This window comes from Nerophis ophidion, linkage group LG10 (assembly GCF_033978795.1).
Source record: "Nerophis ophidion isolate RoL-2023_Sa linkage group LG10, RoL_Noph_v1.0, whole genome shotgun sequence".
Classification (NCBI taxonomy): domain Eukaryota; kingdom Metazoa; phylum Chordata; class Actinopteri; order Syngnathiformes; family Syngnathidae; genus Nerophis; species Nerophis ophidion.
Window position 1 is genome coordinate 19658991 of NC_084620.1, and position 120776 is coordinate 19779766.

Here is a 120776-nt window from a genome sequence, read left to right on the forward strand (position 1 = left end):
CCCTCAGGTGGTACTGCATCAAAAACCCCATCAGTGTGTAAAGGATATCACCACATGGGCTCAGGACCACTTCATGAAACCACAGTCAGTAACTACAATTGGTTGCTACATCTGTAGGTACAAGTTAAAACTCTGCTATGCAAAACAAAACCCATTTATTTACAACACCAAGGAACGCCTCTGGCTTCGCTGGGCCAGAGTTCAACTAAGATGAACTAATGCAAAGTGGAAAGGTGTTCTGTGTTCTGACGAGTCCACATTTTAAATTATATTTGGAAACTGTGGACGTGGTGTCCTCCAGAACAAAGAGGAAAATAACCATTTGGATTGTTATTGGCGCAAAGTTCAAAAGACAGCATCTGTGATGGTATGGGGGTGTATTAGTGCCCAAGGCATGGTTAACTTACACATCTGTGAAGGCACCATTAATGCTGAATGGTTCATACAGGTTTTGGAGCAACATATGTTGTCATCCAAGCAACATTATCATTGATGCCCCTGCTTATTTCAGCAAGACAATGCCAAGCCACGTGTAACAACAGCGTGGTTTCGTAGTAAAACAGTGCGAGTACTTTCCTGGCCCGCCTGCAGTCCAGACCTGTTTCCCATCAAAAATGTGTGGCGCATTATGAGGCGTAAAATACGACAGCGGAGACCCTGGACTGTTGAACGACTAAAGCCCTACATAAAACAAGAATGAGAAATAATTCCACTTTCAAAGCTTCAACAATTAGTTTCCTCAGTTCCCAAAACGTTTATTGAGTGTTGTTAAAAGAAAAGGTGATGTAACACAGTGATGAACATGCCCTTTCCCAAATACTTTGGCACGTGTTGCAGCCAAGAAATTCTAAGTTAATTATTATTCGCAAAAAAAAAATAAGCTTATGAGTTTGAACATCAAATATCTTGTCTTTGTAGTCCATTCAACTGAATATGGGTTGAAAAGGATTTGCAAATCATTGTATTCCGTTTATATTTACATCTAACACAATTTCCCAACTCATATGGAAACGGGGTTTGTACGTTGATACTTTGTATTATATTGTAGTATTCATTTATTGTTAAATTGTTCACAAATGTTGCAAAAAATAAATCAGCATTGGAAATACTGGCCCTGTATTTACTTGGTATGGCATTGATACCAAAATGTGCAATAAACACAATTTCTCTGTGCACACACTGCTATTATGTAGATGGTATATATTTTTTTACTTTTTAAATCGTTTTTTTCCCCATATACCTTTATTTTAAAAGTCAACATTTTCAAACATAAATATATGAACAAGGACGATTAAAACAAGTACAAAAACAATGCGATACAACGCCACGGGGTTGTTAATTCCCAATCATCCATCCATTTTTCTACTGCTTGTCCCTTTCGGGGTCGCGGGGTTTTGCTGCAGCCTATCTCAGCTGCGTTTCGGGTGGAAGGCGGGACACACAGGGCCAACATAGATAGACAGACAACATTCCCATTCAGATTCGCACACTATGGACAATTTAGTTTTGCCAATCAACCTATCCCCAGGTGCATGTCTTTGGAAGTGGGAGGAAGGCGGAGTACCCGAAGGGAACCCACGCAGTCAAGGGGAGAACATGCAAACTCCGCACAGAAAGATCCCAAGCCCGGGATTGAAATCAGGACCTTCGTATTGTGAGGCAGACGCACCAACCCCTTTTTCCACCGTGCTGCCGGGTTGTTATTTAATAAATCAATTATAATAGTAGAATGTAAAATATATACAGTATATGTAGATAGATACACATGTAGTAACGTGTAGTGTTATAGGCTCACACATGTTTTGTAAATATTTTAAATTTGGAGCATAGGATTATAGTTTTCACAGCTTTTTGGTTGCTAGAGGAAGATAGCGTTTAAAATAAAGTTCTAACTCTTTTTTTAAAGGCACAAAACACAGATTGGGTATTGAGAACCTTACATTTATGAATATAAAATTTAGCCAATAGTATAATGAAGTTGCAAAGGTAAAATTCCTTTTCAATTTTTTTCTCATACTGTGTAAATCCAAATAGCACATCTTCAGGACAAAGCACAATTTGTCATAAATATTGTCCAAAATGAAACAACTGTTGCCCTGCCATAGTGATCGAGTGCTTTCACAAGTCCAAAACAGGTTGTAAACAATCTCAGGATGCATGTTACATAAGGTGCAGGTAACATCAATGTCCTTATTATATCTAACCATCACAGTTTTTACAGGGTAATAATGATGAATGATTTTGAAAGCAATCTCTTTGATTTTGTTCGTATGTAAATACCTGTTAGAAAGAGACCACGTTTAAATCGAGTAAATGTTATTCTCAACATTATTCCAGAACTAAAATGTATAGGAAATAGACACAATCATTTTGGAATAAGCTTTGGATTTTTCTGTTATTTTTCAGATCAAAACAAAGTTTCCCCACAGGAGTGTCATGTGGATAATTCGGTTATAGCAGAAAGAGGAAATGAATAACCTCTGTACAACATAACAACACCTGTTGGAATGGGTCAGAGACAATGGCAAACTGTTTGGGAGTCACAAGGACCTTAAAAATGGTTGAGAAATGATTGATAATTAAAACGTTTACCTCCCTAATGAAAAGCTGGCTCACCAAAATAATACCATTCTTGAACCAGTTGTTGAGGAAAAGTGATTTCCTTTTGTAACATATCTCTATTGTTCCAAATGAAGTATTTTGTAAGTCATAAATTGTGCTTATAGAGAAGAGACCATTCCAGAAAGGCCTGTTTGTGGAAGTTTGAAAGAAAAACAGGAAATAATTGATTCCATTACTTCTTTGAGACAGATTAGACGGTCACATATTTCTTGGTCAGCTGTTCTGATTAATTTCTTATCAGTTGAGGCATCCATAAACGTAACAGCGTCACTTTCACAGTATTGACCATTGTATAATTTTTTTGTAAGATTGAGAACAACGATTTGCAATCTGTTTTGTATAATTGCTAACCATATTGTTTATTTTCAGTTGACCAACAGTGTTATTTTGAGCCTTCAATTTTTGAAATCCTGCGATGAGGTGGCGATTTGTCCAGGGTGTACCCCGCCTACCGCCCAAATACAGCTGAGATAAGCGCCAGCGACCCCCCGTTACCCCAAAAGGGACAAGCGGTAGAAAATGGATGGATGGAATTTTTGTAATCGAAAGAAATATGCGGAATTCTTTTTTTTTGTCCTGTCCAGCTTCTCAGGCTAATCATATAGTTGATGTAGATGCCTATATCGGCTGTTCAGATTTACTTTACAAAAGAGAAGTGTAGTATACTTTTCTTGTTGCTTTATTTGTAGTTTACTTTATTGAATGTATGTATATTATCATTTGGTGCAGCCGGGCCGCGGCAGGAGGGGATAGAAAGAGAAAAAAAAGGAAGACAGAGGGGGAAATTGTGGGGACAAGAAGGGGATTGGACAGAGAGACAAAAACAACAACAGCAAACACAACAATAGCAACAACAACAATAGAGCAACATCAGCACATACGATAAGTACAAAAAAGATCGTAAAAGGGATAGCAAAGATGCAGTTTGCGAAATAAGTAGTAATAACACAAAAATGACAATGAGCATATTTACACTACAAGTGGAGCATTACAAATACCAATACAAATGGATAATGAACAATTACAATAATGTATCTCTTCAATACAGTTGTTTAAATGCAAAAATACATATATGTAATGATTACTAGATATAAAAAATGAATACCAAAAATGGAGGGGAAGAAAGAGAAGCAACCTATATTAACCTTGTAGATTATTATGGTAAAAATAAGTTAACCCAGTTTCCCCTAGGGCAACAATGTTAACATATGTGTGATGAAATGTGATTATGTGCATGAGGGTATGTATGTATATGTACTAGCATATTTACAGAAGGTGTATATGTATGTTTGTTCAGTGAATGTATACGTACAGTATGTGTATATGTATATTTGTACATTGAATGTATATGTACAGCATGTGTATACAGTATGTATGTTTGTACCCTGAATGTGCGTGTGGGTGTACGAACTTTGAGTATGTAGGTATGTACTGTATTTGTGTATGTATGTGGGATCCTTTGTACCTATGTATGTATGTATGTATGTATGTATGAATAACGATGTGTCAGCAGCTGGCCGACTCGCAGCACCTCAGATATAAAAATGCGGAATTCTGTTAACCTTCCTCTAACCATTGTTTCCTAGACCTTACAAAGGGTCCTTCTGCTTTCGATTGATACATTTTGTCTAATTTACTTTGACTTTCTAAGAGCCTTTCTTTTTCTTCTGCTGACATATTATCTGGACATATAGATGATAATGCAGTAATGATGGAAATCACATTTTCTTACACAGACCGCTTTTTCTTAGTTAGATTACTGCTGGATTACTGCAATATTTTCTAATAAATTTACCTACCTCAGATTTAAGGAGTTCCCAATTACTACCATCATTTTTTGGGGTCTTAGCTTTATTAAATTTTTTTTAATTATTTCTTTAATCCTCATTTTAACTACTTCATGACATTAAACTGAACTATTGAGTTTCCAGTATGAGACATTTGGACAATTGTGAAACGGATGTAGAGAGATATGGGATATCTGTATAGCCTTACAATCAGTCAAAGGAGTGGACATAATTTTAACAGTAACATTGTCTTGCAGTGTGTTAGAAATTAACCACATATCTATTCCAGACTTCCTTGAGCTTGACTTATTAGACCAGGTAAAGGATGTCTTATCAGGATTTTTATATCTCAAGTCATCAATTAAATCGAGTTTTTGCATTGATAATTTTAGATTTGAGCTGACACTATTTTGAGAGCCTGGTGGTCATCTATCAAGTGAATTGTCAAGGACAGTGTTGAAATCACCTCCTTTAAGTATATATGCATTTGGAAAGTTGTAAAATGAAGAATTCTATTTTCCACCTCACTAAATCATCAACCTCTGCAATCACTCGAACGAGTATGAATGTCCGCCTGTTGGTGGGTCCTTCAGGAGAACGCCTGTGCATGGAATCTTTTTTTTAAGTGGAGAGATTGGTGCACAGACAGCCACTACACTGTCCTTGGCAAAGACAAGGCCAGGGACCAATGGCATGGAGACCAGGACAATTGGGAGTTCATCTTTGCTGCAGCCTTCCTCCGCCTTGTGGAGCTTCTCTGCAACCATCATCCACTCCGCCATTGAGGTCTTTTTCGACAAGGTAGACGCGTAGACTCCAACGTCACTTCTTCGCTGTGGGGAGCTGTATCCGATGGCATAGGAAACCCAGGACGACATGCACCTCCTCACAGCTGCGGTCTGTCGGAGGACCGCCTATGGTGCGCCTACCAGCAATTTATTTTCTCTCAGGCTGTGCTCCCCTAGCCTGTTGTCTTCCCAGACTAACCCAGAAGGCAGCGGGGGCAGTGATTGAATAAGGATGCTTCTCCGTTCACCACAAGGGCTTGCCAGCGGCAATGTCTGTAAGCGAGAGGTTAGCAAGCAGGTGAGAAGTAGACACGCAAACTTCCCTCTAACTAATGCACTAGACGCATCACGACACCCTCTAGGCCAGTGGTTCTCAACCTTTTTTCAGTGATGTACCCCCTGTGAACATGTTTTTAATTCAAGTACCCCGTAATCAGAGCAAAGCATTTTTGGTTGAAAAAAAAAAGGGATAAAGAAGTAAAATACAGCACTATGTCATCAGTTTCTGATTTATTCAATTGTATAACAGTGCAAAATATTGCTCATTTGTAATGGTCTTTCTTGAACTATTTGGAAAAAAAGATACAAAGATAATGAAAAAATTGTTGAAAAATAAAAAATTGATTCAATTATAAAACAAGATTTCTACAAGTAGAAGTATTCATCAACTTAAAGTGCCCACTTTGGGGATTGTATTAGCGGTCCATCTGGATTCATGAACTTAATTCTAAACATTTCTTCACAAAAAAAAAAAATATTTAACATGGTAGATGGGTTGTACTTATATAGCGCTTTTCTAACCCTTTTTAAGGAGCCCAAAGCGCTTTGACAGTATTTCTTCATTTGTCCATTCACACACACACTGAAGGTGGGAGCTGCTAGGCAAGGCACTCACCAGGGCCCATCAGGAGCAAGGGTGAAGTGTCTTGCCCAAGGACACAACAGACGTGACCAAGATGGTAGAAGGTGGGGATTGAACCAGTAACCCTCAGATTGCTGGCACAGCCACTCTACCAACTTCACCACGCCGTCCCCCCATCAATATTTATGGCACATGTCCACAAAAAAATCTAGCTGTCAACACTGAATATTGTATTGTTGTATTTTTGTTTCACGGTTTATTAACTTACATTCATATTTTGTTTAAGTATTGTCCAATAAATATATTTATAAAGGATTTTTGAATTGTAGCTATTTTTAGAATATTTAAAAAAAATCCCAGTACCCCTTGGCATACCTTCAAGTACCCCCAAGGGTACGGGTACCCCCATTTGAGAACCACTGCTCTAGGCTAGGCCCATTTATGAACTTGCATTCGTATTTCGTTGAAGTATTATTCAATAAATATATTTATAAAGGATTTTTTAATTGTAGCTATTTTTATCACTCAATCAATGTTTATTTATATAGCCATAAATCACTAGTGTCTCAAAGGGCTGCACAAACCACAACACAAACCACTATTACATCCTCGGTAGGCCCACATAAGGTCAAGGAAAACTCACACCCAGTGTGACGTCGGTGACAATGATCAATGATGACCCAGTGGGACGTCTGTGACAATGATGACTATGAGAACATATGTGGGCAACCCACCCCCCCCCTATGAGAACATATGTGGGCAACCCCCCCCCCCCCCCCACCCCCCCCCCCCCCAGGGGACCGAAAGCAATGGATGTCGAGCGTGTCTAACATGATACTGTGAAAGTTCAATCCATAGTTGATCCAACACAGCCGCGAAAGTCCAGTCCAAAGCGGATCCAACACAGCAGCGAGAGTCCCGTAAACAGTGGTGCCAGCAGGAAACCATCCCAAGCGGAGGCAGATCAGGAGCGCAGAGATGTCCCCAGCCGATACAAAGGCGAGCAGTCCATCCTGGGTCCCGACTCTGGACGAGCGGTCCATCCTGGGTCTCGACTCTGGACGAGCGGTCCATCCTGGGTCTCGACTCTGGACAGCCAGTACTTCATCCGTGACCATCGGACCGGACCCCCTCCACAAGGGAGAGTGGGACATAGGAGAAAAAGAAAATAAACGGCAGATCAACTGGTCTAAAAAGGGAGTCTAATTAAAGGCTAGAGTATAGAATATTTTCTTAAAAATCTCAGTACCCCTTGGCATACCTTCACGTACCCCCAGGGGTACGCGCACCCTCATTTGAGAACCACTACTCTAGGCTAGGCCCATTTATGAACTTACATTCATATTTCGTTGAAGTATTATTCAATAAATATATTTATATTCACGGTGGCAGAGGGGTTAGTGCATCTGCCTCACAATACAAAGTTCCTGCATTCCTGGGTTCAAATCCAGGCTCGGGATCTTCCTGTGTGGAGTTTGCATGTTCTCCCCATGAATGCGTGGGTTCCCTCCGGATACTACGGCTTCCTCCCACTTCAAAAGACATGCACCTGGGGATAGGTTGATTGGCAACATTAAATTGGCCCTAGTGTTTGAATGTGAGTGTGAATGTCGTCTGTCTATCTGTGTTGGCCCTGCGATGAGTTAGCGACTTGTCCAGGGTGTACCCCGCCTTCCGCCCGATTGTAGCTGAGATAGGCGCCAGCGCCCCCCGCGTCCCCAAAAGGGAATAAGCGGTAGAAAATGGATGGATGGATGGATATATTTATAAAGGATTTTTGAATTGCTATTTTTAGAATATTTAAAAAAAATCTCAGTACCCCTTGGCATACCCTCAAGTACCCCAAGGGGTACGCCTACCCCCACTGCTCTAGGCTAGGCCCACACATACAACCTCACTAAATGACCTATAATTGTCTGTCAGGCACTGAGTTATAACCATTAATATTGATTTATTTTTTTTACTTTTTTGATTGTTTTTACCTATTTGCACGTTGATCGTGACGTTGCAAAAGGTGATCGCCTTGTTTACCTTTGCATAATAGAAAGCCTTTGAATCCTTGAATCATTGAATCAAAGGTTATCGACCAATAACAGAGCAGACTTCCGTAGTGGGCGGGGCTTCGTTGGGTGTTTGAGGTCATTCAGCCCCTCACTGATTCACTCTATCGGCGTGTGTTGGAAAGGCTTGCTGCCTTCATTGAGTACTCGCCGGGCAGTGCACCTTTTTTTTTTTGGAGGGGTCCGCCCTTGAAAGCTGCACAGCAGGTTCAAAAGGACCGGTGAAATTTTCCCCTCTGCGGTTGTTCAACGCAGCGACTGCGCCATACTTGAGGCACACGGCTATCAGTGGCTAGCAGCAGACTAGCATCCTTCCAACTGACTGGATCAAGGTGTTGGTAGCAGCTATAGCCTCGGTGCTAATCAGCCATCAACCCAGATCCCGCTTGTTTGTGCCGCCAGTGACCACGGTGCTCCTAGGGATAGACGGTGTGCTTCCGTCGGGTTCACTTGACAACATCACACCCATCACCTCTTTCCCCTTCTCCCTCTCCCTCCCACCCGAAACACTGGACATCCACAAGCGGCCGGAGAGCGGCGACGGGCCGGTTAAGCTGGGGGTGGTCTCGTTGCCCGACGCTCTCGGAGTCGTACCGGCTCCAGCCGACAAGCACAGCCCCGGGGAGCTGCCGTCAAGTATGGACGGGCTGGCCGTGGAAGTTCGTGGCTCGAACGGGGCCTTCTATAAGGTAACTGGGCTGCCTCTTATAAGCAAAGTTTTCTGCTTTTCCCAGCTGTTACATTGAGTCCTTTTACCCTCAGTAGTCGCCGAGAATGACTTTATTAGTACGAGTCGAGTCGTTTTTGAGTAAAACGAGGGCGTTTTGGCGTCCCAGCACGGTTGGTCATTGTAGGGTGGGCAGCTACTAGCACGAGTTAGCTCTCAAGCTAGTAGGTGCAACTGTCGTCATCACAATCACTGTATTAACCATTGTCAACGTTTCTTCTTCTTCTGATACCGCCCTAAAATAGTGTGGGGGTTCTAAAACCATTTGATAACCACACAGCCATCGTGTCATTGCTGCCACTCTGGTGTGAGATGCTACACGTTAAGCCAGGGTACTTATGTTTGTGCAGGTTTACTCAATGCCTCACTTTCGGTTTCATTTCTCTCATAACTTATTAATTCATAATTAACTTCGGGGGCCCTGACAACCGTTTTCATTGTCACGTTTTGGGTCAAACACAGACATACACATACATGTATAAAATAGGCACAGTACAGGTGAATTGTGATTTGACTCATTTGAACTCCTTTTTTAACTTGGGTGGCATAAGAGTATAGAGCAGTGGTTCTCAACCTTTTTTTTTTACCAGTGATGTACCCCCTGTGAACATTTTTTTTGATTCAAGTACCCCCTAATCAGAGCAATGCATTTTTGGTTGAATAAAAAAAGAGATAAAGAAGTAAAATACAGTACTATGTCATCAGTTTCTGATTTATTAAATTGTATAACTGTGCAAAATATTGCTCATTTGTAGTGGTCTTTCTTGAACTATTTGGAAAAAAATATATAAGAATAACAAAAACTTGTTAAAAAATAAACAAGTGAATAAAGATTTCTACACATAGAAGTAATCATCAACTTAAAGCACACTCTTTGGGGATTGCAATAGAGATCCATCTGGATTCATGAACTTAATTCTAAACAATTCTTCACAAAAAAATAAATCTTTAATAACAATCTTTATGTAACATGTCCACACAAAAAATCTAGCTGTCAACACTGAATATTGCATTGTTGCATTTATTTTCAATATATTTATGAAGGATTTTTGAATTGTTGCTATTATTCAATAAATATATTTATAAAGGATTTTTGAATTGTGGCAATTTTTTTAGAATATTTAAAAAAAATCTCATGTACACCTTGGCATACCTTCAAGTACCCCCAGGGGTACGCGTACCCCCATTTGAGAACTACTGATATAGAGGTACCTACTTTTGGAATGAAATAGAAAGAATGTATGGAATGGCAACCTTGCCGCCCGCCCTCCTAACTACCTAGTCATATTTTTAAAAGCTTGCCGTATTTTAGTTATGCGTATTACAGTGAAAACATATGTCCGCCCCTTTCTGCCGTTGGTTGTTCAGCAGGCCAGGCTGACCACATAGGAGGTTCGAGATGAGCCTAAATTTACTCGCCTTCTGCCGCCTCACCTGTCGCTGCCCATTACTTGGTGACAGTTTGGCTCTGGCACGAATGAACAATTTTTCTGTTCTTTTCGTCATTTATCCCGAAACCATTGCATCCTGTTCGGACGCCGAAGACAAAAGGTTTAATTGCCAGTTGATGGAGCTGGGTATCAGTGCGCGATGATTTACAGTCCTGGCCATTCAGCGCGTGATCGCCACATGTGGCCGCCGACTTAAGGACGTGGTGTCCTTTTGACACTTATACACCACTCTTGTCACACCAGGAGGAGGGCCTGCTCAACCTATGACTTGGTGGTCTTGGTGGCAGTCAATCTAACATTAAATGTGCAGCTGTCTCCTGATGTAACCTCCATAAATTAGTGCAGCGAGGACGACGGGCTCGCTATCTTGCCACTTTTAAAACGTGAACCATCAGTTAATGTCAACTAATTTCTCAGAATGACATTGATATTTTCCAGCAGGTGAACCCATGTCAACATGGACGCCACCTCTGTCCCTTATAGGGTAGTGTTACAGCAAGAGGCACGCCACACCTACCACTTTGACATCGCTCAGCACAGAGGGTGTTGGCTGAGGTCTGCCATTCATTCTCAATGGCGTCCTTTTTTAATTTATGCTGTGCACATTGTGCGTGTGCCACCTTTCCACACCTTTTCCCAGTTTCTAATAAGCCTCCTCTGGCTTTGTGCCTTTTTCTGTTTCTTACTTCCAAGCCAAATGTTTACACTCAAACAAGACCAAGCTAATCATAACTGCAATAACATTGTACCCCCTCTCTGTGCTTTTCTCCCCCTAGGGTTATATCAAGGATGTCCATGATGACTCGCTCAGCATAGTGTTTGAAAACAAGTACGTTTGAACCGTTTCTACCACAGTGTGTGTCTGTCCTGCCAATGTGTGTCGTCGTGATTAAGTTACCACAACTGGTTGTGGCCGGTGCTCTCTTCAAGCATTCAAAATGTTCCTCTTCGGCACCTGTGCTTGGAATGCAGCTGTCTGTACACATCTTTAGCAGCTCCCTCCCTAGCTCTGCCCGACCGCACCTTCCATTTTCCACCACTTCCACCAACACACACCCGCCACCCTTTTTATCTTTTTGGCTGGGAGTGCAGTGTAGTGCAGGGAGCTCCCTAAAAATAGAGGTTGACCCAAGTTATGCAGAGGAGGCGGCAGGCCACTGCCGTTATTGGGATGCAACTTCAGCCCCTGTCACGACCCTTCTTTTACTTTCCCTGATAAGGTGCTTGGCTATTTGTATAAAACAATGGCTTTTATAATGCGTCGAAGGATGAAAAAAAATTATGCACCATCCACCATGTTAGTGTGTATTGTAAAGACAATGTACACTTAATTGCACATGTAATATATCACCATACTGATCATTAATTGCGCTATAATTCCATGAGAGTTTTGCAGTGGCACACGCACATCTGCTCTTTAGGCACTTAAACAATCATGAGGCTTCCTGAGTGTTCGCTGATCTTAGAAATAATGTAGACTTCACTGCACATGTAATACATTACCATGTTGCTGATCAGTTATGTTAGAATGTAATGAGCGTTGTATATCATAAGCACAGGCGCATGTCTGCTCTTTAAATACTAAAAAAATATTGATATTATTCTCAGGCTGTGTCAGGCTGGTTTTAAAGACTATGTACATGTCATTGTATGTATAGCTTATCAAAATAAACATAACAGGTGTAATGCACCATACGTCAGTGTGGCTGCTTTTCCAGGCTTCTGATTGGACCAAACGTGTATGACAGCAGGTGTATGTGTTGTGTAGACATAGACAGTTTTAAAACTACACTGGATGGAGATCGTTTTTACCCCGGATATGCGTTTTTGAAACTGTCCGGGTTCGTGTGGACATGGCCTAAGCTATTAGAAATAGCAACGGTAGAAGATTTTGGTGTGCCCGTATAAGCTGGTCTTCCCCACAACAAGAGGATAGAGAAAAATAAAGAACTTGACTACGACTGGATTAAAAAAACCGCCAGACTCGCGCAAAGTTCTTCAGATAAACCACAACCATGTATGGAGCTATCCCTTGTCTAAGGAAAAATACGTCACTCAAGGCTCAAATTCTGAACAACTCATTTGGATCACTTTTGAAAGGAAGCAAGATTGTTTCATAGATATCTCTGCCATGCCTCCATGGTTTGATTTCAAATTTTCAGGACTTGTGGGGATCCCAAATACACAAAAACAGGTATCAATAGGTAAAAAAAATTGGGTTTTGCATAATAGTACCACTGTAAAGATTAATTTTTTTGAGACCTGAAGTAGAAGATTGTGTCACTAGAAGATTAGAGCTAGTTATCTGCTTTTGTCTCTCCCGCTCACACTGAAGCTGGCAGCCAGAGCGACAGTTACCCTTCAGCGACGTGCGGTTGCCGCCTCCGACCGACTACCAAAAGGAAATTGGCGAAGGAGAGGAGGTGGAGGTAAGGTCTTTGGCGCTTTGAGTCCCTGGCTCTCTTGTTTTCCTGAACTTTCTCACTGTCATAGCCCTCATCAGGGATCCTTTTTAGCAGCCGACCATCTACAAAAAGATGAAGTTGTGACTGTTTCTCTGCCTTGCAGGTTTACTCCAGGGCCAATGAACAGGAGCCATGTGGCTGGTGGCTCGCTCGGGTCCGAATGATGAAGGGAGAGGTAAATAAAGTTCATCTTTGCTTGAGCACTTTTCATTTTACACTTGAAGCAAACCACCTCCCAGTCACCAGGGCGATCGATGAGTTGAATGGTGGGTCAGTGGAATATGGAGTTGGGGGTAGCCTTACAGTGTCTCCATGCCAGGGCAGTTGCTGCTGAATGTTTCGCTGTTATTTAGAGCAGTCGGGTAAGAGCCTAAAGGAATGTCTCGGGTTTACTTATTGCTCTAATTCTCCATTTTAAGCGTGTGGTGGGCTCTACCAGATCCTCCTATTTTTTTGTTAACATTCAAGAACTTTTTTTATCGCTCCATTGACCCCTGATATTACTTTTTTATCAAAGTAGGAATGGATCTTTAGCCTCATAACGGAATAATGTTGAATCTTTGTTAAGAAGTGTAAACGTTTTAGGCATCATTCAGTACACACACTAAAGAAAACCAATTTACTGCCTGAATTGGCTGGGAATTAGCTATCTACAAACCCCGTTTCCAAATGAGTTGGGAAATTGTGTTATATGTAAATACAAACGGAATACAATGATTTGCAAATCCTTTTCAATCCGTATTTAATTGAATGCACTACAAAGACGATATTTGATGTTCAAACTCAAACTTTTTTTTTTTCTTTTTCAAATAATAACTACTACAACACGTGTCAAAGTAGTTAGGAAAGGGCATGTTCACCCCGGTGTTACATCACCTTTTTTTAACAACACTCAATAAACGTTTGGGAACTGAGGAAACTAATCTTTGAAGCTTTGAAAGTGGAATTATTTCCCATTCTTGTTTTATGTAGAGCTTCAGTCGTTTAATAGTCCGGGGTCTCCGCTGTCGTATTTTACGCTTCATAATGCGCCACACATTTTCGATGGGAGACTGGTCTGAACTGCAGGCGGGCCAGGAGTGTGCTGAATGTGGCTTGGCATTGTCCATGAAAAAGACGGTGCTTAAATGGCAGCATATGTTGTTCCAAAAACCTGTATGTACCTTTCAGCATTAATGGTGCCTTCACAGATGTGTAAGTTACCCATTCCTTGGGCACTATGGCACCCCCATACCATCACAGATGCTGGCTTTTGAACTTTGTGTCAATAACAGTCTGGATGGTTCGCTTCCCCTTTGGTCTGGATGACACGATGTCGAATATTTCCAAAAACAATTTGAAATGTGGACTTGGTGGCAGAGGGGTTAGTGCGTCTACCTCACAATACGAAGGTCATGCAGTCCTGGGTTCAATCCCAGGCTCGGGATCTTTCTGTGTGGGGTTTGCATGTTCTACCCGTGAATGCGTGGGTTCCCTCCGGGTACTCCGGCTTCCTCCCACTTCCAAAGACATGCACCTGGGGATAGGTTGATTGGCAACACTAAATTGGCCCTAGTGTGTGAGTGAGAGTGTGAATGTTGTCTGTCTATCTGTGTTGGCCCTGTGATGAGGTTGCGGCTTGTCCAGGGTGTACACCGTCTAACGCCCGATTGTAGCTGAGAAGGGCGCCAGCGCCCCCCGACCCTAAAAGGGAATAAGCGGTAGAAAATGAATGGATGAATGGACTCGTCAGACCACAGAACACTTTTCCACTTTGCATCAGTCCATCTTAGATGATCTCGGGCCCAGAGAAGCCGGCGGCGTTTCTGTATGTCGTTGATAAATGGCTTTCGCTTTGCATAGTCGAGCTTTAACTTGCACTTACAGATGTAGCGACGAACTGTATTTAGTGACAGTAGTTTTTTGAAGTGTTCCTGACCCCATATGGTGATATCTTTTAGAGATTGATGTCTGTTTGGGATACAGTGCCGTCTGAGGGATCAAAAGTCACGGTCATTCAATGTTGGTTTCCGGCTTAAGTGGAGTGATTTCTCCAGATTCTCTGAACCTTTTGATGCTTTTATGGACCCTTGATGTTGAAATCCCTAAATTTCTTGCAATTGCACTTTGAGAAACATTGTTCTTAAACTGTTTGGCTTTTTGCTTACACAGTTGTGGGCAAAGAGGTGTACCTCGCCCTATCCTTTCTTGTAAAAGACTGAGCGTTTTTTGTGAAACAGTTTTTATACCCGATCATGGCACCCAACTGTTCCCAATTAGCCTGCACACCTGTGGGATGTTCCAAATAAGTGTTTGATGAGCAATCCTCAACTTTATCAGTATTTATTGCCACCTTTCCTAACTTCTTTGTCACGTGTTGCTGCCATCAAATTCCAAAGAAAATGATTATTTGCAAAAAAAAAAAAGTTTATCAGTTTGAACATCAAGTATGTTGTCTTTGTAGCATATTCAACTGAATATGGGTTGAAAATATTTTGCAAATCATAGTATTCCATTTATATTTACATCTAACAAAATTAAATGATAAATAATGGGTTGTACTTGTATAGCGCTTTTCTACCTTCAAGTTACTCAAAGCGCTTTAAAACTACTTCCACATTTACCCATTCACACACACATTCACACACTGATGGAGGGAACTGCCGTGCAAGGCAGCACCCATCAGGAGCAAGGGTGAAGTGTCTTGCTCAAGGACACAACGGACATGACGAGATTGGTACTAGGCGGGGATTGAACCAGGGACCCTCGGTTTGCGCACGGCCACTCTCCCACTGTCGGCGCAGGGTCTGTACAACACTTGTAAATGTATCTTAATTTGATCTTCAGTTCTCTCTGCCATGTAGTGAGCTTCTATGTGGGGTGGGGGGCTGTTCATACCTAACCTGACTCGGGCCAGATCCTTGTAATTTGCTGAGCTCCACACAAGGATCTGGGCTCGAGGGCATTGTATACTTCTTCAAGTAGGAAAAAATAATGAACCAATTAGGATCGCCAGGCTGGATTTCATAGATGTGACGTAGCGCCGAAGTGACTATTTGATTCAAACAACAATGGCGAAACGCAGCGAGGAGTTGTGTGCTGACACAGATTCTGCTATTGCAACTGTTTTGCGACATCGATCGTCTACTGACATTGCTGCGTTGTTTCAGTAAAAGTTCTCTCACATTTCGCTCTGTCGTTATCCAATATGTCGGCTGTTCTGTTTTGCATTTCCCAGCGTCGCTCTCTTCAGCATCACGGGTTGATTTCGATGTGAGGGGTTGAAGTAGCACGTCATTCAAGATAACGGACAAGTGGTTTATCTAATCACATAAAATTATTTTTTTACGAGACACCGCCTTCTGAAATACATCTCCTATTGAGAAATTCTAGATCCTTGTGTGGAGCTCAGCGAACTAAAAGGATCTGGTGAGAGTCAGGTTAGTTCATACCAACAATCATGCACAAATTAAAGCTATAGAAGCTGAAATAAATAACACAATTTTTAAATTACAATTTACCAGCACATTGCCTTCGATAACCAAGCTTGTAACTCAAAACACCCATATCTCAATACAGGCCTGTCTATTTAAAATATGTTCAAATCAATTCAATATGGGCTTAACTGTCCCAAACACAACAATTTGAACAGATATAATACCTTTTGAAAGGAAGATCTAACTTTTAGATAAGATATATTGTTTGAATCACATTATTGCATGTACTGTGAACAACTGCATTAGTTTTATGAAATAACGTATTACTGTTCAGCATTTACTTTGTGGAGCAAACTTTTGTAGGTGTGTCATTCGGGCTGCTTTTTTGTCACGTAACAAGAGAAACTAGGAAATGTTTCATATTGCACACTGATGTATTTAAGTTAAGGGCCGACGTCAGAATTGACAGCAAGGTGTGCCCATGCACCAAGGGCAGTGCCATCCAACCCACAGAGCCAGTAGACCGATAAACGGACACACAGCATAAGCAACCCTCCCATACCTGCATGGATAAATGGTTGGACGCCTGAGTGACATGGACCGACAGCGCCGGAAGGCTGGGTCGGGCAAACCGTTAGGGCATGTTCATGGTTTGTTTCTGATTCAGCCGTGGTCTACCCCTTCCCGCTGACTTTTTCAGTTACAAAGGTTGAATGGCAGAATTGTATCAATCTTTGGTTGTGACAAGTATTACTTTCACTGTTACCGATAATGCTTGTGAGCTAAACTTAAAACATATAATAGGAACACAGCACCAAGACTTAAGTTAATCAACAGAGGATTTGTCGATATAAGCAAAATCGTCTTTAAGTGGGTTCTGCTGTACCTTAGCTAAACCACAAAAATCCCGGACACCTCTCGTATTTTAAAGTATTTGTAAGTTTATGATACATGATAAAATAAATACCCAACTGTTTAAATGTCAGAATGTTCTCAAGGAAGACACTTTAAATATGTGATGTTTTAGTGGAGAGAAACCTATAAACAGCCCTATTTTGACATTAAAACTCTTTAGTATATACAATAGATTTAATAGAGTAAAATATCATATTTGAGTTTCATTAATCAGTGATAACTAGGCAACAATAATGAATAGTGGCAAATCACATGAAGTATGTTTTTCTTGATGTCTTTCATTCTCACAATCCACAAGCAACATTGTTATTTATGCTTTATTTAGTAATGTAAGAATTTGTACAATTTAGGCAACGCCCTTGACATCCAAACTAACAAATATAATTCACTGCATTTGTCTTTAGTCAAAGCAGTGACCCCAATGGCAATCGTTTGTCTCTAATTATCATAACCACAAAAGCATGTCATTCAAATATTACCACCAACAGGAAATAGCTGTGGAAAGTTTAAGTTTTCCAGAGCTTCTGCTACACTGACAGCTACTATATTACTTATGTTATCATTTAGCGTTATCTTCTTTTACTTAGCTTCCCACATAGCTGACAGCCTGAAATGACCACAATCCCCCCCTAGCGTATGAGAGGCATACAGTGTATGGCCAACAGTTGCATTGATGATAGAGCATGTAAACTGGGAAGTCATATATGTAGGTGGGGGAAAAAAGAAGACACCAAATTATTTTAAAAATCAGACTTATTGGGGCCCAAAAACCGATAGTAACGCAAAATGGGTTTGTGGTTTCAGTTCTACGTGATCGAATATGCGGCATGTGACGCCACTTACAACGAGATTGTCACAGCAGAGCGCATCAGGCCTCTCAACCCCAACAGCCCCTCTTCGCAAAAATCCTTTCACAAAGTCATCATCGCTGTCCCTGAGGACCTACGGGAGATGTGAGTGTCTTAACTACTTAATGATGTTGTAAGAGGCTCTAATGTCTGATTTAGCAATTTTGTTCCAAAGCAGCTCTGCTGATTGTGTTTTTCCCCATCAACAGCTGTGCAGGTGACAACATTCACAAAGACTTCAGGAAAGCTATTGGTGCCAATTGCATCTTCTACAGTGCCCAATCACATGAACTCATTGTGCTGGTTTGTACTCACTATCTGTCACATATATAGCTCACTATTCTCTCCAATACACAAATATTTAGTTGAAGCCTTATTTTTTTTCCCACCTTCAGTCTACAAACGAAACCACAACAAAGCGTGCTGCCCTTCTCAGCGACATGCACTTCCGCAGTATCCGTACCAAGCTAATGTTGATGTCCCGAAACGAAGAAGCCACCAAACATTTGGAGGTAATCATCCCCTTTGTACGTGATTAGTCCACCCCATTTTGTGTATTTCTTTGAATCACATCCCGCCCTCTTTCAGACAAGCAAGCAGTTGGCCTCTGCCTACCAAGAGGAGGTTCGAGTACGAGAGGACCTGATGGGGCTTGCCATCGGCTCCCATGGCGCCAACATCCAACAGGCCCGAAAGGTACCTGGTGTCACCGCTATTGAGCTGGAAGAAGAGAGTTGTACTTTCAGGATCTATGGAGAGGTATGTGACCTCAGGGTTTAAGCATAGTTGGATGGTCATCATCCTGGTCAGTTTGATCTGATGTGTGTTTTACAGACCCCAGAGGCAGTGAGGCAAGCTCGAGAGTTTCTTGAGTTCAAAGAAGACTACTTTCAGGTACCTAGGAACCTCGTAGGTGAGTGAAAAAATTAATGTAGTTTGCTCATGTTGCTAATTTTTCTTCACCAGAATCCTCCCAATATTAACACCGTCTCTGCCCTTCCTCCTCATACGCAGGCAAAGTCATCGGTAAGAGTGGCAAAGTCATACAGGAGATTGTGGACAAGTCGGGCGTGGTCCGCGTCAGGATCGAGGGAGACAACGACAAAAAGCTTCCTCGGGAGGAGGTAGGCAGGCAGGGGGCAGGCAGAGACGACACTGCCAGCAGCAAAGAGGTGAATAAAATGTTAGGCTGGTCTCTGTGTTGCTCTATACTCTGCAAAATTGTCGTAACTTGTAAAACAAGTGCTGATGTTCCATAATATGTCTGCTTTTAGACTTTCTGCATTTTTTGAAAGTAATGCAAAGTGTATTCAATGCACACATGTGTTTGCTCTTGGGGCTATTTGCCCCCAGCTGTAAGCTCATCTGAGATGTTCCTTTTAAAGAGTTTAAAATGTCATATTAAATAATAGGTTTATGTTTTTACAGTCGAAGCCGTCAGATTTCATGGAAAAGAACAACACACTGATCGCTCCTCTTTTATCATTTCTCTTTCCTTATATTAGGGCATGGTTCCCTTTGTGTTTGTTGGAACTAAGGAAAACATCAGCAACGCTCAGGCACTGCTGGAGTACCACGTGTCCTATCTCCAGGTGAGTGTGGATTGCATGAAAACCAATAGAGCAGGCGTCGCCCAAAAATATTAGGACAAATAAAGCAGCATACACTACATCAGCTCGTCATGCACACTCGTTGAGTAATACGCACGGTGCATCTCCAAAAATATCCTTGAGGGTATGATGGTGATGCCTATCTTCAAAGCTGAATGACACTTCATAGTGACAGCTGCAATAACGATCTCCTCTTTTTTTTTTTTTTTTTTCTTTTTAATTACAAGCTTAATAGTTAATAATTGTTGGATTTTCTCACAGAGTGGTCCCTAATGTGTGGCGCAAATGCCGTTTGTGGTCAATGACTTGTTTTTTGCTGGCCCGTGTCCCATTGTGGAAATAAATTAAGAAAATGGGCCAAAATATAGGTACCCGCAACTGTGCCTAAGTCCATACGTAGGTCAATTCAGAATTTTTTTGCCTATATGTAACCTGTATCTTATTCTTTTTTTCAATCTAACTCAGACCTCTTTTTTGTATATGTATATAAAATGTATGCCATGCGACTGCAGTCTGAAAGATCGTGTCGCATTCATCCAACTAATATGTAATCAAAAAGCAATAAGTCTACTAATTATTTGCCAAAATAGACGGTCGCAAAACTTGTGGACAAATTAGCCAAAAACATGCAAAAAGATGTTTAAGAACTCTCAAAGTAGACGTCATAGTAATCATGCACCCCCCCAAACTGTGAAAGCCAAAAATCTTCCCCTCTTCCTTTTTAATCTTCTATACCAAATGCGCCAGAACTGAGACCTACTAGAATTGGAGCCATCTTCACATCTGTATACACTGAAGCGCATGTGATTTAGTGATGTCATGTGTGCATGTGAAACCCATTACATTGATATTAGAAATCAAAATTTTCACTGATAATATGAAAGAGTTCATGAAATGATCGGATTTAACAAAGAATAAGAATTATCATATCATATCCTACAATATAATTGTAGGATGATGTTTATTTATATAGCCCTAAATCACAAGTGCCTCAAAGGGCTGCACAAACCACAACGACATCCTCGGTAGGGCCCCACATAAGGGCAAGGAAAAACTTACCCCAGTGGGACGTCGACCATGATGACTATGAGAAACCTTGGAGAGGACCACAAATGAGAGGACCCCGCCCCCCAAGGACCAAGACCTGGGATCTTGGGCTCAAAAAGGTTGTTGACCACTTCAATAGAGGGCAGTGCTATCATCAAGTAGAGTGAATGTAAAATAAATATCATGGTAAACACTAGGCCTACCACACTAAAGTCTGCACCAAGTATCTTTTTCAACACTAAGCCTACCACACTAAAGTGTGCACCAAGTATCTTTTTCTCCTTTTAAAGGGTCATATTAAGATTGTTTTTCTCCTTTTTTAAAACACTTCTTAATAGTCTAGATAACATGTAATGGTGGTTCTTTGGTCAAAATGTTGCATAGCTTATGTTTTACAGACCGCCATCATGCATGGTCACTACTGCCTACTTTGTCTTGTTATATTCTTATTTTACTGTTATAATTTTATTCCCATTGTTGCTTTTTATTTTTTATTCTTATTGTAATATTTCTCTATTTTGTTTCCATTTAAACCCCCATTATTTACTTTTTACTTTTTTTTTAATTGATCTCAACTCTGTACACTGCTGCTGGAATTTTAATTTTCCTGAAGGAACTCTCCTGAAGGAATCAATAAAGTTCTGTCCATCTATCTATCTATCTATCTATCCATCTATCTATCTATCTATCTATCTATCTATCTATCTATCTATCAAGCCTCTTTCTGACCGTCTTTTGGGGTTGCGCCGTTTTGTCGGCGGTCTTATTTACCTTCCTCCACTTCGACTGCGTCTTCTCTCCGCCAGCCATGTTGTAGTTTACTTTTTTCATTTGGAGTCTATTGACAAATATATTGAAACTATACGCTACTTTTTATTAGAAAAGGCAACAGTCGAAAATAATAATAACTTAGATTTGTAATAATAATGCATGAAAATGCATGTGCATATACAAGCCACCCTGCCCCTCAACAAGAGGATAGAGAAAAAGAAGCTTATTGACTACCAGAGGTGGGTAGTACCGCGCTACATTTACTCTGTTACATCTACTTGAGTAACTTTTGAGATAAATTTTACTTCTAAGAGTAGTTTTAATGCAACATACTTTTACTTGAGTATATTTATAGAGAATAAACGCTACTTTTACTCCACTCCATTTATCTACATTCAGTTCGCGACTCGCTACTGATTTTTATCGATCTGTTAATGCACGCTTTGTTTTGGTTTGTCAGACAGACCTTCAAAGTAGGATCTATCACATGCCTGCCTTTCACCAATCAAATGCAGTCACTGGTGACGTTTGACTCCGTTTCACCAATCAAACAGAGCCAGGCGGTCACATGATTAACTGCACATTTTTTTTTTTTTTTTCAATAAACCTTTATTTATAAATTTCAGCATTTACAAACAGTTGAAAATAATAATCAAAGTAAGTACAAAAACAGTATAAAAACCGTACAAAACAGCGCCAGGGGGTTGTGAATTTAAAGTAACAAATGCAAAAAAAAATATATATATATATATATATATAAAATAAACAAATTGCAAAGCCATAGGCTTACTCAATCTCAGTAAATCACTTAAATTTGGAACATAGCATCATCGTTTTCAAAGCTTTTGGTTGTTAGAGGTAGTGTTTTAATGTAGAGTTCTAAATCGTTTTAAAGGCACAAAAAAACAGGTCGGGTATTGAGAAACTTACATTTTATGAATATAAAACTTAGCCAATAGTATAATGAGGTTGCAAAGGTAAAATTCATTTTCAAATTATTTTTCAATACAGTGTAAAACCAAATATATATTATTTAATATATATTATTGTTTTAGTTGCTTAAGAGATCAGAATCAGACATACTTTAGATATTCCTGGCTCCGAATTTGTTCGTTGCTATTTTTATGTTTTTTTGCATTACTTTTTGCCGTCATCATTAAAGGGACAGATTACTCATCAGTTACTCAATACTTGAGTAGTTTTTTTCACAACATACTTTTTTCTTTTACTCAAGTAAATATTTGGGTGACTACTACAACTTACTTTTACTTTAGTAATAAATCTCTAAAGTAACAGTACTGTTACTTGAGTACAATTTCTGGCTACTCTACCAACCTCTGTTGACTACAGTTTTGTACCACAAATATATGGGGATATCTGCTGACGTCACACTTGGGGACATTCCAAACTGCTTGTTTAGAGGAAGTATGAAGGCAGGCAAGATTGTTTTATAAATTTCTCCACTATGCCTCCATGGATGGATTTTGATTTTTGGGGACTTATGCAGACCCAACTACACAAAAACAGGTACCAAAAGGTAAGAAAAGTAGGTTTTGCATAACCGGACTCCTTTAACAAAGAACTGAACCACAAATGTGAACACAGCCATAGAAGCGCCAGCTTGTGATCTGGGCCATGCATGAACCATATTGGATCACCTTTCGAGCTTCCACTGTCCGTCACCACACGACTAAACCTGTTGTGTGGAATGAGTTTTTGCCCTTACCTCATGTGCTTTTATAAATAGGCCTTCCCTCTTGGATTGGGTGGCCGACATGCCCGAAGTTTAGATTACACCTATCTGGACCCTCTGTGTCCAAAATTAGCTGCAGACTGCACCCCCCTGTCCACCCCTCTTAGTGCCTCATTTCCTTCACAGCCCCCTCTGCCACCTCTCTTAAGGGACAGCTGTCATTGGCAAAGACAGCTGTCACGCCGCAAAGTAAAACCCATTCCTTTAATCATTCACTAATCAAACCACCTTTTAAAAAGTGCTAAAAAGAATTAAACCAGTATTTTTTTTGGATTGTTTTGACTGTGTTTTGGACATGTGGTTATAGTTTCAGAGTGCAAGCAAATTATCTAATCATATATTTTAACTTGCATGTGTGTTTCTGTTTTATTAACCTATTCATTGCTGCCACCAGAGGGGATGTGGTCAGCTTTTGCTTAGCATGTCAAGACATAAAATTACACTACAGCAGGGGTCATCAACTAAAATTCAAATAGGTTCAGATACAGAAAATTTCCTCATGTGAAGGTCAGGGACCCAACTCCCCCCCCCCAAAATAGAAAAAACTAACTAAAAACTAATGTAAGGCTAAAAATTTACCTTCGGCTGCACTTTGGACACCATTAGGTTAGTATTAAAAACCACGGACTAACAGATCAGTTTAGATGTTTATATTAGGTTTTAAAAGTGTGTTTTTTGTGACAGCAGTTAATATATAAATGTCTTGTCAAAACATGCTTTGTGTCATGATAGTCATGATTATGATTTTTTTTTCAGACATGTTTAACAAGTTTTCATTAAGGAACATCACATGGTTGCATTTTTTAAATTCATCATATGTTAAAGGAGTAGGAAGAAGCAAAGCATATATTTAACACTACAACTTCTTCATGTGTTTTACAGATAATTAATTCATGACTTTACATATGTATGTAAAAGTGAAGTTGACTTCCTGTGTGAAAGAAAGGTGTTAGGAAAAAATTATAAATCTCAATCATAATAATAAATAAATGGGTTGTACTTGTATAGCGTTTTTTTACAATCATGTAAACAAAACAATGGCGATGTGAAATGGCATTGTTTTTATTAGACTAATCATCTGTAAATATTAGACAAACTAGTTTTGTGCTCAGAGGAAAGTATGAACATGAATTAGTTTATGGACATTCTGGCTTGAAACTGAAGCACTGTTTTTGCTGTCCACTTTTTACAGAGCATCATGTTTATTTTTATTATTCCGTTGTCTTCCGTCGCTGTCCTTTCTAGCAACTGCGGCCGGTGATTAGGGTGAGAAGGCAGAAGTAACAAGTGGGCACATTTAGCTTTTTCTTCCCTTCTAACGCTTACTTGTCTGCGCATAAGTCTGACTTGTTTCCTTCTTATTTCCATTGATATCACTTGTTCTTTCGTCTGTAGCTGCATTTACACTTGGCATGTTTACCGCCTGGAATGAATGGATTTGATTGGCCGAGCAGTATCTCATGGGCTGGTTTAACTTGCAAGCATTTGGTCAGTGCATTTCCTGATATGAAGAACCAGTGCCATAAAGTCCAAAAGCTGTGGTGGTCAAAATAGAAATTATTCCATCAAAACTTAAAATACTTCAATAATTAATTCACTTTAGGTCCAGGTCTGTATTGGAGAGTGTCAAGGTCCAGCTTCGAGCTTCGATCCGCCAGTTAGTGATCCCTGCACGAAAGAATGTATTGCGTTATAAATCCATTTGGACTTTCCAATTCTCTCTGGTGTGGCTCAGTTCAGGTTCCCTGCAAGCATTGCTCTTCAAGGTCTGTGCGTATTGTTAATTGAGATTGAGTAAATACACTCTTTGATGACTAAATGTATCACAGGTAAGTGCCAGAATTAACTCCTTAACACAGTGGTGTCCAAACTTTTTCCTCTGACAGTCGATGAGGAAAAATTTAGTGGTACAGGGCCCAATAACTTGACTTGACTTAAACACTCTAAAACCAATTTAGTATGGGTGACAAAGTTGATAGTTTTTAATATAAATGTTATTTTGTTATCGCTTTTTCTCATCTTAACGCTTTATTTAAATGGCAGCAGATGCCGCACCGAGGTATGGGGTTGAAATGTATGTAAATGCTGTTCTTTCCTCTTTGTGCTTTTAGGAGGTGGAGCAGCTGCGACTTGAGCGTCTCCAGATTGACGAGCAGCTCCGCCAGATCGGGGTGGGCTATCGTGCAACTCAAAGTAGAACCGGGGCTGGCGGCAGCAGTGGTGGTGGTGGTGGTGGTGGTGGTGGTGATCAACGAGACAAAGGCTACTTGACTGACGAGAGCGGCAACTCACTCCACACCTCCCGCACATACGGGGTACGTGGCAGAGGACGCAGAACTTCCAACAGCCAGTATCCTGGATATGGTAAGGAGGACCTGCTTTAATAGGTTCCATGCTTAGGGAATAGTGACGGTAGTCTTTGCAGGGACAAACTCCGAGCTTTCCAATGCCTCTGAGTCAGAGGACTTCAGTGAGCGAGATCAACGACCCCGTGGTATTGGTGGAGAGGAAAGAAGCTCCCGGCGCGGTGGAAGGGGTAGAGGCTCCAACCCTGGACGAGGACGAGGTGGACCAGGGTCTAAGCCTTCCAATTCTATCAGCTCCGGTACAGTGGAACCCACTTAAGTCGATCTCGTCTGTCGACAAACCGTCTGTCGATCAACTCATTAAGTCCTGAACCTGTGTTCCAATTACTAAAAAGTGCTCGCTTAAAGGGGAACTATTATGCACTACCAAGTTTTTTTTTTACCAATTTGTTGTTTTTGCGTATTTGGGATCTGCATAAGTCCTAACAATTTTAATTCAAACCAAGGAGGCATTGCAAAGATATTTATAAAACAATCTAGCCTTTTTTCATGCTACCTCCAAACGAGTCGTGATGTTTTTCCAATTCGTGACGTCAGCGGACATGTATGCTAGATATTTCCTCCAACAGCTTTGTGCGAGTCCGCCATTGTAGTCCGATGTTGTAGTCAATAAATTCTTTATTTTTCCCTTGTTGTGGGGCAGACTGGCTCGTACATGCACATGCGTCCTCCGTTGTTGCCCTTTCTAATACAAAATAGTGTATAGTTCTAACCTTTTATCTGTCAGTAGACTAGATATGAAAGTGCTAAAACTATAACATGGTTGACTGGGAGTAGGGTTGCAACAATTAGTCGACGTTGACAATAAAATTTGTCGACGACAATAGGCGTGACGTCATCACTCATGTTTTTCCTGGCGAAAGTGGTTACACGCCGCTACTCGCAAAAACATTACAAGTGAAAACATTTAAAGTGTGAGAAAAATTCCTCCTATTTTTGGTAAAAAAAAACATGAATACTTAGCTCATTTTGCAAAGAGGACCTTGTTTTTTTTCATGACAATACATCTGTGATACACAAGCATTTTTTTTAAACGAAGGCATGATGTCGAATTTCTGCAGACTTAACCTCGGTAAAGAGTGTTAGCTTGTAACTTGCTTCCTAGCTATAACAAGTGTGAGACGAAGTAGTGTGGAAACAACTATAATTTTAAGCCAAAGTCAGCCAGCTAAACTTTGTTTACATCAATTCGAGGACTTTTTAAAGCAGCGTTAAATTGCAATGCAGTAAAAAAGGCACAATAACAGAAGCAAATCACGCAGACACACAGAGACAGACTTTAGGCACTAATGCAATGGTATGATAAGATTATACATACAATCTAATGTGATAGCTAACATGTTAAGACTAATCAAGATACAATTTATACAAGAGTCTATTAGAGTGCTAAAACTGTCAAAATGTTAATGGGGTTAGATTTAGAGTTTTGATGTTTGTTTTTATTGCTGCTATTTTAACTGTTGATTTAAGAATACATAAACAAGGTTAATTGTTGTCTTTAGCACTTCAATTTTCCTGTCTTTTAAATGGACAACATTTTAATAGTCATTTTAATTTTGTAACCGCTGAATGAGCAGCACAGTTACAGTATAAATAAATATTTAGGAATAAATTAGTCCTCTTTGTTGTGCATAAGCACATGCCTAAAATAACTTAAGTTGCATTTTAAATACAATGGAAAAATTAAAGCCAATAGATGTGTATGTTTTATAATCTGACTAATCGTTAAGATAATCATTGCTTATTAAAATAGTTGTTCGTTGTAACCCTAACTGGGAGCAGACGCAGTCAAAGCTGAGCCACCTGAATAAGACCGCCAAAAATACAGAGCATCCTAAGGAGACAGTCAGAAAGCGGTTTTGAAGATGGTCTGTAAAACATACTCTATGCAAAATTTTGACTAAGGAACCACTGTTACATTGTATGTTGGCCACAACGCGGCGTTTTAAATGTAGAAAAAAAAAATCACAATGTGACCCCTTTAAGTCAACGTTGACTGTATTTCAGGGTTTAACGGTACATGGATGTGTGTTTAATTTTTTTGTTACTGAGCTTTTTATTCAGTGAAGCTGGGAACAAATTATTGCACAGTACACTCGGTATGTTACGATTAACGGTAGTAATGATTACCACGTTAAAACTCGCGACGGTTTGTATTACTGTTTTAAATTAAAATGATTAAAAAACTGTGATTGATAACTGCGCTTTGATACTCATGGACTGACCGGTGCCAGCTCGCTAGCCTAAATGCTAACATGAAAACAAGTGACATGGATATCTTTCCCCATTAAGAAACAAAATATCCCAATCTAAACTTATGCAAACACATTACTATCTCAGCAACTAAGCTGTTCGATTGCACACATTTTAACTGCAGTACAAGCTGTGCTCTCTAAGCAATGTGATTGTTCTAAACTCAAAGGAATATGAAACGGAGGTGTTTTTATGGTGTGTTCAAGGACCGTTAAACAGAGTAGGATGCCACAACCTTTGCCAGAAATAATAGGTCTTATTAGTGATACACTTTTTATTTTAATAATTAGTGCTACAGTGCAAGCCAATTAAAAAAATAAAATAAAAGCTTAGCAATGAAAATTGTCTTTTAGTCTTAGTATTTTATCAATCACTGAAGCACAAGAAACATAAAACATGTTAAGTATTGGGTTTTCTAACATTGTCTATTAATTTTAGTTCAAATAAAACATAAATAAAAAAAAACAGTAAAAAATATATTCGTGTGTAAAAGTACTTGTTGAGCACTTTCAACAATACCGCTATACAAGCTGATAATTTTGGTTACAATAACTGTGATATTGAATTTTTGTATCGTTTCATCCCTATGGTATGCATTAATTGTGAGGAGCAGGAACTGTGTACATTCGGCCTTGCAATGCTCAAAAAGCCTGGAGAGTCTCCCTAAAAGCAGACTACAATGCACGCAATAAGCAGACAAAGTTGGTCTTTTCGTGTTATTTAGTCAAGTCATTTACAAAAGGTAGACATAGGTAGTGTGCCTAAAAGCAGATTATAATGCGAGACGTTAGACCTAGAAGCAAAGATCTCTTCGTAATGCAAAGTTTGTATTGTGTTATGTATTGACCTACAATGGACTGGTTTTAGCATCTCTAAAGCACAACTTATATCACAGTGGCCCCCTGCATCCTTTAATTTGTCTCTGTTTTATTTACTTTGTGGTGTATTGTACTATTCTTTGGATTTTACTGACGTCATGTCCGGCTCACGTCACGGCCATTAAATATGGGTGGTTGTCAAGCTAGCTCTGTTCTCAGGCGCCTTTTAGCGTTTTTTAATTTTATTTTTAAAAACGCCCAATGCTTGTGTTGTTTTCGGCTGTGCGAATTGTTCAAATTACAAAAAAGGATACATTTTTCTTCACAGTTCTTTGAGAGGTAATCAAAAAGGGTGGGGGACTGTAAGATTTTATGAAATGAGGATGAGAAAAACAGCTCACGCTCCAGTCCAAGGGAGCACAGTCGAAAAATGCATGAGTTTGCAGTGATCATTTCGTTAAAGGTTTGTTTGAAATACTTTTAACGTTTATAATTTCTAATTTAATCATATTATTAATATTATTTGCATTTCCTGAACACATGCTACAAGTGTTTCGAACAGCACCAAAAAAAAAAGTAAATGTGAGCAAAACCTAAAAGAGTTAAAGACAACAATTATAAACGGAGCATTCAGCACATACACAATGTTGACATCCATAGTTATATTTTTGATAAAGACGGGGTGAAACATGGCAGTAGATGCAAAGTTAAATCATAAAATGCAACCTTACCCGAGCAAAAACGGTGCATATGTATCCGGAGAGTTTTGATACCAGTTTCTTTTACCCAACCACACACAAAAAAGGTGTTGACCTGCATGCCTTTCCAAGTTTCCATCTGTTTTGTCGCATAGAATGGTGTCTGGAGCACAATAGTTCGATATGTCTGGGAATGTGACTGTCGTATAATCCTTGATAACACTTGACAAATCTTTTTTTATAAAGAATAGGGATCTATTCCATTGCATAGTTTGATATTCTGCTCATGTCTGCTTTTTGCAGGAAAATGTAAGCTTCTTTTGTACTGAGATAGTTTGCGCGCTACATGCTATACAACAGCCCTCTTGGCTTGGTTGACCACTTTCGGGAAGAAGCCATGTGACGGAATACAAGCAATAGAAGAATTACCTGCCAGGAGATTTTTTTTTTTTTTTAAATGAAACATTAAAAAAATTCAACACAAAAGCTAAACAATTTTTTTCCACATTTTGCTCCCCGAGGGACTGAAAATTTACCAAACTGCGACCGTAAAACTGAGGTGCTTACCAAACTATGATTAGGTTGTACTCTCACAAAGGGGTCATTTATGTAAAATAAAGTCCCTTTATGTTGACATGCATTATAGAAGTTAGTTCCTCATTTTCACTTGCCTACATGCACAGTCACTTCCTGTCAGTGCAATGCAAGCTTAAAAATAAATGCCGAGCATAATTTACTGCTGCAATCAACAAAATGCACCCATTTAATTCTTTTTTTTTCATTTATTTTTAGATTGTTTGCCGCAAAAAGAAAGATTTGTTCGTGAACGATCGCTTTCTTATTTTAAGACATACACAAAATTACCACAGCAGTTATGTTGACACAAATGTCAAACTACCATAGGTTTAAAAAAACATTATTGGCCATACACCTTATCTTTTTCACCAAAGTCACAAGTAAACCCACTTATATTGATGTGAGTCAAGTCAGTCCGGGCGGACACACAGGGTCCACTGTTTGTTAAATTTCATGTTAAATGAGGTTGAAGTTATAAGAGTATGCCCTGTGAGTGAGAGTAAAGTGCAGTGAAAAGTGTAATTGCAAACCTCTATGATGTGGCATCTACAGTGCTGAGGGACCCAGACAGTAACCCTTACTCTCTGCTGGAGGGTGAGGGAGAGCAGGCAGACACAGACGTCAGCGAAGGCATGGGAGAAGACCGGCGAAGGCGCTCCCGCCGCCGCCGCAACGACCAGGAACCCAGTGTGATGGATGCCGCAGCAGAGTCCGATGGCCAGGCCGGGCCTAGCGAGAACGGCCTGGGTCAGAAACTTTTTCGGCAATCACTGACGTTTTCTTGAAAATCAACCTCCAAAATGTCTTCATCTCGTACTTTTTTTGCCATTAGATGACGAAGGCCGACCACAGCGACGTAACCGAAGCCGCCGTCGCCGTAACCGTGGCAGTCGCCTTGAGGGAGGCTCCACGAGCCGTGACAGACAACCAGCTGATAGTGGTGAGGTGACACGTTTTCACCAGCTCATGCATAGTCGTCCATATTTGTTCTCAACCAGTTTCAATGTTTTAGTGACCGTTGCTGACTATATATCCCGTCCCGAGTCCCAAAGCAGACAGAATCTTCCCCAAAAGGAGAACCACACTGGCGCTGAGCCCAAAGTACGGATAGTCGCCGATGTATAAATGACCAACTATTATTAGCCCTCCTTATCTTTTATTTATCCACAGGAGAATGGGACTAGCATCAAAAAGGATGAGCGAACGCCCTCCAAGCGTTCCCCCAGCAACGGCACGACGCCGGCCAGCGAGACGCTGACGTTGGTCAATGGCGTCTCGTAATGAGACGGCCTCACCCCTCGCGAAACTCATGTCTCAAGCAAGAAGACTCCATGGCAAACTGTCCCTGCTTGCATTAACTTAAACCTTAAACAGATGAGTGAGAATTATCTGACAAAATACCTGAATCCATACTATGAAAGTGAAAAAACCCGACAAACGCATCTACTTAAAAATACACGGTGTATGCTATCCTATCTATCAGTACTTAGTGCTTATTTAAAAAAAACAAACTAGCTTGCCAAAAAGAGCTGGTGGATATGACTTGATTTTTAAGGAAAATACTGAGACACAACAAACAGGACTAGACATTTTGAGGGGATTTTGTTATTTTCCTTGTGAGCGTGTTTGTATGTATGTATATGTGTGTGCGTGCGTGTGTACGTGCGTACGTTTCGTTCATTGTTTATCACTGGCGTGGACTCTGCAGTCGCTATCTCTCCACTGAAACAACGTCTCTAAATGGCGTTAAAAGCGCAGGTGAGACAGGCTTAAACTACGGAGAGTGGCATGAGCACAGATGGTCCAATGCGACGAGGCAGTGTTCACACTCACAGAGGCTGGAATATTGATAGACATTGTGCCTTGAATTAGAAAAAAAGTTTTTCACGGAGAAGTTCTGTTTTGTTTCAGTTCTGAGGGGAGAACTGACTGAGGGAGTTGTAAAAGTGCTTGGAGGAGTGGGGGGGGGAATAGACAAGCTGCGTGCCAAACACCAGAATCAAGTCAGTTTCCTTATCCCAGTTAGAGCAGATGATGTGGAAGCTCAGTGGCAACTTATTTGACGATCACAAAACTAAAAACAAAAGCCCTGTCTGATCTCGACACAGGAAGGATGGTGTGAAGTAATGTGTCTCCTCCTTTCACCTGTCTTAGGTCTGTCCAGGTGGGTAAAGGGCAGTGTCCCAAGCAGCTGCCTTTCTTTTTAACACGAGAAATAAAACCATCAAAGAAGTAGCGCTAGCTTCCATTCACAATCTCCAAAAAACCATGGCGGTGCACCGCTCCGGATGCTCATGAGGGTAGATCACCCCTTTGAGGCGGCGGCGGCGGCAGGCATGTGCTGCCGGTGGAAAAGGGCCCAGGCGAGGGGCAACAGAACTGTGGGGACAGCTTCAAATGAAATGAGAGCCACATGCAAACAAACACCACCAAGGTGGTGGTTGCCTCGCCTGGCACACAACCGAGCAAGGTATTGGGCAAGTGATGTAAGAGTCTTCGGCGACTCTGCTCATGTTACTGTTGTCTTGGTTATTGCTCTTTTTTTTCTTTTGTTGCGATTTCCACATCTTAGAAAATATGAAATAAAAATGGAAGTAAAATGTACCCCTACTCTTGAGACGAACTTTTGATTTCTCTTGTCTTGTGGGTTTGCAGTCTATTTTTCTAACTTGCATGACACGTAGCTAACCATTCGTTTGGTGGTCGCCTGTCCCGTGCATGAAGAAAGGGTGTTGTTGATCTGACTTACAAAGCCATCTTTCATCCACTAGAACTGCTGCTAATGTACATGTTGAATGTCCAACACGACTAGAAAGTAGAGCGAGACCAGAGCGGTTGTTCGTTCCTTTTTGCTTGCAATCTCCAGTCCCCCATCTTGGAGTTACTGGGGCAGCTTTGGGCAAAAACTGGCAAGCATCCAAACATGACCAAAAGTTTTGAGAGGCAGATGAATGGGTGAACGGTTGGCAACGGGCAATGCTTGTAATGTTACTGCTCACCTGTGTCTTTTTATGAGTGTGTGTATGTATGTGTGTGTGTGTGTCTTTAAGGAAGAGCGAGAACTTGAGAGTATTTGTACCTTTTTGGTTCAATTGCATGTGCAAGTCTGGTCTTGTACGTTTGTGTACATTTATACCTCATTGTGTGAGTACTGTACTCCCTTATGTATCTGTAACCCATGTGTCCTACTACTGGTCGCACTTTGTGTGTTTGTGAGAGAGAGAATGTGTGCGTACTCGTTGTACAGTCAACTTCTCTGTCAGATTTTGTCTCTGCACTCATGATCTGGTGGCAATAAAGGACTTTTCATTATTTGGTATACACTTTTCATGAGCTCACTTTTTTTTTTAAGAATAGCAGCCAAATTCAATAATAGACATTTGTGTATCATTTGAATCATATTACCTTTCAATTGTGATTGACATAAAGGCCTCAAGTATTTATTTTTTAGTTGTGTTACATTGTGCATTGTCATAAATACGTACATCATACAAGCATTTAAATTAAAAATTTTTAGACATTCAATGCTGAAAGGTGCACGTGTTAGTAAATGGACTGATGTTAATTCCATTTTGCAACAACAACCCATCCATGATTTAAACCTGTGGTTCTTAACCATGTTGGAGGTACCGAACCCCGCCAGTTTCATATGCGCATTCACTGAACCCTTCTTTAGTGAAAAATAAAAATCTTAATTTAATGTTACTATATTAAAGAAATACTAATAAATATATATCTTACAAACAGAAAGTTACAGGAATGTACACATGATCCAATGTTTACATCTCATTGTGCAACATGCGAATGTTTTAGTGGGACCTAAATGCGATATCTGAAAGGGGTACAAACTATTTCCAACCCCACCTTGTACAGAGCTCATGAAAAACAATGTTTTTTGTCATAGTAAGTGTGCCAAAACACTTATATTACAAAATAATCTCATGGAAATGATTGCTGTCATTTGATTATAATAAAACATTGAACTTGTTATTTAGTCAGGTTTGGACAGAGGCTCCGTTGAACCCGAGGCCGACTGACCGAACCCCCAAGGTTCGATCGAACCCAGGTTAAGAACCACTGATTTAAACCATCCATTTTCTACCGCGTGTCCTGTTCAGGGTCACGGGGGAGTGCTGGAGCCTATCTTAGTTGGATTCGTTGCGGAAGGGGGGGGGGGGGTTACCCTGGACAAGTCGCTACATCGCCGCGCCAACACAGATAAACAACATTCACACACTAGGGCCAATTTAGTGTTGCCAATCAACCTATCCCCAGGTGCATGTTTTTTGGAGGTGGAAGGGCCAATTTAGTGTTACCAATCAACCTATCCCCAGGTGCATGTTTTTGGAGGTGGGAGGAAGCCGGAGTACCCAGCGGGAACCTACGCAGTCACGGGGAGAACATCCAAACTCCACACACAAAGCTCCATGATCTTTCTGTGTGGAGTTTGCATGTTCTCCCCATGAATGCGTACTCCGGCTTCCTCCCACTTCCAAAAACATGCACCTGGGGATAGGTTGACTGGCAACACTAAATGGGCCCTAGTGTGTGAATGTGAGTGTGAATGTTGTCTATCTGTCTTGGCCCTGCGATGAGCGGCGACTTGTCTATGGTGTACCCCGCCTTCCGCCCGACTGTAGCTGAGATAGGCACCAGCGCCCCTCGCGACCCCAAAAGGGAATAAGCGGTATAAAATGGATGGATGGAAGTGCAGTTACATCAAATGAAGTTTGCAACCTAAAGAAATCCCGCACGATTGAGTAGAATAATGTAACTAATACATGGCACACTTTGAACTAATCATACTAATAACATATGGCATTTCCACAAATGGGTTCTGACTGCAAACGACGGCTTGGTCCAAAACACGTTGTCAAATACAACTATTGCAACCAAAATACATATCGTGACTTTGCAAAACACCTTTCATATGATGATTGGCGAGTACAACATCGTGTGCTCCTTTTTAATTACTCTAAAACCTTTATTGCTTACGTGCTCCGCCATGACTCTATTAGCGGAAATGACGCGTTCTCAAGGCTAGCGTAGCGCCCACGGAGTTGACCAATCACGATAGGATATATTTTGACCGACACATTCATCTGCCAATAAGATTCATACTTCTGATGTAAACGTCAGTGTCCGCCATTGTGGTGCGGCTTCCATTTCCCTCAGATTCTCCTCGTCGTCGGTGCGTGCTGTCGAAGCAACTAGAAATTTCGGTGGGTTTTAGGTATGTATTTGTCTTTTTCGCACTAAAAGTATAGTGGAGCGTTAGCCATTAACACAGCAACAGTAAAAAATGCAAAATAATTAATGTTCAGACCTCATGTCGGTGAAATGTAGCAGGTTGCTAATGTTAGCTTGCCTATAGCAACTGCTTGGCCGCGCACACAGCAGGAAGTGCTAACGGTTAGCCTCTTTGTAGCAACCCGTATCGCTGTTCACGTTTGAACGCAACTAAACGTTGGAGCAGTAATTTATTTAACTAATTCAACCTTCACACCAGTAAATTGTAACAAGTTGTTAATAGTAGCCTGCCGATAGCACTTGCTCAGCAGGTTTTTCAGGGTGCGCGGCCAACAGTTAGCGGCTTTGTAGCTTCCATTATCGCCTTGCACACGTGATGGCAACTATTATAATGAAAATGTAAGGTCGCCTTTGTCTTTGGTTGGATGCACTCCATAGAGGTGAGTGTGTAAATGTTTTTAAATGTATTTTCATTAAACATCAGACAAGTGTTGTAAAGATGATTCTAGTGCTATATGAACATTATTTTCCTGTGATAAATTAAGTAATATATGGTCTTTTTAAACCGGTAAAAAATGCACTAATTTGATGGTTAACTTTATACTGTTGTAAGCATTTCACAAATCTCGCGCACTTTGCAAATTTAGACTCGGATCTAACAGCAAAACAGTCTCCCAACACTGCGTAGATGGCATCAATGCCTATTTATCCAAGCGTGAGGGTTGGGAAACGAAGGTGTTTGGCGAGGGAAGTGTGGATTCAGGCCGGGTGGCCTATTTCAAGTTCCAGGTAACCCTACATTACATTTTGTAAATAGTCAACCAAATTGTCGAAGTAGTTTAGTCATGGATGTACACGAAGAATCTAATAAACATTTGATTTGACAATAAAGGCCTACTGAAACCCACTACTACCCACCACACAGTCTGATAGTTTATATATCAATGATGAAATATTAACATTGCAACACATCCCAATACGGCCTTTTTAGTTTACTAAATTGCAATTTTAAATTTCCCGGGAGTTCTGTCTTGAAAACACAGTGTAATGTGTACGCAAGAAGTCACAGGTTTTTAGGAAGTATGAGCGCTACGCGCACACAGCTAAATGTCGTCTGCTTTAACGGCATAATTATACAGTTTTTTGGAAATCTGTGTTGCTGAATCTTTTGCAATTTGTTCAATTAATATTGGAGGAGTAAAAGTAGCAAGGTGGAGTTGGGAAGCTTTAGCCTTTAGCCACACAAACACATGGTGATTCCTTGTTTAAAATTCCTGGAGGTGAAAATTTACTATGGATCAGAGCCCGGTCAAGCGAACATGAAACACGACTACATGTCAACCAGCAGGTTTCGGTGAGAAAATTGTGGTTAAAAAGTCGCTTCTTATCGGATAAAAGCTGGTTTGCCCTGTCCACAGCTGTTGTCGACTCCCCTGAGACACTGCGCGTCAAGACACCCGTGGACGTACACCTCTGACTATCAGGTACTATTTAACTCACTAAAACACTAGCAACACAATAGAAAGATAAGGGATTTCCCAGAATTATCCTACTAAATGTGTCTAAAAACATCGGAATCTGTCCCAATGCAATCGCGTTTTTCTTTTAAACTTTTTTTTTTCCTTTTTCCTAGTCCGTCGCTATCAATATCCTCCAAACACGAATCTTTCATCCTCGCTCAAATTAATGGGGAAATTGTCGTTTTCTCAGTCCGAAAAGCACTTTTTGTTGGAGGCTCCCATTATAAACAATGTGAATATGTGAGGAGCCATCATGTGACGTCATCGTCTGCGACTTCCGGTAGAGGCAGGGCTTTTTTCTTAGCGCCGAAAGTTGCAAACTTTATCGTGGATGTTCTCCACCAAATCCTTTCAGCAAAAATATGGCAATATCGCAAAATGATCAAGTATGACACACAGATGGACCTGCTAAACCCCGTTTAAATAAGAAAATCTCATTTCAGTAGGCCTTTAAATTTGCTAAATGCAGTTGCGCATTTTGCAAATTGCGTCCATTGATATTGTGCTTACAACAAAACAAAGTCAATGGGGCTCAAGATTTTAAATGGGACCTTTTTTTTCTGTTAAGAATGCCCAACCTTTATTTACTCAGTTATGAAAAGGTTGGTATAATTGGAAAGCTTGTTAAACAAAGATACAGACAAGAGGTTTCACAGTCACCGTGGTTTTTAAATATGGATTGCATTCATGAAATTAGAATTTGTAATTATAGAAAAACTTGAGTAAACATGGCTGGCCGGACTTGTGAGTCACATCACAAACGACCAGGCAATCTGCAGGTCCAAAAAATCTGCAAATCGAACAATTTGAAAAATATTTGGCAGACTCACTGATAAATGTATAACTTGCATTGTAATAGAGATTCAAAGGAGTGTTTTACTCACAATAGATTTTTTGCAAGAGTTTTGTCTTGTGTAAACTTTTATAAAGTTAGTTTAAGTACCAATGATTGTCACACACACATTAGGTGTGGCGAAATTATTCTCTGCTAAAGAACCAATGATTGTCACACACACACTAGGTGTGGTGAAATTATTCTCTGCATTCGACCCATCGCCCTTGATCACCCCCTCAGATGTGAGGGGAGCAGTGGGCAGCAGCGCTGGCCGCCCCTGGGAATAATTTTGGGTGATTTAACCCCCAATTCCATCCCTTGATGCTGAGTGCCAAGCAGGGAGGTAATGTTCCCCTTTTTATAGTCTTTGGTATGACTCAGCTGGGGAATGAACTCACAACCTACCGATCTCAGGGCGGACACTGTAACCACTAGGCCACTGAGTAGTTCAGAGCCTTTTGGCGCGATTGCTTGATGAAACCCCAAAAAAATGTATGTTCTGGACTAACTAAGGTATGTTCTATGTCATGAGAATGGTAGTTTAGTGGTAATAAAAACAATGCAAACATAGTTGAACCCTGAAAAAAGCAGTCCGGTTGTTTCTCATGATCAAACATGACTACTGCGGAGATCCAGCCAGAGGCGAACACGCACATGCCCATAACCTGTTTGCGTGTTCTCTATTAGGTCATTGATGATTTTTGTACTCGATGCAGGTCAAAAGTGCAAAGCAACAATGGTGAAGATATTTATCGGAAACCTGGCAGAGGAGACTACCAGGCATGAAATTGAAGCCCTCTTTACTCCGTACGGAAAATTGACTGAATGTGCCAAGTACAAAAACTATGCCTTTGTACACATGGATGACCGCAAGGCAGCGACCAAAGCCATCCGTGAGCTCCACCTCCGTAAACTCAACGGCAGGCCCATGAATGTGGAGCCCAGCAAAGGGAACAGCCAGGGTCCGGTCAAGCTTCACATCTCCAATGTAGAAAGGGGCTTCGAGAAAGAGTTACAAGCGCTCTTTGAAGAGTATGGCACCGTATCAGAGTGTGCCATTGTGAAGAATTTTGCATTTATTCACATGACCAATTCTGATGAGGCCATGGATGCCATTAAAGGTCTGGATAACACATTGTTTCAAGGTAAGCTCAATGGATATACTTAAACATTTATTTTGTCTTTGTGAATATGAAGACATGTTTTTTCCCCTGCTTTTTCTTGTCAGGAAATTATATCCATGTTCAACTGTCAAAAAGCAAACCTGCATGGGCTCAAGAAGAGGAGGACTATCCGCCACCACCTGGCAGAGGAGGCTATTTCCCCCCTCCTCCTCCTCCTCGCTTTCATCCAGAGCCTCCCTATGGCGAACGCATGTCTGCTTACCCACCTCCACCTCCCCCACCACAACCTCCTAGACGACCCATGTATCCAGACCGTGGTTATGGCGAGCGAGAAGGCTATAGTGTGGTGGATTACTATGAGAAATTCAGAGCCCGTCCTTATGGCGCCCCAGGTTATGAAGACAGGCGCTCTGGCACCATCCCTCCGCCACCGCCCCCCCCACCTTCAGGAATGGGTAGGGAGCGTGTTGCAATGAGCTCGCATGATCCGTATGACCGGCGGCCTATTCCCCCTCCTGCTATGCCCTACATGACCCGGGACCGCAGCCCCATCCGACGAGCTCCGCCTCCTCCAGCTCCCCCCGCTCCGGTGGCTGGCAACGGGTACCCCTATGAGCGCACCCGTTTCTCCCCGCAGACCAAACCTCAGGGATATGCACCCCCTTACGCCAGGCCCAACTATGCGCAAGGCGGTCACCCTCCTCCGCAACCCAACTATGGCGCCTACCAGGCCCATGGTTAAAACAAAGGTGAGTACAAATATAAGACCTCAAAAGTCCCACTCATAACATTTATGGTTTGTGTGAAAATAATTACAAATAAACGATCAGAATCCGCTCCTCCTGCGCTCAGATATATAATCCAGCTAATAAATTAATCAGTGTTAGAAGCGCTAAACTATGCTGGTATAGCATCAAAAAAGTTTTGCGTGAATCTTGAGTTAAACCCGTTCCTTGACATGTGTGGTATGTTCTCTCTCCAGGTTTAGAATATGATGAACGCCGTCTGCTGATGCGCATGGTGCTATACGCTCCCCCTTGTGTATGGTGGATTGCGTTGCGTTCGCCGGAGACTTACAGGAAGATACTGTATTGCGGACGGTGCCGTTCTTAAAAACAAAACCTGCGATTCTTTGTTGCATTTACGTATATCTCTGAGCTGTCAATGCTTTTTCTGTTCTTCTGTTTTTCACTTTTCAAACTCGTGGATTGTTGGGTTTCAGTGCTTAGTTTAGCAAGTGTGGCACGCTACTTTTACCTCTTAAATGTTGGTAGAAAGACATTATTCAAATTGAAATACATCCAGTCTTTGAACAGAAATATTGTAGCTATTGTGTAGACTGATTTTTTTATATTTTACCCATAAAAATCACGTAAAAAAAAAAAAAAAGACTTCAGCAAATGTGTCTATTCAACTTGTGTCGCTAAGACAGACATAAATCGAAGCTCTTTTTTCCGACCTGTACGCCTGTAAAGTCAAAATTATAGCATTGATTTCCCCTCCCTTCTTTACTTTGTTAGTCTATTTCTCAGTTTATACAGCAGAGTTATGTATGCTTTCATTTAAAAGTTGCCCCCCATTCCCCCATTTTAAGTTTTTAATAAACAGATGAAACACAAAACGAAAGTTTTTAACTGTCAAGTCATTGCTCAGGCCGAGATATTTAATCGCAGCGTGAAGATGCTTTGCGATCTGTCATCAGTTTGAAGCTCGACACAGGGTAGGTTTGTACAGCCTGAACGTTGCGAAATGTCATTTGTTTTTTGTCAATTGAAATTTTGTCCTACGCTTATTATATTCCCTAGTTGGACGTTAAGGAAATAAGCTTGCGATTTTAAGTCACTTGATATATAGGGACGGCGTGGCGCAGTGGGAGAGTGGCCGTGCGCAACCCGAGGGTCCATGGTTCAAATCCCACCTAGTACCAACCTTGTCACGTCCGTTGTGTCCTGAGCAAGACACTTCACCCTTGCTCCTGATGGGTGCTGGTTGGCGCCTTGCATGGCAGCTCCCTCCATCGGTGTGTGAATGGGTAAATGTGGAAGTAATGTCATAGTGCTTTGAGTACCTTGAAGGTAGAAAAGCGCTATACAAGTACAACCCATTTATCATTTATATGCTCCCTGTCTTTGCAATATTAATGTATAGTTTTTACATAGGAACAATATACAAATTTTGCACCTGGCCAGCCTTTTCTTTCTATATTGATTAATAGTCACCTTTTGTGTCTGTTCTAATTTGTGCGATGTCTTGATGTTCTCAGTCTCTGCTCTTCTTAGACTCTGCAGGACACTCCATATATATAGGATGCTGACGTCTTCTTTCCATATGGAGCAGAGCGAGACATATTACAGTTTAGTGCTGACTCTTCTGTGCTATCTTTCTGAAATATTCGGTTGTGTTGGTTTAGTGTTGTAAAATTAGCTCTTTTTGTCTGCAGGGTTGTCTTCAACATTCAATACAGAGTTGGAGCACCTTGCACTGAAGGAATCCTGACCTGATGACCTCAAATTATGATATTGTGGGAATTGTTTTTTCAGCCTTGAGACATTTACACATTTTAAAGTTGAAAAGTATGAATTTTATAGACCTGTGCCTTTTTAACAGTGTGTAATCCAATTTTTGATACTAGGATGAGAAGTTAAAGTATATTTTTTTACACTTTTATTGTCAATGTACCATTTGCACAAAGTTTTAAGGACTTTAAACTCTGACAAGATGTTTTATAATGCTGCCATTTTGTGATCGTCACACTTCAGTGGAGATAAAGATACACTGACTTCAGCAATGTGCAGTCTTTTTTTTCAGAATTTGATAGGAAATGCAGACATTGTAATATTTTTAAAAGTCAGCTGAATAAGCTGTTGTAAATTATGCACTGATCTATGGCAACTAATTGGAGTACTTACAGAAAATGTGGGTAAAACAGCTTTCAAACAAACTTAGCGGTATATAAAGCATAGTTAAATACAAATACTTTATTCAGTATGTAAAAAATTGTTTAGCATGCAATACAGCTTATGACTTAATGACAAGCCTTGTAAAATTACAGGTGTGGTTAAACTAGTCCCCCCTTACAATCAAAAGTAACTCACATGGAGTGTAGTGTCTAGCAAGAATAAGTCTCATCAGTTTCCAAAGGACTTTGGAATTCTGCTTGGGGTTTCAGCTGGGAGCCTGTCTCCATGACTGGAAGGGTACTGGGCTCACAAAAAAATGTCTCCTTCAATGGAGGTGCAGGCAGGACGTCCAACTCCACCTCAAAGCTACCTTTGGCTTCACCGTTCTCCTTGGTGATCAGCATCTCATATTGCATGAACCGGACCAGGGCCTTACTGGGGAGATCCACCCTCTCCAAGAAGTCCAGGGCTGAGCTGTTTACATACACCTTCGACGTTTTAGACAAGTTCTGAAGAGTGAATTGCATGTCTGGGCTCCCAGGCATGCGGTAAGCGTGGAAGGCCAGCTGCTTGCGGGACACACGGCGATCGACCATCGGAAAGGTGCAAACCTGGACATCACGTCCTAAAAGGAGAGGCGTGTCTGCAGAATGTTTGCTTCTGTTGCCGAGAGGGAGCAGACTGTAAAAACCTTGAGTGTGCTGTTTGGGGTGGTAGAATTTGATGTAGAGGCAGGTCAAAAGATCCTCTTCTGTCTCCAATATCTCAGACACATTCATTGTAAAACAACCCTAATAAATGGATGGATAAAAAAGTTGACACAAAATGCATTTTTAGGGTGAAATGTGAATATATCTTCAGTGTGGTGGGATTACCTTAAATCGGTTCCTTTTAACTGAAAGTAGAAGTGCTGCCAGATCCAAAGTGGATGGAAGATAAACCCAAGTTTCAGTCTGACCCTCCCAATTTCGTCACCGTCACGAGAGAGGAAGTGGGAGGACTGCTGCGTTCAAGAATGCTTTGAAAAATACCCACCAAATTCTCTCTCTGCCTATGTATATATGTTTGTGTATAAGTATATATGTTTGTACATATGTAGAAATACATGTTTGTGAGGTAAATGTATGTATTTGCGTGTGTGTATATTTATATATACAGTACAGGCCAAAAGTTTGGACACATCTCAACCGATGGGCCCAACCCTGTTGATAATGCAAGAAATTCCACAAATCAACCCTGACAAGGTACACCTGTGAAGTGGAAACCATTTCAGGTGATTACATCTTGAAGCTCATCGAGAGAATGCCAAGACCGTGCAAAGCAGTAATCGGAGCAAAGGGTGGCTATTTGGAATAAACTAGAATATAAAACACGTTTTCAGTTACTTCACCTTTTTTTTTTTTTGTTAAGTACATAACTCTACATGTGTTCATTCATTGTTTTGATGCCTTCAGTGACAATCTACAATGTAAAACGCATTGAACGAGAAAGTGTGTCCAAACTTTTGGCCCGTATGTATATAATGTATTTTCTTACCTCCTTTGACATTTAGCATATCTGTAACATGTTAGGCATTTATTTTATTTTACAACTTGCCCCTGAATCCAATATAACAGAACGGAAAGTCCCCGATGGCGCAATGTGTTGAAAAGAATGAACTTAGGTCAGTTTCGAGTATTTTAAGGTAAATGCAAATGAAACCACGATTTTGATTCCATTGGTAATTATTTATACCAAATTTAAGGACCTAATAGGAACAATTAGACAACAAAATGTGTCTGGTAAATAATATTACAAATCTGACCAGTATGCAAACGTTGTAAGCTGTGCTTTACTCCTTTAAATGACATATTTTGTACTTCAGTATATTCATATCACTCTTTGTTTTTTTGCAATCGTCTTTCAGTTCTTCGCGCAAGTCAATACTATCTGTGTTACTTGGGCACATTACCACTAAAGTTACTTTAAACAATTCCACCAATGGTGGTTACGGCCATAGGTGACGTCATCACCATGGCCAATAAGAACCTGTGAGAAGTCAGAAAGAACCGGAAGTTGAGTTTACAGAAAGCACTCGCACGGTGCCGGTGCAACGTCATCTGCTTCTTGATAAAAGGTGAGTAAAGGAAACAATTTTAAAGGCTTGAATTTCCACTGTATTGCGTAGACTGCTTACAACTATATGAAAGGGCATTGTAGCGATTTGTGTGTGTCCTGCAAGTAATACTGTTCTTTGTCCCCCCACCCAAAAAAAAAATGGCGCCACGGCCAAGCTAACAAAAGCTAACTGCTAATATGATATACTAGCAAATAAATGAATATTTTAAACTGAAATGTGAACTTTTATTATACACTTAAATATATAATATGTCGATACTGTGGACTTTGCATGAGTTTTCACCCTTTTCAGTTATTTTATTTGCCCGGCGTTGAATGAGTGGCAGCCATTTTGCGAAGACAAAGGGGCCATTTAGACCCTCCCAGAAAGCATTCACTTTATGATCCACCTCCTTTTAAAATGTTGCCTGCCATTCTCACATACTATGCATGGCACCACTATCGTTACCTTTCTCTGTTACAGATTGCTAAACATGGTGAAGATATTTGTGGGCAACTTGCCCCAAGAAGCAACTGAGGACGAAATCAAGGCACTCTTTGCCGAGTATGGAAGGATCACAGAATGTGCCATTGTCAAAAACTTTGCATTTGTCCACATGGATGACCGCAAGGATGCTGTGAAAGCCATCAAGAACCTGCATCTCCACAACCTCCATGGCTCTGCGATTAATGTGGAGGCCAGCCACAAGAAGAACTACGGGGCGGTCAAGTTGCATGTGTCTAACGTAGAGCGTGGAGAGGATGATGACCTGCGTGCGCTTTTTGAAGAGTACGGTATTGTCACTGAGTGCGCGGTGATCAAGAATTTTGCTTTCGTCCACATGGCAAACTCGGATGAAGCTATGGATGCCATTCAGGGGATTGACAACACTGAGTTTCATGGTAAATGTGCCACACAAGATGTCATTATCTCAGAAGCCGTGTGTTTCACCTTCTTTTCCCCTTGCATCCAGGCAGACGCATCCATGTGCAGATTTCCAAAAGCAGGCCCAGAGGCGAAGAGCAGGAAGACTATCCTCCTCCCCCAGAAGGTGGTGGCTTTTGGCCACCCCCACACTACCCAGTAGATCGGCCTGAGCCCCCCCCACCAGGCTACATGAGAGGTCGCCCCCACATGGCTCCAGGTTACCCTGCCCCACCTCTGCCGCCACCCCCTCCCAGGCGACCTGCCTACCCTGAGCGGCCCTACGAGGGCGAGCGGGGCGATTATGGTGTGGTAGATTACTATGAAAAGTACAGAGCCCGTCCGTACGGCTACGAAGCCCAACGCCCGGGTGGGCCGCTGCCTCCGCCGCCACCTCCTCCCCCCAGTGTTGCGCGAGACCGTCTCATGAACCCGCCGCTTGACCCGTACGAGCGTCGGCCCCCACCACCACCCCCTCCTCCCCCGTCTGCGTATTATGCCCGAGACCGCAGCCCACACCGAAGACCGTCAAACGGTGCAATTCCTCCCGCCGGTAATGGCTACTCCTACGAGCGCTCCCATGTCCCTCCTGTATCCCGGGTCCCACCATACGGAGTTCCTCGTCCCCGGGACCACTACGCCGAGCGACTACCGCCCCCTCCACCGCCCCCGCCTGCTCGCTACTATTAAGCAAGGCACCGACGTTTGAAGTTGAGGTGAGAATAGTCTAAAATGTCCGTGTCCTACGCCCCAGTAACATCTATATCTCACAACGAAAGGCGTGTGCTTTACTACTAGACTGCGTCGCTTTTGTTCGTGGCATAGCGATGCCCGCGCAACAAACTTCCAGACCAGAGCAGATCTAACGGAGGGATGCGTGGTTTGTTCCAATAGTTGCAGACGCTTCACTCATGTCATTTGCTCTTTTTTCAGGATCGTCGTTCGTCTACATTGCCAATCGCCATCATCAGATGTTCGTGACGCTATCCACTTCCTGTCTGCGGCGCAGCGCGTTATTGTTCCCCTTGAAAGCTCACTGGAGGAACAGAAATGCCGACGTCTACGTCTGTTTTCATTTTGATCCAGTTTTTACATAGACCCCCTTTTCTATTTTGATTGTGCTATTGTGATGTAGGAATTTTAAAGCGTTAACTTTTTTTTACGTTCTGATTTGTGACGTTAGGGTAGCAGCCCGTGTTAGCCAACCTGTCACTGTAGGTATCAAAATATGTTGTTTAAAGTAGTTCTGCACGTTTCTTCCTCCTTTGTCGAGTTTTCACCGACCTTAGATCAGCTATGAAGATATTAACCATCTTAAACGTTTGACCGAGTGAGGACGCAGAGCACTCGTTTGTGCTTGCATTTTGTCCACCTTGTCTTCAAATGATGTGTAGTACAAATAAACCCAACGGGGGAAAACAAGCAAGGGTGGTGCCTTTTTAAAAACAACAAAACCGTGAAATTGGTTTTCTTTCCCTGACGCGTCGTTTAAAAAAAAAAAAAAAAAAAAAGTGACGCATAAACTTTTTCAAGGATAATATCCATTTAGGTTTTGTCAATCTGAGGCTCGCTCGACCCTAGTAGTGTTCATCCACGTTGTTCACATTCATGCAGAGGCTTATACCTGCAGGGGGTGGCATCCAGAGGCTGAAGACCTTCACCAACACCAGGTAAGTAAAAGGTGTCTGTTCAGGTGATCTCAGAAAATATGTTTGCTGTACACTTCATTATATTCCTTTTGATTAAAAAAGGCATCTGTAAGTGCAATGAAATTGCTTCCTTCTTTAGGTAAATAAAATGCATTGAATTACGGGCAGTATTCTTACTTGTGTGAGTAAAGTAAATACACTACTTGTCTTACATGTGGAATTATCTGTAGTTTGGTAAAAAGTTTTACAAACTATAAAATTGTATTTTCTTAAAAAAATAATAAAGCTCCAAATAAGCTTGCAGCAGTCAAATCATTTTATGAAACGTTTTCTATTCTATTGGTGTAACATTAACGGCCAGCAGAGGGAGCTTTCTGCTTTGCCCTTGCATGCAACTGCATAATCTGTTATTTCACTCATTTCAGTTTAATATTTCTATATATCCCAATACGCATCAAAGCGTTTACATTAAAAATAGGGAAGGGTGAAATGGTCAGAGAGCTATAACCTTATATGGATTGCAACCTGCATTTAGTGATGGTTATAATTGTTCTTAACTCACCTGGAATATCTCATCTCACATGTTACTGCAGATGTAATTGGTAGTGGTAACACTACTTAATTTCTTGGTGTTTTCTCAGAACTATGAATCTAATTTTTCTCATTTCAGTTTAAAATTTCTATATATCCCAATACATATCAAAGCGTTTACATTAAAAATAGGGAAGGGTGAAATGGTCTGACATCTATAACCTTATATGGATTTCAACCTGCAGTTAGTGAAGGATATCATTGTTTTTAACTCATCTAGAATATCCTATCTCACATGTTACTGCAAATGTAATCGGTAGTGGTAACTACTTAATTTCTTGGTGTTTTCTCAGAACTGATATAATTTGCTATTTCATTGTTAACGGTTGGTTACTTTCTATTGCAACATGCTTAAATGTAATAAGCACTTATTTTTCTGTTTGGATATTTTGTGTTCGGCCAATTTGGGATTGATTCCAATGATTACATTTATAATCACAAATATAAAGTTGGTGTAACATATCAATTCAATATTTAAATTATTTCCTTAAATTAGTTTTGAGCAAAGTGAATAACTGCAAAATATTTTGGCCTCTGTTTGAAATGTTTTTTTTTTTTTTTTGCCCTTTTTAATGTGTGAAGGTTTGACCATGTTCCTTGAATCTTTTTAGCCCTCAAACGTATTTCTTGTTTGTAAACAGAACAATTTTGTTTATCTAATCACTAGCGACCATACACTGATACAAAGTATCATAATTGTTGGTATTTGTCGTGAAGTGGTTAACATGGCTTAGTATGCCATGTTAACTATTCCTTGTCCTCCAGTGACGATGAAAAATGCGAAATTTGCTGGCTTGTATTAAAATCGTTGTCGTCGGCCGAATTTGTATTATGCTTGTGAATATATCTCACAAACCTGTGTGGAGGCCATCATTTCATTAGAGTTTAATATATCAAGTCAGCAAGATTGATTGTTTCTGATGAAATCTTAGAATAAATCACTTTTTAGATTTTTATTTTTAATATTACACAAGTTCAATTAAAGAAGGACATTTTCAACTGAAATATCAGGCTTCTGAAAAGTTTGTGCATTTTTAGAAGTTGTTGCGTAACTAGAATTTCAGTTGTCAATACGGTTCCTTAGGCTTATTTAATACCACAATAAAATATTGAGTTAATTTAATACCACAATAAACAAACTGACCTTGCCACTTCAATAATGACTTTTTAAAACTGGTAAGTGCATACCACTGCTTTGCTTCAACATCTTTTTTCACAGAATCTAACTCTTTACCAGTTGCCAAGAGGTATATATTCAAAGAACGGCAATTTGCGACCAGTATATAAAAATAAGCCATTTTGTGATCGTACATATGCTCATAAATAACAGCCAACTACTTTATGTTTGAAAAAGAACAGCCGTGGTGTGGATCTTTCAACTACAATAATACTTTTCTTAATATACTTTCAATATAGTGGTAGCATGATGTGAAATGTTTTAATGAAATGGGCTAATAAAAAAGCTCAAACATTTCAGTCTTTTCTTATTGTTATACTCCTGTCCTAATTTTTCAATTTTTGTTAATTTAATTTCTGTAACGTTTTACAGACCCATAAAAAAAGTTAAGGGGTCAGAAAATTGCCTTCTGGCCAAACTGTTTACTTGGTGAAATAAGTAAACAAGTGGTGTTCAAACAACAGACGAACGGCTCAATGCTGTGTTTTTTTTTAGCACTTACAGAATTGATAACAGTCGCTGCGGTAATGCACACACCCCTGGGCTTGTATTTGCCGATCTCCGCACTCATTGTGTGGCATTTACTTTCGTGACCGTTTGTTTTTAATTACCAAATGATACACATCTGAATATAATATAAATATAGTGAGAAACTGGTTAAAGTGCATCACAAATCACTTCTGCTACAGTTCATTATTTTGCAAACCATTTATGTATGAGGTGTGCTGTCAAGCTGAGTTGTGCAACACCTACAGTTACATTGCAACAGTTCATTATTTATAAGCAAGAGAAAAAAAAATACATCCTTGACAAGCCTCCACAAATAAGTGCATTTATGTATGCACTGGCTCATTTATTTTAATATTGCAGACGATCTTTGGTCTTAACTCTGAAAATTACACAGTTCGACGAGGAAAAAGTGTTATATAGTATACAATGTTAATGATACCTATAAAAGCAGGTATTGATATATTTTGTATTGACTTGGTATGGAAGTATAGATACTTTTGACAACACTATTAATTTCTACTAATTTTTGTAACATTTGATTTAATAGCTTATAGCAACCCAAACAAAATAATACAGTTTTTGTCAGAAGATGAATAAACTGTGCACGTCATGTTTTTTATTCATACTTAAAATACAGTTTCTATGCATCTTGTGTTTCAGTAAGCATTTCAGCTCACACTACAACCTGAAAACATTAATGCTTTGAAATGTTTAATATCACATATTTTACTGACACTGTCGATCAGACTAACACCTGTTTTGTTAAAAAAAAAAAAACCCTCATCTTTTCATGAAAATATGAAGTGTTCTGCCTTTTTTTGGTGTTGGTACCTCATTGCACACAGTCCATATTTAGTAGGCAAGATACATTTTAAGATGCATAATATAATGCCTGTCAATCAATCAATGTTTGTATATATAGCCCTAAAGCACAAGTGCCCACATAAGGGCAAGGAAAAACTCACCCCAGTGGGACATCAGTGACAATGACTATGGACCTTGGAACAGACCGCATATGTGGTCAATCAAGCACTGTAAAAACAACGGTCTTTGAATCCTGCAGAAGATTTGTTATTGTCAATGGCTGCCATAATGGCATGTGAACCTCAGAAAAGAAAGTGGACCAACACCAGCAGCTGATATTGCAGCCCTAATCATCACAGACCTTGGAATAGTCACACTGAACTTTTATCTGAAAAGCAGATGTTGGACCCCAGAGGAACCGTCCAGTTCTTTTCCTCTACGGCCAAGGTAAGACGGATCCTGAAATTTCCTCTAGTTCAGGAGTGGCTAGACACCAAGATTGCAACGTTTGTAGCCGTCTAAATCAACCTGTGGTTACAGAGGCTCTAGATGCACTAACTCCAGTCGCAGTCCACTCCTGAAGCCCCCTCAAATGTTTCCTTAGCTTTTGCTTGATGACCCTTTCATGATGGACATTTCACACTTATCCTTTTCACTCAACTTCCTATGAAGATGCTTGCCCACGTGCTGTGTGCCGCGGTGACGTGCGGTGAGGTTCATGGCTGGTGGGGCACTGACTTCATCACAGTCAGATTTATAAACATATGAACCCTATAGAGTATCTTATTAACCATTTGATTGGCAGCAGTTAACGGGTTATGTTTAAAAGCTCATACCAGCATTCTTCCCTGCTTGGCACTCAGCATCAAGGGTTGGAATTGGGGGTTAAATCACCCAAAATGATTCCCGGCCGCTGCTGCTCACTGCTCCCCTCACCTCCCAGGGGGTGAACAAGGGCATGGGTCGAATGCAGAGGACAAATTTCACCACACGTAGTGTGTGTGTGACAATCATTGCTACTTTAACTTAATGTAGCAGGTACTTTAGCTAGTGACAGAGATAGATATCTACATATATCCATATTTTAGACATTTTAAGCATCCATCCGTCCAGTTTCTACCGCGTATCCCTTTCGGGGTCGCAGGGGATGCTAGAGCGTACGCTGGCATATTATTTTGACAATCCCCCTTCTTGGGGGTTGTCAAAATAATATAGTATAGTAGAAGTCTAGATTATGACTCGAAGAGAGTAGGACAGACAATTAAATACTTTAAATGATACTGGTGTTATTTAAACATGTACAGTGCAACAACTAGTGGACAAACATTAATCTAAAACAAAATAAAAAAACAAAGGAATCTCAACAAACAATGTTGGTTTAGTTCAGGTAATTCATAAAAAGTAATATCAAAAGTTCTTCAAGTTTATTGGAGCCATAGTGTTGTCACTATGCCAGGTAAAACACAGTGTTGACACTGACAGGTGTAACACAGTGTTGTCACTATGACAGGTGTAACACAGTGTTGTCACTATGACAGGTGTAACACAGTGTTGTCACTATGCCAGGTGTAACACAGTGTTGTCACTATGACAGGTGTAACACAGTGTTGTCACTATGACAGGTGTAACACAGTGTTGTCACTAAGACAGGTGTAACAGTGTTGTCACTATGCCAGGTGTAACACAGTGTTGTCACTATGCCAGGTAAAACACAGTGTTGTCACTATGCCAGGTGTAACACAGTGTTGTCACTATGACAGGTGTAACACAGTGTTGTCACTATGCCAGGTAAAACACAGTGTTGTCACTATGACAGGTGTAACACAGTGTTGTCACTATGCCAGGTAAAACACAGTGTTGTCACTATGACAGGTGTAACACAGTGTTGTCACTATGCCAGGTGTAACACAGTGTTGTCACTATGCCAGGTAAAACACAGTGTTGTCACTATGCCAGGTGTAACACAGTGTTGTCACTATGACAGGTGTAACAGTGTTGTCACTATGACAGGTGTAACAGTGTTGTCACTATGCCAGGTGTAACACAGTGTTGTCACTATGCCAGGTGTAACAGTGTTGTCACTATGCCAGGTGTAACACAGTGTTGTCACTATGCCAGGTGTAACACAGTGTTGTCACTATGCCAGGTGTAACACAGTGTTGTCACTATGCCAGGTGTAACACAGTGTTGTCACTATGACAGGTGTAACACAGTGTTGTCACTATGACAGGTGTAACACAGTGTTGTCACTATGACGTCATAGTGTAACCGCGCTCCAGCGGCAGTGTTCATTCATTGGCTTTACTGTAGCATAAAAAAATGCAGATGGCCTTAAAACGCCACAATACTCAGTCACCATATTTAAGTACCCAAAATAAAGACTCGGCATAAATATATATTCAATAGGATCAGAAACATTGGAGGAAACAGGATTAAAACCCAACGCTAACCGCCCATAGAAAATACATGGGTACGGCTAGTAGCTACTATTAGCAAACAGATAGACTTACCAACTCGGCGTAATATCTCAACATCGACACACTCTTTCGTCGCAACTCGGCCCTGATGGTCGGCACCTATAAGTTTACAATTAGTTGTAAAATGTTGGACGGTTGTTTTTACGATATGCAGGCAAACGACAACTTTAAAACATACCGGCTTCAAATGTCTGCGGGCTTAGCCGAGTAGTGCAAGAATGACATCTGGGATCACTAGCGCCCTCTACCACCAGGAGGCCAGAGAACAGGTGCCTCACATTGTACGTGTTTCGCAGCAGTTTTATGATTGCCCAGCACAAGAAATACGTTACACACCTACAGTTTTAGACAAAATACACTGTACATTATATACCTCAGCTAACTAAACTATGGAAATGTATAATATAATTCATATAGCAATACGGTCTCACCGCAAGTCTCTTCTCAGTATTTGAACGTCAAATGTGAAAATTCAGCGATTTTGAATAAAAATAATCTAAAATTGGTGCAGTTAAATGGAAAATAACTTTATAGTATAACCACTGGATACATATAATAATGCAAGAATTTTTTTTCTTTTTAAATTTTTTTCTTTCCATGATGGCAGGTGAGGCGTCATTAGTGTGCCGCCAACTTCTTCAACAAGAACCTTTTGTTGGTTACCCTGTCAATTGTTTACAGCAGTGGTCCCCAACCGTTTTGTAGCTGTGGACCGGTCAACGCATGATAATTTGTCCCGCGGCCCGGGGGGGGGGGGCTTGGTCTGCGGATGGATTCTTTTATTTATTTATTTTTTTCTTTGTCATGAAAAAGGTCGGTGCACTAATTGTAAGTGTATCTTGTGTTTTTTATGTTGATTTAATAAAAAAAAAAAAAAAAAATTTTAATAAAACTTTCTTCTGTGACCAATCGCGGCCCGGTGGTTGGGGACCACTGGTTTACAGTGGTTATACTTACACAGACAAAGAAACCATAAAGCTCAGGAAAATAATGTTCATAAATTTCTGACGTTTCAGATTCAGAAGGACTACACTGCAGCTCTCCAATAAAACACACCCAGATCTTCTGTTTCTAGCCGATACTACATGTAAAATAACGCAGTAACGCATCATGTAGTAACGGTAACTGAGTTACTGAATATAAAAAATAACGTGTTAGACTACTAGTTACCGCCGAAAATAGCGGTGTTACACGAACGCGTTAGTCCCAACACTGGCGCTAAAGCAACCTTTACAATTTATTTGTACTCATTTAGTTTAATTTTTATGAACAATATGGCCCATAAGTACTTAAAAATTCCGTGCACACCAATTGCTTTTTTGAATGAATAGAAGAACATACGGACAAATCCAATAATTGTATAAAAATGTTTTCTGGTGGAGAAATCACAATCCAAGTGAAGTGCAAAAATATTGTCAGTAATTTTTTTAGATGAACTCAAATCAAACTATTCACTCTGGCTGTGAATATTTGTAGCAAATCTGAAGTGAAACAGAGAAGACATAAATCTTCCTGTTTAAAACCACAAAGACAGGTCATGTATGAAAACATTCGAAAACCCACAGTATGTCTTGGTAGTGCACAAGCAACACATTTTCTGTCAAAGACTATGAATTTATTACACAACCTCACACAATCTTATTTGACATTAATGTTACACAAAGCAACAAGCCTACTGCATGATAATGGAGTACACACACTCAGCGTGGACGTCGTTCCTCTGTCTGGTTATCCTTCTTACCTTTTTGACTTTTAACTCAGTGTATTGGAGATTTGTGTCTTCATCACCCTGGCAAAAAATATTATTATGTGGATATTTGTAAACATTTATAATCTTTTGCATAGACGTGGTGTACAACAGGCCTGTCCAAAACCCTGTCTGTGGGCCATATACAGATTTTCTTTAACTAAAATAACATGTTAAACCATACTAAAATAGAAAGAGACAAAAGGTGAAAACAAATAGGTGCCTGGCTTTGGATATTCAGGAAAAATCCAAATACAATCGCAAACTATATGAAACTCTTCGAAAACTAGCATTGTATCACCGACAATTACTGTTGCCTTTAATGGACTCAAAAAAAGGGAATTATTTGTTAATGTATTGACATTTTGGCTTGACAAACTTTGCATTGACTGCATTTATATATGTAGGAATGTATGTACGCAGAGACAAAATGTCGATATCAGATGTACACTACTGGCTTACATCCTGCGATCAGATGTGTGTTTTTGCAGTAATACTGTATTATTACATAGTAAACAATTGTTCAATCATTTATTTTGTGGACAAAATTAACATAGTAAATAATCAAGTAAAATTAAATAATATTTTTTTCTAAATTGTATGGTTTAGTTTAATATTTAAGAATTAACAGAAAACCAGGTGTAGATATTTTAAAATGTATATTCAAATATTTAATGTTTACAACATAGCTACCTTCAAATGGAGAATACCATAGGCTCCTCTTTTGTTTTGTCTTTCTTTTACTTACTCATATTTTAAATAACGGTTTGACCGTTGATTGCAAGCAAGAAATGGCAGTGCCACAGAGCCAATCAAGGAGCGTGTTGGCGGTCTAAAGGCTAACAGACTTCAGCTTGAGTGACTTGGTGCTGCTGCTTGAATAGTTTCCATTCAATAAAGTAACACGCACTTTGGATGGTAAAAAGTGCAGGGGACCAAAACTGCCTTTTGAAAGTCATTCGTCCTGTTGGCCTATATGTCAGTGTTATTCACCTGGCGGCCTGGGGGTCAAACCTGGTCTGGGAATGACAATCAAATCTTGCGGGACAAACATTTTTGCAGCAAATTCTTAAATACCCCATATTTCTACACAGTGCACATGTTGTATAGATGAACCAGGACCACTGTAAACACATTGGCAGATTCCTGCATTGACATTTAACCTTGCTAACAATCATAGAATACTGGGGTCTAAACTTGTGATTTTCATATCTGGGGCATTCATCAATGCATCTCTTTTTTTTGTCAGTAACCCATTTTTTTTCATAATGTAGTTTATGTGACAAAAGTGTTTACTTCAGATGCAGTCAGTTGTCATTTGTTCAATTTCTTTATACAGTGTTTTTCTCAAGGTTCCGTTTTAGATCCTCTCTTTTTCATCATCTGGGCTTTTCAACTGGTGGCCCGCGAAGTCATTTCAAAAAACCTTTGAGAAACTCATGTTTGCAGAAGTTCTTTACAGACAGCAGATCTCTCCTGGAACTCTGACAAAATAAATGGACCAAAATAAAATGTCTACTGTAGAGGACTCTGGTTCTCCGGAATATACAAAATTAGACTGATAGTGAGGGGAGAACTACGGCCCCCTAAACATTTAGTAAAATATCCCTGTCCTTTATAGTGTTTTGTATAGTATTTAGATAATCAGGAATGATTTATTTGTCGAAATTATGGATAAACGGCTTTAAAAAATTCAACAGACATAGCTTTAATTTCACGTCAATAGAGCGTTAATGACTTGAAAATGACCAAAACGGTGAACTACGAATTAAAAAACAATTGTAGATTAAAATATTTTATTTGACTGTAAAAGTCACTCTTAACTATTTGGCATATTTTGACCTACATCAGACGGGTTATAGCATATTTATTAACAAACAAAAGTTAAATAATATAAAACGGCCCTATTTTACTGCACGTAGACCTCAGTGAAAAACGTTTGGAGTTTGAACACCCCTGCTGTCCAACCACATTCATTAGGAAAAATCAATACAGAAAGTAAATAAATGGCATCTGATACAAAAAACATACCTCCTCTGGAGCCGAGGTAGCATGTAATGGTTGTCGTGGGTCTAGTTAGGGAAAAGAGAACCTCTTTCAAAATGAATGTACTTCATAAATGATGCACTTTGCAATGAGGCACACACTTGAACTCACATTCTTACCTGCCTGATCCTGTGTCTTCTTCTTTATGGTACAGGCCAAGATGACATTCACCAAGACGGAGAAGGCCAAAGCTGCACTTAAGATGTAGACCAGCAACGTGTCACCTGCAGACGGAAGCGTTATATGCAGGTAAAGCACTCAGCAGCCACACCAACTAAGCCCCTCACGTTCAAAGGTCACGGTGGTGCCCTTCCCGAACAGGATGTGTCCACACATGGCCACGGCACAGTAGTAAGTCCCCACGTCTGCGTTGTTCAGTCCGCTCATTGGTACCTCGTAAAAGCAGGTGCCGTTGGACCTCCTCCCTTCTGAAGCGTGAATGATCCCTGGGCCAGATCCGGGCTCGTTCCGAAGCCAGTAAACCTGGTGTTGATCCTTGTCACAGGACGACTTGGTTTGGACGGTGCAGCTCAGAGTCAAATTACCTCCATGGAGGATGCTCTTGGATGCTGGCTGCTTTACTGATGCTGGGATGTCCCAAGCGGAGGCTCTCACCTCCACTAAAATACTCTCGTGGAATTTACAGATGGAAATGTAATAAAATATGCAGAAGTAGGTCCCAGAGTCTGACATTTGGGCCTGTGAGATGTTCAAGCAGCTCCTGTCGGAGAGAACAGTCAGGGTAAGGCGGGAGTGCTCCTCCGGTTGGCCATGAAGTTTGCCCCTATCGCCTTGGGTGTAGGAGCTGGCCAGCAGATTGGGTTTCTTCCCAGGTGTTTGCTTGTACCAATAGAAAATTCCGATGTCGAGTCCCGTGTTTAAACACTCCAAAGTCACGTTTTGGCCTGCTTGAACCGGCAGGTGGTGCATGTACGACGACGACCTCTGTTCTTTTGTATGAGCTAGTAAACGACAAGACAAAGTAATGGATGTTCATTATCAGTTTAGTAAGGATACCAATCAAAAACTTTCCAGCTAAATTCTAACTGCAATCATCACAGGAATCTCCTTAGTGGAGGTAATGGAGAGCGGGGGGGTACTCACCAAATGTCCACAGGAGGAGACAAGTGACCACGCGGAGCGTCATTTTGTTGTCTTAATGATGAAGGAGCAGCTTTGTGAGGTCTCATACTGTCTTCACTCATCGGCCAATCAGAAGTCACTTCAGTGTGTGTGTATGTGTGTGTGTTTCCGCGGATGTAAACATCAATATCTTAGCAGTCTCCCTTATAACATCCTGTTTTGTTCATGCAATGGTATTTTCAAGTGTTTGTAACACACATACACACTTACAGCAATATAGGAGCAGCAGGTAAATAAATACCTCTAACAGTTTACTGTAATGGTAATTACCGGTACAGTATATTGTGTGCAAAAATGGCTGAATCATTAGCATTTATTTTTATATTTAAATGAACCTTGGATTTGCAATGGTGTCATGTAGGGCTGGGCAATATGGCCTTTTTTTTAATATCTTGATATTTTTAGGCCATATCGCGATACACAATATATATCTCAATATTTTGCCTTGGACTTGAATGAACACTTGATGCATATAATCACAGCAGTACGATGATTCTATGTGTCTACATTAAAACATTCTTCTTCATACTGCATTAATATAGTCTACTTTTAAACTTTCATGGAGAGAGGGAAATCACAACTAAGTCAATTGACCAAAACTGTATTTATTAAACAGTTATTAAGCAATGGCACAAACGTTCATGTCATTTCTAAAACCGAAAGTGCAAGATTGTCAGAGACATTTTAAGTGTTAAATAAAAAAGAGCTGCATAGTAGGAAATTAAATTGTGTTCGTCCTTCGCTATGTGGTAGGTTTCTACGGATGTTATTAAATTATATTTTTTTCATACGGTGTTGATGTGGAAATGATTCCCTTGGCATTTTGATGGTGTGACACCGAACGGAGATGTTGATTTTTTTTAAATAGGTGGAGAAATGTTGAAGTAATATGTTGAAATGAGAAAAGGTATTTTCGAAATTTCGCGAAAACCGGGAATTGTATCAGTTCTGATTAAGAGGAATGTTTTGACGGTGGAACAGTTGAAATGCGTTGAAAAAATGACATATGGGACATTTTTCCCATTCAAAATAAATTGGCCATTTTTCAAATTTACACCATTTCCACATTTTTCAACCTATTCAAACCATTCCCCCTTCAACAGATTCCACCATTCTGGAAATTCAAACTTCGTCTTTTCAACTTCCAAAAAATTCTAGGATTTTCCAGGATTCTTGCTGTTCTAAAGCCCCATTTCCACCCTTTTTTCTGGCGATTAACCCTCCGCATTTTTCCAATGCATTTCCATTGTTCCACCGCAACTGTTGCCTGAACAGCTATTAAGGTACGACGCCATCGGTGCCCATTTTAACTAACGAACTGTAACTTGAAAGGGTTGCCTGAGCATCTATTAAGGTACGACCCAATCGGCGCCCATTTTAACTACCGAACCGTAACTTAAAAGGGTTTGCTGAACAGCTATTAAGGCACGATGCCATCGGCGCCCACGTTAATCCCCAAACCGTAACTTAAAAAGGGTTGGCTGAACAGCTATTAAGGTACGATGCCATCGGCGCCCATGTTGACTACTTAACAGTAACTTAAAAGAGTTGGCTGAACAGCTATTGAGGTATGACGCCATCTGCGCCCATTTTACTACACCACCAAACTGTAACTTAAAAGTGGGCAGGCCATCACTAATGTTGCCGCAAGGCACAGCACGCGTTGGACTGCCTGGCCGCTGGGCAGGCCGCTTTTACCACTTATTACAGGAAATTCATTAAGGATTCAGCTCTTTGTAGTTTTATATTTAATCAGGTTGTGTCTTCTGCCAAGGCATCTATTGACGTCTTGAAGAATTTTTCAATCCAATTTGTCTGAATGATCACACAAGTCATGAAATTTAAAAGTTCAAGGCTTTTATCTGAACTGAACTTTGTCAGACTTCTTTACTGTCAATGACTTTTTGAAGAATCAATCAAAACCACAACTCAAATGACAAATCCAGTTTGCAATGTCACCTTTCAACAGAACTTTGTTTGGTCCTATTGCTCTAATATGTTTATTATCTGGGAGATTGACACAGGCATTTAACTTTTCCACACACCATGCTGAATCACGGTTTAAATCATAGTCCATGTTAACTTCCAAACCGTAACTTAAAAGGGTTAAGCCTTTAAGATACGACCTAGTTGGCGCCCATGTCAAGTACTGAACTGCAACTTAAAACATCTTTTAAGGTACGATGCAATTGGTGCCCATTTCAACACCGAACCGTAACTTAAAAGGGTTGGCTGAACAATAGTGATGGGTCCTGCAACAGCGATGCATCGGCGCATGCGTCAAGCTCATAAAGCGAAACCCTGTGTCGGTGCGCGTACCGCTTTTAGAAAGTCACGTGACCGATCATAAGCTGTTTTGGTTACATGACTGATACGCAAACTGTGTCGCACTGGCACGCCACCCTATGTTTATAAGGAAGTGCATTTGTCAACGAGATGCTGCTGCCAACAGAATCGCCGCACCTCTGTCGTTTTTTATAAATTTATCGTCGTCGGAGATCATGGAGCAGCCTCCGGCAAAAAAAAAAAAGATTTCTGCCGTGTGGGAATATTTTGATCTTACTGTATATCGGAAAAAAAGGTATGTGTGTTAATTTCCTTGTCGTTTCATCCTGTTCTCTCAAAGTTTCCACTTGATCTATTAGAATTCAAAATCTCTTCAAAATGATTCTTAGTGTAAAATTAATATTTTCTGCAGGTTAAATGTCGCATTTGTAGGACAGAATTGTCGTACATATACAAATCCACCTCCTCAATGCTGAGGCATTATAGGGCCAGGCATGACAATGAAATTACAGAGACACCCGGGATAAACTCAGGTATACAGCCATACAACTTCCTCAGGTTTTTTTTTGATAATTATTTCCCTACTTCTTTATCTCCTTTTTAACCATCAAGCTACCAGGAAGCAGATGCTGGATGAGGCTCTGCTGAAATGTATTGTCAATGACTGCCAGCACCACAGCATCGTGGAGAGTGAAAGGTTCAGGGAACTGGTGCAGGTCCTTGAGACATCATGTTTTGCCTACCAGAAAGGTTTGTGTGGAAATTATCTAAAGTTGTAGTTGATACATCCAATTTATTTAATATTTAAATTGAATATGTTGAGTTGCTTTTAGTTTGACTTGGTGTTATTTTCAGACCATCAAAAAAATGCTGGTGCAAAAATATGAGGAAGAACGGGAACGAGTGAAATTGGAAGTACAGCAAGCTGTGGTAGTGAGTATCACAGCTGACATGTGGACATCTGTAAACATGGAGGCTTACTTGACTCTTACCTGTCACTACATAAATGATAATTTGCAGTTGTGTACATCTGTGTTGGGAGTGCAATACTTTCCACAAAGTCACACTGCTGACAATTTGGCCCAGGTCAAAAGGGGCATGGTGGCAGACTGGGTCATAACTAATAAAGTAAAGTGTTTTGTGACCGACGCAGCACCAAACATCAATCAATCAATGTTTACTTATATAGCCCTAAATCACTAGTGTCTCAAAGGGCTGCACAAACCACAACACAAACCACTACCACATCCTCCGTAGGCCCACATAAGGGCAAGGAAAACTCACACCCAGTGGGACGTCGGTGACAACCTTGGAGAGGACGAAAGCAATGCATGATTGCATCCACTACACAGCTTCAAATTCGACACTCAATTTGCATTGCACATAGTGTTAATTTATTAGTTAGAAAATCATGTGACCAGATCCCCACACTTACATCCATCAGACACAAAGCTATAGGCACATAGTAACATAATTTAGATCGAGCCCTACAGCTAAGGAGAAGCTTACTAAAGTGCAGCAACAGATGGGACGGCCAACCCTGAAACTCATCAATAAGATGGCAACACGCTGGAACAGTATTTATGAAATGCTGTCAAGGCTACATGATGAGAAGGAGTCAGTGTGGGTATCTCTGGCCTCGCTAAAACAGATTTGACTCCACTTACAGCTGATGAGTTTAACATCGTCGGAGAAACACTTATTGTGCTTGTTCCTTTCCATCAAGCCACAGTGGAGTTGTCTGAGGAGAGGCGAGTGTCAGGGTCAAAGGTCATCCCGATGATGAAAATGCTCTACATTCCACTAGAGCATAGTGCTTCAACCTTGCAAACACAGGCAGCCAAACATCTCCATGAACGCTTGAAGCGTCGAGTCACAGACACTGCTTCCAACCTGGAGTCATTAAGTGTGTTGACCATAAGAACACTTCTTGACCCCAGATTTAAATCACTTGGGTTCCGCAGTTCGGGTAAATTGAATGACGCCATCATTCGGCTATGTTCCGAATATGCGTCTGTCATCGGATGCACAAATGAGCCCATGCCAGGACCATCTGCAGAACAGCTCCCTGCACCCACTTCAGGCATTTATGTTGTTTGAAATCATATAATAATATGCATATTTGTTGTTTTTAAGATAACCTTTGGAAACATCTGGATATGGAAGTGGGAAGGCAGACAAAAAACTCTACTGCAGATGCCATTCAAGACGTCCAACGTTACCTGGCAGAGGGAAATGTAGCTAGGTCCCAGGCATACTTGCCAACCCTCCCGGATTTTCCGGGAGACTCTCAAAATTCAGCGCCTTTCCCGAAAACCTCCCGGAAGAAATTTTTTCCCAAAAATCTCCCGAAATTCAGCGGAGCTGGAGGCCACGCCCCCTATAGTTCCATGCGGACCTGAGTGGGGACAACCTGTTTTCACGTCCGCTTTCCCACTATATAAACAGCTTGCCTGCCCAATCACGTTACAACATCTACGGATTTTAATAAAAAAACTGCACACACAAGGAGATGAAGCAGAAGAACGAGGAAGTTACATCCATGGCGACGCCGTCTGTAATAGAGTGATTCTATGTTGTCTGTTGCCATCTCCTGGTGAATGTTGGCTATAGCGTTATGGGGTTGCTTTTTGATTGGCCAACGATTTACGTGGTGTTGTGCACCTGACGGCAAGTGACTCTCGCCAGTACGCAAATGACAGAACAAAGGTTACTCAAATAGTGAAAGTTAAGTGTTTTTTTTTTTTAGTAACCAGCAAGCACAGTACAGTTAGTAGAACAACTGTGTTTTTATTACTGTGTATTTGATAGGTGCCGTCTGAAATTCAACCATTTTTTAATTTATATATATAATAAAATAAATATATATCGCTAGAATTCCCTGAAAGTCAAGTATTTCATACATATATATATATGTATGAAATACTTGACTTTCAGTGAATTCTACCTATATATGTATATATATATATATATATATATATATATATATATATATATATATATATATATATATATATATATATATATATGTAGGTGTGGGAAAAATCACAAGACTACTTCATCTCTACAGAACTGTTTCATGAGGGGTTCCCTCAATCATCAGGAGATCATCAAATCTCCTGATGATTGGGGGAACCCCTCATGAAACAGTTCTGTAGAGATGAAGTAGTCTTGTGATTTTTCCCACACCTACATATTGCGCTCTACCACGGTATCGAGCACTATTCTCTGGATAATCCAATCAAGACATATATATATATATATACATATATATACATATATATATATATATATATATATATATATATATATGTATATATATGTATATATATATATATATATATATATATATATATATATATATATATGTGTATATATATATATATATATATATATATATATATATATATATATACATATATATGAAATATATATGAAATGCTCGAGTTGGTGAATTGTAGATGTAACTATACTCCTCCCCTCTTAACCACGCCCCCAACCACGCCTCCGCCCCACCCCCCACCTCCCGGAGGTCTCAAGGTTGGCAAGTATGGTCCCAGGACCCATTAAAATACTGGAACCAACAGAAGACCACCTTCCCAAACCTCTTCCAGGTGGCACTTAATTTCCTCTGCACTCTTGCCTCCTCTGTGCCCTGTGAGCTGGTCTTTTCTACAGCCTGAGAAATACTAACGAAGAAGAGAAATCGTCTCAAATTTAAGACGTTGGAAAAACGTTTTTTTTTTTTTTTTATAAAAATGTGTAAATAAAATAAAAGAAAAAAAATTCCCAGTCCACAAGTATCCTCATTCACAACACGTTCTCTTAGATTTGCATGTTATGATACATGTTCACATTATTTATTGACTGTATCTAAAAAAGATAAAAAAATATTTTTATTTAAATGAAGATATGAAATAATCCTAAATTAAATACAATGACTTGGTTTATATTATTGTATATACAAGGTCATAAAATCAGTGTCAGTTGACTGTAGGAATTTTTAATGTCCAGCAGATATCAGTATTTAGTGACACAGTATCAATATAGTTTTGCAATGTGCCGAAACGCTACATGACGCCTCATCAACCCATCACTACTGAACAACTATAAGGACTATACGCCTGCCGGGCAGGTTCTGGCTAATGTTGCCAACCAGTTCGGTAGTTAACATGGGCGCCTATAAAAACTGTAAGACAGGATGGTGTGTAGAAAAGTTAAATGCCTGAGTCAGTCTCCCAGATAAAAAAAACATTTTAAAGCTACAGTTTGAAACAAAGTTCTGCTTAAAGGTGACATTGCATACCGGATTTGCCATTGACTGCTGATTTTGATCAGCTATCCAAAAAGTCTCTGACAGTAAAAAAGACTCACAATTTTCTAATAAAAACAAAAGCCTTGGACTTTGAAATGTCATGACTTGTTTGATCATTCAGACTAATTGGTTTGAGAAATTTGTTGAAAACATCAGTGAATAACTCAGCAGAAAACAACTGATTTAAGTAAAACTACAAAGAGCTGAATCCTAAATTAATTACGAATTAGTGCTGTTTTTAATTATTAAGAACGGTACATTTCGGACTGCATTGTACCGAGTGTGAAATTTGGAGGAGGAGGAATTATAGTGTGGGATTGTTTTTCAGGAGTTGGGCTTTGCCCCATAGTTCTAGTGAAAGGAGCTTTGAATGCTCCAGGATACCAAACCGTGGGAACAGTTTGGAGAGGGCCCCTTCCTCTTCCAACATGACTGTGCACCAGTTCACACAGCAAGGTCCATAAAGACATGGATGACAGAGTCTGCCGTGGATGAACTTGACTACCCTGCACAGAGTTTTGACCTGAACCCGATAGAATTGTGATTCTCAAATGGGGGTACGCGTACCCCTGGGGGTACTTGAAGGTATGCTAAGGGGTACGTGAGATTTTTCAAAAATATTCTAAAAATAGCAACAATTCAAAAATCCTTAATAAATAAATTTATAGAATAATACTTCAACAAAATATGAATGTAAGTTCATAAACTGTGAAAAGAAATGCAACAATGCAATATTCAGTGTTGACATCTAGATTTTTTGTGGACATGTTCCATGAATATTCAATCAGTCAATCAATCAATGTTTATTTATATAGCCCTAAATCACAAATGTCTCAAAGGACTGTACAAACCATTACGACTACTACATCCTCGGAAGAACCCACAAAAATATTGATGTTAAAGATTTCTTGTTTTGTGAAGAAATGTTTGGAATTAAATTCATGAATCCAGATGGATCTCTATTACAATCCCCAAAGAGGGCACTTTAAATTGATGATTACTTCATTGTGTAGAAATCTTTATTTATAATTGAATCACTTGTTTATTTTTCAACAAGTTTTTAGTTATTTTTATATCTTTTTATTTTTTATTTTTACCATTTTGAAGGCCTTTTGGAGAGATGTCACATGGTTTAATTTAGTAGAATAACTCATGTTATGCAAATGTACAGTGTGTCACAGGGAAGTCTTGTCTTGGTTTTTTCTGTCTTGTGATTTACGTATTTTATTTTGAAAAGCTACCCTCTTGTTTCAGACCACGGGCCCTTCCTCTTTTGTCACCAGTCTGACGTCATCCCTGATTCCTGATTGTTTCCACCTGTTCCCCATCACTCCCACATCCTATTTAAGCTCACTTCTCCGTTTGTCCTTTGCCAGATTGTCTCGTCTATCATGCCTTTCTAGCGTCCATGTCCATGTCCATGTCCATGTCCTTGATTAGCTCCTTGTCTTGCTCCTGTTTTCCTAGTTACCCTAGTTTTTGCTGTAATTTTGAGTTTACTTTTTCCTCCTTCGAGCGTCTTTGGTTATCCTTCGTCTTCCTAATTGGTGAGTTTTTGTTTTTCCAATTTTCGAATTTATTGCCTCATTGATTGAGTGATTTTTTGTTATTTATAGTTAGTGTTTATATGTAGGTCGTTTTTTTTTTGTGTGTGTTTTTTCCTCCTGTTGGAGCGCTTTTCGTTTATTCTTATTAATATTCTTTTTTTGTTAGAATTTCCTTAGATTAGTATTCCTCCTTATTTTTGTGGAGTGATTTTAAGTTAATTGTTTAGCCTCGGAATTATTTTTCCCTGTGTTGATTATTCTTGTGAAAAACGTTTTGCATTGGAGGTAAAAGTTGTTTCAAAATAAAAGCTTTATTTTTTTTTACTTATTCTCTGCATCTGGGTCCTCTCCTTACTCCGAGACGTAACACAGTGATTGAAAACTCATTTGATCAAAAGGCCATTAAAGGGTTAAAATAAAATAAAAAAACATTACAAACTTGTTTGGCTGAAGTTGATCGAGCGATTTGAGCCAAAATGTTTTTCATGCACCTTTTAAAAAAGAAATCACTTTCATCTCTAGTTTGTCTTTGTGGTATTGTCCAATAACTGCCAGTGTATCGTACTGAGAAAGAATTGGACATTGACATTTTAAAATGTAAGATGAAATAACCCTTTGAAAAAAAGTAATGTGTAGTAGAGTAACACAACGTTTTTGGCCAAACAAAAACAGTCTGCCTCTGTCCCCAGATTAATTTAAAAATATTAATATTATTACTAGTATAAGTTCTATCCTTATACTAACAAATGAATCTCGTGTGACCAAAGAGACATTTTGCATCTCACGGTATCATTCATCATAAAGGGTGAAAGCGGAAAGTTTTCAAAATGCAAAAAACAGGAAAAGTTCAAGCGTCTTTAAAGGGACAATGTCAATAACGTTACACATGTATATGAACACAGAGGCAAGTAGAGCTTTAAACTGCTTTACAAATAACAGTGGGAAAAGTGAATACGTATGACAAAAACAGCATTTTTTTTTTTTTTTACCCGAGACCATTTTTTATTTAAAAAGGAAAGTTAAAAACCATGAACTGATTTAAATGTAATGAGTTCTGAACAGCATTTCTTGACATAAAAATGCATCCATCCATCCATTTTCTACCGCTTATTCCCTTTCGGGGTCGCGGGGGGCGCTGGCGCCTATCTCAGCTACAATCGGGCGGAAGGCAGGGTACACCCTGGACAAGTCGCCACCTCATCACAGGGCCAACACAGATAGACAGATTAAGTGTTTTTTTTCTGAAAATGCAAACAATCAGAAAAAAAATACTTAATTTGTCGAGTCTTTAGTTTATGGTTTAAACACAGTGGCCTGCCGCTTCCGCTTATGAAATGGGTCAAGAGTTGTTTGTGAGCTAACCGCACCGCTTTTAGGTGTCAGACGTTTTTCCGCTGAACAAATTTAGTAGACATGGAAATGAACACACTTCCTGCCCTCTGCGCACACAGCAAATATGCTCCATGCCTTGTTTTGACACCTCTGAATGAGCTACTGAAGTGTTAAATATGCATGTTAAATACGATGCATCTGGAAAGTATTGACAGCGCTTTACTTTTTCCAAATGTTGTTATGTTACAGCCTTATTCCAACATCTTCACAGTTCTACACACAATACCTCATAATAAAAATGTGGGGGAAAAAAGTTTTTAATTTTGCTAATTTATTAAAAATAAAATAATAAAAATCACAAATACCGGTAAATACGTATTCACAGCTTTTGCTCAATACTTATAATTATTTTTCAAAATGATGCCACAAGCTTGGCACACCTATCTTTGGGCTTTTTAGCCCATTCATCTTTGCAGCACCTCTCAAGCTCGAAAAGACTTGAGGCTGGAATTGCTGCCAAAGGTGCATCAACAAAGTATTGAGCAAAGGCTGTGAATACTTATGTGTATGGGATTTACCTTTTTTTTTTTATATATTTGAAAAATAAAATAAAAAAACTTTTCATGTTGTCGGAAATTTTATTTTATTTTATTTTTAATTTTTTGTTTTTTTCTCCCATTCCCCTCCACTTATTTACCTGTATCTCACCTTTTTTGTAAGGGGGCGCCTGAAGTTGGCAGACCCGTCAGCGATCCTGTTCTGTGTCCCTGTAATGTTTGTCTGATCTTGAATGGGATTGTGCTGAAATTTATAATTTCCCCTCAGGGATTAATAAAGTATTTGTCTGATTCTGATTCAGAATGGGGTATCATCTGTAGACATTTGATTACAAAAATTAACATATCTGAGAGATATTTTTGTATCCTGTTTTAAAAAGGGTTATTATATTTTTACATGCAAAATGTAATATTGTGAGAATCAGTTTGAACCAAGAATTGTGTCCGTATCATATCGTCGTCAGTTGTAAGATTAACCCTAAAAACTACACATGCATGCACACACACACACATATGCCATGGAAAGGAGAATGTGCCATCTGTCTTTTGATTGATTGATTGATTGAAATTTTTACTAGTAGATTGCACAGTACAGTACATATTCCGTACAATTGACCACTAAATGGTAACCGCGAATACATATTTCAACTTGTTTAAGTTGGGGTCCACGTTAATCAATTCATGGTCTGATTGTTGTATTTCATGAGAGGTCCCGAAAGAATAATTTTCGGAGGGACTTTCTTTTACAGGAATCAATAGAAAGACAAAATAATGCATCCAGTAAAAAAAATGGAATGATCGCTCGCTCTGTAATACATTTATACAAGTACAAAATGCAACTCAAATGAAAAGTCAATTAAATGTTTTTCTCAAAAGCTTCTCCTCGCTAAGGAAGGGCAATGGAGCCAACTTGTCCCGACCAGCGAGGCTTTCTAAGGGACAAAGACATTGAACAGTACGAATGTGCTGTTTTTGAGTTTGTTATGCAAGTAACATGAAAATATTTGATATTTAGAAAGGAGATCGCATGTGAATTCAGATCACATTTTCTGTGTACCGCCCTTTGTCACACATTGTGCAAAAGCAATGTTAGAAACAATAATAGAATAATGACTTTGCAAACATCAGTCTACATGTTTGAGTCTCACTCCAGCGTAGATGGTGTGCTCGGGGCTCTTCTGTCTCCTGCTGTTGGACTGTCTCTTTTTGAAGTCCAGAGCCACGTATGGCAAAGCGTCCTCAATCTGTCGGAAAAAGACATCCAGCTGTTCAGTTTTTGGAGAATGATCAACAATGCGAGTTCCATTACCATGAATTGATTAACGTGGACCCCGACTTAAACAAGTTGAAAAACTTATTCGGGTGTTACCATTTAGTGGACAATTGTACGGAATATGTACTGAACTGTGCAATCTACTAATAAAATTATCAATCAATCAATCAATCAATCAATCCCTTGACTTTAATGAGCTCACCTCATCATCCACATTGTCTTCTAGGACACTTGTCTGCATATTTGCTCCTGTCAGGACGATATAGAAACGTTACGCTGTGTTTATTAGCGTTAATCTTTGTTCGATTGATATTGATCGTACCGTCCTGCAGAAGCTGCTGTCTTCTGGACTTTTGGCAAGCAAGAGCAAGTAGGATGTTGAAGAATATGGACAAAAGCAGAGCTGCAATCAGGCAGGGTGTCAACCAAGTGTGGGTCTGTCCTCCAACATCCAGCCTGGACCCCTCGCCAAACACTATCTCCCCACAGGAGGCCACTGCGCAGTAGTACAACCCCGCGTCGGCAAGGGTGACGTCCTTCTTGGACAGCATGTAAACGCAGCGCCGCTCGGACACTTTCGCACACCTGCTGCTGTTCTCCGAGTGGACGTATGTCATTCCAAAACAGGAGTCCCGTGAGGCCTCTCGGAACCAGTAGACCCTGTGATGTCCGTTGCTGATTCCAGGGTGCGTGGTGCATTGTAAGGCAGCAGAACTCCCCTCAGTTGCCGAGATAGATGTTGGACGCTGGCTAACAGATAGTCGGCTTGAATCTAGAACAGACATTTTGCTGACTTTAATGGCCATTTTTCCTATTGCTACAAAGAACTGCAATTAAAAATGGATTTTCATTTGGAAAATTGGACACCGCATACTCATTTATTTTCTGTATTGACAAATAAAGAACAACTATTTATTAGGCCTGTCAAAAGTAACATGTTAATTCATATTAACTCACAATATTCATGCACGTACTGTGCGCCGGTACAGCACACAGTCATTTTGACTGTACATGCTCCTTTACCTTAAGCGTGGATAGTTACCTGAAAAACTGCGAGGGTTGTAATGTGGTTAGTGATCAGGTCAGTGCATGAGTCAGTGTAAAGAAGACTGAGGAGTGTGCTAGCTGGAAAATTCCACTTCAAATTACACCCAAGAAGTCACTTTAGATAAAACTGAACAATTAAAACATGTTCCTGGATGACAAAATAAATTGCATTTGTGTCTAAATATTGGGGTCTCTTTTAAGTTAATTCCGAATTCATTAGTGTGATTAATCTGATTTAAAAAATGTGTAATTGGACAGCACTGCTATTTTTGCACTGAAATAATCAGTCCCAAACAAGTAATCGTTTATGTGTTATGGCTTTAAAAAGAGCACACGTTTCCATGCTTCCAACGTAAAGATATATTTATCATTTGGTGTTCTCGCTCAGCACAAAAACTGGAAATATTGGGTTTATTTTTCATTTGAGCGGCTTTTTTTAATTTTTTTTTTTAGATAAATTTCCAAAAACGTTTAATACATTTAAAACATTTTTTCAAATTAAATAAAACATTTAAAACATATATATTTCATTGTATTTTTTATTTTACAGTGTGTTTTGTTTTTAAGTGTATGTTAAAAATGGACTTACTTTGTGATATTTAACCGACACTAATTGAAATTAGTGTCCTGCTCCTAATAAAATGTTATGGAACATGAACCATTCGAACGGGGGACGCACATTTGATTTTATCTTAAAAATGACTCTCATTCAATTCATGTAGTCGGATAATTACAAAAACTTAAATTAAGGTATGACGGCTGAACCCTTTTGTTCCAGAGGGTTGCTTTTAAAATGGCCAGTCATTGAAGAAAATTACAGACTTTTGTGAAATACAATTGTATTAGTAATATCCTACTGAGAAGCAGCATCCTTTGTGTTTTTATGGTGAAATTATCCTCTGCATTTGACAGGGCATTTTTTTTTCTAAAATGTGTAACTCTGACAAACTACGTTTGTAAATAGATTAAAAACAAATGTCTACTGCAAAGGATCCGGGTTCTCAGAAAACTATGACAGTAGCTCAAGAATTAATATACCTTTCACAAGCAAAAATATTCCATTGTCAAAGCTGGTGACGGTGAGATGAGTCTGCCCACAATAGTACACAGCCGTGTCCGAGAGCTCCACACCAGAAATCTTTAGGTGGAAGAAGTTTGCTCCTTGGTGAGCTGTCAGTCGCTCGCTGAACACCCCCATTTTCTGATGGCTGTGGGAATTGTCCAAGTAGACGTAGTAAGAGAGGACAATTTCGGGCTTGTCACCTGCAACCTGCTTGTACCAGGACAGATATGTGGCCTCTGAGTCAAAGAAGCAAGGAAGGGTCACATTGTCGCCCAGGCTGGCGAAGAGGACCGTAGCATCTGAAACACAAACATGTTAAGAAAAATTATGTCTATTTTTTCCGTGCAGGAAAAACATTGTGCGTTAGTTTGATAACTTACGAGCTCTAAAAAGAGCAACCGCGAGCACGCAGAGTTTGAACATCCCTCACTCTCGCCTTTCAGGCTGTTTTTGGCCCAAATGGCATTGCCACGAAAAGGGGTCAAAGAAAAAAACACACTCCTCCTCTAATGGAAAAAAACGGTCTTTGCGTCAAATATGTGAAGATTTGTGTCAAACAGTGCTTTGTGCTTTAAAAGTTAACTCTCAAATCATCTTGCATGCGCCCCCCCCAAACATTTGAATCATTTTCGGTGATTATTTCTTCGTACACCAGCATTGCCAAGGCTGTTAGCCTCTTCTTTGCTTTCATTGTCTTTATTTGCAACAGTCAAACATGAGCAATTAGTCAGCATCATTAGCTTGGTCTGTTTTTGTCATCTTACGCCCTAACAACTATATGAAATTATATACTGTATACTTCAACTAGTTTCATACTGTGAAGATCAGCAGCTTTGGAAAAATAAAGAAAAAACATATTTTCAAACCTGCCGAAATGACTTCTGAGTTGAAGTCCAGCAACAGAGTAAACTGAGTTTAGGCTAGAGGCAGAAAACTCCAGGAAATGTTTTTCTAGGTTCAGGCGGGGCCCCAAAAGTAGCATATTCTCTGAAGGGAGGTTTGCTGTGTCTCAAACCTGATCTATGCAACTGAAAGATTATTATGGTCACTTCCCCTCTGTTCCTTGGCTTCTTGGTGGACTGTTGTGGTCAAAGTGATCTGTTTGCGAGCGTTTTGGCCCCGGCATGAGCAGGGTAGTGACCTCCGCAGCTCCAGCCGGGCGTCGGCACACAGAAAAATGTAGAAGAGAGGATCAAGCAGCGCGTTGAGGCTGGTCATCCCATAGCACAGCCGGTAAAGCAGGAAGATGGAGCGCTCCAGGGCGCACGGCTCGTCGGCCTGCAGCAGCGAGGCAAATCTGTACCCACCCACCAGGTGGTAGGGTCCAAACACGGCAATGAAGTTGACTGTGATCACCACCAAGATGCCCACAATCTTGTGGCGCTCGTGGGCCGACAAAGAGGGAGAGCGGCGAAGGGTCACTCCAATGTGGGCTGAGGTGTAGCTGAAAGATGAAGGATGAAATTACTTTTACATCCAAAGATTTAATGTAATACTTATGCAAAACAAATCACAAACTCTTGTTAAAGGAAAAAAGCAACTCATTAAGTCTTGGTTAGAATCGGAAGATATCCAGGAATAGACCAAAACTAGATCTGATCAATCTAAGACTATGAGCATGAAATGATGAAGTCTGCTCTGCTGAAAAGCGAGTTTTGTCTTTTAAGACAAATTAAACACTGCAGTTGCGATCGATTGAATGCCCTGAGAATACGAACTGATAAAAGAGGAACATCCATAGACAGATTTCTTGACACAAAGAGTGCATTTTAAGCAGTGTGTTAAAGGCCTACTGAAACCCACTACTACCCACCACGCAGTCTGATAGTTTATATATCAATGATGAAATATTAACATTGCAACACATGCCAATACGGCCTTTTTAGTTTACTAAATTACAATTTTAAATTTCCCGGGAGTTTCGTCTTCGAAATGTCGTGTAATGATGACGTGTACGCACACACACAGCTAAATGTCGTCTGCTTTAACGACATAATTATACAGTTTTTTGGACATCTGTGTTGCTGAATCTTTAGCAATTTGTTCAATTAATATTGAAGAAGTCACAGTAGAAAGATGGAGTTGGGAAGCTTTAGCCTTTAGCCACACAAACACACGGTGATTCCTTGTTTAAAATTCCTGGAGGTGAAACTTTCCTATGGATCAGAGCGCGGTCAAGAGAACATGGATCCCGACCACATGTCAACTAGCAGGTTTCGGTGAGAAAATTGTGGTTAAAAAGTCAGTTCTTACCGGAGAAAAGCTGAGCTTGTTCCGTCCATAGCTGCCGTCGACTCCCCTGAGACACTGCGCGCTAAGACACCCGTGGAGACACCCTTCCGACTATCAGGTACTGTTTAACTCACTAAAACACTAGCAACAGAATAGAAAGATAAGGGATTTATTAACATTTAACCTAGTAAATGTGTCTAAAAACATCGGAATCCGTCCCAATTCAATCGCGTTTTTTTTTCTTTTTCTAGTCCGTCGCTATCAATATCCTCAAACACGAATCTTTCATCCTCGCTCAAATTAATGGGGAAATTGTCGTTTTCTCGGTCCGAATAGCACTTTTTGTTGGAGGCTCCCATTACAAACAATGTGAATATGTGAGGAGCCATCAAACATGTGACGTCATTGTCTACGACTTCCGGTAGAGGCAGGACATTTCTCTTAGCCCCGAAAGTTGCAAACTTTATCGTGGATGTTCTCTACTAAATCCTTTCAGCAAAAATATGGCAATATCGCGAAATGATCAAGTATGACACATAGAATGGACCTGCTATCCCCGTTTATATAAGGAAATCTAATTTCAGTAGGCCTTTAATGCAGCAACCTATCATATTTCTGTGATCTGCATCCTAGCTCACCCAAGTATGGTGCACGGCAACAGGAATCCCAGAGCCACAGTGGTGATTTTGAAGTGGGCGTATTTGGGGCTGACTGGATACTGCTCCAAACACAGCAATCGATCCGGTTCGAAAACAGACGGCAGAAGTCCAAACAGGCAGAAGAGAAAGGTGAGCATCCACACCGCCACGCCTGACACCGCAGCCACCTTGATCGTCCTCACCCTGCGGCTGCTTATTGGGAACACGATGGCCAGGCAGCGGTCCAGCGCTATCAGGCACAGGAACATGACGCTGGCGTAGACATTGACGTAGAACACGTAGCCTACCAGCTCGCAAGTAAGTGGGCCGTAGGGCCAGCGGTGGCCTCCCTGAAGGTACAGGATCCACAATGGCAGGGTGAGCAACTGCAGAAGGTCGGACAGCAGCAAGTTGAGGATGTAGACTCGCTGGCAGCCTCCGTTACCTGTGCGACCCAGGTGGTAGAGTCCCCACAGGGACAGCAGGTTGCTGGGCAGGCCCAAGGAGAAAACTAGGCCATAGATGCAAGTCAGGCCAAAGACGTCTGTGTCCAAGGGAAGGCCGCAGCTGTCATTGGACATGTCTCTGCTGGACAAACGCCTTCACATGCGAGTTCTTTATGTCATTATCCTTTCTAGTTGGGTTCCAACTCACAAATCAGCACAGAGCAGGTTGCCATCACGTGGACAACAATCCACTCCAGTTTAAGCTTTCTCACCTCAGGATGCGGCTCGCTCTCAATCTCACTGTTGCTGCTATGACCTGCGCTCAGCAAGTGCTGGGAACACGGCGTCTGGACCAACATTTGTCCATTCTTTGATCGTTTCCTACCACAGGAAGTCAACGTTTTCAGCCTTAGGGGCAACATCCTGAGGCAGGAGAACGCCTATCGTGCACAGAAAAAAAACACACACTCGCTTTCAGCCAGCAAGGAGACGTGGCGATCAGGCTCGCTTCATGCATGGCTATCACTTATGTCCTTTAGTATTTGGCATTTGACACATGGACATCTTTGATAAATGTATGCATCAGCTAGCACGTGCAAAAGCACCTGCCTTTTTACCCTGCATTAGAAATGTGGCCTTTTTTCTGGGGCCCAATTTTTTTGTTTATTAAGGAACAAAAATCATCTGATGGGAAATATATTGGAGTTCTTATGAGAATTCCTCCACAACTGCTCGATGGTGCTCATAAACCTCCAATTCCCTCTTCTCCCTCGAGTGTGCTGTGTGTCAACTTATACGGCTGCAACCTACGGCATGTTTCCTCTGACACATTTTACAGAAAAGTAATAATGTTTGTAAAATCATGACTTTGTTTGGTACAAAATGAACCAAAACAGTAGAGCTGCTGAAAACAAACAAAATGGAAAAACAACTCAAAGCATTGTCCAGTTGTTTACTGATATTCGTCATATTTAGAAAAGGGAGAGAGAGCATACCTGACAAGACCTGCTCAGTGGCCTTGTGGGTAGTGTCCACCCTGAGACTGGAAGGTTGTGAGTTCAAACCCATACCAAAGACTATAAAAATGAGACCCATCACCTCCCTGCTTGGCACTCAGCCTCAAAGGTGGAATTGGGGGCTAAGTCACAAACATGATTCCCGAGCACGGCCACCGCTGCGGCTCACTGCTCCCCTAACATCCCAGGGGGTGAACAAGGGGATGAGTCAAATGCAGAAGATAACTTCACCAGGCCCAGTGTGTGTGACTATCTTTGGGACTTTAAATGTTTACATTTTTATTTTGATAAATGGGGAATTTACGGGGAAAATGGAAACAAGAGGGTTTCATTTCAGTTACAAATGGCTGTTAAGTCGGTGAAAAAAAATATATACCGATGTCATGATTCAACTGGGGCAAATTATATAGGGATCCTAGATGTGAGCTATTTAGCGGAATTCCGCTATTCTTTTAGCCAAAGTGATATATTTTTTACATTTATGTACAACACCGCTAACTCAACGCTCTCCGGCACATAAATGTTAAAAGGTTGTACTTGTATAGCACTTTTCTACCCCTTTTTAAGGAGCCCAAAGTGCTTTGACAGTATTTCTACATTCAGCCATTCACACACTGATGGTGGGAACTGCCATGCAAGGCGCTAACCAGGACCCATCAGGAGCAAGGGTGAAGTGTCTTGCCCAAGGACACGACGGACGTGACTAAGATGGTAAAAGGTGGGGATTGAACCAGTAACCCTCAGATTGCTGGCACGGCCACTCTACCAACTTCGCCACGCCGTCCCCGTATTGGTTAGCTGGCTGCTTAGAGCTAACCACAGCTTAGAGCTAACCACGCTAGCAGGTCGAGTACAGACTGCGAGTCCAGCCGACATTAATTGACTTGTTCAGGTTTTCTGGCGCACCTGGGCTAGCTGGCTGCAGAGAGCCAAAGGTAGCCACGCTAGTAGGCCTAGTGCAGCCTAAAGATAGGAGGTGAACCTTTTGTGAACAGAACTAGTGCAGCCCAGGTGTTTTAGTCATTTTAAAAGAATGAGGTGATCTATTGTATCAAAGGCATCGCTAAGATACAGTAGAACCAAGACTGACCGTTTTTGAGAGTCAGCACTCAACCTGAGATCGTTCACGATCTTTAAAAAGGCCGTCTCCGTACTGTGGTTCACCGTAAAACCAGACTGAAACTGAAACTTCTCCAAAATATTGCAAACAGTTGTTTAAAAACAAGTTTTTATAAAATGTTACTTAAAATGGTAAGTTTGATACAGGTCTGTAATTATTCAAATTGTCGGCATCCAAATTGCTCTTCTTTGTCGGGGGCCTCACCACCGCTTTTTAAAAAAAATTCCTCTTAAAGAATTTTATGATATTCTAAAAAAAAAGGTTGTAATTTAATCTAACAGACATGTAGTGGGTTTTAATGTGGAAAAAACTCTGTCAAGCACCTCAGCTAACGAGGTGTTTAATAAATTGAGCGTGCTCCACCCAAACAAGGTCACCGGCCTTGACAATATCCCCTCCAGATTCCTCATGGACTCTGCCACCACCATTGCCCCAATAATCGCACATATAATAAACCTCTCAATCAAACAACGCCAAGTACCTAAGGATTTTAACCCCCCTTTATAAAAAAGGAAGTAAATTAGAACCTGGTAACTATCGACCTGTTTCTATTCTCAATTCCATTTCGAAAGTAATGGAAAAAATAGTTTATGAACAGGTTGATAGATAGGATAGGATAGGATAGGTCTTTATTGTCATTGCACAAGTACAACAAAACTTTGTTTTCAGCACAAACCTGTTCAAGATTAGACAAACAAACAGTGTACAGGGTTACAGAACAAGAACGCTGATGGGTCGCCGTAAGGCGCACCGTAAAAGATGGGAAAAAGGTAAACACTGGGGAAGGATGAGTAAAAAAAGACAATCCAGACTGGGCTCCTAAGGGGGCACCGTGCCCCCTCCCCTCTCAATAAACTGTGGAGTCCCCCAAGGCAGTATACTAGGACCTTTACTGTATATATACATAAATGACATGCCATCAGCATGCGACTGTGAATTGTTCCTGTTTGCGGATGACTCGTCCCTGCTGGTATCCGTCAAGGACAAGTCACAGATGGAACAAATCCTCATATTTGCACCTGGCTCACTGACAACAAGCTATCCATACACTTAGGTAAAACGGAATCCATCCTATTTGGGTCCCATATCAACCTTAAGAAAGTCAGTGACTTCACTATAAAAGTGGGTGACATTGTTATGACCAGGAAAGATGAGATCACCTACTTAGGTTCCATTCTAGAGGCCAATCTTTCCTGTGATAAAACGGCAACCAAGGTAATCAAAAAGGTCAACCAAAGAACGAGATTCCTCTACAGAATCTCCTCTCTGGTCAACAAAAGCACCTTGAAGATTCTAGCAGGAACTCTCATTCAACCTTTTTTCGATTACGCTTGCGAGAAGGACTTTGGGTTTATTCTTATTGTTTTCAACTACTGTGGAGAAAAAAAGTGTTTCTTGCGTTATTAACCGCTGTGTTGTATATTTTTTTTCTTTTCATGTAATATTTGATGATTAGTCATTAGTTTAGTTTTCCTCCCTTTCCTCTCGGCTAACCTGCAATTTTTTTAATTTTTAATTTTTTTTTTTACTTTACTCATCATTTCTCCATGAAGGCATTGATTTTACAATTACCTTTGTTGATTTTAGAAGATGCAACAGCATCAAGGCTGTATTTGAGGTTCTGATCAAAATTGTCAACAATAAAATCACAGGGTGCAGGTAAAACTATCAGAGGATAAGTATTAAAAACTGTGATAAAATTTGCAGCCACTTCAGAAGTTTGATAGCGCTTCATCACAATTTACACTGAGGTCTCTCGCTGGATAAAAGCTGTGGTATTAAAAAACACACAGTAGTTGTCGGACACAACCAAGTCGACAAAAGAGTACACACAGGTGGAGAGACCATAAGTATTGACCAAATCCAGAGTTTGTCCTTTCTTGTGAGTTCGCTGTCTGACATGTTGGGTAAAATCCATGAAATCTAACTTTAAAAACTCACTTGAAACAGGGTTTAAAACCTCATCAGTGTGTAGATTAAAATCCCCAGCTAAAATTATCATAATATATGTTGAAATAATGATTGATAAAAACTCAGAAAAAACATTTATAAAAACAAAACCTTTCTTTGGTGGTCTATAAACAGCAGCGCACAAAACTGGGGGGCTACTAAAACAATAGCATGACATTCAAAAGTGGAATAGTGGTCTAATACAATCAGTTTTGATGTTAGGGAATGCATGGCTATTGATGCTGTGCAACCTCCCTTCCTGCCACTTCTGACTGTAAAAAGCAAAGTTAAAATTGGATGGAGAGGTGCATCTCTACCCAGCCGTATCTCAGTTAAAAGCTAATTTTTGGTCTAAAATCAAATCATAATAATAAAAGACTTAATGACCAGAGAAGGAATATTTAAAAGTGCAATGTTAATAGTGTATTAGTGACTGTTGTGTGAATGTGATCTGTATCGTTCTGTGTTAGTGATGATGGTTGGAATACATGAATGATTTGTGGAAAAATTAAGTCCAAATCCAGTGTTGTGTACAAACCCAGTTTTCATATGAATTGGGAAATTGTGTTAAATGTTAATATAAATGGAATACAATGATCTGCAAATCCTTTTAAACCCACATTCAATTGAATGCACTACCAAGACAAGATATTTGATGTTCAAACTCATAAACTTTATTTTTTTTTTGCAAATAATAATTAACTTAGAATTTCATGGCTGCAACACGTGCCAAAGTAGTTGGGAAAGGGCATGTTCACCACTGTGTTACATCACCTTTTCTTTTAACAACACTCAATAAACGTTTGGGAACTGAGGAAACTAATTGTTGAAGCTTTGAAAGTGGAATTCTTTCCCATTCTTGTTTGATGTAGAGCTTCAGTCGTTCAACAGTCCGGGGTCTCAGCTGTCGTATTTTACGCTTCATAATGCGCCACACATTTTCGATGGGAGACAGTTCTGGACTACAGGCGGGCCAGGAAAGTACCTCCACTCTTTTTTTACGAAGCCACGCGGTTTTAACCCTTGTCTTGCTGAAATAAGCATGGGGTTCCATGATAACGTTGCTTGGATGACAACATATGTTGCTCCAAAACCTGTATGGACCTTTCAGCATTAATGGTGCCTTCACAGATGTGTAAGTTACCCATGCCTTGGGCACTAATACACCCTCATACCATCACAGATGCTGGCTTTTGAACTTTGCGCTAATAACAATCCGAATTGTTATTTTCCTCTTTGTTCTGGAGGACACCACATCCTCTGTTTCCAAATATAATTTGAAATGTGGACTTGTCAGACCACAAAACACCTTTTCACTTCACATCCGTCCATCTTAGGTGAGCTCAGGCCCAGCCAGGCCGGCGCGTTTTAGGATATTGTTGATAAATGGGTTTGGCATTGCATAGTAGAGTTTTAACTTGCACTTACAGATGTAGCGACCAACTGTAGTTACTGACAGTGGTTTTTTGAAGTGTTCCTGAGCCCATGAGGTGATATCCTTTACACACTGATGTCGGTTTTTGATGCAGTACCGCCTGAAGGATCAAAAGTCCGTAATATCATCGCTTACGTGCAGTGATTTCTACAGATTCTCTGAACTTTTTGATGATTTTACGGACCGTAGATGGTAAAATCCCTAAATTCCTTGCAATAGCTCGTTGAGAAATGTTCTTCTAAAACAGTTCGTCAATTTGCTTAAAAATTGGTGACCCTCGCCCCATCCTTGATTGTGAATTACTTAGCATTTCATGGAAGCTGCTTCTATAGACAATCATGGCACCCAACTGTTCCAAATCAGCCTGCACACCTGTGGGATGTTGCATATAAGTGTTTGATGAGCATTCCTCAACTTTATAAGTATTTATTGCCACCTTTCGCAACTTCTTTGTCACATGTTGCTAGCATCAAATTCTAAAGTTAATGTTTATTTGCAGAAAAAAAATGTTTATCAGTTTGAACATCAAATATTTTGTCTTTGTAGCATATTCAACTGAATATGGGTTGAAAATTATTTGCAAATCATTGTATTCCGTTTATATTTACATCTAACACAATTTCCCAACTCATATGGAAACAGGGTTTGTATATTGCAGTTAAAATAAATCCATAGGGGCTAGGACCAGGGGGACATCAGGATATAGAGGCATGCAGATAAGAAGCGGCTGGCCTTATTATAATTAGCATTTCTTTTAACTCACTTTTATGTCCCCTACTATTTTATTCCTTTCTTCTACAGCAGCGGTTCTCAAATGGGGGTACGCGTATCCCTGGGGGTACTTGAAGGTATGCCAAGGGGTACGTGAGATTTTTTTTTAAAATATTCTAAAAATAGCTACAATTCAAAAATCCTTTATAAATATGTTTATTGAATAATACTTCAACAAAAAATGAATGTAAGTTCATAAACTGTGAAAAGAAATGCAACAATGCAATATTCAGTGTTGACAGCTAGATTTTCGTCCCATTAATATTGATGTTAAAGATTTCTTTTTTTGTGAAGAAATGTTTAGAATTAAGTTCATGAATCCAGATGGATTTCTATTACAATCCCCAAAGAAGGCCATTTAAGTTGATGATTACTTCTATGTGTAGACATTTTATTAATAATTGAATCCCTTGTTTATTTTTCAACAAGTTTTTAGTTATTTGTATATCTTTTTTTCCAAATAGTTCAAGAAAGACCACTTCAAATGAGCAATATTTTGCACTGTTATACAATTTAATAAATCAGAAACTGATGACATAGTGCTGTATTTTACTTCTTTGTCTCTTTTTTTCCACCAAAAATGCTTTGCTCTGATTAGGGGGTACTTGAATTAAAAACATGTTCACAGGGGGTACATCGCTGAAAAAATGTTGAGAACCACTGTTCTACAGCCTCCATTGTAACCAATTACACAAATGAGACAACTATATAATTGTTCAACCCTCCAGCTACTTTATGTGACGATCTGTCACATCTCATGTCACTTGTTTGTCATATTTCCTCAGTTTTATGTTTATTTCTTGGTCAGTGCTCTTATTTAAGTTCCACTTCCTGCATCTCTTCTTGAACGCTCGTTCCGTCACCTGTCCCTGATTATCAGCCTGGCACCCCTGAATGCAGTCGCCAATCAGGCTGCTATTTATGCCTGCCCCGCCCTCAAGCTCGAGGCTTGATCTATTTTACTGACTTTTAGCGCATCCATAACTGCGCCTCCTGTGTTGAGTATAACGAAAGACTTGTCTTACTTGTACGACGTCTTCCTGTCTCCTGCATCTTGGGGTCACAACTACCACAGCCATTCAAGTCCCTGACACAATAGCTTCCTTCCAGAAGGGATTGAGGACAGTGAGGATGGAGATTTGGAAGAGCAAATAAAGGAAAACATAGATGCTAATGATGAGACAGAAGAGCCAGGAGAGAAATCACTGGAGATGATTTCAGTTTCTAATTTCTGGTCAGAAAAGTATTAGGAGGCCATAGTGCAGGGAATTTTGCCGGAGGTGAGGACATCATTCTAAAACAGGCCAAATCAGTGTTAAAACGGCCAACATTTTTTCAAACACATCACGCCACTGAAGTCTCACTTTCGGCATTCCCACTTGTGCACGAGAGGCACACTGCGCATTGCCAGCAGTCACATTAGAGCAGTGGTTCTCAAACTTGGCTCTCAAAGTACCACCACAATGACCAACATTAAAGTATGGTAGCGTACTGGGCCCAAATATCGATTAAAAACAGTACAGAGGTTTTTCTTTAACAAATATATTCAAAATTTTGGCCACTGTAACATTACAAACAACTTGAACAGTATCACTGTGTCTGAATATTGGAAAATAAAATACTGTACTTTAATCAAGTGATTTTTTGGCGTACCACTAGATTGAGCCCGCGTACCACTAGTGGTACACGTACCACAGTTTGAGAATTCCTGCATTAGAGAAAGGGAATGGAAATTTGAATTTCACCTATAAGTATGAAATGAGAAGAAACTGAAATATTTGGCAAATCAGACTAATTCAGTGCATGGAAACATGTTGAGTGTAAAAAGTGACAAGATGTCAAACAAAGCTGCATAAATAATAAATGATTACTTTCAAAGTAGTAAAACAAACCTGTGCTGTCATCTTTGTCAACAGAAATGTTCAGGTTTCAGTCTACAAGAATTCCACTTCCAACTAGAGAAAACATGCCGCAGTCAATAGTATATGATTTTTGTTTTGCACACACACACAATCTATGGTTGGAGCCCAAAAAACATTAATAAATAGCTACTAAATAAATCAAAAGTTACTCACATGTTATCCAATACTTGAGGAGTTTTTTCACAAAATACCTACTCTTACTCAAGTATTTATTTTGATGACGTTTTACTTTACTTGAGTAATATTAGTCTAAAGCAGTGGTTCTCAAATGGGGGTACGCGTACCCCTGGGGGTACTTGAAGGTATGCCAAGGTGTACGTGAGATTTTAAAAAATATTCTAAAAATAGCAACAATTCAAAAATCCTTTATAAATATGTTTATTGAATGATACTTCAACAAAATATGAATGTAAGTTCATAAACTGTGAAAAGAAATGCAACAATGCAATATTCATTGTTGACAGCTAGATTTTTGTCCCATTAATATTGATGTTAAAGATTTCCTTTTTTGTGAAGAAATGTTTAGAATTAAGTTGATGAATCCAGATGGATCTCTATTATGCTCACCAAAGAAGGCCCTTTAAGTTGATGATTACTTCTATGTGTAGAAATCTTTATTTATAATTGAATCCCTTGATTATTTTTCAACAAGTTTTTAGTTATTTGTTTATCTTCAAGAAAGACCACTACAAATAAGCAATATTTTAAACTGTTATACAATTTAATAAATCAGAAACTGATGAGATAGTGCTGTATTTTACTTTTTTATCTCTTTTTTTCAACCAAAAATGCTTTGCTCTGATTAGGGGGCACTTGAATTAAAAAAATGTTCACAGGGGGTACATCACCGAAAAAAGATTGAGAACCACTGTTCTAAAGTAACAATCGTCCTACCTCAGTACAATAATACGGTGCTCTTGTTTTAAGTTGAAATATTGAAAGTCTAGTGAGGAATATTATTATTATACACATTCATTATTTATTTTGTTCCTTGTGATGTATCCATCAAAGATTGATAACAGGACTGTATTGTGATATTGGTGTTAGCGTGTAGGTCGCACAGTCAGGAGTTTGAGGATTTTCATGTGTGGAGTTTGTATGTGTCAGTTTTCTCTGGGTGTCTTTTAAACATCGTCTTTTATCAGGTCATTGTATTCTCCAGGCTTTGAATCAATAGCAGCTATCTAATTCTGGTATGTCTAAGGCCCATTCTACACTAAGCCGGCTTAGTGTAGAATGTGGGTAATTCCCACATAACCTTATCCATGTCCACACGCACACAATGCCACCATTTAAGACCCCCCCTCCGTCCACCGGCGCAACGTGACCTAGTATGCATGCGTGGAAAATGCGCACGTCTTAGTCACTTCCAGTGTTGCTTTGTGTGACAGTTCTTAAATTAAATTTAACTTGTCTGAACAATATCCAGTGTTGTGGTATTTCAATGAACTGGAATCCAGTGTGCTGTGGGGCCCCATTGTAGTGAATCACACCTGAGCCATCATAAATTATCCATCCATCCATCCATTTCCAACCGCTTATTCTCTTTAGGGTCGCTGGGGGCGTAATCAAATCTTTAATGGACATGTGAAAGTAAACAGTGTGATAAAGAACATTTTACATCAATCAATCTAGGAATCTAGATATCTGGTCAGAACACTCCACACGTTTTTGCCTTCACCTTCATTGTCCATTTGTTTTTGGTGACTTTATATACTCTGGACCTAGACGTTGAATCCGCGACATACATGGCGGACAATAACTGATACAGTCTGCTTTACATGTCTAAATGCATTCAAGGTTTTCCGTGGTCTTCCCTGGACGGCCAGGTAACAAAAAGCACACGCTACCTTTTTGATCACATCTATGGGAGCCCGCATTTTTGATGTCTCTCCTTTAACAAATGGACAAAGTTTTTCGGTAAGTAGAATCTCAGCTGACCTGGACATTTCAAAGTTCTCTTGCCGTCTGAAAAGTGTTGTATCCCAAATAGCTGCAATCGCACATTTCCTTCTATTGAGGTATTCATGTGTGATTTCCACAAGCGTCTCTACATGTCAAAGGAGAAACATGGTCATGTCTGGATGACTCGCCTTCATATTTCCAGTGGTTAGCTCCCAGTTACAAAACTGCTTTATTATGAAGCTGGCTGTGGCGCATTCTTTCTGACGTCACTTCGTCTCCAAACTCAGTTTGTAAATGATCGATGAGTCCGTACTAAGCTAAGAGCTGGAGATTCAAGAAATACACAAAGTCCTGGCATATTTGTGGTAATTTCAAATATTTTATTCAACTGGAGAAAGAGGGCACACATTTTAGCTCCCATTATCTATTTTCGTGACCATCTATTTTGGCAAAGATTTAGGTTTGTCTCTTTTTGATAACGTATGCACTGTGGCCAAGAAATATCACAACTATGCAGATTGATTGCCCACTGATTGGTATCAGCCATTGCTGATTGATGCCTTTTAATGCTGATCATAAACACTGATCCGCTCGCGCTAAAATAGGGGCAAGCAGCTATTTGTGTACCTCCATACAGTTTGGAGCCACTCCCCTAAACTAATAATAAGCATCTCCATTGCGGGGAAAAACTGCACTTCTCAGTATCTTAAATATAATTTTTAAGCATTATTATAACAGGAGGACTAGAGTAAATATGTTACACACTAAGAAAAAGCCAGGAGCAGGCATGCTAATAGCTCAGCTAACCTTGTCGATTCCAATGTTGCTTCAAGTTGTTGTATTTTGGCTGAAAGAGATTGTGTTATGTTGTTGTATTATGCCATACCAACTTTATTTTCAAACCCCTTTAATTATGGCTGAACATGGTTGGGTTGTGGCTTTAGTATGTTGATGCATTACGGCTTAAAGTGGTTGTCTTGTGGCTTTATGTTGTTGTATTATGGCTGAATGTGGTTGTTGTGGCTTTATGTTGTTGTATTATGACTGAATGTGGTAGTGTAGTGGCTTTATGTTGTTGTATTATGGCTGAATGTGGTAGTGTAGTGGCTTTATGTTGTTGTATTATGGCTGAATGAGGTTCTGTTGTGGCTTTATGTTGTTGTATTATGGCTGAATGTGGTTGTTGTGGCTTTTTGTTGTTGTATTATGGCTGAATGTGGTAGTGTTGTGGCTTTATGTTGTTGTATTATGGCTGAATGTGGTTGTTGTGGCTTTTTGTTGTTGCATTATGGCTGAATGTGGTAGTGTAGTGGCTTTATGTTGTTGTATTATGGCTGAACGTGGTTTCCGTTGTGGCTTATGTTGTTGTATTATGGCTAAATGTGGTTGTTGTGGCTTTTTGTTGTTGTATTATGGCTGAAAGTGGTTGTGTTGTGGCTTTATGTTGTTTTTATTATGGCTGAATGTGGTTGTGTTGTGGCTTTATGTTGTTGTATTATGGCTTAAAGTAGTTGTGTTGTGGCTTTATGTTGTTGTATTATGGCTGAAATTGGTTGTGTTGTGGCTTTTTGTTGTTGCATTATGGCTTAAAGTAGTTGTGTTGTGGCTTTATGTTGTTGTATTATGGCTGAACGTGGTTGTGTTGCGGCTTATGTTGTTGTATTATGGCTGAACGTGGTTGTGTTGTGGCTTTATGTTGTTTTTATTATGGCTGAATGTGGTTGTGTTGTGGTTTTATGTTGTTGTATTATGGCTTAAAGTAGTTGTGTTTTGGCTTTATGTTGTTGTATTATGGCTGAAATTGGTTGTGTCGTGGCTTTTTGTTGTTGTATTATGGCTGAATGTGGTTGTGTTGTGGCTTTTTGTTGTTGTATAATGGCTTAAAGTGGTTGTGTTGTGGCTTTATGTTGTTGTATTATGGCTGAATGGGGTTGTGTTGTGGCTTTTTGTTGTTGTGACATGGCTTAAAGTACAAACCCCGTTTCCATATGAGTTGGGAAATTGTGTCAGATGTAAATATAAACGGAATACAATGATTTGCAAATCATTTTCAACCCATATTCAGTTGAATATGCTAAAAAGACAAAATATTTGATGTTCAAACTGATAAACATTTTTTTTTTGCAAATAATCTTTAACTTTAGAATTTGATGCCAGCAACATGTGACAAAGAAGTTGGGAAAGGTGGCAATAAATACTGATAAAGTTGAGGAATGCTCATCAAACACTTATTTAGAACATCCCACAGGTGTTTAGGCTAATTGGGAACAGGTGGGTGCTATGATTGGGTATAAAAGCAGCTTCCATGAAATTCTAAGTAATTCACAAACAAGGATGGGGCGAGGGTCACCAATTTGTAAGCAAATTGTCAAACAGTTTTAGAACAACATTTCTCAACGAGCTATTGTAAGGAATTTACGGATTTTACCATCTACGGTCCGTAAAATCATCAAAAGGTTCAGAGAATCTGGAGAAATCACTGCTTCATACAACCACTGTCAGTAACTACAGTTGGTCGCTACATCTGTAAGTGCAATTTAAAACTCTACTATGCAAAGCGAAAGCCATTTATCAACAACACAAACAAACGCCACCTGTTTTGCTGGGCCTGAGCTCATCTAAGATGGACTGATGCAAAGTGGATAAGTGTTATTTGGTCTGACGAGTCCACATTTGAAATTATATTTGGAAACTGTGGACGTGGTGTCCTCCGGAACAAAGAGTAAAATAACTATCCGGATTGTTATAGGCGTAAAGTTGAAAAGCCAGCATCTGTGATGGTATGGGGGTGTATTAGTGCCCAAGGCATGGGTAACTTACACATCTGTGAAGGCACCATTAATGCTGAAAGGTCCACACAGGTTTTGGAGCAACATATGTTGTCATCCAAGCAACGCTATCATGAACGTCCCTGCTTATTTCAGCAAAACAATGCCAAGCCACGTGTTACAACAGCGTGGCTTCGTAGTAAAAGAATGCAGGTACTTTCCTGGCCCGCCTGCAGTCCAGACCTGTCTCCCATCGAAAATGTGTGGCGCATTATGAAGCGTAAAATACGACAACAAGACCCCCTGTTGAACAACTTAAGCTGTACATCAAGCAAGAATGGTAAAGAATTCCACTTTCAAAGCTTTAACAATTAATTTCCTCAGTTCCCAGATGTTTATTGAGTGTTGTTAAAAGAAAAGGTGATGTAACACAGTGGTAAACATGTCGTTTCCCAACTACTTTGGCATGTGTTGCAGCCATGAAATTCTAAGTTAATTATTATTTGCAAAAAAAAAAAAAAAGTTTGAGTTTCAACATCAAATATATTGTCTTTGTAGTGCATTCAATTGAATATGGGTTGAAAAGGATTTGCAAATCATTGTATTACGTTTATATTTACATCTAACACAATTTCCCTATTCATATGGAAATGGGGTTTGTAATTGTGTTGTGGCTTTGTTGTTGTTGTACAATGGCTGAACGTAGTTGTGTTGTGGCTTTATGTTGTGGTATTGTGGCTTTTTGTTGCCGTTTTATGGCTTAAAGTGGTTGTGTTGTGGCTTTATGTTGTCGTATTGCAGAGGTGAGTAGTAACGCGCTACATTAACAGTTACATTTGAGTTTGAGTTTGAGTTTATTTGGACAATGCATGCATACAACATGATACATCACGATTTTCAGTTTCTCTTTTCAACATGTTCGAAAATTTTACATTACAGTTGCTAAAACTTTTGTTCACTTCATTTGTTCTCAATTCACAGTATACTCCATAATTAATCACAATAAAAATAAATAAATACAGTAAATAAATAAATGATACTCTGTGATGTAAGTTACATTTCATTTGATGAGATAAGTAAGATTATTTAAAAAATAACGGATGGATGGATGAAATAAATTCAGAAAGTTAATCATGGTTCTTCTTCTTTGTACTTTGTAAACACTTTAAGTTTGAAAAGTTTCTTGGAGTGGATCATGTTAGTACATTGTTTGGTTGCTTTGCTTAATCCATTCCACAATTTAATTCCACATACAGATATACTGAAGATCTTAAGTGTTGTACGTGCATACAATTGTTTTAAATTACATTTTTCTCTAAGATTATATTTCTCCTCAATTTTGAGAAAGATTGTTGTATATTCTTGGGTAGCAGGTTATAGTTTGCTTTGTGTATAATTTTAGCTGTTTGCAATTTCACTATGTCATGGAAGTACAGTATTTTTGATTCAATAAATAAATGGTTACTTAAGTACATTTTTAAATAAAATGTACTTGTCAGTGTAGTTTCAATGCAACACACTTTTTACTTTTATTTGAGTATTTTTGTGAAGAAGAAATATTACTTTTACTCCGTTACATTGAGTTTCATTCCGATCGTTCCATGTGTTTATATCACAATTAATATCTAATCTATTGATTAGGCCTTGCAAAGACGTGTTCATTTGTCAGCAAGCCTTCCTCCAACAGGCACAGTCACATGACCCAGTTCCACCAATCCAACTTAAGCCCTCGTGTCGTTTGAAACCATTTCACTAATAAATTGGAGCTTACCTGGTGGGGTACAACAAGCAGGTGGTGGAAAGGACTGTTTTATAAGCTGAAATAGGTCAGTGTTTTAAAGTACTTGATAAAATAGAAACCTGCTTGTTTAATAAGTGTCATAATGTTCCCTAAAAAGAAATTTTAATTGTGTGACATGACGTCAGCACATCCCGGCTGTTTGAGAGAACTGGTGAACAGATACCTCCTAAAACAGTTGACTAAATAGCGTTTTTTTTTTATATCTCTGATGATCATAATAACCACAAGTTTCATTTTAACACAATACAACATTACAAACACCAACTAGCTGTGGAAAAATGTATTTGTTAGATACAAAGCTTAAATGTTACTTGCGCTAGCTTATTAGCACATAGCATTCTTTTTCTTTACTGTCGCATTAGAGATATACAGCATGGAATCTATGACTTCACATGTAGGTGTGAAAATAGAAGAAAGGAAATTATTTGACAAATCTGACTCATTTAGTGCATATGTAGCCCAGGTGGTTTGGCCCCTGTGTCTTTTTAACCACATTCCGCATAGGGACTTACTCCCTGGTTGTTGGTATTGAGAGGTGAGTGTGCTGACCGCTGGACAGAAAGTCAAAGCTGGCAGCCTAGCAGCCAGCACTAGAGAGTGAGGTTTACCAACGTACATCTGGCACAGCCGCACTGGCTGACCCCATTCTTGCTTACCCTCTCGATTTTCCCGGGTGACTCCCGAATTTCAGTGCCCCTCCCGAAAATCTCCCGAGGCAACCATTCTCCCGAATTTTTTTCCCGATTTCCACCCGGACAAATATATTGGGGCCGTGCCTTAAATGCACTGCCTTTAGCGTCCTCTCTCACCTGAAAAGGAGACTATTATATGTGTCTCCGTTATCCATAGGTTTATCTAGAACCCATAAAGTAGGCAGGTACGGAGCTGTTTCTCAGCGTGTGTTTATTTCAGCCGGATTAAAAAAAAAAAGCGAATTGCCTTTGACTGTGAACATAACCTTTTAGTAATTGTTATGAACTTTGCTTAGGGACCTCAGGAAAGGAACATACAATTGAAATTGTTTCGTGGGAAGAATAACTGCATGGAGACAATGGCTCTAAGGAAGTGTTTTTTACCACGTGGTGTAAAAGGGAGAGCTTGTTTGTGTCCAGTCATTCATTCATATCCAATCACCCCCTTGAAAGTGCAGCCAGTCTGAGTTATCGACAAAGTCCAACATGATGACTCACTAACACTCTCACCACACACACCAAAGACCTTGACTTGTCCGTCTTCTGTACCAATGTAGAGTAAATGTTTAGCAAAATGCTCAATTTGCGCCTACTGACAATGACATCAATAAACAAAAACGGGTGCTCAGGTTTATTAGACACAACTAATTATTCTGATTTAATCTTCCTCCTCAACCTTCGGCAGCAAAAGGTCTTACAGATGAAGACGGAGGTCCATATAAAGGCTATGATGACAGCAGCCAAGACAAGAAGCACGTCCAGGCAAAGGTAGGAGTACCAGGCCAGGCTGTATGATGCCGGCTGCAAATGGGGTGCTCCTTGGTGCCTGAGGACGTACTCAATCCAAAAGATGGCCTCGTCCAATGGAGACATGAGGTTGTCGTTGTGGAGACGTGAGAGTCTGCGTATGTTGTCGCGGTATGACGGAGTTTCCAGAATGTCTTTAATAGCCTCAAGGAAGTCTTCCTGGTTGAGCGATTCTGCCTCCAGCACCCGGGCAGCCCCACGTACCTTCAGCCGGAGGACGTTATCAAACTGGTCAAAGAGCAGCGGCAGACCTACAACCGGAACCCCGTGGTAAATGGCCTCATACATGCCATTGGTGCCCCCGTGGGCAACAAACGCCCGTGTTTTGGAGTGGCCCAGAAGGTCGTTCTGAGGCAGCCAGTCCACCAACAGAGTGTTGTTCCCCAAAGATGAAGGCTTTTCTCCCTTGATCCTCCAGATCACCTTTTGAGGCAGCTGAGCAAACGCAGCCGCGATAGCTTCAGTGACCTCTCGAGGCAGAGCAGAGACCAGTGTCCCCAAGGACATGACCACCACCCCGTGTTCCCCGGAGCTCTGCATGAAGGCCTCCAAATCAGTAGGAAGGGGCCGAGCTTTTTTGCACTGAAACCCGCCGATGTAGACTACGTTAGGCATTGTTGGGCGAGGAAATTCAAAGACGAAATTGGACCTCACCAGCCAGATATCTGCCGCACGTTCTAAAGACAGCAAGTCTGTTCCAGGTGGGAAGTGCCTCTGGAAGAGATCCGAGTACTTTGGGTTTATGTAAAAGTACAACTCAATAACACTATAAAGGTAATGCAGCATATTCTTCAGCCTTCCCTGAAAATCCATTTGGTCATGTAGTTCACTTCCGGACACAGGGACAAAGGAGACTGGGGAAGGGGACGTAACGAAGTGGCTCTCTCCATTATTAATCCAGCGTACATTGAAGACCATTGGCAATTTGAGGTATTTTCCCAGGAGCACCCCCACAGTCAGGCCTGGGTCAGTCAACATGAGATCAAACTTGGCATCCTGAAGCTTCCTTACAAAAACCAGATCATCCAACATCTTGCCGACGGCCGCGGCGAGAAGACCGTGACCTGCTGACAGCATTTTTGTAATAATGCGCTGCTGGCAAAACGTCTTCAGGAAGTTGGTGGACTTGCGGCATTCGATAACATCCACAAGGATCCTATTGTAGAAGTTCTTTTTGGTGCCGTCCTCCAACATGGGCATGGTGATGGACGTGTAGAAGGAGGCATTAGTGGGAATGTACCAGCTGTGGGGGGAGTGCAGCACGGTGAGGAGGTGGCCTCGGGAGTGCAGCTCCTTGAGGATCACCTCCATGTTGATCCAGTGGCTACCGTCCACCGGCACCACCAGGATCCTGCTGCAGCCAGCAGGCCCGGGGGACAGGAAGCCAAGAAGTGCAAGGAGCACTGGAAAGATGTTGGACATTTCCTGGCAGCAAAGATAAGACATAAGACACAATTCATTTTTGAACGTGTTGACATGTATGCCGCTGAGTCATTAAATACACATTTGAACAATAAAACAGTTACACTTTAAACAAACTCAAATTATCCTAAAAAGAGACAGCTTTTCCCATTTCAAGTGAAAAGGTGTTGTTAATAACATGGTAAGCAAAATATGCTTAGCTGGAATTCCTAAAACGAGAATATTTTTCTTGTGATTTTAAGAACATATGAAATCGAGAAATCTGCCTAAGTTTCAGCAAATTGTTCTTATCACATAACAAGATTTAAATAAAATGTCATTGATACAAAGTAAGATTAAGCTACATGTTCCTATTAGATTCATAAATTAAGATAAAATGTACTTTTATGAGGCTAGATTTAAGCAAAATGTTTTAACATATTCTAGATTTAGGATTATTCCTCTCTATTGGTCTGTGTTTAACATAACATTGTAAGTTTTTCCAATGTTATCATTCTTTTAAGCAGAAATGTAATGATTCCTATTCCATGTAAAAAGGAGATCAACCCTAAAAAAACAGACACCTCATCCATAATTAATTCACTTTTCTGTCTTTTTTTATTTTTTTATTTTTTTATGATATGCCGAGAGGCAAATGAAAAACCGGCTGTGGGCCAAAAACGGCCATATTTTGGACAGCTCTGCACTCGGTCACAGTGTGGCCCCTTATTATTAATTTATTTATTTTTCCTTAAAATAAGTATTATACATATACTGTAGAGATCGGTAGGTCGTGAGTTCATACCAAAGACTATAAAAATGGGACCCATTACCTCCCTGCTTGGTACTCAGCATCAAGGGTTGGAATTGGGGGTTAAATCACCAAAAACTATTTTCGGGCGCAGCCACCGCTGCTGCTCACTGCTCCCTTCGCCTCCCAGGGGGTGAACAAGGGTGATGGGTCAAATGCAGCATCTCTGTCTGGACCGGAGCCTGCAATGCCTCAGACTGGAAGTCTCTCCAGAGAGTGGTGAGGACGGCGGAAAAGATTATCAGGACTCCTCTTCCTCCTATCCAGGAGATCGCAAAAAGCCGCTGCCTGACCAGGGCACAGAAATTCTGCAAAGACTCCTCCTACCCCCATCAAGGACTGTTTTCACTGCTGGACTCTAGGAATAGGTTCCGCAGCCTCCTTAGCAGAACCTCCAGGTTCTGTAACAGCTTTTTCCCTCTGGTTGTAAGACTCTTGAACGCATCATAATTAAATTATTCCCTCAACTCCCCCCAAAATGGATTAACTTGCTGGAATAAAAAAGACAATATAACATACATCCATAAACATGGACGCATGTGAAAAAGTGCAATGTAATTGTCTGTACAGTAATCTATTTATTTATATCTGCACCTTATTGATTTTTTTTTAATTTTTATCCTGCACTACCAAAAGCAAATGAAACTAAATTTTGTTCTTATTTGTACTGTAAAGTTCAAATTTGAATGACAATAAAAAGGAAGTCTAAGTCTAAGTCTAAGTCTAAATGCAGAGGGTAATTTCACCACACCTCAAGTGTGTGTGACAATCATTGGTACTTTAACTTTAACTTACATTTTTTATGTGTGGATGTGTTGTTAAATTTAGAAAGTCAGGGAACCGGTTTTATTCTTAATTAATGACGAATATTTTTAATATATTGTGGTTTTGTAATTATTTACAAAAATCTGGATATATACTTTTCAAACATAAGATCCTTTTTTGTGTAAAAAATAAGATATTTTTGCTCCTGAGGAAACAAGTTGTTGTATTTACCGCGGTGTATTTATTTTACATGACTCATTTTTTGCATTACTTTGAACACCTGACGACAAACATTACACAACAGCAGGTCAATTTTTGAATGCTGTTTGTTTCCCTTTTTCTTTTATTGACTATGTGCTCTCGACATGCCTGAGGGATTCTTCCGAGATTAGATAATGGGCAATTGGAATGATTCAATAAAAAGGAACAACACAGTCATTTTTGGTGTAATATGTTCAAAAATCTCACCTCAGTTGGGTTTGTTGTATCAGAATCCACAAGTTGGCCTCCTGAGGTCCTGCAAGATGTATTCAATGTAACACCAAACGGGTGCAATAATGTCACACAGCGCCTGACCTGCAGGGTCAAAGTCCACATTGGCGGGTTATCAGTTTAGCAACCTTAACTGTTGTGGGTGCAGTAGGTGTTAGCACCGTCTTTTTACGCAAGTTAGACAACACGTCTGGAATCACTTAAAATTCTTCCTTTAAAACAGACTTGGGGTCTCTTTTGTTGCCATGGTGACCTCGGATGAACCTGCCTGTATACCTGGAAAGAAACATTTGTGCATTGGTCTGTTCTATTAGTATTGTGCAAGCTGTAGGTGGCGCCCTTGAGAAAATGAAGTCTGAGGGTGTCTTTCGTGACCTTGTGTTGTGTCATCATATGAAAGTGTTTGTGAAAACATATATTCCATAAAGATGAAAATAGTCATAAATATATTCAATAAATAGCGACGAAGCAGACAAAACGTGGGATGTCGTGTCAAAAAAATGCTCTGAAAACAACAATATCAATAATAATAATAATAATAATAATAATAATGACATTTCCTTGCACCTTTTCAAGGTCGGTCTGGAAGCCAACAAGCTCCTGGGACGCTCGCCGCTTCACAGGCGCTTCCTTCCTGCAATTGTCCCCGGCCTCAAGATCGTGGCTCATTTACAATCCCCACGTAGTCCTCCGACACCCACCGACGCTCATTTGTTTTCCAGGCATGAGTCACTTTTTATGACACAAAGATTTTGCTGGTATTTCACACGATGCTGTGTTTACGCATCCCCCCCCGGCGACTCCCCTCCAGAGACAGCTCTGGAAAGTTCCATCCATGCCGTGGAACTTTAAGTCATGGTTGATATGGACACATAGGCCCCCAATCTAATGACATCCAATGCAACATCTTTATCGCAAATTAGGTGCTATCCCCATAGCAGGAGCAGTTTAGGAGAGAATATTTGTGAATGAACGGGATTGGCCAAAGTAGGACAAAAATATGTGTACTTTACCAACTCAAGGCCGAATACATTCATCATCTTGATAATTACTTCGGATTTATAATTATAGAAAAAAGGCTAAAACTGATCCAATGTAGACATTAGATTAGATTAGATTAGATAGTACTTTATTTATTCCGTCAGGAGAGTTCCTTCAGGAAAATTACAATTTTCAGCACAATCCCATTCAAGATCAGACAAACATTAAAGGGAGACAGAACAGGATCGCTGACGGGTCTGCCGGCTTCCAGCGCCCCTTACAAAAAAAGATGAGATACAGGTAAACAAGGGGGGGGAGAAAAAAATAGAAGATTAAAATAAAATAAAAAAATCGGTCTTAGCCTGGGCCCTGGAGAGGGGGTGCAGACTGAGGCCAAGGGAAAAAAACAACAACTCATTGCCATAGTACACATCCCTCTTACATGTGTGTAAGAGGGAGACATCAAACATCAAAGAACACATAGGATATTAAAGACATTAAAGCAGCAGATACAACTAGACACTTCTACATACAGCTATGAATAAAAAGTAAAAGAAACATATCCACTGTGGTGGCCTCTGCGGTGTTCCACGCCATCGTCCGCTGGGGTGGAGGGAGGATGGCCAGAGACAGGAGCAGACCCAACAAAGCAACCAAGACAGCCGACTCCACTCTCGGCCAGTGTCCAGTCCGCATGGATGAACGATGATACGTCCAAGGTGACTGAGGTGTCCGACACCTGCTCACCCAGCCAAGACACCGCGAAGCCTCTCCGTCCCAGCGCTCAGTGCCAGCTCCGCAGCCCTGTCCCCTCATCCGCATCTCCTCCAGTCCCTCCAAAGCGACTCCGGTGTGGCAGAGACCCAGCAGCTAGTCTCCATGGCCAAAAGGCTCCCGGGAGGCAGATCCAGAAGTCCACAAAAAAAGCACCACAGAGGTCACAAAAGTGACACCCCTTGTCACACAGTCCCAAAGGGTCCCGGACCAAAAGGCAAAAAAATATAATAACACATGAAAACAAGAGGGAAACACAAAAGGATGATACAAGAGCACAGAGCTCCTGCCTACAGCAGCCACTACAGCAGCGCCATCTTGGAAAAAACATGCATACAAATATGTCGTACAATATAAAACAGCCTTGATCTCAGCTCTGTGTTAAAGGTGTCCCATTTTAAGTTAGAGTTAAGGTTAAAGTACCAATGATTGTCACACACATACTAGATGTGGCGAAATTATTCTCTGCATTTGACCCATCACCCTTGATCACCCCCTGGGAGGTGAGGGGAGCAGTGAGCAGCAGCGGTGCCGCGCCCAGGAATCATTTATGGTTAGATAACCCCCAATTCAAACCCTTAATGCTGATTTTGATTTATTTTTTAGATAATATAGACATGTCACCACCGCTATCATTAGTTTCTTGTATTATGTATTATTTCCTGTCTCGCGCTCTTATTTTATGTTCCAATTCCTGTTTGCCTCCTTTTACCACCACTCCTCTGGTCTGAGCGCTGGCTCCCTCACCTGTCCCTGATTTCCAATCAGGAAACACTCGTCCCAGGTTGCCAATCAGGATGCTTCTTATGCCAGCCCTGTTCTTTGTATTTTGCTGTGTTTGCTTTGCTTTTCACTCACATTTTACTCTTTGTGCCTTTCCCAGCATCAGATCTTGCTTTTTTATGTGTTGCCTGCGTTTTTACGAATAAAAACGGCTTCTTTCATGCGCCTGCATCCTGGGGTCCTGACTTAAACCAGACATAGCAATCATGACATATAAAGATATTCAATATTATGTCCCAGCCGTAGTAGAAAAGTGCAAATGTTTTAATGGTTAGTTTATTTGGTATATATGAGCCCAGTACAGTTTCAAACTTTTCTTTGCAGATCAAGTACTCTCACCTGTGGCTGTTAACCAGGGGCGTATTTAGTCATTTCGGGGCCCAAAGCAAAGCTATTGATTAGGGACCCCTATATAACAAAAGCAACATAGTAATTTAGCATGTCATTAGAAACTACCATGCGAGTTGCACATCAAAGCTTTAAAGCACAGTTTTCAAACTCAAAGGCATGCCAGATCTGGCATGCCAAATCATTAAAGTGAGCTTCTTAATCATTAAAGTGACCCTCTAAATTATTTAATGCAGGGGTGTTAAACTAATTTTAGATCGGGGATCACATGGAAAATAATCTACACCCAAGTGGGCCAAACTGGTAAAATCACGGCACGGTAACTTAAAAATAAAGACAACTTTAGAGTGTTTTCTTTGTTTAAAAATAGAACAAGCACATTCTAAAATTGTACGAATTATAATGTTGGGTTGTTGTTTTTTTTACACTTAACTGTTGCGGTTAATCTAATATTCTACCTTTTATTTTTCGTCATTCATACTTTCTGAAATATTATGTGATAATGTTCAACAGTCAGTTAATTTTCAATCTATCAAGATAAAAAATTATATCAAAATCAAATTACAGTTTGTTAGTTATGTAGTTTGCTAATTTTTCTCGACTGATGTACTAACATCATGTGGTTTATTTTGTACATATCTAGCATCACCTACAAAGATACAAAGAATTGCTATCACGACATCCAGTGGACACATTTAGAACAGCTGTTTCTTTCATTCAAAAAAATCCGGTTAAAGGCCTACTGAAACCCACTACTACCGACCACGCAGTCTGATAGTTTATATATCAATGATGAAATATTAACATTGCAACACATGCCAATACGGCCTTTTTAGTTTACTAAATTGCAATTTTAAATTTCCCGGGAGTTTCGTCTTGAAAACGTTGTGTAATGATGACGTGTACGCAAGACGTCACAGCTTTTTAGGAAGTATGAGCGCTGCGCACACACACAGCTAAATGTCGTCTGCTTTAACGGCATAATTACACAGTATTTTGGAGAACTGTGTTGCTGAATCTTTTGCAATTTGTTCAATTAATATTGGAGGAGTCAAAGTAGAAAGATGGAGTTGGGAAGCTTTAGCCTTTAGCCACACAAACACACGGTGATTCCTTGTTTAAAATTCCTGGAGGTGAAAATTTACTATGGATCAGAGCGCGGTCAAGCGAACATAAAACACGACAGAATGGCAAACAGCAGGTTTCGGTGAGAAAATTGTGGTTAAAAAGTCGCTTCTTACCAGAGAAAAGCTGAGCTTGCCCCGTCCATAGCTGCCGTCGACTCCCCTGAGACACTGCGCGTCAAGACACCCGTGGACGTACACCTCCGACTATCAGGTACTATTTAACTCACTAGCAACACAATAGAAAGATAAGGGATTTCCCAGAATTATCCTACTAAATGTGTCTAAAAACATCGGAATCCCAATGCAATCTAGTCGTCGCTATCAATATCCTCAAACACAAATCTTTCCTCCTCGCTCAAATTAATTGGAAAATTGTTGTTTTCTCGGTCCGAATAGCACTTTTTGTTGGAGGCTCCTCATTATAAACAATGTGAATATGTGAGGAGCCCCCACACTTGCGACATCATCGTCTGCGACTTCCGGTAGAGGCAAGGCTTTTCTCTGAGCACCGAAAGTTGCAAACTTTATCATGGATGTTCTCCACTAAATTCTTTCAGCAAAAATATGGCAATATCGCGAAATGATCAAGTATGACACATAGAACGGACCTGCTATGACCGTTTGAATAAGAAAATCTCATTTTAGTAGGCCTTTAATTCTTATAGTTGGCAAAATCATCCCGCGGGACGGATAAAACCTGTTCGCGGGCCTGATCCGGTCGTACGTTTGACACCCCTGATTTAATGTGACCAGCCCCCATAAATATAAAAATGAAATGATCAAATAAATGAAAATAAGACGGAATGCACTTTCTGGTTAAATGTATTTGTTCTATCAATTTTGAAAGAAAAATGTACTGCATGTTATCAAACATAAATACCTAATATGTCGCAGGTCACCTTGACTTATGATTTCAAAGCAAATTATCCGTCAATCTGTAAGTAAAACACATAATCAAAAATATTTGCCTAAGCAAATGCTATTGTACGTTTGTATTCACAAATTATTACCGGTTACAGTAAGTCTAAAAGCCACTCAGACTTAGGTTACATTTAAAACCGTCTGGAGCTCAGCTTTGTGGGAGTAATACCAACATTTCAATGTATTCCCTGTCTTTTTTTTTTTTTGCTGTTGTTTTTTGTAGTTTTCTTGTTTTGTTTATTTATATTTTTAGGTTTAGGACACATATGGCTTAGTGTACAAAAGCTTGATAATATTTACGAAGGACTCTAGCAATGTCACAGAGGTCAAGTTTCTCATGCCATATAGTTGTTAAATATGTTCCAAACTTTAATAAGCTGCTCTGTGGCATTCCAAGAGAGGCAATCCCAGATCTTGTCAGTGTCTTGCACTGAAGGAAATGGACACACAGTGCCTTTGGCTTCAAGATGGCGTCGAAATAATTGGCTTGGGGGCGGTTTTTTCTCCTTCTTCCTTTCCTTCAGTCGGCCATGTTGACAAATGTTATGGGATTCCTTCTGACTTGCATCTCTCGGGCTATTTGGCACCATGAGCATGGCCCGCAGCAACAAGCGTACACGCAATCGTTGCACACTGTACCCTGGGGACAAAACACATCCAGTCAGATAAACAGGAAGATAACACCTTCAACCAAAATCCACTAAACTTCTTTTTGGACAGTGTGACGTTGTTGTCTACCTCGATATTGTAGCGCTGACGTACAGACACCCTCAGGGCGGTGGTTATGGGCGGGATGATCCCAAAGGTGTCCAGCAGCGGTAGACAGAGACACTCTCCGGCATCCACTGACGTTTTACACGTGAAGCACGGAAGGCACCAGCAGGCGAAACAACCTGTAAAGAACACATTGTGCGATTATTGGTCATTTTTGATCCGGGGGCCGCATTGGGTTAAAACCATTTGGCTGGGGGCTGGGCTGTATACTGTGTGTGTGTGTGTGTGTATATATATATATATATATATATATCCATCCATTTTCTACCGCTTATTCCCTTTTGGGGTCGCGGGGGGCGCTGGCGCCTATCTCAGCTACAATCGGGCGAAAGGCAGGGTACACCCTGGACAAGTCGCCACCTCATCGCAGGGCCAACACAGAAAGACAGACAACATTCACACTCACATTCAAACACTAGGTTCCAATTTAGTGTTGCCAATTAACCTATCCCCAGGTGCATGTCTTTGGAGGTGGGAGGAAGCCGGAGAACCCGGAGGGAACCCACGCATTCACGGGGAGAACATGCAAACTCCACACAGAAAGATCCCGAGCCTGGATTTGAACCCAGGACTGTAGGAACTTCGTATTGTGAGGCAGACGCACTAACCCCTCTGCCACCGTGAAGCCCCTATATATATATATATATATATATATATATATATATATATATATATATATGTATATATATATATATATATATATATATATATAGCAGGGAAACTTGCAAAACAGGCATTTTGGGATGATATAGCCTCTTGTGTGTTTTCCTGACCTAACGTATATTCCGCTCTCCCCTGGTACTTAGTACTGTGTACTGTATAACCAATAAACCACAGTAACCTCAACCTATATATATATATATATATATATATATATATATATATATATATATATATATATATATATATATATATATATATATATATATATCAGTAAATTGCTATCCTAAGTATTGTAAAGCCGGAAGTGGGATGGAGTTGAGTTTTTCTTTAATCAGATGAATGGGAAAAAAATTCATCAAATATTTGCTTAGCTATAGCATAATTAACCTATTTGTGACTTTATAAATGCAGTTTTAACATTTTGAAAGCCCATTTGACGTAAAATAACACCCTTCCGTCACCTTTACGCTAGTTTAATCCAACATATTAATGCTGCCGTGCATAGGCTGAGCCAATTGGTGCCCACGATACTGAACAGTGTGATCTGATAAGTTTGGTCTCCTCTAGTGGCCAATACTACTGTAGTATTATTACTTTGTTTTATTCAGCTGTTTTAAGGCTTCAACATGCTTAATTAAGCCCAAAAATATGCTTAAATATTTTTTGGACCCCTGTCAAATCTCACATAGATTTGAAACATCTCCACTGCTAGTGATGAGGATCAGCTGGAGCTGGTTAACAATCACCTTCATGGGTTCCCCACTCAGCCGTGTCTCTCGTCCTACGCCAGGCTTTTAAGCTTTTGCTCCTTGCGGCCCCTTGTGTGCTACATTTTTGAGGATTTAGTTATACTTTCCTGTTGGCAACTTTTTACTCTTTTGTTTCAGCAAAAGCTTTCCTTCCTGCCTGTTGCTCTCACATCACACTCCCACTGCTACCCCAGGGCCTTTTAGTGCTCCTAAAAGTGCACGCAGTTCAGTGTTTTATCATATGGGGCATCATATCATAGTGCCTGCATATTCTCAACGCTTCAGCCATCTCCTGTCTGCAGCATTCCTGCAGGCTACATCAGGCCCAGCCATCAGCTTCGTGCTCACACTTGGTCGAGCACGAGGACAAAGGGGCTCACTCACAAAAAGTCAAATCCTGGAAGCAGTCGCAAATGCCCGAGCTCCACTGGTTTGACATGGACGTCATGGTGGTCATAGTGAAGGGCTTGGGTTGGCTCAGTTGTTGAGACATGGCTGGCTGATGGAGAAAATACATGGGAAGAGTTGTGCGTTGATAAGAAAAATAAAAATGATAATCACCTATCTGGCTGATTTTAAGAGTTCAGTGCATGCATCATTATAGGCCATTCAATTCCCCCAAAAGTCAAAGTAAACAAGATACTGTCGATGGACATCTTACCAGAGTGCACGCTGTGTGTGGCCAGGTCTGCAAAGAAGGCGACTGATGCATGAGCACCTGTGCCGCGCTTATTTTATAGACATGCGTGTAGCACCAACAGGTCAAGCCAGTCGTATAGCGTGCCAAATCGGACGTGTCCAGCAGACCGATTGAGATAAGATTAAGATAAGATATACTTATTGAAAAGTGCGTCAGTGTAAATTTGTTCTCGAATACCAAATAGGAATACTTTTTTTGTGCTGATCGGACAATATGATTAAAGTCAGTGTTTTACGTGACAGAACGTGTCAAACCCAGCAGTGTACACGGTGTAGCATCATAATAGGACAGGTGCAAATTCCATTCGGCTTTAAAGTCTGAGGTCCAGAACAAAAATGACAAAAAGATGCTTGCGCGGCATTCACACTGGTATTACTGTTATGGGACCGAACATAAAGTACGCACGAGTAAAGACTTGATTGGAAAGTTTAGGATTCATGATTTACGTGACGTGACTAAATTGCTCTGAAACAAAATGCCGTTTCATGGGTCGAACACATAGATCATTTTTATTTTCTGTTATTTTTAATAAGCTTCTAAATAATTTTCTAAAATCTACTTTTTAAGAGTTGTCATTGGGGAATAGTCTCGCTTACATTTGTTACCAATTCCTGGTAGATCGGAATCGATACTAGTACTCAACGTTACCAATTTTTGCTACTTGTGTTAATAAAAGTCTCTTTTTTGTTAAACATTTAACAGTGGGCTGATAATGAGGGTTGGACTCCGCCAAGGCTGTCCTTTGTCATCGATTCTGTTCATAACTTTTATGGACAGAATTTCTAGGCGCAGTCAAGGCGTTGAGGGGTTCCGGTTTGGTGGCCGCGGGATTAGGTCTCTGCTTTTTGCAGATGATGTGGTCCTGATGGCTTCATCTGGCCGGGATCTTCAGCTTTCACTGGATCGGTTCGCAGCCGAGTGTGAAGCGACCGGAATGAGAATCAACACCTCCAAGTCCGAGTCCATGGTTCTCGCCCGGAAAAGGGTGGAGTGCCATCTCCGGGTTGGGGAGGAGACCCTGCCCCAAGTGGAGGAGTTCAAGTACCTAGGAGTCTTGTTCACGAGTGAGGGAAGAGTGGATCGTGAGATCAACAGGTGGATTGGTGCGGCCTCTTCAGTAATGCGTCTTCGATCCGTTGTGGTGAAGAAGGAGCTGAGCCGGAAGGAAAAGCTCTCAATTTACCGGTCGATCTACGTTCCCATCCTCACCTGTGGTCATGAGCTTTGGGTCATGACCGAAAAGATAAGATCACGGGTACAAGCGGCCGAAAAGAGTTTCCTCCACCAGGCGGCGGGGCTCTCCCTTAGAGATAGGGTGAGAAGCTCTGCCATCCGGGAGGCACTCAAAGTTAAACCGCTGCGCCTCCACATCGAGAGGAGCCAGATGAGTTGGCTCGGGCATCTGGTCAGGATGCTACCTGAACGCCTCCCTCGAGAGGTGTTTAGGGCACGTCCAACCGGTAGGAGACCACGGTGAAAACCCAGGACACGTTGGGAAGACTATGTCTCCCGGCTGGCCTGGGAACGCCTCGGGATCCCCGGGGAAGATCTGAACGAAGTGGCTGGGGAGAGGGAAGTCTGGGCTTCCCTGCTTAGGCTGCTGCCCCCGCAACCCGACCTCGGATAAGCGGAAGATAATGGATGGATGGATGGATAATGATAACTCCGCTGTCCTGTTGTATCTTGTTTTCTTACACTTCTGAGTCTCATTTGCAAGTTTTGCATAGTGCAGGGGTTCTCAATCTTTTTGACCTTGGGGCCCAACTAAGGCTGGGCGATATATCGATATACACAATATATTGCGGGTTTGTCTCTGTGCGATATAGAAAATGACTGTATCGTGATATTCGAGTATTCGTTCTCACGCAGTTGCTTTTAGCTGCGGGCATTACACTACAGGCTCTTCCCACTCCTTCCTGTATCTCCTCCTCACAGACCAGCAGGCGCACATTCTTACACACGTCACAAACTGTCACGTCATACGTCACATACGTATACGCCCTCACGGAGCAGAGAGGTAGCAGACTGGGTAGCATTAGCTGTGATGCTAGCAGAGCCGTGCAAGTGGTAATACGAGAGAAAGAAGGTGCGAATGAAGGAAGAATTCATTCCCAAGAAAAACAGCAGGGGGTCCATCGTCTGGCGGTGGTTTGGCTTCAAGTGGGAATATGTCGAACATCCATCCATTTTCCAGCGCTTATTCCCTTTGGGGTGGCGGGGGGCGCTGGTGCCTATCCCAGCTACAATCCGGCAGAAGGCAGTGTACACTCTGGACAAGTCGCCACTTTATCGCTGGGCCAACACAGATAAACAGACAACATTCACACTCACATTCACACACTAGGGCCAATTTAGTGTTGCCAATCAACCTATCCCCAGGTGCATGTCTTTGGAGGTGGGAGGTAGCTGGATTACCCGGAAGGAACCCACGCAGTCACGGGGAGAACATGCAAACTCCACACAGAAAGATCTCGAGCCTGGGATTGAACCCAGGACTACTCAGGAACAGAAAACCGTAATTTGTCAAGTATGGGCCAAAAACGTTGCTATAAAAAAGTAGCATCACTGCTAATATGTAGCATCATTTCAAAAGTCACAAGCTAGAGAATGAAGAGAATTTCATAACGTCCTATTATGCAGCTCATTTTTATTTGACAGTTAAAATGTGTCTGACAATCTTGCACTTTCTGTTTTGGAAATGACATGATCGTTTGTGCCATTGCTTAATAACTTTAATAAAATACAATTTTGGTCAATTGACTTAGTTGTGATTTCCTTCTCTGCATGAGAGTTTAAAAGTAGCATATATTATTGCTGTATGAAGAAGAATGTTTTAATGTAGACACAGAATCATCATACTGCTGTGATTATATGTATCAAGTGTTCATTCAAGGCTAAGGCAAAATATCGAGATATAAATCGTATAACGCGATATGGCCTAAAAATATTGAGATATTAAAAAAAGGCCATATTGCCCAGCCCTAGGCCCAACTTTTTCCACTACACAGGGGCCTGGGACCAACTCAAGCATTAACACCGTAGTGGTAATCTCACTCCTAATTTGAATGATATTCAATAATTATATCTAACCTCACATATGATATGAAACCATGTATTATTCACAAAGATTATTATCAAGGCTGAGGTCGGGCGAATTAGAAAAATAATTACTAACCAAATATACTGCGTAAGAAGGAACTCATAAATGACTGGCTAACAATACATTCACATACAATTATGCTGTGCTAAAATAAATAAACAAAATTAATTATGATTATGTTTGTTAACTATAACCAAACGATGGTTCAGAAACCCTGATATAGTAGATGGCATGCAGTTATAATATCAAGACGTTAGATGGTAGTCCTGTATACACTACGAAGTGTTGTCTAATCAGGGAGTAATTTTTGTCTTGACACTGAATTATTTTTTGTTGAGCCCTACAATGTTCTTAAACTGTAAGTATTTTACTTATTACACACTAACTCTTTGATTGTAACTTGCATCTTACTTGTAGTTTCCATACCTAATTTGGTGGTGTTAAAACGGCCATGTAAAATCCGTATTGCTAAACAGTATCATGTCTATGGCAATGCCAATGTAAAATAGCATCACGCGAGCGCACCTTGAAATGCCTGACTGTACGTTTGTGTGTTTTCTATTAGGCATACTTGATTTGTTAGCATGGACAATTCTAACATTACTTAAAAGCAGGTTGGCTTAGTGCTCTCCAAGTGCTGCTTGACTGCTTGTTTCCCCGCCTAGTGTTTGACATACTTGCCAACCTTGAGACCTCCGATTTCGGGAGGTGTGGGGTGGGGGTGGGGCGGAGGCGTGTTTGGGGGCGTGGTTAAGAGGGGAGGAATATATTTACATCTACAATTCACCAACTCGAGTATTTCATAATATTTCATACGATTGTAGCTGAGATAGGTGCCAGCGCCCCCCGCAACCCCGAAAGGGAATAAGCGGTAGAAAATGGATGGATATATATATATATATATATATATATATATATATATGTGTGTGAAATACTTAACTTTCAGTGAATTATAGCTATATATATTTATGTTATTATATATATAAATAACATAAATATTTTAATTTGAGACGGCACCTATCAAATACACAGTAAGAAAAACACAGTTGTTCTATAACTGTACTGTGCTTGCTGGGTACTAAAAAACAACAACAACACTTACCTTTCACTATTTGAGTAATCTTTGTTCTGCCATTTTTTTCTTAATTTTGCTTGTCGACGGTGTAATATATTGGGTTGGAATCAATAACCAGGCGAGGTGATGGAGTTACGTCTCTTTACTGTGGGTTTCAGTCAGAACAGACTTCCTCACTTGCCGTCAGGTGCCCAACACCACGTAAATCGTTGGCCAATCAAAAAGCAACCCCATAACGCTATAACCAACATTCACCAGGAGATGGCAACAGACAACATAGATTACAGACGGCGTCGCCATGGCTGTAACTTCCTCATTCTTCTGCTTCGTCTCCTTGTGTGTGCAGTTTTTTATTCAAATCCGTAGATGTTGTAACGTGATTAAGCGTGGCCTCCAGCTCCATCTGAATTTCGGGAGATTTTCAGGAGAAAATTTCTTTCGTGAGGTTTTCGGGAGAGGCGCTGAATTTCGGGAGTCTCCTGGAAAATCCGGGAAGGTTGGCAAGTATGGTGTTTGAGCAACCGAACATGACATTACGTGCATCAACGGAATTTAATATATGGCACCAATTGATTTAATGACTAGATACCAGGTAGAATCTACTGAATCTGGTACCCATCCCAATATCACAGAGAGAGAGAGAAACAGAGAAAAAAGTGAATAATCTGATTACAAAAAAAAGCTTTTGACTAAAATGACATTTATTTTGGCATTTATTGACAGCAAATCTGAAGTCAGCCCGATACTTTACCACATGAAATTCCCTTCAGTCTCTTTCTAGAGCCCCAGTTAATTAAAGCCCCAAAATCCAGCGAGTCCATGTGATTCAGACCAAGTGCGACCCCTGCAGGAGAGGGAGTGTAGTGTATTTGGCTGCAGAAGAAGAAGAGGATGATGATGATGAGGAGGAGGCATGAGCTGCAGCCCTTCTTTTCAGCTCCCTGGAGATCTGCAGCCAAGATAGCGTGTAGCAGCAGCATCCGTACAAGCAGTCGCTCCACACGCTGCCCTGCAAGGGAACACGAGTGGGAAGCTCAGGATGAACACATGATCCTTAAAAATCATATCTAATCACACATGATTCTTGTCTTCATGTGCACTCTTCCAGGTCGTAAACAATGTCACCAGCAAACTAGACTGGCACCACCAAAACGCAACATTCCTAATATTGATATTATCACCAACATGAATGAATGTTCCTGCCAGGAGAAACTAAGATTTTTTTTTATTTTTTACATGCTCTGAGCTTTTATCCGTACTGAGAACGATCCGCGGCCCACTCCGCCTCCGAAGGAGCCAACATTACCAACCACCTCCTTCTATCGTGGCAACGCTCCAACTCCTACCGCCCCCACCTCCATCTTTCTTTCTACTCCTCGATCTTGCTGAGCAAAGCATCTAAAAAGTCCTGTTAAGGTTGCAGCACCACGCCTTTGGGTTGGACCCCTCGATGCTAATAACGCTATGAGACATTTCACACCAAAGGTGTCAAACTCAAGGCCCGGGTGGCCAGATCTGGCCCCCCGTTTTAGGAGCAGCCAGTAAATAATATGCGTCAATAAAGGACTTGAATTTTTTTTTTTTAAATGTTGTGCGTTCTTTCCATTTTGATAGAAACAAACGTGAGTGCATATCTGTTAAAGGGGAACTGTACTTGTTCACAATCAATATGAAAGACATGACAACTATATATATATATATATATATATATATATATATATATAAATAAATAAATATATATATATATATATATATATATATATATATATATATATATATATATATATATATATATATTAGGGCTGTAAATCTTTGGGTGTCCCACGATTCGATTCAATATCGATTCTTGGGGTCACGATTCGATAATATATCGATTTTTTCGATTCGATTCCCGATTCAAGAACGATTTTTTTTCCGGATTTAAAAAATACATAGGATTTCAGCAGGATCTACCCCAGTCTGCTGACATGCAAGCAGAGTAGTACATTTTTGTAAAAAACTTTTATAATTGTAAAGGACAATGTTTTGTCAACTGATTGCAATAATGTACATTTGTTTTAACTATTAAACGAACCAAAAATATGAATTATTTTATCTTTGTGAAAACATTGGACACAATGTGTTGTCAAGCTTATGAGATGGGATGCAATTGTAAGCTACTGTGACACTTTTTACAATTTTTTATAAATGTCTAATGATAATGTAAATGAGGGATTTTTAATCACTGCTATGCTGAAATTATTACTAATATTGATACTGTTGTTGATGGTATTAATTTTTGTTTCAATACTTTTGGCTTGTTCAATTTTGTGTTTGTGTCTCCTCTCTAGTGCTCTGTTTATTGCAGTTTTGAGTGTTGCTGGGTCAGGTTTGGTCTTGGAATTGGATTACATTGTTATGGTATTACTGTGTAGTGGTTTGTTGGATTGATTAAAAAATAAATAAAAATAAATAAATAAATAAATAAAAAAGCGATTTTTAAAAACTAGAATCGATTCAGAATCGCACAACATAAACGATTCGATTCGTATTCGAATCAATTTTTTCCCATATATATATATATATATATATATATATATATACATATATATATATATATATATATATATATATATACATATATATATATATATATATATATATATATATATATATATATATCATAAGCTTGACAACACACTGTGTCCAATGTTTTCTCAAAGATAAAAAAAGACATATTTTTGGTTCGTTTGATAGCGAAAACAACATAAACGATTCGATTCGTATTCGAATCGATTTTTCCCCCACACCCCTATCTATATATATATATATATATATATATATATATATATATATATATATATATATATATATATTAGGGGTGTGGGGGAAAAATCGATTCGAATACGAATCGAATCGTTTATGTTGTGCGATTCAGAATCGATTGTAGTTTAAAAAAAAAAATCGCTTTTTTTTTTTTTGTTGATATACATATATGTATATATATATATATATATATATTAATATATATATATATGTATAAAGCATTTTACACCAAAAATAAAAGTCTGCTTATAGGAGAACCAATGGACGGTCCTCTATTCTGCCCATAGAACCCAATAAAAAGCACCAACAATCCTCTATTTATATTTCGTGACTTGATTATTAACCAAATATTAGTGATATCAGTATTATTATTATAAGCGGTAACACGGACAAACTATTTATAGCGGTGCAGTGATCACTGTGCCTATGTTTATGAGTGTAAAGCTGCTTCCTTGCTGCCTTTGCTAGTGAAATTTATTGGAGATCATAAACCTCACACCTGGACAGTAGAAGGATGATGATATAATCCAACAAGTTGGTACACATTGACAGGTTCTGTTTGTCTTGTCCTTTCAATCATAACCCCTACTGGGGCCAGACTAGTGAGGCGAACAGGAAGTAGCACTGAAAATAATATAAGAGTGCTGAAAAATAAACAATACCAAACACAATAAAGAAAATAAACAAAGTCCAAACCTGTCATGACAGTCATGAAAGTTACACCCCCCAACAACAACATTCTATCAGTTGGCATCCTAATGACAGCAGACATTGTACAGTAAGTGCCATCCATCCATCTTCTTCTGCTTATCCGAAGCCAGGTTGCGGGGGAAGCAGCCTATGCAGAGAAGCCTAGACTTCCCTCTACCCAGCTATTTAGTCCAGCTCTTCCCAGGGGATCCCGAGGCCTTCCAGGCCAGCCAGGAGACAGTCTCTCCACCGTGTACTGGGTCTTTCCCGTGGTCTCCTACCGGTCGGACGTGAGGGCATTCTGAGCAGATGCTTGCACCACCTCATCTGGCTACTCTTGATGTGGAGGATTAGCTGCTTTACTCTGAGCTCCTCCCGAATGACAGAGCTTCTCACCCTATCTCTAAGAGAGTACAGCCACCCGACGGAGGAAACTCATTTCAGGTGTTTGTACCTGTGATCCCTTTAGTCATAACTCAAAGCTCATGACCATAGGTGAGAATGGGGACGTAGATCGACAGGTAAATTGATTGCTTTGCCTTCCGGTTTAGCTCCTCTTGCACCACGACGCACCGATTCAAGGTCCGCATCACTGCAGACGCTGCACCAATCCGCCTGTCGTTCTCACGATTCCACTCTTCCCCCACTCGTGGACAAGACCCCGAGGTGCTTGAACTCCTCCACTTGTGGAAGGATCTCCTTCGCAACCTGGAGATGGCACTCCATTCTTTTCCTGACAAGAAACATGAAGTCAGACTTGAAAGCGCTGATTTTCATCACAGTTGCTTCACACTCAGCTGAAAACTGATCCACTGAGAGCTGAAGATCCTTGCCAGATAAGCCAGAAAAAAAGCAATGATCTAATCTTGCAGCCACCAAACTGGATCCCCTCAACGTCCTGACTGCACCGAGAAATTGTCTCCATAAATTTAATGAACATAATTGGTGACAAAGGTCAACCCTGGCAGAGTACAACCCTCACTGGAAATGGGTTCGACTTACTGCTGGCAATAACAAGTCGTTATCCATGGCTTTGCCAAACTCCTCCCATGTCAGAGTTTTTGCCTGTGCAACCGCCAAAGCCGCACACCGGAGTCCCATGAGCCAAAAGGACCCAATAGGACTCCTTCAGCTTGAAGGCATCCCTCACCGCTGGTGTCCAGCAGGGGGTTCTGTGATTACCGCCACAGCAGGTACCGAGCACCTTGGTAGATCGCCTGCCTCGACAATAGAGGCACGGAACACGGTCCACGTGGACTCAATGTCTAGTGCCTCCTTTGTAACATATTTGAAGTTATTCCAGAGGTGGGACTTAAAACTCTCTCTGACAGGAGACTCTGCCAAACGTTCCCAGCAGACCCTCACTATGCCTTTGGGTCTGCTAGGTCTGTCCGGCATCCTCCCCCACCATCGTAGCTGACTCACCACCAGGTGGTGATCGGTTGAAAGCTCCGCCCCTCTCTTAACCAGTGTGTCCAAAACATGAGACCGCAAATCCGATTAAACATCCACAAAGTCAATCATTGAACTGTGGCTTAGGATGTCCTGATGCTAAGTGCACGTATGGACACCCAAATGTTTGAACATGTTGTTGGTTTGGGACGATCTATGACAAGTACAAAAGTTCAATGACAAAACAAAATACGCTTTGAGTCTCCCAGTAGAACAAGGGAATCACCAGAGGGAGCACTCTCCAGTACTCTAGGGCAGTGGTTCTCAACCTTTTTTCAGTGATGTACCCCCTGTGAACATTTTTTTTAATTCAAGTACCCCCTAATCAGAGCAAAGCATTTTTGGTTGAAAAAAAAAAGAGATAAAGGAGTAAAATACAGCACTATGTCATCAGTTTGTGATTTATTAAATTGTATAACAGTGCAAAATATTGCTCATTTGTAGTGGTCTTTCTTGAACTATTTGGAAAAAAATTTAAAAAAAATAACTAAAAACTTGTTGAAAAATAAACAAGTGATTCAATTATAAATAAAGAATTGTAATAGTGATCTGTCTGGATTCGTGAACTTAATTCTAAACATTTCTTCACAAAAAAAGAAATATTTAGCATCAATATTTATGGAACATGCCCACAAAAAATCTAGCTGACAACACTGAATATTGCATTGTTGCATTTCTTTTCACACTTTATGAACTTACATTCATATTTTGTTGAAGTATTATTCAATAAATATATTTATAAAGGATTTCTGAATTGTTGTTCTTTTTAGAATATTTAAAAAAAATCTCACATACCCCTTGGCATACCTTCAAGTACCCCCATTTGAGAACCACTGCTCTAGGGACTCCAAAAAAGGACTCAGACTCTGAACTCCTGTTTGGTGCGTAAGCACAAACAACAGTCAGGACCAGTCTCTTTGATCACATGAATGTAATATTTAGAATGAATACAAAAATAAAAACATATGTGTTCTTGGCTTCCATAAGGCACGGCGTGGCACAGTGGTAGAGGGGCCATGTGCAACCCGAGGGTCCCTGGTTCAATCCCCACCTAGTACCAACCTCATCACGTCCGTTGTGTCCTGAGCAAGACACTTCACACTTGCTCCTGATGGGTGCTGGTTGGCGCCTTGCATGGCAGCTCCCTCCGTCAGTGTGTGAATGTGTGTGTGAATGGGTAAATGTGGAAGTAGTGTCAAAGCGCTTTGAGTACCTTGAAGGTAGAAAAGCGCTATACAAGTACAACCCATTTATTTAATTTTTTTATTTATAAGGATTGTGAACGATACGCAAAATTCCTCAAAAAGTGCAGTTTCCTTTTCAACTTTAAAATTGCACAATAATGTAAAATATATTGTAGTAACATACATTTTACTGAAAAAAAACATATATATATATATTTTTTTTCCATTTGCAGTAATACACTGTAAAAACAACATGTGATGATTTTTTGGTAAAAACTGGCAGCTCAGTTGTTTATTTTTTAATAATTTATTTTTCAAACTGTGGTACCGTTTTTCCATTTAGAGTAATATGCTGTAAAAAACAAAAAAAACCACCGTCAATTTTACGGTAAAATTCTCGTCACTTTTTTACCGTCAAATCTACAGCTATTATTATACAGTGCACATAATCAAGTGCATAGGCAATTAAGAAATATCATGACAAATATACTTCGATACATAGTACTTTATTGATTCCTTCAGGAGAGTTCCTTCAGGAAATATATATTATATATTATTAACTATAATTAATTAATTATACTGACGATTATATAAATTAATTAATATAATTTTTGATTATTAAGTAATTATACAAATATATTATTTTATATTCACTGTTACTTGCGGCTCTCGGAGGGCAGCCATAACTGCGATGTGGCCCTCAATGATATCAAGTTTGACACCTCCGTTTTACACCATTGTACGCTTGCAACACTCCTGGTGCACAAATCAAGGTCCATTAAGGCCACAAAGAACAAGAATGGACATCAGTGACGTGACCACATGATACCTGTATGCCGTATCGTTCCCTCACAGAGGCCCTCATGGCAAGGGAGGCTGGCGGCACGCAGCCGATACAGTCCAGCAGGGGCAGCAGTGGGCACGCGCCCGCCTTGCTGCTCACCTTACAGGTGAACACCGGGAGGCAGCAGAGGGCAAAGCAGCCTGCAAACACACACACACACACACACACACACGCACACACACACACACACACACACACACACACACACACACACACACACACACACACACACACACACACACACACACACACACACACACACACACACACACACACACACACACACACACACACACAGGCTCATTGCACACAAAATGTCTCTAGCTTGTCAGGTCATAACTTACTTACAGTCGCTCATGTCTTCATGACACGCACACAGACCCGTGCTCCATTGCCCGGCCTCTCGTTTGCCCCTACTTTGCGGCTGGACCCGGATCACATGTCGGGGCATCGATGACCTTTCAAGATGTACTCAAAATTACCACTGAATATTTATTTATTTTTTCTGGGTCACACGACACATGAACATTAAATAATGTTATGATAGTCTGCGCGGGGCAGCACGGTGGAAGAGGGGTTAGTGCGTCTGCCTCACAATACGAAGGTCCTGAGTAGTCTTGGGTTCAATCTCGGGCTTGGGATCTTTCTGTGTGGAGTTTGTATGTCCTCCCTGTGACTGCGTGGGTTCCCTCCAGGTACTCCGGCCTTCTCCCACTTCCAAAGACATGCACCTGGGGATAGGTTGATTGGCAACACTAAATTGGCCCTAGTGTGTCAATGTGAGTGTGAATGTTATCTGTCTATCTGTGTTGGCCCTGTGATGAGGTGGGGACTTGTCCAGAGTGTACGCCGCCTTCCGCCCGGTTGTAGCTGAGATAGGCACCAGCGCCCCCCCTGCCACCCCAAAGGGAACCAGCGGTAGAAAATGGATGGATGATGGTCTGCCCAAGGTAGCGTTCTGGCTAACAAAGCTCAGTGGACCGGATTCGAACCTGTGGGACTCCATTGACTTTTTCCTCATTTTCAGTCAATGTTCTCCTTATACTGCTACAAAGTAAATAGGAAAGCAGAACTTACCTTTCAGTGTAGTCCTCCAAACGGATGTTGTTGCACTTCTGTGTCTGCCTGCTACCCCTTTAACTCCCCGTGTGCTTGACCTGCAGTGTTTTGGTGTAAACACTTACAGTTAAAACTGGTTTCGCTGAGACTACTGCTTGCACAAACAATGTTGACATTGATAACTTTGTCATTTTAGTAAGGATGCTGTGACAACATTTAAGCGACATTTCTATCAAATGAAAACTTGGATACACTTTAGAGCAGTCAGTGTACAGCTTCTAGAGCAGTAGAGTGGAACTTCAATTTACGAACATAATTGGTTCTTGAATAAGGATAGTAAATATAAACGTTTGTATATGGAAGCAAATTTCTCCATAAGAAACAATGTAAATATCAATAATGAGTTCTAGCCTCAACTAAAGTCCATTAAGGTTTGCATACTTGGAACCCAATATAAAATGCAACACCTAACACTGAATATCAAACAAACACAACAATGTTGAGATGGCTCAACGTTCTATTTAATAACAAAGTCAAAACAAGAAGCTGAACTGTTCTTAATTGCAGCTGCACTGCCAACACACACACACACACACACACACACACACACACACACACACACACACACACACACACACACACACACACACTGTCACTAGCCATGTGGTGCACTCGGAGTTTGAAATCACAAAACGTTTTCACATTAGCAACCAGTTTCACTTTAGCAACCAGTTGATTACAATGATAAAGAATGAAAAATATATCCATTTTACCTTGTTGGTTAATTTTCTTTGCTTGCAGCGGAAGGATGAGGCAGTGTCGACAACCCTGTGGATACTTCCTGAATATTTCAAACCACACATTCCTTGTTCATTGCTCTCTTTGGACTCATATTGAGCTAGCAAAACTAGAAACATGTTGCAAAATTGCTCAAAACATAGCACTGCTCTGCTGACTGAACAACCACCGGCAGTAGATCGGCTTGCCCGCAATTGCCGCCCCCTATGAACGTGCTGCTGGGTTGGGGTAGAGCGGCTGTGCCAGCAACTTCAGGGTTGCAAGTTCGATCCCCGCTTCCGCCATCCTAGTCACAGCCGTTATGTCCTTGGGCAAGACACTTTACCCGCCTGCTCCCAGTGCCACCCACACTGGGTTGAAAAAAAAAAGTAACTTAGATATTGGGTTTCACAATGTAAAGCGCTTTGAGTCCCTTGAGAAAAGCGCTATATTAATATAATTCAATTTAAAAAAAATACAAAATGGTTGTGTTGCAAGGCACACAGTGGGAGGATGAAATGTTCCTACAGTGAGACAAGGTTCGTGCACGAAAGCATATTTTTATTCAGTCTGTTTATTAAACCGAACAGTTTGTACAATGAGTGTGTATACAATCGAGGTTTCAAAAGTGAAACAAATTCAAGACAACCATTATTGACTAAATATCTGCAACACATGAGTGCAAGTGACTAAGTTTATAATTCTGAATGGAATTATATTTTCCTATGTTTTCCATGTTCAATTTAAACATGTTGATTTTAAATTCCTTCATATATCAACAATACACGGGCGAATCATTTCAACCTGGTTAACTACCACCAGAACACAAATTCCTCAAGGAGTTTTGAGATTCATATTATTTTTGTACATTTCACTTCAGTCCAAAATAAAAAATATAAATTATACTTTTGTTGATTTTAATTTAAATTATTTTAACCTTTTAAAAGTATAATTTTTTTATTTAGAAAAATGTGCATAAATTGAGTTTTCCATACCGGGGTAAAGACTTTAGGCCTGTAAGATTAGCAATACAACTAATTTTGATGCATTGTAGCTATTTTTCGGACTAAAGGGGTTTCAATTTGGAGTAAATGTGTATGATGTGTCATTATTACTTTTTAGGAATTAGATGGAACAATTTGGGGAACATTTACTATACGCTCTTAATTCAGCCTCAGAGGATTATACAACAATGGCATTTGTGTTGACTAATTTTTAATGGACAGTAAAGATATACTGCCATATATGCTGTACATTTACTACTCTAAATTATATATATATATATATATATATATATATATATATATATATATATATATATATATATATACGTTTCTTTGGTATTATCCCCCATGAAGAATTTCTAGGACAAAGCCCACATGATGTTTCCAGTGATCCTCCCTGGAGTTGTTATTCCTGTTTGTCCCCAATGGAGATGAGTTCAGGTCCTCTGGTGGGAGTTTCAGCCATACCTGCTTGTGGATAAGGGCCATAGCAGCTGACTCGGTTAGATGGTTGGCTAGATTAGTTGAAAAAGTGGCTCTTCATGTGGAGACCATCAGCTTGAAGGGTAAAGTTCATGTTGTTTTTGGAGTTAATTTTAACACTTGAGACATTTGCAAATCTTCAGCGGATGTGAACCTTGCTCCCATTGCTGAAGGATTGACGGACCAAATACATCAGCAAATAAAGAACACAACAGTTAATATGTCACAGATTCATCCTGTCCACAACGGTGCAAAAGACACATCTTTTGTCACTTGTCATACATCAACTCTGACCCATGAGATAACAATTTCTTTTTTTGTGGGGGTATCAGAATATTTATCAGCAAGGATAGCATACATGATGTAAAGGCCCTTAGAGTGACTTGGGACCTCTTTGGGTCTTTTTTTTTATTGCATTTGAAGATGACGAAATGCCAGATAATTTTCATTTTAAAAAGTCTGCGAAATGAAATATGGCCACAGAAGTTGTAAGGGAATTAATCAAAAAATTGTATTGTCCGTTCTTATTTATTATATTATTTTTAGCATGAGCAATTGAGTGAGTGTATGTTAAAGTTAACTGGGACCTTTTTGGCTCCCATTGACTCCCTTTTATAACGGCCATTTATCGATATAATGTAAACCTGTTGTCTGTGAATGTTCTGATTCATCCAGGTCATTGTCATCTCAGGGCATTCAATCGATTGCAACTGAACTGCTTAGTTGTTCTTGGAAGACGTTTTGCAGCTCATCCGAGTTGGCTTCATTAGTTTGTGTTCATAGACTTAGATTAGTCAGATCTAAGTCTGATTAATCTACGCGGGGTATCTTGACTATTTTGGACTGGTAGTAGTCAATCCATAGCAATCGTTCTGCCACACAATACCTCAATGCTAACGAGGGAAATTTACTTTGCTTGTTTGCATGAAAACAGTTGTTTTTCTCACTGGGATAGGGCGAAAGCATCCTTGCCCAGGCACAAACTCCTGATTTTTGTAGTATAAATATTTGGGGTGTTGGTATCAGTCGGTGGACTAGGTCTGAGTCTGTGAGCACGAACAGATGGAGCTGAGCAGCAAAATGTCTTAATAGACAAACCAAACAGTCCAGTTGCAATCGATTGAATGCTTTAAACCTGTTATTTTACAATGCTTTTTCCATGAAAACCAACTGATTCTGAGCTTTTCCTTTTGAGATGCGTTAACATATTGGAGGTATAATTCTACCCCTCAACCCCTAGAGTACCATATATATCCATATATATTCATATAAGACGCATAGTTGCTTTGAATGTGCCAACAACTTCATCCATCCATCCATCATCTTCCGCTTATCCGAGGTCGGGTCGCGGGGGCAACAGCCTAAGCAACCCAGACTTCCCTCTCCCCAGCCACTTCGTCTAGCTCTTTCCGGGGGATCCCGAGGCATTGCCAGGCCAGCCGGAGACATAGTCTTCCCAACATGTCCTGGGTCTTCCCCGTGGCCTCCTACCGGTTGGATGTGCCTTAAACACCTCCCTAGGGAGGCGTTCGGGTGGCATCCTGACCAGATGCCCGAACCACCTCATCTGGCTCCTCTCGATGTGAGGGAGCAGCGGCTTTACTTCGAGTTCCTCCCGGATGGCAGAGCGTCTCACCCTATCTCTAGGGGAGAGCCCCGCCACACGGCGGAGGAAACTCATTTCGGCCGCTTGTACCCGTGATCTTATCCGTTCGGTCATGACCCAAAGCTCATGACCATAGGTGAGGATGGGAACGTAGATCGACCGGTAAATTGAGAGCTTTGCCTTCCGGCTCAGCTCCTTCTTCACCACAACGGATCGGTACAACGTCCGCATTACTGAAGACGCCGCACCGATCCGCCTGTCGATCTCATGATCCACTCTTCCCTCACTCGTGAACAAGACTCCTAGGTACTTGAACTCCTCCACTTGGGGCAGGCTCTCCTCCCCAACCCGGAGATGGCATTCCATCCTTTTCGGGGCGAGAACCATGGACTCGGACTTGGAGCTGCTGATTCTCATTCCGGTCGTTTCACACTCGTCTGCGAACCGATCCAGCGAGAGCTGAAGATCCCGGTCAGATGAAGCCATCAGGACCACATCATCTGCAAAAAGCAGAGACCTAATCCTGCGGTTACCAAACCGGAACCCCTCAACGCCTTGACTGCGCCTAGAAATTCTGTCCATAAAAGTTATGAACAGAATCGGTGACAAATGATAGCCTTGGCGGAGTCCAACCCTCACTGGAAATGTGTTCGACTTACTGCCTGCAATGCGGACCAAGCTCTGGCACTGATCGTACAGGGAGCGGACCGCCACAATAAGATAGTCCGATACCCCATACTCTCTGAGCACTCCCCACATGACTTCCCGAGGGACACGGTCAAATGCCTTCTCCAAGTCCACAAAGCACATGTAGACTGGTTGGGCAAACTCCCATGCACCCTCAAAAACCCTGCTGGGAGTATAGAGCTGGTCCACAGTTCCACAACCAGGACGAAAACCAGACTGTTCCTCCTGAATCCGAGGTTCGACTATCCGGCGTAGCCTCCTCTCCAGTACACCTGAATAAACCTTACCGGGAAGGCTGAGGAGTGTGATCCCACGATAGTTGGAACACAACAACTTTTATGTAATTAAAACAACGTTGGTGTTGTGATTTTGGACTCTCCCGTTCCTTAGTTTGAGCACTTCCTGTTTATCTGGTCTCCATGGTTTCACATTGGTTCCACCTGCCCTTGTTTCGACGCACACCTGTTTTTCATTGATTGCTTTAGTATTTAGTCCTGCCTGCTACCTCAGTTCCTTCAGGTTGGTTTGTTTGCTACTTGCAACACGCACGTTGGTTCTTCTTTTTGTAATCACTAGCTTAGCTTCGCATGCGCTCTGCACGTCTATTCCTGTACTCTGCTCTAGTTGCTAATTATTAGCCTAGCTCTCCGTGCGTTCGGCACGCCTTTTCTTTGTATTTTGTACCAGTGTTATTTTATGTTTTGTATTAAATCTAATCTTACCTGTAACTCCTGCCTGTCCTGGTCCTCTTGCATCCCTGGGGTAGCAACACGCATCCACCATGCCTCGCCATCGTATCAGAAACCAACCAGCACAACGCCGCCTCGCAGTGGACCACCAAAAGTCTTCCCTTCACCAAGCCGCGAAGACTTTTTCCCCGGAAAGAGTACTGGCCTTACAGCCCAGTACTCTTCCCTAAGGTTTGGAAGTTTTGTTTTTTCTCCATATCCCAACCACTCTTCCGACTGGGCTGTAAGGCCAGGGCATACCTCCGGCCCACCGGTCCATCACGGTGACGTCATTTCGTCAACGCCCCCTGGCGACGTAATGCTTTCCACCATTGATGATATTTTCACCGAAGATTTTTTTATTGTGGACGATATATCTCAGACATTTTCCAAAGACTTGGACAGTAATAATACTTTCACACAGTATCAGGACATTTATATTGATTCTAGTCACCCTCAGTATATTGTTAATTGTCAAGATCAGCCTCCCATTACTTTGGCCCCACCCCCATGGTTCAAGCCCCGCCCACATCTCAGCCTATTTCACGTTCTACCCCCACATCACCTGATTTTGAAACTGACCTAGAAAAATATAATCCTGCCTGGATGGACGAGTGGTACAGGAGAGTTTTGATTGAACTGGAACTGGAGGAGAAATGTCTTGCTGCTCAGAACAATCCTCTCCTCGTACAGACTAATGGGGTGGAGTCTACCCTCCTCCTGACCTCCCGCCACCCACCCTTAGGGTCAATCGCTGACCATAAGGAGGGCGTCTGGAATCCGCCTCTTGGGGGAGGGGCTGGTACTAGCAGCTGTGTTGCGGAGGTAGCACAGCTGCGACCCACTCAGCCGAAACGACCAGCTAGACTTCCTCCACCTGTGCGCAGTCCAAGAGCAAGTCCGACTCGTAGACGGAGTCGTAGTCCGAGTCCTAGTTCTTGCCCAAGTCCTTGTTCAACTCATACTTCTAGTCGTAGTCCAAGCCCCTGTTCAAGTCATACTCTTAGTTGTAGTTCAAGTCCTAGTCTCAGTCCTAGCCCTCGTCGTAGTCCTAGTTCTATTCCGACTCGTGGACTGAGTCGTAGTCCGAGTCCTAGTCCTAAACTGGTTCACAAACCAGTCCCTGACCCCGGTCTGGATCAAACTCCAGTTTCTAATTTCTGGTTGGATACCACTCCAGTTTCTGACTCTGTGTTGGTTCACACACCAGCACCTGAACCCGGTCTGGATCTCACTCCAGCACCCGACCTCTGGCTGGATCACACACCAGCATCTGCTCCAAAGTTAAATTCAACACCAGCTCCTCTGCTGAAGCCAACACCAGCTCCTCGGCTGAAGCCAACACCAGCTCCTGCTCCTCTGCCGGCCTCACCACCTGCTCCTCTGCCGGCATCAGCACCTGCTCCTCTGCCGGCATCCACATCAGCATCGGTGCCTGCTTCGGCTGCAGCCCCCGCACCTTCGTCTGCTGCCGCCAAGCCTCCTCCGCGTCGGCCATGGGTGTGCCCGTACCCCGGGCGTCCGCCTCAGCAGGCGCGTCCACCTCCACTCCGGCCACGGGTGTGGCCGTACCATGGGCGTCCTCCTCGCGGGACGCATCCACCTCCACGTCGGCCACAGATGTGGCCTCTACGAGGTCGCCCACCACCTGATGTGTCCTCGGTGGATTCGGGGACACAGGACCTGGCGACCCTCCACCATGTCCTCCCTCCGCCTCCCGTCACTTTTGGACTGTCTGGTTGTGTGGGGGTTCCTTTGCTTTGTTTGGGACATCTGGGATCTGTCTTTGAGGGGGGGGGGGGTACCATTGTGATTTTGGACTCTCCCGTTCCTTAGTTTGAGCACTTCCTGTTTATCTGGTCTCCATGGTTTCACATTGGTTCCACCTGCCCTTGTTTTGACGCACACCTGTTTTTCATTGATTGCTTTAGTATTTAGTCATGCCTGCTACCTCAGTTCCTTCTGGTTGGTTTGTTTGCTACTTGCAACACGCATGTTGGTTCTTCTTTTTGTAATCACTAATGCTAAGTCTCGCCTTAGCTTCGCGTGCGCTCTGCACGTCTATTCCTGTACTCTGCTCTAGTTGCTAATTATTAGCCTAGCTCTCCGAGCTTTCGGCACGCCTTTTCCTTGTATTTTGTACCAGTGTTATTTTATGTTTTGTATTAAATCTAATCTTACCTGCAACTCCTGCCTGTCCTGGTCCTCTTGCATCCCTGGGGTAGCAACACGCATCCACCATGCCTCGCCATCGTGTCAGTTGGTGAGTTGGTAGTGACACAAGATTGTGTGTGTGCGTGCATAAGTATTGCATAGCTTGTGTTTTTGGCATAACAATTTTTTTTTTCTTTGACAAAAAGTGTATAAAATGTAAAAAAACCCTCTTAAGTCGATCTTGAGATTTATTTGTGAAAAAAAAGTATATATATATATATATATATA

At 40.6% G+C, this 120776-nt stretch overlaps 10 protein-coding genes and 1 long non-coding RNA gene across 19 annotated transcripts; 4 read left to right on the plus strand and 7 right to left on the minus strand.

The window, feature by feature from the left end:
* The first annotated feature begins 8192 nt into the window (after positions 1–8192).
* Positions 8193–33152, plus strand: LOC133560331 (RNA-binding protein FXR1-like). Of its 2 annotated transcripts, none has more exons than XM_061912770.1 (17): positions 8193–8808; positions 11074–11126; positions 12633–12726; positions 12866–12937; positions 17898–18046; positions 18151–18244; positions 18337–18453; positions 18530–18700; positions 18776–18854; positions 18956–19113; positions 19447–19533; positions 25234–25486; positions 25539–25727; positions 30386–30580; positions 30666–30773; positions 30846–30934; positions 31004–33152. In XM_061912770.1, the coding sequence occupies exons 1-17, from the start codon at positions 8758–8760 to the stop codon at positions 31112–31114; spliced, it is 2070 nt and encodes a 689-aa protein (XP_061768754.1). In that variant the 5' UTR covers positions 8193–8757; the 3' UTR covers positions 31115–33152. The 2 variants fall into 2 exon arrangements, with proteins under 2 accessions (XP_061768754.1, XP_061768755.1); XM_061912771.1 differs by having other exon boundaries at positions 8194–8808; positions 25548–25727.
* A 1754-nt stretch (positions 33153–34906) lies between these two features.
* Positions 34907–41346, plus strand: LOC133560333 (RNA-binding protein 4.1-like). Of its 7 annotated transcripts, none has more exons than XR_009808423.1 (6): positions 34927–35066; positions 36502–36567; positions 38155–38583; positions 38667–39311; positions 40826–40915; positions 41003–41346. XR_009808423.1 is itself a non-coding variant. In XM_061912774.1 (5 exons), the coding sequence occupies exons 3-4, from the start codon at positions 38175–38177 to the stop codon at positions 39302–39304; spliced, it is 1047 nt and encodes a 348-aa protein (XP_061768758.1). In that variant the 5' UTR covers positions 34927–35066; positions 36502–36567; positions 38155–38174; the 3' UTR covers positions 39305–39311; positions 41003–41346. The 7 variants fall into 7 exon arrangements, 5 of the variants coding, with proteins under 5 accessions (XP_061768760.1, XP_061768758.1, XP_061768757.1 ...); XR_009808422.1 differs by having other exon boundaries at positions 40842–40915; XM_061912774.1 differs by lacking the exon at positions 40826–40915.
* A 179-nt stretch (positions 41347–41525) lies between these two features.
* On the minus strand, positions 41526–42495 carry LOC133560335 (TRAF-interacting protein with FHA domain-containing protein A-like). Its single transcript, XM_061912779.1, has 2 exons — positions 42338–42495; positions 41526–42253 (listed from the first exon to the last, which is right to left on the minus strand). The coding sequence occupies exon 2, from the start codon at positions 42239–42241 to the stop codon at positions 41672–41674; it is 570 nt and encodes a 189-aa protein (XP_061768763.1). The 5' UTR covers positions 42242–42253; positions 42338–42495; the 3' UTR covers positions 41526–41671.
* A 920-nt stretch (positions 42496–43415) lies between these two features.
* LOC133560332 (RNA-binding protein 4.1-like) lies at positions 43416–45906 on the plus strand. Its single transcript, XM_061912772.1, has 4 exons — positions 43416–43578; positions 44044–44462; positions 44534–45200; positions 45418–45906. Exons 2-3 carry the CDS (start codon positions 44054–44056, stop codon positions 45172–45174), a joined length of 1050 nt encoding a protein of 349 aa, XP_061768756.1. The 5' UTR covers positions 43416–43578; positions 44044–44053; the 3' UTR covers positions 45175–45200; positions 45418–45906.
* Positions 45907–53228: 7322 nt separating this feature from the next.
* On the minus strand, positions 53229–56807 carry LOC133560336 (uncharacterized). Of its 2 annotated transcripts, none has more exons than XM_061912780.1 (5): positions 56590–56807; positions 55773–56447; positions 55605–55709; positions 55471–55511; positions 53229–53481 (listed from the first exon to the last, which is right to left on the minus strand). In XM_061912780.1, the coding sequence occupies exons 1-5, from the start codon at positions 56630–56632 to the stop codon at positions 53365–53367; spliced, it is 981 nt and encodes a 326-aa protein (XP_061768764.1). In that variant the 5' UTR covers positions 56633–56807; the 3' UTR covers positions 53229–53364. The 2 variants fall into 2 exon arrangements, with proteins under 2 accessions (XP_061768764.1, XP_061768765.1); XM_061912781.1 differs by having other exon boundaries at positions 53297–53481; positions 55597–55709.
* Positions 55594–61793, plus strand: LOC133560337 (uncharacterized). Its single transcript, XR_009808424.1, has 4 exons — positions 55594–55734; positions 59527–59664; positions 59770–59847; positions 61051–61793. It is a non-coding gene; the product is annotated as an uncharacterized LOC133560337 (long non-coding RNA).
* Positions 61794–62532: 739 nt separating this feature from the next.
* Positions 62533–70570, minus strand: LOC133560339 (uncharacterized). Its single transcript, XM_061912783.1, has 5 exons — positions 70429–70570; positions 70024–70347; positions 68261–68710; positions 68141–68187; positions 62533–67909 (listed from the first exon to the last, which is right to left on the minus strand). Exons 1-5 carry the CDS (start codon positions 70469–70471, stop codon positions 67790–67792), a joined length of 984 nt encoding a protein of 327 aa, XP_061768767.1. The 5' UTR covers positions 70472–70570; the 3' UTR covers positions 62533–67789.
* Positions 70571–71068: 498 nt separating this feature from the next.
* Positions 71069–73682, minus strand: LOC133560338 (G-protein coupled receptor 4-like). Its single transcript, XM_061912782.1, has 2 exons — positions 72919–73682; positions 71069–71492 (listed from the first exon to the last, which is right to left on the minus strand). Exons 1-2 carry the CDS (start codon positions 73497–73499, stop codon positions 71069–71071), a joined length of 1005 nt encoding a protein of 334 aa, XP_061768766.1. The 5' UTR covers positions 73500–73682.
* A 15313-nt stretch (positions 73683–88995) lies between these two features.
* LOC133560340 (UDP-glucuronosyltransferase 2B31-like) lies at positions 88996–93099 on the minus strand. The gene is made up of 2 exons (XM_061912784.1): positions 92997–93099; positions 88996–90976 (listed from the first exon to the last, which is right to left on the minus strand). Exon 2 carries the CDS (start codon positions 90971–90973, stop codon positions 89393–89395), a length of 1581 nt encoding a protein of 526 aa, XP_061768768.1. The 5' UTR covers positions 90974–90976; positions 92997–93099; the 3' UTR covers positions 88996–89392.
* A 2717-nt stretch (positions 93100–95816) lies between these two features.
* LOC133560342 (cornifelin homolog A-like) lies at positions 95817–100912 on the minus strand. Its single transcript, XM_061912785.1, has 4 exons — positions 100802–100912; positions 100525–100639; positions 98693–98847; positions 95817–98594 (listed from the first exon to the last, which is right to left on the minus strand). The coding sequence occupies exons 1-4, from the start codon at positions 100850–100852 to the stop codon at positions 98475–98477; spliced, it is 441 nt and encodes a 146-aa protein (XP_061768769.1). The 5' UTR covers positions 100853–100912; the 3' UTR covers positions 95817–98474.
* A 4786-nt stretch (positions 100913–105698) lies between these two features.
* LOC133560343 (placenta-specific gene 8 protein-like) lies at positions 105699–113841 on the minus strand. The gene is made up of 5 exons (XM_061912786.1): positions 113823–113841; positions 113068–113147; positions 112339–112448; positions 111976–112130; positions 105699–106024 (listed from the first exon to the last, which is right to left on the minus strand). Exons 3-5 carry the CDS (start codon positions 112439–112441, stop codon positions 105842–105844), a joined length of 441 nt encoding a protein of 146 aa, XP_061768770.1. The 5' UTR covers positions 112442–112448; positions 113068–113147; positions 113823–113841; the 3' UTR covers positions 105699–105841.
* Positions 113842–120776: the final 6935 nt, after the last annotated feature.

Bases quoted from the DNA above. Each gene is read 5' to 3' on its own strand.
- LOC133560331 (XM_061912770.1), top strand. From the start codon at position 8,758: ATGGACGGGCTGGCCGTGGAAGTTCGTGGCTCGAACGGGGCCTTCTAT. The intron at 18,245-18,336 runs GTTTGTACTCAC...TCCCACCTTCAG, and splicing joins CACATGAACTCATTGTGCTG to TCTACAAACGAAACCACAAC. The intron at 30,774-30,845 runs GTGAGGTGACAC...TCAATGTTTTAG, and splicing joins CAGACAACCAGCTGATAGTG to TGACCGTTGCTGACTATATA.
- LOC133560333 (XM_061912776.1), top strand. From the start codon at position 38,175: ATGGTGAAGATATTTATCGGAAACCTGGCAGAGGAGACTACCAGGCAT. The intron at 38,584-38,666 runs GTAAGCTCAATG...TTTTCTTGTCAG, and splicing joins GGATAACACATTGTTTCAAG to GAAATTATATCCATGTTCAA.
- LOC133560335 (XM_061912779.1), bottom strand. From the start codon at position 42,241: ATGAATGTGTCTGAGATATTGGAGACAGAAGAGGATCTTTTGACCTGC.
- LOC133560332 (XM_061912772.1), top strand. From the start codon at position 44,054: ATGGTGAAGATATTTGTGGGCAACTTGCCCCAAGAAGCAACTGAGGAC. The intron at 44,463-44,533 runs GTAAATGTGCCA...CCTTGCATCCAG, and splicing joins TGACAACACTGAGTTTCATG to GCAGACGCATCCATGTGCAG.
- LOC133560336 (XM_061912780.1), bottom strand. From the start codon at position 56,632: ATGACGCTCCGCGTGGTCACTTGTCTCCTCCTGTGGACATTTG. The intron at 56,448-56,589 runs GTGAGTACCCCC...GTCGTTTACTAG, and splicing joins TCTCCTCCTGTGGACATTTG to CTCATACAAAAGAACAGAGG. The intron at 55,710-55,772 runs GTGAGGGGCTTA...TTCCGTCTGCAG, and splicing joins CACCACCGTGACCTTTGAAC to GTGACACGTTGCTGGTCTAC.
- LOC133560339 (XM_061912783.1), bottom strand. From the start codon at position 70,471: ATGTTCAAACTCTGCGTGCTCGCGGTTGCTCTTTTTAGAGCTC. The intron at 68,188-68,260 runs GTACGATCAATA...TCGTCCTGACAG, and splicing joins ACAGCAGCTTCTGCAGGACG to GAGCAAATATGCAGACAAGT. The intron at 67,910-68,140 runs GTGAGCTCATTA...TTTTTCCGACAG, and splicing joins AAGACAATGTGGATGATGAG to ATTGAGGACGCTTTGCCATA.
- LOC133560338 (XM_061912782.1), bottom strand. From the start codon at position 73,499: ATGTCCAATGACAGCTGCGGCCTTCCCTTGGACACAGACGTCTTTGGC. The intron at 71,493-72,918 runs GTGAGCTAGGAT...TTCATCTTTCAG, and splicing joins TTGCCGTGCACCATACTTGG to CTACACCTCAGCCCACATTG.
- LOC133560340 (XM_061912784.1), bottom strand. From the start codon at position 90,973: ATGTCCAACATCTTTCCAGTGCTCCTTGCACTTCTTGGCTTCCTGTCC.
- LOC133560342 (XM_061912785.1), bottom strand. From the start codon at position 100,852: ATGCATCAGTCGCCTTCTTTGCAGACCTGGCCACACACAGCGTGCACT. The intron at 98,848-100,524 runs GTGAGTGAGCCC...TGTTCTTTACAG, and splicing joins CTTCCAGGATTTGACTTTTT to GTTGTTTCGCCTGCTGGTGC. The intron at 98,595-98,692 runs GTAGACAACAAC...TTTTGTCCCCAG, and splicing joins GTCAGCGCTACAATATCGAG to GGTACAGTGTGCAACGATTG.
- LOC133560343 (XM_061912786.1), bottom strand. From the start codon at position 112,441: ATGCCCCGACATGTGATCCGGGTCCAGCCGCAAAGTAGGGGCAAACGA. The intron at 112,131-112,338 runs GTAAGTAAGTTA...GTGTGTTTGCAG, and splicing joins TCATGAAGACATGAGCGACT to GCTGCTTTGCCCTCTGCTGC. The intron at 106,025-111,975 runs GTATCATGTGGT...GTTCCCTTGCAG, and splicing joins GGGAACGATACGGCATACAG to GGCAGCGTGTGGAGCGACTG.